At 45.3% G+C, this 121,896-nt stretch overlaps 7 protein-coding genes and 1 long non-coding RNA gene across 11 annotated transcripts; 6 read left to right on the forward strand and 2 right to left on the reverse strand.

Annotated features, from left to right (window-relative positions):
• Nucleotides 1-23,692: 23,692 nt before the first annotated feature.
• On the forward strand, nt 23,693-29,085 carry Nicn1 (nicolin 1). Its single transcript, XM_038323997.1, has 6 exons — nt 23,693-23,903; nt 25,844-26,020; nt 26,613-26,726; nt 27,144-27,215; nt 27,609-27,713; nt 27,788-29,085. The coding sequence occupies exons 1-6, from the start codon at nt 23,772-23,774 to the stop codon at nt 27,827-27,829; spliced, it is 642 nt and encodes a 213-aa protein (XP_038179925.1). The 5' UTR covers nt 23,693-23,771; the 3' UTR covers nt 27,830-29,085.
• Nucleotides 29,086-29,237: 152 nt separating this feature from the next.
• On the forward strand, nt 29,238-34,933 carry Amt (aminomethyltransferase). 2 transcript variants are annotated; one of them, XM_038323995.1, is made up of 9 exons: nt 29,238-29,630; nt 29,719-29,901; nt 30,307-30,387; nt 31,189-31,320; nt 31,886-31,964; nt 32,452-32,597; nt 33,144-33,324; nt 33,665-33,820; nt 33,918-34,933. In XM_038323995.1, exons 1-9 carry the CDS (start codon nt 29,541-29,543, stop codon nt 34,094-34,096), a joined length of 1,227 nt encoding a protein of 408 aa, XP_038179923.1. In that variant the 5' UTR covers nt 29,238-29,540; the 3' UTR covers nt 34,097-34,933. The 2 variants fall into 2 exon arrangements, with proteins under 2 accessions (XP_038179923.1, XP_038179924.1); XM_038323996.2 differs by having other exon boundaries at nt 29,734-29,901.
• An 826-nt stretch (nt 34,934-35,759) lies between these two features.
• On the reverse strand, nt 35,760-38,551 carry Tcta (T cell leukemia translocation altered). Its single transcript, XM_038324002.2, has 3 exons — nt 37,939-38,551; nt 37,562-37,616; nt 35,760-36,718 (listed from the first exon to the last, which is right to left on the reverse strand). The coding sequence occupies exons 1-3, from the start codon at nt 38,159-38,161 to the stop codon at nt 36,676-36,678; spliced, it is 321 nt and encodes a 106-aa protein (XP_038179930.1). The 5' UTR covers nt 38,162-38,551; the 3' UTR covers nt 35,760-36,675.
• A 22-nt stretch (nt 38,552-38,573) lies between these two features.
• Nucleotides 38,574-64,446, forward strand: Rhoa (ras homolog family member A). 2 transcript variants are annotated; one of them, XM_038323999.1, is made up of 6 exons: nt 38,575-38,769; nt 46,339-46,412; nt 57,885-58,042; nt 60,546-60,666; nt 62,850-62,980; nt 64,010-64,446. In XM_038323999.1, exons 3-6 carry the CDS (start codon nt 57,887-57,889, stop codon nt 64,181-64,183), a joined length of 582 nt encoding a protein of 193 aa, XP_038179927.1. In that variant the 5' UTR covers nt 38,575-38,769; nt 46,339-46,412; nt 57,885-57,886; the 3' UTR covers nt 64,184-64,446. The 2 variants fall into 2 exon arrangements, with proteins under 2 accessions (XP_038179928.1, XP_038179927.1); XM_038324000.1 differs by lacking the exon at nt 46,339-46,412 and having other exon boundaries at nt 38,574-38,769.
• A 2,162-nt stretch (nt 64,447-66,608) lies between these two features.
• Nucleotides 66,609-67,702, forward strand: Gpx1 (glutathione peroxidase 1). The gene is made up of 2 exons (XM_038323998.1): nt 66,609-66,916; nt 67,134-67,702. Exons 1-2 carry the CDS (start codon nt 66,671-66,673, stop codon nt 67,491-67,493), a joined length of 606 nt encoding a protein of 201 aa, XP_038179926.1. The 5' UTR covers nt 66,609-66,670; the 3' UTR covers nt 67,494-67,702.
• Nucleotides 67,703-74,159: 6,457 nt separating this feature from the next.
• LOC119810414 lies at nt 74,160-75,239 on the reverse strand. Its single transcript, XR_005284744.1, has 2 exons — nt 74,934-75,239; nt 74,160-74,615 (listed from the first exon to the last, which is right to left on the reverse strand). It is a non-coding gene; the product is annotated as an uncharacterized LOC119810414 (long non-coding RNA).
• A 111-nt stretch (nt 75,240-75,350) lies between these two features.
• On the forward strand, nt 75,351-114,154 carry Usp4 (ubiquitin specific peptidase 4). Of its 2 annotated transcripts, XM_038321763.2 has the most exons (22): nt 75,351-75,500; nt 77,326-77,453; nt 81,442-81,572; nt 83,553-83,679; nt 87,595-87,740; nt 87,871-87,932; nt 91,320-91,460; nt 92,256-92,373; nt 93,766-93,939; nt 96,349-96,507; nt 98,173-98,397; nt 99,447-99,530; nt 100,082-100,176; nt 101,586-101,777; nt 102,784-102,872; nt 104,841-105,065; nt 108,191-108,261; nt 108,676-108,794; nt 109,241-109,390; nt 110,520-110,623; nt 112,781-112,869; nt 113,563-114,154. In XM_038321763.2, the coding sequence occupies exons 1-22, from the start codon at nt 75,400-75,402 to the stop codon at nt 113,722-113,724; spliced, it is 2,892 nt and encodes a 963-aa protein (XP_038177691.1). In that variant the 5' UTR covers nt 75,351-75,399; the 3' UTR covers nt 113,725-114,154. The 2 variants fall into 2 exon arrangements, with proteins under 2 accessions (XP_038177691.1, XP_038177692.1); XM_038321764.2 differs by lacking the exon at nt 91,320-91,460.
• A 359-nt stretch (nt 114,155-114,513) lies between these two features.
• On the forward strand, nt 114,514-120,760 carry C3H3orf62 (chromosome 3 C3orf62 homolog). The gene is made up of 3 exons (XM_038321766.2): nt 114,514-115,638; nt 117,703-117,773; nt 120,294-120,760. The coding sequence occupies exons 1-3, from the start codon at nt 115,223-115,225 to the stop codon at nt 120,557-120,559; spliced, it is 753 nt and encodes a 250-aa protein (XP_038177694.1). The 5' UTR covers nt 114,514-115,222; the 3' UTR covers nt 120,560-120,760.
• Nucleotides 120,761-121,896: the final 1,136 nt, after the last annotated feature.

Consider the following 121,896-nt stretch of genomic DNA (forward strand, 5'->3'; position numbering starts at 1 on the left):
AGTCAGCCTAAGCTCTAAGCCCTGTGTTAGGCCTGTGCAAGTCAAATGTCCCATGTTTGCTTGGGACTGACATGATTTATTAAAGCTAAGACCTTCTTTCTAGCTAGACCAAATCCAGTAAATACCTCCATGGAACAAATGCTCATTCCTCTAATTTTAGGATTCCAAGGCGTTTTATTCTGGCACGTTCCTGAGGCACCAAGTGCCAATGTCTGTCCTCAGACTCATCTTACGAAAGACCAGCTCCTGTGGCTGATTCTTCCTTCAGTCCAGAGTCCAGGACTGACGGAGGGTAGACTAGTGACTCAGATGCCAGACCTGCAAGCGTGCCTGGGACAGTGGGCTGGCAAAGCCATCCAGCCAAGTCAAAGCAAGGGAAGGGTCCTTTTAGTTTAGACTTAACAGAAGGCAAATTGTCCTGCAGCTCTGACAGAAAGTAAGGGCTGATAAGTTTATCCAAGAGCAACTGCCAGCCGACGAATTTTAGAGTCCCCCCCCCACCCCATGACTGCCCAGCAGCCCATTCTTTCTTCTCGTCTAAGACACTGCGTTTCTACTGGTCCCTTTCTTTTCTTTTCTTTTCTTTTCTTTTCTTTCCTGAGACTCTATAGCCCAGGCTACCCTGAAACTCATGTGTAGCTTAAACTGTCTTTAGAAAGTTCTCATGCTTTTCTTAGAAATTCAGAAAAAAAAAAGTTCTTATGCCTCTCCAGGCGGATCTTTGTGAGTTCGAGGCCAGCCTGGTCTACAAGAGCTAGTTCCAGGACAGGCTCCAAAGTACAGAGAAACCCTGTCTTGAAAAAACAAAAACAAAGAAGAGTTCTCATGCCTCTCAACCTACTCAGTGCGTTGCAGGACCACCAAGCTTTTCTATTGCTTTTTTTAAGATGTATTTTTTTACGTTTTTTTGTTCATTTGTTTGTTTGTTTTGTCTTTTTTTGTAACAACCCTGGCTGTCCTGGAACTCACAGAGATCTGCCTGCCTCTGCCTCCTAAATGCTGGGATTAAAGGCATGCGCCACCACTGCCTGGCTAGATTTATTTACTTTTACTTACATGTATGGCATTTTGCCTGCATGTATGTTTGTGTACCGTGTGCGCATGTGCACCAAGGCAACTGGAGTTACAGGTGATTGTTAATCACCTGTGTGGGCCTGGGGATCAAACTTGGGTCATCTGGAAGAGCAGCAAATGCTCTTAACCACTGAACCATCTCTCCAGCTCCAACCACATGAGTGGCACAAACCTATCAATCAGCTGAGCCGTTGCAGCCATACCTGGCCTCCCTAGAAGCATCAAGTTCTTATAAGGCAGGAACACACAGCAAGGATAAATACAGATTGAAGAAATAAAAGTTATTATTCCCCGGTGAACACAGTGTCCAAGGACCCTCCTTCATTACATCCTCCTCTCTGCTGGCTAAAGGATAAGGCGGTTCCCTCAAGGTCAAAATACTGGACCTGTAGCCTTGAGCATTAGACTAAACACCAGATTAGGTCTAGATTTAGCCAAATAGACTAGATTCACCCAGATGCTCCTAAATTTAAGCAGAAATTCTCCTCCTCTTCCTCTTAGAGCTGGCCTGAGACCTAGGCCTGTTTCTTTCGTTAGCCTGAGCACCCCTCTGGAAATACCAGTATCAGAGAAGAGCTGTGCACATTTACTGTTCTGATACACTGTTCTGGCTGGTCTGTATGCCTTTGGAACACTGAAAAAAATGTGGGTCTCAAGTAAAAGACAGGCTGCGTGCTGACAGGGACAGGGAAGGTTTCCGGCCATCTCACTTCTCCAGTCTGGGGAATCTCCAGCATTTATGAGTCAAATGAGAAGGACTCCTTCAGACATCAGTTTTTGTGGTGATTGTCCCTGCCTGCCCATCCCCACCTGACTCCCCATATAGGGTCTCTCTCTGCTGGTCTGCCTGAGCTAGAATCCCCAAGCTCTCTTGGGACTATAGCCACATGCTACCATACATGGCTCCCTTCAGCTCTCTGTGTGTCTCTATTTATCTGTGTGTTGTGATAGAAGCAGAGGTTTATGTGGACATGCGTACATGTACATGCACATGAACACAGTGGTAACACCAGGCGTTGATAATGTTGCCAGGTGTCTTTCTTAACCACTCTTCTCCACGTTTTGTTTTGTTTTCTCTTTTAAATTTGTGTGTGTTTGCCTACATGTATGTCTGTGCACTATATGCATGTCTGGTTCCTGAAGAAGCCAGAAGAGCATGTTGGATCTCCTAGAGATGAAGTTACAGACAGTTGTGAGACACCATGTGGGTGCTGGTATTCCAATCCAGGTCCTCTGAGAAAGTAGCAGGGCCCCTAACCAGTGGTCATCTCTCCAATCCCTGTTTTTCTAATTATGGGATGCATGTGCACACCTGAGTTCAAGTGCCCCAGGTTTAGGGCTGGACTTCTGCCAGATGTGGGTGTCAGGTGCTAGGGTCCCCTCTCGAGCTGGAGTTCTGCCAGATGTGGGTGTCAGGAACTGAACTTGCGCTGCTGCAAGAGCAGCTTCACAGTTTAACCACTGAGCCATCTTTCCATCCCCACCACCTCAGTTTCCCACCTCACCACCCCCACCCCCAGACAGGGAGACAAGGTTTTTCTGTGTAGCCCTGGCTGTCCTGAAACTCACTCTGTAGAGCAGGCTGGCTTCAAACTCACAGAGATCCACCAGCCTCTGCCTCCGAGTGCTGGCTCAAAGGCATGTGCCACCACCACCGGGTCACCTCAGCTTTTTTGAGGTGACAAAGAGACAGAGAGCTGAGTGGCAGAAGGGCTGTGAGATTGAAGCCAGATTCCATCGGCACAAGGGGGAGGGCATGGAATTTGAGACTAGCTTGGGCTGCACAGTAAATTCCACATTAGTGCTGCATAACGATATCCTACCTTAGGAAAAATGGAGAGGAAAAAAAGCCAGATATAATCCCAGTACTAGTGCGTGAATGGTGAAGGCAGGAGGATCACGAGTTCAAGACCAGCATCCTCAACTACATATCACGCTTGAGGCCAGCTTGGGTTACACCAGATACAGTCAAAATAAAATAAAAGAAAAGGAAAGAAAAAAGAATGAAAACCATGGAACCAATAAATGTCTCCAGTATGGTTGTAGGAGGGGTGGATGGATTTTATCTCATCGTGAGTCTTCCATGGAAGGACACATTGTGTAAGTCACTTGCCCTGAGCCTTTTGGCCACCTCATCATCAAGTGACTGCATGTGAGGCCTGTGACCCTATCTGATCACTGAAAACAGCAGAGGACTATGAATGTGAGTAAGTCAAGGGCCTGGGCCAGGACCAGGGTGAAACATTCATTCATTCGCCTTTCTTTTTTCTTTTTGTTTTGTTTTGTTTTCTGTTTTTGGTGTTTTGCTTTTGTTTGTTTGTTTGTTTGTTTGTTTGTTTTTGAGACAGAGTTTCTCTGTGTAGCCCTGTCTGTCCTGGAACTCACTCTGTAGACCAGGTTGGCCTCAAACTCAGAGATCTGCCTGCCTCTGCCTCCTGAGTGCTGGGAATAAAGGAGTTTGTCACCACCACCGAACTTGTTTATTTTTTAAATCAAAATAAAATTACATAATTTCATCCTTTTACTTCCATGCTTCTACCCAGCTCTCTCTCAATTCCTGGTCTCTTTTTTCTTTAATTGTTATTACTTATGTAAATACATATATGTATAAATTGCATAAATATATAAATGCAACCTGTTGAGTTTGTTTAGCATTGCTCATATGTATATGATTTCAGAACTGACCACTTGATATTGAATGGCCAGCTATAAGGCTCATTCCTGGGGACAACTAATTCTTTCCTTTCCTCAGCCATCTTTAGCTGTCTGCAGTTTTGTCTGGAGTTGGGACGGCAAGGTGTCTGTTGAAAGGCAGAGCCTGCAGAAGGTGAAAGAGAACATCCTGAAATTTTCTAGGGGAGGAGTAGAACAAACTCAGGGAATGACCACAGCCACAGCAGGTCTAAGGTCCCTTGGGGATCACTAATTCGAGTTTGGGCCAGAAAGATAGCTGGGCAGGTAAGGACGCTTGCCCCCAAACCAGACAAACTGACTTTAGTCCTAGGGACACGCATGGCAGAAAGCAGAAGGCAGAATCAATTCTAGAAAGTTGTCCCTTTGTCTCTGGTCTACAAACACGCACACACTAAATAAGTAAATAAATAGATAGATAAGTAAATAAATAAAAAAGAAGTCACTAAGACCCGAGTAGTGAAAGCAACAGTGAAAAATGAAAAATGAAGCAGGAACAGCTGATGAAAAAGCAGACTCTGAGGTGCCCTTTCACCGACTGAGGTTTGCCGACTGGAGAAAAGGATCCCAGAGCCAGGGGCGCTAAGGAGGGAAAGGTGCCTTCAGGCTTCCTGAAAGGAATGTAGTGAGATCAGGGGGCAGCAGCTGGGCCCCAGCCAGCCCTGCAGCCCTCCTCCTCTTGCTAGGTGGAAAAAAGACAGGTGAGAAAACACAGGAGGGTTGAGGAAGACGGCAGGCTGGGTGGGGGCAAAGAAGGGGGTCATGTGGGGGTGGGGCATCAGGCATCTTGGAAATCAAGTCAGAACAAGCATTTAGAGAGGAAAAGGCACACTCTACCTCCGTTGGAATGTGGAGTGTCTGCTCCCTTGGGGGAGGAAAGCTGAGGGGAAAGGAAGGGCTCCTCGGGCTTGGGCAACTCATGGTATGTACAAACAAGGGCTTCAGGGGAGACCCTGCCCGGCAGGATCCTTTCAAACTCAGGAGTCAGGAAAAGAATGAGGAGTAGTGGGGGTTGCTGCTCTAAGTTGAACTCCAGGATATTCTTCACCCAATGACCCCAGGACTGTGGACAAACACAGACACGGAGAAGAGCCTCAGGATGAGTGTGGGGTCACCCAAGCGGCATGAAGCCCCAGCCAGCTTTCCCAGCTCATCTCCCTCCTGCCAACTCCCTGCTGACTTAAGGCTGGTGGCACTCAAGGGTCAGCTGCTACTATCACTACCCAAACTGGACCAAAGTCCTGGCGGGGTTCCCTGTGAATAAACGAGATTCCCAGGGAAAGTGTTGCATCTATTAGCTAGAGTCATTGGTCTGGCCAGGCCGAGGAACCTCAGGGAGAAGGAAGATTCAGAAAGAAGGGCTGGGCCCCAAAGAGGCCCTAATAGTAAGAAAGAGAGCGAGAGAGAGAGACCCCACTTGAAACCAGGACTCTGGATTGTGGGAGAAAAGGCCTGGGGAACAGGGCCTACAACACTCATGGTGGCATCTCTCTATAGAAGTGTTGCCAGCTCCGCAGGGCCATACAAAGACCCATTCATGGTAGATGAAGGGATTTTCCAGAAAAGGTGAAAAGAATTGTTTTGTCATCTCCGTGCCCCGGGCATTTGAGGGTTTGTGGCAGCTGGTACAAAGATGAGGATGTGAGACAACAGAGAAAAGCCTGCTCCCAAAGGAATATTCTGGGCTCCAGTACCAGGACTCAGTAGCTGTACCTCTCAGTTGGGAGGATCCCAGAGAGAAAGGCTGGCCTCAGCTGACCTCTGGGCCACTAGGTAGTTGGTTCCAGGTGAGGCACTGAGACCCCAGCATTACAATGAACAGAAAAATGGGAATTCACTGGCCACCTTGCCACACCTACAGCCATTGGGACAAGACTCACTTCCAGTGAAAACCATATGTTCACAGGAAGTGAAATCTCGGGGAGCCTAAGGCCCACTAAAAGCCAAGCGATCATAGAATTGGCAACCCTGGGACAACAAACCCCTTTTTCTGTACATCACCCTTGATGGACCAGAGCTTCATGAGGGCTCTTAGGAATCCTCAGTTCTCTGTTTGCTTCCCTTTTGAGGAGAAGGGACAGTCGTATAGTAGTGAATAAGCAAGGCGGGGGTGGGGGGCCGGGAGAAGACTTGGGGGTGCTCTGAAAGGGGTTCTGGGAAGACTCTAGAAATCTGGTCTTTGGGAAAGTCCTAGGAATGGAAGAAAGATTACCTGGTTCTCCACCTAGGTCCCTGCTCCTGGCCCAGCTTTTCCTCCCCTGAGGAATTCTAGCTGCATTTGAATGAGGACTCCTGCAGGCTCTTTTCCCCTTTCTTTTCTTCTTTAAGTTTTGTATTACCATATATTAATTATACATAATAATGGGATTTATTATGTCATTTTCATTCATGTACATAATGTATTTGAGATCCGGAATTGCTTTTTCTCTTGTCCCCCTCTCATTGATCCCCTACCTCCCAAGTAGTCCCCTGCTTCCACTTTCTCTCTCTCTCTCTCTCTCTCTCTCTCTCTCTCTCTCTCTCTCTCTCTCTCTCTCTCTCTCTCTGTGTGTGTGTGTGTGTGTGTGTGTGTGTGCAAATGAGTTTTACTTTCAGGCCTTTTCTCCTCTTGCTCCTCCTTTTTCTTTTTTGTGCTTGCTATTGTACAGTGAGACAGGATCTCCGCTAGAGGCCTGTCCATCCTGGAAGACATCATATAGACCAGGTGGCCTGGTATTCTTAGGAATTTTCCTGCTTCTGCCTTCCCTTCAATTATGAGCATGTCCCTCAAGCAAGACTCAGGACCTTTGATATATTTTTCTCCAAGGTCTCCTCAGGTCTTCCTGCCCCCTTCTCCCCGCCCCCATCCTCTCCTGCCCACCACCAGTTCTTTCCCACACTCTGCAGTGAGAGGACTTCATCACCTGCTACTGCCCAGTCAGTTCCCCCTCCCGCTCCTGTGCAGCTGTTCCTGGACAGTTGGATCCTAGTGGGACATTGCCCCCAGCTGACCTGCGAAGATTTCCTCTCCCATGCCTTGATGTCTCTGCTCGCCCACCAACAGCCCCTCCTTTCGGATGTCCTTGGCCCCAAATCCTGGTGACCCTGGCATCCAGGAGCTGCCACAGCTGTGGGATGCCTGCACCCTTGCCAGGAGCAACAGCTGCGCCCGCTCCCAGTCTCCACAGGGGCCAAGGTCACCTGTCTCTTAGCCTGAGAGTGAGGTGCCAACCCTCCCCTGCACGTCCCTCTCATCTTCTTGTGGCCTGGCCTTCCTTCTGATGAGTTCAGTAGAACAGTGGGCCCCCCAGAAAGGAGAGGTTACAGGGGCTCTGTCCTCTGCTTTGGTGTCTGCTTTCCTAACCCTGCTAATCCAGCCCCAAGGCAGTAACAGAGTGATCTTCCAAAGCAGATCTACCTGTGAACCTCTCTGCTCTGTGTTCTTCCTGACCTCCAGCTGACAGGGGACAAGACACCCCCCTTCCTCGGGCCTGCTTGCCTGGTTCTGTCCTCTCCACTTTCCCTTGACACCCCCACCCATGTACCTTCTCTATCTCTCTATGTGCCCCATCTACACGTCTCTCAATACCTAGCCCTACCTCCCAGCCTCCCTTTCCTTTGCATCCCACCCCAGCCAGTGTATCCCCAAACACCCCAGTCACAAGGGACCTCCTTAGGTTCCTGCAAACGTGCCAAGCTTCTGCCAGCTTCCCTCAAGCTTCCCACATGCCAATCCTTCTGCCCACAGCATTCTTTTCTCACTTGACCTACCTCGCCCTCAGCTCATTCCTTGACTCTGTGTTTGACCCATCCCCCATTCCGGACCCCTACTTATCACGCTGCGTTGCTCTGTGTGATTTAAGGGTTGTTTCTAAAACAGACCGAAGAGGCCAGTTTGTTTATTTCCTGTCTAACCCTGTGTATCTCTAGTGCCTAGGGCTGGGTCTGTCACTTAGGCGTTCTCTTTTTATTTGTTTTTGATTTAACTTTATTATTTTTAACTGTATGGATGTGTATGTGTCTGGCCCGTGCGTTGGATTTCCCTAGAATTGCCTGTGGGTTGCCCAACATGGGTGCTGGGAAGTGAAATCAGGTCCTATTCAAGTACAGTAAGCTGAGCCATCTCTCCAGCCTGATTATTTATTTTTAGACAGATTGTCACTATGTTGCCCTGACTAACCTGGAGCTCACTAGACCAGGCTGGCTTCAAACACTCTTTGTGCATGAACCTCCCATGTATCAAGATTGCAGGCATAGACCACCATGCCTGGCTACAGCCTTCTCTTCTTTTCTTTTCTTTTCTTTTCTTTTCTTTTCTTTTTTAAGTTTTTGAGACAGGGTTTCTCTATGAAGCACTGCCTGTCCTGGAACTCTCTTTGTAGACCAGGCTGGCCTCCAACTCACAGAAATCCACCTGCTTCTGCCTTCCAAGTACTAGTATGAAGGGCATGTGCCACCACTGCCTGGCCGCTCTATGGTTTATATATACCCACAGAATACATTTAAACCCTAGTCCTATCTTATGCTGAGCTACAATGATTGCCTTAAAGCTATCAATACCTATAATTTGAGACTTTAGAGCAGTGGTTTGGGCCTATAATCCCAGCACGAGAGAGGCAGAAGCAGGACTGTGAAGAGTTTGAGGACTATCTCACTGTTTCATAGAGCAAGGTCCAGGCTAGTCAGGGCCACACAGTGAAACCTTATCTGAGGCAGGCGGAGAGGAACTGGCTGTGATTCAGGTAGGGTGCTTGCCTGGCAGGCACTGAGGCCTGGGTTTAATCTCCAACTCTGAAAAGCAGCTGTGGGGGCCTTTGTCTGTAATCCTAGCATTTAGGGGAGATAGGAGAATCTGAAGCTCACAGTCATCCTCTCATACACAGAAAGTTCCTGTCTGGGACTGGAGAGATTTGGTTCAGCAGTTAGGAACACTGGCTGGTCTTCCAGAGACTCTCGGTTTGATTCCTGGCACCCACATGACAGTTAACAACCATCTGTAACTCCAGTTCCAGAGGATCCAATGCCCTCTTCTGGACTCCCTGGGCATCAGGAAGGCAAGAGGTGCTCAGACATACATACAGACAGACATGCATATAAAAATATAATATACCCATACACATAAAAATATAAGAAGACAAAATTTTAAAAATAACAAAATTTAGCCGAGCGGTGCTGGCACACACCTTTAATCCCAGCACTCGGGAGGCAGAGACAGGCAGATCTCTGTGAGTTAGAGGCCAGCCTGGTCTACAAGAGCTAGTCCAGGACAGGCCCCAAAGCTACAGAGAAACTCTGTCTCGAAAAAAAAAATCAAAAGAAAGGTGCACTACATAAAATTCTATCGAGAGAGAGAGAGAGAGAGAGAGAGAGAGAGTGAGAGAGAGAGAGAGAGTTACAGGAACTATAACAGTAGACAAATGAACCAAAAAGTTCTTTACTAAACATCTGCTCCTTTATCAGTCAAGCAAGAAGGCCAAAGGCAGAGAAGTGAAAGTCACAGTCCCCGGAGCTAATAGGTTTGCATTTCCGTGCCTGGATAGGGAAACACACCCCCAGGAAAACAGGAGGTGGATGAGTCCATCTGGAGGAGAGGTCACAGTAACTCAGGCTTTGAGTCAACGCTGAATTCCCTGCTGGCCTGGTGAATTCCCAGGAGGGATTCAGCAGTAGCAGGACATGTCCAGGCCAAACAGACACAAAGGGGTCAGAGGTGACTGCCCAAACAGGCCTCAACCTAGACTTTGCTGAAACTTATGAATAAGAGATCTGGGAAAAATAGTCAGCTGTGTCTTACACTGTCTGGAAACAAACTTATCTTCATTCTGAATTTCTCTCGTGAAAGGATAAAACATGTAGGTAGAAAAAAAAGGGGGGGGGCTGGAGAGATGGCTGAGAGGTTAAGAGCATTGCCTGCTCTTCCAGAGATCGTAAGTTCAATTCCCAGCAACCACAAGGTGGCTCACAACCATCTGTAATGAGATCTGGTGCCCTCTTCTGGTCTGCAGAAGTATACATAGTAAATAAAATAAATCTTTAAAGAAAAAAGAAGAAAAGAAAAAAATGTAGGTAGGGCTGGATGATGGTGGCACAAGCCTTTAGTTCCGGTGCTCGAGAGGCAGAGACAGGCAGATCTCTGTGAGCTCAAGATTGGCCTGATCTATAGAGCAAGCTCCAAGATAGGATCCACAGCTACAGAGAAACCCTGTCTTGAAAAACCAAATAAACAAACAAACAAATAAATAAATGAGAAAACATGTAGGTAGTAAAAATCAAAATGGAGTCCAGAGGGACTGGAGAGATGGCTCAGTGGTTAAGAATATTAGCTGTTCTTGCTCTTGCAAAGGACCCAGGTTGAAATCTAGCATTGGTGGCTCACAACCCCATTTAACTCCAGTTTCAGGAGAAATCTAGCACACCTTCTGACTTCTTAACGCACTGCATGCCAATGGTATATATACCACACACACATACACACACACACACACACACACACAGAGAGAGGAGGCAGGCAAAATATTTATACACATGAAATAATTTTTTTTCTTTAATTTAGAGCATAGAGAACCAGACGTGGTAGCACATGCCTTTAATCCCAGCATTCTGGAGCCTGAGGCAGAGGATATTTGTGAGTTTGAGGCCAGCCTGGTCTACACAGCAAGTTCCAGGACAGCCAAGGTTAAGTAGGAAACTCAGAGACTGCACTGTTGAGAAGTGGGTCCCAGGAAAACCAGGGACGCACAAGATTCCCTTGGCTTCCTGTTCCCAGCAGCTGCAGAAGCGTTCTCCAGGCCCCTAGCTCTCCCAGCATTCCCACCCACCAAAGACTGGAAAAGAATCTTGTTTCCTGTCCTTCCTGATTAGACACACAGACCAGGATGGGAGCAGCTGAGTATTCCCTCAAGCCCCAGGGAGATGGTGGGGCTGGTAGCCAACATTTGGGAAGGCAGTGTGGGGACTGTTTAGAGACAGAGCCTGGGAAGGGATTTCATGCCTTGGGGCAGTACCTCCCTCCACCCCCAGCCTTCTTTATTTCCATAATCAGGAAAGGCTATTGACAATTTTCACAGAAAAATCAAAACTTTCTATATGTTATCTTGCCTGTAAGTCTGTAATTTTAAAAAGAGTCTCTGTATGTCCTATATACTTAACTTATAGGGATTCCAGCCCTAAGAGCCCCTAAGGTCAGGGAAATTTCAGGTTGGTTCTGCCTGGACTGGCTGTGAGTCATGGGCCTCCTCTTAGCCATTTTGACTTGCACTGCCCTCTAGAGCCTATGGGATTAGGCTGGGAGAGCCTCAAGGGAGCCACTTGTTCCACTTAACCTTGGTGCTACCTCATACCAGCATACTGGAGACAGCTGAAGAGACTGTAACTGGGTTTGATCCCTAGCACTGTCAAATAAATAAACAAACAGATAAAAGGATCCAGGTTTGGTGGCCTGTGCCTGTAATCCCAGTCCTCAACCTTAAATTAAGATAGGAGGACAGCATCACATTCTAGGTTACATATTTTAGGAAAGCAAGAGCTATTTGGCTACAATAGCAAGTTTGTGGCTTTTTTTTTTTTTTTTTTGGATAGGGTCTCACTACATAGTCCTTACTGCCCTGAAACTTGCTATGTAAAGCAGGCTTCTCTGGATTAAAAGCATGCTCTAACTCTCTCTCCCCACACACACACCAAAAACTAAGGCTAAGCCGGGTGGTGGTGGCACACACTTTAATCCCGGCACTCAGGAGACAGAGATAGGCAGACCTCCGTGAATTCAAGGCCTGCCTAGTCTACAGCGCGAGTTCCAGGACAGGCTCCAAAGCTACAGTGAAACTCTGTCTCAAAAAAAATAAAATAAAATAAAATAAAAATAAAACCAAGCCAAACCAAACAAACAGAAAACAAAACAAAAATAAAATAAAACTTTAGTTCCTAGGTATGCAATTCCCTCTTCTGGCCTCCTCAGACACTGTATGTTCAGAGTACCTCAGACATACATGCAGACATGTATATTTATACAGAAAAAAGAAAAAAATGGAAGCCGGGCGGTGGTGGTGCATGCCTTTAATCCCAGCACTCAGGAGGCAGAGGCAGGTGGATCTCTGTGAATTCAAGGCCAACCTGGTCTACAAGAGCTAGTTCCAGGACAGGCTCCAAAGCTACAGAGAAACCTTGTCTTGAAAAAACAAAAAAGAAAGAAAGAAAGAAAGAAAGAAAGAAAGAAAGAAAGAAAGAAAGAAAGAAAGGGAAAGGAAAGGAAAGGAAAAGAAATCTTGGGGGGGACCTAAAACTAGGGCAGGAGAGATGGCTCAGCGGTTAAGAGCATTGCCTGCTCTTCCAAAGGTCCTGAGTTCAATTTCCAGCAACCACATGGTGGCTCACAACCATCTGTAATGAGATCTGGCGCCCTCCTCTGGCCTGCAGGCATACATGGAGGCAGAATCTTGTATACATAATAAATAAATAAGTCTTTAAAAAAAAAACCCAAAAACCTAAAACTATGGATCAGTGATATGGCTGCACAGATTTGGTGACCTGAGTTTGATCCTCAAAACTCTTATAAATGGGCTGGAGAGATGGCTCAGTGGTTAAGAGCACTGCCTGCTCTTTCAAAGGTCCTGAGTTCAATTCCCAGCAACCACATAGTGGCTCACACCTCTGTAATGAGATCTGGTGCCCTCTTCTGGCCTGCAGGCATACATGCAGACAGAATACTGAGAATACTGTAAACATAATAAATAAATAAATCTTAAAAAAAAAAAACTCTTATAAATGTGGAAAGAGAAACCCCTCACTATAAGGTTGTCCTTTTTTATTTTTTTTAAAGATTTATTTATTTAATATGTACACAGTGTTCTGCCTGCATATATGCCAGAACACCAGAAGAAGGCATCAGATCTCATTCTAGATGATTGTGAGCCACCATGTGGATGCTGGGAATTGAACTCAGGTCCTCTGGAAGAGCAATCTATGCTCTTAACCTCTAAACCAACTCTCTAGCCCCAGGCTCATCCTTTGTGATATCTAATCTTGTTTGTCAACTTGGTACCCTTGGAAAGAAGGAATCTCACTTGAAGAGTTGCCTCCATCCGTCTGGCAGGTGGGCATGTCTGCAAACTAGGAAGTCCTCTGACCTCCATACACACTCTGTAGCAGTCATCTCCACACATTAAAAAATATGTATCCCACATAAAAAATAAAATTTAAAAAGTAGCAGAAACCTAAGGGCCAGTAAGGTAGATCAGCAGGTAAAGGAGCTTGATTGAAAACCTAAGAAACTGTGTCCTAGCCCCAGGACCTACCAGAGAGAGTAGGAGAACTGACTTCCCAAGTTGCCCTTTGATCTCAACAAGCTGTTGACCAGGATGTGAGGTTGTTTTCCCATCCCGCAGCACACCTTGGAGGCCTTTTGCTCAGTAGTAAACATTTGTCGAGCATCCATACTCACACACACATGCACAAAAAAAATAAATAATTAAAATGGAATTTTTAAAATTTTAGGTACTCCAGAGATGGTTCAGTGGTCAAGAGCACTGATGACTCTTCCAAAGTGCTGAGTTGTCTTCTCAGTACCTACATCAGATGATTCACAATCCCCTGTAACTCCACTTTCAGAGGAATCTGATGCCCTTTTCTGACTTCCATGGCACCTACACCTACACACACACACACACACACACGCACACACGCACGCACGCACATGCACACACACAATAAAAATAAGAGAGGACTGGAGAGATTACTCAGCAGTTAAAAACACTGGTTTGATCGTAGTCAGATGATGGTGGAACACGTCTTTAATCCCAGCATTTGGGAGGCAGAAGAAGGCAGATCTCTGTGAGTTCAAGTCCAGTCTGGTCTACAACAACCAAAAAAAAACAAAAAACAAAAACCCAGAAAACCAACTAAACTAAACTAAACTAAACAAACAAAACCCACACTGGCTGCTCTTTCAAAAGACCTGGGTTTCATTCCCAATATCAACATGGTGCCTCACAACCATCTGTGATTCCAAATATAGGGGTCCAGTGCCCTCTTCTGACCTCCAAAGGCACTGAATACATGTGGTGCCCATCCATACATTCAGGCAGAATACCCATAAATATAAAATTAAAAAATTGAATTGGGTGATGGTGGTGCACACCTTTAATCCCAGCACTTGTGAGGCAGAGGCAGTGGATCCCTGAGTTCCTGCCAGCCTGATCTACAAAGTGATATCCAGGACAACTAGGGCTCCATAGTGAGACTCTGTCCCTCCCCTCCAAAAACTTAATAGAAATATATGCTGTAGGGGCTGGAGCAATGGATCAGAAGTTAAGAGTACTGACTCTTCTTCCCGAGGATCCTCCAGCTTTGGTCCTAACATCCACAGGGCAGCTCACAACCAACTCCAATTCCAGCACTCAACAAATGAACCATCTCTCCAGTTTTCAAAAATAAATGTTTAGGTCAGGTACAATGGTATACACCTTTAATCCCAGCACTTGGGAGACAGAGGCAGGAGGATCTCTGTGAGTTTTAGCTTAGATTACATAGTGAATTCCAGGACAGCCAGGGCTACCTATGTAAAGAGGACTGTCTCAATAAAGAAATCTTTAAAAAGATAATTGTGTATATGTGTCTGAGGTGTTGGGGTATGTATGTGTGAGTACAGAGGAGGGCTTTTGATCCCCTGGAGCTGGAGTTATAGGTGATTATAAGTCGTCTAATGTGGGTGCTGGGAACAGAATTTGAGTCCTCTGCAAGATCAGCATGCACTTTTAACTGTTGGGCCATCTTATCTGCCCCCAAATAAGTAAATCTTGTTTGTTTGAGACAGAGTACAGAGAAACCCACTCAATGAATAAATCTTAAGGTAGCTAAAGAGATCGCATAGAGGTTAGGTATTCTTGTTCTTTTTGTTTGGTTGGTTGGTTTTGGTTTTGAGACAAGGTTTCTCTGTGTAGCTTTGGAGCCTGTACTAGAACTCTCTTTTTAGACCAGGCTAGCCTCAAACTCACAGAGATCTGCTTGCCTCTGCCTCCCAAGTGCTGGGATTAAAGGCATGTGTCACCACCACCACCACCTAAGTACTTGTTCTTTTAAAGGATTCAGGTTCAGTTCCAAGAACCCATATGGTAGGTAACAACCATTCATACTTAGGCACATATGCAGTGTACATACATACATGCAAGCAAAGCACGTATATACATAAAACAATGAAGAAAATAGCAAATTTAAAAAAATAAATTTTAAACCTAAAACCAGGACTTAGGAGGTTAGCTCTGACTGCTCTTCCAGAGGACCACATGGTGGCTCACAACTGACCATATACCACCAGTTCTAAGGGATCTGATGCCCTCTTCTGTCCTCTGCGGGTACTGCATACATGTTACAGAGCCATAGCTGTACAAATAGACAATAATTTCAAACCCAGCGAACAGCTAGGCCTACACTTGTCAGTGACCTGCTGTGCTGCTCACACCCACGTGACCGACAGCCGCTTCTGCTCTGCTTTCTGCCCGCCCATATAGAGCAGCAGGACTGGAGCTATGAGAGTGCTTTCCCAGCATGCAAAAGGCCCTGGGTTTGAACTTCTGTCCCTTAACAAAACAAACCATCATCTTTCTCACAAAACAGAATGGTGCAGTAGTTTCTCCAAGGAGCTGTTGACCAGGATGTGAGGTTGTTTTCCCATCCCGCAGCACACCTTGGAGGCCTTTTGCTCAGTAGTAAACATTTGTCTAGCATCCATCTTCCAGTTCCTTAGCACTTTGCTGGGAATGGATAGACAGACACGCCGATAGTGTGTAATCCCTAGTTCTCAGGAGGATCAACTTGTGTTTGAGGCCAGACAGGGCTATTTAGAAATACCCTGTTCATAACCAAAGCAAAATGACCAGTACATCGACTCAGTAAGTAAAGGTTTTGTTGACCATGATGACCCGAGTTCAATCAATCCTGGGATCCACATCCTGCAAATTGTCCTCTGCCCTCCACGTGTGCACCATGGCAAGCAAATGCCCACACACATACACACATGGGCACACACCAAATAAACAATTTAAAATGCAATAAAAGGCAAAATCCAAAGATCTGAGCTTGGTGACACGTGTCTGTCCATAATTCCAGTACTTAGGAGGTGGAGGGGGGAAGCATCAAAGTCATGTTTAGCTACATAGCCAGCCTGGGCAATGTGAGACTCTGTGTCAAAAGAAAAAGAAACTGGGTGGTGGTGTTCGAGGCTAGCCTGGTCTACAGAGTGAATTTCAGGGCATCCAGGACTACACAGAGAAACCCTGTCTCAAATAACCAAAACCAAAACCAAAACAAATTGTTCCTCAATGTAGACAGGATTTCTTATCATGAGGACATTCTCTATCAATTTATAGAGTCTTCAAAATTATGAACAGTGAGTCTGTGCTCATGGAGTTTTTATCAGGTTCCAGATCATCAGTGCGTCATGGCTCACGCCTGTAATCCTAACACCTAGGAGGAGGGGAAGAGAGAAGAATCAGGAGTTCAAGGTCAGCCTGACCTACTTGATCTCAGAAAAAACAAACTAGGACTAGCCAGATGTGCAGCACTTGCTACACAAGCCTAACAGTCCAAGTTTGAGCCCTGGAGGCCACAATGGGAGAAGGCAGCTGCCAGATCCTCCACACATGCAACATGGCACAGACACACATACACACGAAGGGAGAGAACACAAAAATTAAAAAACAAACCAAGTCTGAAGAGATGGAGTATTGGACGTATCCCCATAAACACGAGAGTCCTGCTATGAAGTAGATGTTTGTTCATTATCTATCCATCTCTCTATTGAAAGTAGTGGAGATTAAGCCTGGGGTCTACGCAATGTCAGAGAAGTGCTCTATTATTGAGCTATATATCCCTGGCCCCTTATTTTGTTGATTATTCTTCTGTGTATGAGTGTTTTTGCCTGAATACATGTCTGTGCACCATGTGCATGAAGTGACTGGGCACCAGATATCCTGAGATTGGAGTTACAGACAGTTGTGAGCCACCATGTGGGTGCTGGGGATTGAACCCAGCTCCTCTGCAGGAATAACCAGTGCCCTTAAGTGCTAAACCATCTCTCTAGACCATATCTTTAATCCCAGCACTCAGGAGGCAGACTCGGGAGGAGAAATCTACAGACCTAGTTCTAGAAGAACCACGGCCACACAAAGAAACCCTGCCTCTTTTTTTTCTTTTTCTTTCTTTCTTCTTTTTTTTTTTTTTTAAAGATTTATTTATTTACCTTTAATCCCAACACTCAGGAGGTAGAGGCAGATGGATCTCTGTGAGTTCAAGACCAGCCTGGTCTACAAGAGCTAGTTCCAGGACAGGCTCCAAAGTCACAGAGAAACCCTGTCTCGAAAAAAAAAATATTTATTTATTATGCATACAGTGCAGGCCAGAAGAGGGCACCCAATCTCATTACAGATGGTTGTGAGCTACCATGTGGTTGCTGGAAATTGCACCGCCGCCCCCTCCCGTGCCCTGGGGCCAAACCCCATGTGGGGTCCGTCCTCTCCTCCCCCCCTCCCTCCCAGCCACTCTCTAGGGAGCCGCGTGGGGGTGCTGCAGCGGCGGGGGGGGGGGGACCAGCGGGCCTCCCGGGGGTCCCCGGGCGGTCCGGTAGGGCGTCCATACATAAGTGCGCATTATGGGCAACACTCATGGGGCCGGTCCTGGTATCATCGACCTGATTAGCCCCTTGCAGGCACTGCTTAAACAGCGTGACCTGAAGGTTTCTCGGAGCACGATTGATACGGTCGTGAAGGACATTGACCAAAACGCACTGTGCTTCGTGGTCTCTGGGGATTTCACCTTGCCCTCATGGGAAAAATTAGGATGGGACTTGGAAAGAGCCAAACATGAGGACAAAATAGGCCGCGGCACTATGCCACTATGGCGACTAGTGAGGAACTGCTTATGGGAGGGTGATAATACAGATCTAATTAGAAAAAGTAGAGAAACATTAATGGCACACCAGGACAGCTTATCAGAATTGGAATCAAAAGGGGGAGACTTGGAAAGGCCTAAAAAAAAATGGAAAAGGAAAAGGATCCAAAAGTTTAGCCCAAGAAAAAGGGCCAAAGAGAGCCCTTGGGCAGAGAAATAATATAATATAATATAATAAATAATATAATGTAATATAAAATAATATAATATATAATATGATATAACATAAGAAATATAATCCCCCCAGGGCCAGAGGGGGGCCTGGGCGGCTGCTGGGTGAGTCTTGACCCACAGAGCCATTCGCGGATTTTATGGCCAGGATGACTGAGGTCGCTGAAAAGATCTTTTACAAAAACAAAAATGGGGAATAGCAGAAACAGCGTCCCCCAGGGATAGAATTGCCTTGGCACTTTTTACATTTAATTTTCTAATTTTTGATGGTCAAGGCCAAACGGCGGCTGATAGACATGCTAACATGACCCTCAAAGATAAGGGAGTGTCTGTTATGTGGAAAGATGTGTTGGATAACAAATGGTATGGACCGAATCCAGTCATTACGAGATCCAGGGGAGCTGTTTGTGTTTTCCCACAGAGTCAAGAAGTCCCTCATTGGGTACCGACACGGCTGACAAGGAGCCTGAGACCAACAGCTGAAGATGAGGGCTGCAACAACATGGATGCTGATCCTGGCAATGGAGACAACCCTGCAGAACGCGAGTCCAATGACGTTATAAGCGGTAACGAGGGCCTGGCCCATGCCGATGCCTGTTCATGCTAACTCCTCCATATTGCCCACATTGTTTCCACCTCCTGCGATCTGGAGGCACCCTGTCTGCCTAACTCAGATGCTAAGCAGGAGTTGTTTAATGCTACAAAGATAGCCCTAAATGGGACTATGTGCTTCTCCCTTGAGGGGAAGGGACCCTACATAAGGCTTTTACGCAAAAACTTGACCAATTGGATGGATCCCCTGATGCAGAGTAAAGTTGGGATAGGGTTCCTGGACACAGCATTAGCCCAGGTGACTCAGGGTGCCACCTCAGGGTCAGGAGGGCCCAGTAATGCTACATCCATCAATGCCACCACCTTGGCCATGAGTATGGAGTCCATGGTACCATTGGGAGGTGCATCCATCCCTAAAAATGCCACTCGTTTTAGGGCGTCACCAATACCTTTATAATCAGTTTAATCAAAATTCTACTATCGGGTCAGGATGGTCCTGGTATCAATGGCTGCTCTCTAATGAGATGAGAGCCACTGTAGATATCTCAGCCCTGGCGACGCTACAATTAACTAGGACTTGGCTCCTTAATGTTTCTGGTAGCATATCAGAGTCACCGGGCCAGGGGAGATGGCTTCGCATTTATCAAGAAGAAGAGTTGGGTAATGCCACTCTAAGAGGAGCTGCGGTCTGCATGACCCTTCCTTTTTCCTTTTTGCTTATTAATTCCACCCCGGACTCCTCAAGTACCTTGGATTGCACAAATGGACCAGTTAATTGCCACTTGTCTGAATGTTGGAATGGCACCCAAAAACTGGCTATAATGGTGAAGGTCCCAACCTTCGTACCCCTCCCGGTCTAGGCTGACCCGGACCAATTTCCCATCACAACGCTTTTGCGTGAACGATGTGACTTTGGTATTACTGCAGCCATTGTCACCGCTAGGCAGTGTCAGCGGCGGCTTCCGTCACGGCTGGGATAGCCATGGCTAATCAGGTACAAACGGCGACCATAATTAACGATGTGGTTTCAAGAACAGCTGATGCATTAGAAACCCAGAATAAAATCAACAATCATATCCTTTCTGGCATAATAGCTGCCAATCAGAGGATAGATTATGTGCAGACCCAGGTGGATGAATTGACCCGTCTGGTCCAGATCGGATGTGTCTCCTATCAAAAACATGTGTGCATTACTTCTCTTGTCTTTAACAATTCCAGGAATGAGTCACGAAGAATTGGGGAGTATCTGGCGGGGAACTGGTAGCGGGAAGCGGAGCTGTTACTCCAGAATCAATTGTTTTAGATCACTATCCTGAATAATACTTGTGTCCAGCCCGTCACCCTTGAACAGTTTTCTGATTGGCTATATTTCACTCTCTCCTTTTTTTAAGGAATGGGTGGGGGTTGGGATATTTCTGGCATGCTGTCTGGGAGGATGCATGGTCTGCTTGTGGCTGATTTGCCGTCTTCGAGCCCAAACAAATAGAGATAAGGTTGCTGTCCTACAGGCCTTAGCCGCTTTGGAGTGTGGTGACTCTCCCCAAATATGGTTATTGGTTCTTAAGAACCAGTAGGCATTTGTCCTGCATAGCCTTTGCACCCCTGTAGGGCTAGTTCCCATTGCACCAGGGAAGGTATGCTGAGATAGCGCTTGAGATACTGCCTTTGCACCTCCTAGGGGTTTGGCCCATTGCACAGGAGAAGGAGTACCACAAGCCTGGGCCTTCCTTGATCGGCCCCCACATCATGAGGTGGGAGCCAGAACAGGAATAAGACCCCTTGTTGCATATCCTGCTATAAAAACAAAAAGGGGGAACTGCAGGGAGCCGATTTGCCGGCCACCATCACAAGATGGCGCCAAGCCCCTGCAGCGCCGAGTAAACAACTCCATATTAGGCAAGGCTCTAGACAGAACCTCCCACAGGCATGACCCGTGTCCGCTCTCCCTATATAAGCAGCTGCTGTTTAGTTCTCGGGGCCCCTCGCTTCCTGCTTTCCCTTTAACCAAGAGGCTCCAATAAAGCGTGATTTGAGAAGAATCCTCGACTCGGTGGTGGTGGTCGTTCTTCCCTGCTGGTCAGGGGGGTTTGCCGCAACCTCTGGCATCTCGCTCTCTCCCTTATCCTGTCCTCCTCTTCTCACTTTTCTTGAGCCACAACCTCTCCTCCTTTTTATTCTCTCTGCCTGCCACCCTGCCTATCCTGCTTCTGCCTAGCTCCTGACCAGTCAGCTCTTTATTAGACCAATAATAATGTGCCTTAGGCAAGCAAGGTGAACAGCAACACATCTTTTCATAATTAAACAAATGTAACACACCTTTACATGGTTAAATACTCTATAGCACAGGTGCTTTTTAACAACTGAACCATCTCCCTGGACCTCATTCTGATTTTCTGAGAAAGAATTACCCTGGAACTCATTAAGTACGGCAGGCTGACCTTAAACTGAAGGAGATCCTCTTGCCTTCAGCCTCATAAGTGCTGGGATTACAGGCATATACACTATTCTTAGCAAAAAAAAAAAATTCACTTTGGATAGACATACAGAAATCAGTTACATGTAAAAGGATGGGAAATATATTCCATAGAAATAGTTATCAAAAGAGAGTTGGGGCAGTTATATTATTGCCTGATACAATAGATTGAAATTGCTGGGATGACACACACTTCTCCCAGCCCTAGGGAGAATGAGACAGGAAGATCACGAGTTTAAGGCCAGTCTGAGCTAAATAAGACGCAAAACCTAGCGTAAGAAGTTGGCTCCATAGACAGAAAAGGACTGAAGACAGAAGAAACAGAAATAAAAAACCAGTTGGTCATTTCAAAGCTATTTCCTTATAAAGTGGTTCGGGGAAAACGCAGTTAACATCATGTTACCATTTTTGTGTTTGGGTTAAGACAGATGGAACACTATTATGCCAATTGAAACCGGTCTGTTTGGGAAAGCTGGCTGCTACTTTTCTAATCCTGACTTCTTGGAAATTCAGATAAACAGTTTAATTTCAGCTTGGTGACGTGGAACTTTAGTATGACTGACTCCATTTTTATTTTTAGTCTAGTCTATTGGGACACAGTGTAGGAGCTTAACCCAGAAACAATGGCTTTCAGTAATTTTTTTCTTGGACACAGGTACAATTTGGTTTACATCTATCATGCTATTATTTCTCAGAAACTCATTCAATTAAAAAAATACAATTAAACTTTAATTTTTAAAATTTTTGTGTTATGTCTGTCTGTTGTGTTTGGTATGATGCATGTGTATGTGTGGATGCACGTGCCTGTGCTCCAACATTTGGAGGTCAGAAGAGGGCTTGGGTATCTTCTTCCATGCCTGGAAGCTTTATTCCTTTAATAGTCTGTCACTGAACCAGAAGCTGGCCACTGAACTCTCAAAACCCACTTGTATCCACCGTCCCAAATGCTAGGGTTACTGGTATGCGCAGTCATGCTCAGGTTTTTGTGTTTTCTAATTTTTTTAAATTTATCTATTATGTATACAGTGTTCTGCCTGCATGTATGCTGGCAGGCCAGAAGAGGGCACCAGATCTCATTACAGAGTGGAGCCACCCATGTGGTTGCTGGGAATTGAACTCAGGACCTTTGAAAGAGCAGTCAATTCTTTTAACCTCTGAGCCGTCTCTCCAGTCCTCAGGTTTGATTGTTTTTGTTTTTTAAACATGTATTTTGGGGATGTGACCAGCACCCAGCCTTCTCTCGGGTTCCCCCCCCCCAAAGACAACGCCCACAATCAGCAGGAAGCAGTTTTGAGAATTCGACGCCCCAATTCCTTCAAACTGTGGTGTCTAATCTGCTTTTTATTATATGGAAGACCTGGGAATGTTATGGTTTTGGTCCCTGTCCCTTTAAGAGACAAGCCACGCCCATTCCCTCCCCACCCGCTGAGACAGGCTGAGACAGGCTGAGACAGGCTGATCTTCAGCTTCCAGCCTGAGCTCACTTGCTCACTTTCCATCTTTCTCTCGGAGAGGCAGCTTCGCTTCTCCCTCTCTCCCCACTTCTCTGCTTCCCTCTCCTCTCTCTCTCTCTCTCTCTCTCTCTCTCTCTCTCTCTCTCTCTCTCTCTCTCCTCCTCCTCCTCCTCCCCTCCCCTCCCCTCCCCTTCCCTCCTCTCCTCTCCTTTATTAAAGCTTTATGCCTATTTTTGTGTCTGTGCTGTTAAGCTGCCGCTGCCACCGCCATTTGCCGCTGCATGTTCACATGTGCTCACCCGCTGCCCTGGTCACACGTGTTTCGCGAGTCTCCGGGTAGCTACGCGCAGCTGCCCAGCCACTATCTTTTTAAGAACAAAAGGTCCACTTGCCTCTGCCTCCCAAATACTGGGATTAAAGGCATGCACCACCACCACCTGGCAAGTCTTTTTTTTTTTTTTTTTTTTTTTTTAAATTCATTTATTTTTACTTTGTGTGCATTGGAACCAAAATTACAGACCGCTTTCATTTTCCATGTTGGTGCAGGAACAGAACCCAGGATCTTTGGAAGAAGAGCCAGTATTCTTAACCCCTAAACCATTTCTCTGGCCCCTGCAATGTTCTTTTTGTTTTGTTTTGTTTTTGAGACACAGTTTCTCTGTTTGCTTTAGAGCCTGATCCGCCTGCCTCTGCCTCCTGAGTGCTGGGATTAAAGGCATGCGCATCCACTGCCAGGCTCTTTCTCCTTCTCCTTCCTTCCTCCCTCCCTCTCTTCATCCTTCCCTCCCCCCCCCCACCCCTCCAACCCCCCCCTTGGCCAGGGTTTCTCTGTGGATTCTGGCCTCCCACCTGGCTCCGCCTCTTAAAAGCGTAGGCCTCCACTGCCCGGCGGCGAGTACTTTAAACTTCTTATCCCCTTTCCTCCGACTCCAGAAGAGCTGGGATTACAGGCCTGAGGCTGCATTCCTAGCTTTATGGGGTATTGGGGGAATCAATCAAGGGTTTTCCATATGTTAGGTTAACACTACCAATTGAGCTGTGAGTTCTTTTTAAAAATGTATTGCCTGTTTTTGCGATTAATGTCTTTTGTGTTCAAGGCCTTACACATCTTAACCGACTGCCACCCTAACAAAGTGGCAGAATCTAAGAAAGGTTTAAGCGGGCCCAAAGCATTCTGGATCCTTTGGATAAAGAATAGCTCGACGGTTGCCGGGAGCGGTCGAGGAGCGGCTGTCAGACGCGTGGTAATTGGTTGACGCAGAACTTCCGCGGGCACTTCCTACTCTCGACCCGCCCTGAGCATCAGTGATTGGCTGGCCTGTGCATGCGCTAGGTCTTCTGGGAGTTGTAGTTTTTTTTGTTTCGCTAGGCGAAGCTTGTAAAGGCTAGTAGTTGGAGACTGTTAGCGGCGATTGTGCTTGGTCGCTGGCGCGGGCATCATGGCCCGTGTGTTGGTGCCCTGTCATGTGAAAAGCACCGTAGCCCTGCAAGTGGGAGACATGAGGACCTCCCAAGGTCGGCCTGGCGTGCTGGTCGTCGATGTCACCTTTCCCAACGTCGCGCCTTTCGAGGTGAGCGACCCTCAGTAGGCGCGACCAAGGCGTCTGGGCGGGGAAGACATTTACTGGTTCACAACCTCTGCAGTTCCCCCTTGCTTTGACGAATTGGCCCTATTCAGTAACATTACAGTCTTTATGAGACTAGAATTATGAGACTGTTCTCTTCAGCATCTCTTCCTCATTTCCAGGACACCACTGGAAATAACAATTATGAACCTCAGTACAAGTGGGAGGGTATTTTGGTTTTGGCCAGGATCCTTAAATAATGATGTCAACTTCCCCATTCCAATGGTTCCTGCCACCAGTCAGGTGCAGCTCATTCTTCATCTAGGGCCTCCTAGTGACTTGTTTCTAATCCCCAGTTGCACTTCCATCTCAGCTGACAATGACAGGGCACTGCATGACCTCAACATGGGACAAAACTTACCTCTAATGGCATAGCATTCTAAGCCACCCTGTGATGGTGCCTCACCCACTCTTCTTGGCCTTACATGCTTTGTGTTACAATATGTGGTTATCTCCCACGAGGTTGCTTACCACCGGCTGGGAAACCTGGAATATCTGAGTCAGTGTGTTTGAGGCGGCTCTTTGACATCTATATCTATATTTAAATGTTTATTTTAATTTTATGTGTATGAGTGTTTTGTCTGCATGTATGCGTGTATACTTTGTGCATACCTGGTATTGATGGAGGCCAGAAGAGGCTTCTAAATCCCCTGGAACTGGAGTTATTAACTGTTAGGAGCCAGGTAGGTTCTGGGAACCAAACCTGATTCTCTGCAAGAGCACCAAGTGCTCTTAACCGCTGAGCACCCAATATGTTTTTGTTTTTGTTTTTAATTCCATGACTGGTTCTGATGAGCTTCCAGTGATGATAACTACTACTATGGTAGTTGATACTGTAGGTCTGCCCAGCCATTGCCTTCCCCATGCCCCCGCACTGCACTCAGCAAGCGCTCCTACTCTTATTCTGGTCTTAGTCTGATCATTCCTTCTTAGTTAAGAGACAGACAGAGGCAGAGCTCCACAGAGGGAGAGAACCTCTGCTATTTCCAGGTTGAACTACAATTCTTTTTTATACTAGATTCTTAGGCTTTCTCACTCTGGAACTTTTTCAGATATGCTACTTTTTACGTGGTGGGTGGGTCTTGTGAGTCCCAGAATGGTTAAGAATTGCTGAGGCTTACCATGAACTTCTGATCCTCCTGCCTCTGCCTCCTAAGCCCTGGGATTACAGGTGTGCATCATGCACCCAAATTGTACATCATTGAGTGTCTAGCACAGAGCTTCAAACATGCTAGACAAGGCAAGCACTGAACCGCTGAGCTACGTCGTCAGCCCAGCGTGTTGTCCTACCCACTTCACAGTCTCGTTCTTTTTTTTTCTCCCGAGACAGGGTTTCTCTGTAGCTTTGGAGCCTGTCCTGGAACTAGCTCTTGTATACCAGGCTGGTCTCGAACTCACAAAAATCCACCTGCCTCTGCCTCTGGAGTGCTGGGATTAAAGGCATGTGCCACCACCACCTGGGCCATAATCTGGTTCTTTCAGGCTTCGTGTGTCGTGTGTCCATTTTCTGCTCTCTTCAGGGACTGTCTTATATGTTGGCGTGGTTTGTTTGCATGACTTACTGGACTGTGAGCATTTTTTTTTTTTTTTTTTTTTGTTTTTCGAGACAGGGTTTCTCTGCAGCTTTTGTAGAGCCTGTCCTGGAACTAGCTCTTGTAGACCAGGCTGGCCTCGAACTCACAGAGATCCGCCTGCCTCTACCTCCCGAGTGCTGGGATTAAAGGCGTGTGCCACCACCGCCCAGCTGTGAGCATTTTTAGGAAAGCAAAATTATGTCTGGGCTCCAGGAATTGTCAACTTGCTTAGCAAAAGTGTACATTCCAAAAGAAAGATTACGGCACCATGCCCGGGACCTCATTTCTCATGATGGGTTGGGTGTATTCTAGTTGCAGGAGATCATGTTTAAGAATTACTACACCGCTTTCTTGAGCATCCGTGTTCGTCAACATACCCCACTGCACACACCATCCAAGTGGGTAACTTGTCTGCGGGACTACTGTTTGATGCCTGACCCACACAGTGAGGAGGGAGCCCAGGAGTATGTATCACTGTTCAAACACCAGGTCAGCTGGGCCTCAGTATGACCAGGAAATCCCAGATGGGGACTTCCTGCCTAGGGATTGGGCAAAATAGCAGGAGGGAAGAGTGGGGCAAAAGTGGGCTGGACTGTGGCTATCATACAGGTACAGGGGAGGGACCACTGCTCTGTCCTTCCCCAAGGCTTGGGGAAGCATTTAGTTTTCGATTGGTTGGGAAGTTCCTGCTAAATGAGCTGAATCTTCAGTGGATTTTTTTATTTAATTTTATCTTCTATCTATCTATCTATCTATCTATCTATCTATCTATCATCAATCTATCTATTGATTTTTCAAGCCAAGGTTTCTCTGTGTAGCCCTGGCTGTCCTTGAACTGTCTCTGTAGACCAGGCTGGCCTGAAACTCACAGAGATCCACCTGTCTCTTAAAGGTGTGTGCCACACCATCCAGCTACTTATCTTTTTAAATTGTTTTTTGTTTTGTTTGAGACAGTTTCTCTGTGTAGCCCTGGTTCTCCTGTTTTATAGACCAGGCTGGCTTTGAACTCAGAAAAAGGAACTGCCTGTCTCTGCCTCCCCAAGTGCTGAGATGAAGGCACACATTTTGTGTGTGTATCCAGATGCTGTGTGACATGACCAGAGTACTGGAGCTGCGTCTGATTCTCCGGCAGCCGTCACCACTATGGCTGTCTTTTACAGTGGAGGAATTGCAAATCTACCAGCAGGGACCAAAGGTAAGTGACTGTATGAAACCTACTGGCTAGCCCTGGACCTAAGAAGCTTCTAAATGGCTAGGAGAGATGGGGCATGGGGTGGGCGATGAGCAAGGATGGAGAGCTACAGAGGGAAGCCTTCATGAACGTTGGAGGAATATGAATGCAGAAAGTCAAAGGTGAGTTTCTGCCTCGGCATCCCCTGACCCTCGAGACCACCTACTACTTTTAGGTGCTGGGATGGACTTTTGCTGCTTATGTTCCTGGGTTCTCCTTCTGTGAACAGAAGAGCTCAGTAATCTGAGTGTCCCTTTGATCGTACATGGTCCTGAACAGGAATTTCCCAGTGTCTCAGGCTCAAGGGGCCTTTTCTTTGCTCTCAGGTATCAGAGCTCTCAGATTCGGCCCCACTTAGAAGAGTATACCTTTGCTTTGCAGAGCCCCTCCTTGACTTTCCCCAAGTGGCTTTCCCACCCGGTGTCCAATGAGCAGCCTGTTCCCCGCCTTGAGGTAAGCTCTAACCCTGGGTGTTAGCCACACGTACATGGTTCTGATGCCCAGAGTATGAACACGTGCGCCTCTGGCTATCCTGAGGCCAGCTGGGGATGTAGAATACTTACCAAGCATGCATAAGGTCCTGGGTTTGATTCCCAACACCACAAAAATTTGAGACTGGACACAGAGCTCATGGTTCAATGTCTTCTGGGTGTTCTGTGGGATTTGAGTTGTGTCTGCTTCTAGGCAGGCATGGACTGCTTCCTGAGTGAACATCAAGCCCTAGGCACACATTCTGCGAGTTACCTTGGAATGCTCCTGGTTTCAGCTGGCGTGCCCCATATCTTACATCTCTAAGGGCACTGCTGGGGAGAGATTCATGGCCACTCTTCCTTTCTTCTGGAGCAGGGTCTCCCAGATCCCAGCAGAGTATCCTCCGAGGTGCAGCAGATGTGGGCACTGACAGAGATGATTCGGGCTAGTCACAGTTCCACAAGGATCGGCCGCTTTGATGTGAGTGAGTGCTTCCTTCTGCTTGGCTTTCCTTGCTCTGAATAGCTCAGAACTGACAGTCTCTTGTGTTGCAGGTGGATGGCTGCTATGATCTGAATTTGCTCTCCTACACGTGAGCGGCAGATTCTACTTGAGACATTGGCCTTCTGTGCCCATCCAGGACTGGTTTGGCCACCAGAGACTGAAGTGTGTTCCCTGCGCATCCATGTTCTATCTGCGCCAAAGAAATTCTTGACATTCACCTAGCTGTTTGAGCATGAATTCCCAGTGTGTGGGGGTACTTTCCATCTTTGTCTGACATGCAAATTTAGTCTCTTCCTCTCAACATTTACAGGTTCTACTTAGAATCCTTGAGTTCCTCCTGCCTATCCTGCCAATGCGCACAGCCTGTCTTCTACCATTTTCCTTATTATTGAGATAAACCTGTTCCCTATAGCCTAGGAAGCCACTGCTGTTTTGACACTCATGACCTGGGAAGCTCAAAGAAGAGATGTCCCCTATTTCTCTGCTTCTGCTGGTGGCCTTTTTCCTTTTGTATTATATTCACAGAAAAGTAAATGTTCTACAGCCCTGTAACCTCAGCACTTGTGAGTTCAAGGCCAGCCTGCTTTACACAATGAATTCCAGACTAGTGAGGACTACACAGTAAAACCTTGTCTTTGTGGCGTGGGGGATGAAAAGAAAAAGAAAATGTCCCCCTTTAAATCTGTCTTTTGCCAGCCTATACTAGCCTAGGAGGCAGAGCTGAGATTTGGCTGCTGAAATGTGTTGTCTATCAGTTCTGGGCAGGTGCTTTTGGCACAGCTGGGGCCTGGCAATGAGACCTCCAATCTATTTGTCCTCTGTCTCAGCATGAAGCATATCTATGATCCTTCTCCCAGTTGCTTCTTGCCAGTCATGCTCAGGGTGCAAACGAGGCTGCAGTCCTTGATGGCCCCGGAGCAACCTGTAAATGATGAAGGCTGCTGCTCTTTCCTGGGCTAAAATTTGGTTTCCTCCAGATCTCCCTGACGTTGCCCCTGAGAACATTTATAAAGCAGTGCTGCAAGGTGTCCTGGACCTGTAAAATTGAACATGTGTAGGTGCAGCAGTTTTTGGGAAAGTCTAGCCACCTTTGGTAGCTGCCCTGTATTCTTGCCAATCAGCCTTCTTGAAGTTAGTGTTTTTACCTGCAAGATCATTGTTTAAACCCATCCAGTTTTTGCTGAAAGGCTGATCACCATAGTCCTGTGTTCAGGGAGCAATGGTCTTCAGTTTGCATGAATAGAGAGGATTCGGGGTGGCAGGGATCATGCATAATTCATAGCTGTATTCCTAAGATCCAGCCCTGGAACTAGTGTGCGGCAAGACAAATAAATACTTGTGGAATACATGACTGCTATTTGCTGCTTATGTGTGCCCAGTGGGAGAGCGAGAGACCATAAAAAGAAGCCAGGCCACAATGGTACTAGGACTGCCTGGATTTCACCCTCTAGTGGCTCCACCTCCCACGGCTATTTGACCTGAATGTGTAATTCAGGCTTTTCAGCCATTTGCAGAACTTTGACCTTCTGGAGGCAGGGAGTTCTAACCCCCCAATTCTGGTTCTAGGCAGCCTATTCTGTTCTGAACTGCCTGACTTGCTTTTATTAGCTAAAGGAAGAGCCTGAGGCCATCAGGAGTCAACGCTCCTTTCTAAATCCCCGCCTGCCCTGTGGGCTTCCCACACCCCTTCCCATCCCCTGGGAGCTAGAAAGACCTGTCCAAGCAGGGGTTTGGACTACATCTCCCAGAGTGCCTGGCAGAGTAGTGGCCTTGGTGTGCCGGCTGCACCAGTTGCGGGTGACAATGCAGCGGGCAGCGAGTGTGGTGGCTCCTCTGGGTTTTCGCCTGCAGGCACAACCCTTGGTCCGGAGCCGCCCACTCAGTTGTGTACAGGTGGGATGAAGGGCACTGGTGGGAGTTTGTTACTGGTCTTGGAGGGTGGGGGAGGAAGCTGATGGGACTGGGCCCTGGTGGCTTTAAGCCTGGCTGTCCGCAGGATGTGCTCCGCAGGACTCCACTCTATGACTTCCACCTGGCCCATGGAGGAAAAATGGTGGCGTTTGCAGGGTGGAGTCTGCCTGTTCAATACCGGGACAGTCACGTTGTTTCACACCTGCATACACGCCAGCACTGTTCTCTCTTCGATGTGTCCCACATGCTGCAGGTGAGCCTGGGGCTGGATATGGCCTTCCTCCCCATCTACAGTATTGTACTCTGCCGCTTCGCGTGAGGAGATCTTAGACTACAGGGTTAGGGGCACTGACTAACTTAGGAGGTCTTCTGATTTGCTCTCTCCTGCCCTTGGCTAGAGCTGTACCTACTCCCATCTGTTGTGCTGGATATTGGTTGGAAATTGGTTGGGTCTCTTAGTAAGGTGCTCGGTCCCAGGAGGCTGAGAGGGAAAGGGGAAAGGAGAAGGTAGACCCTCTGCCATCTCCAGAACCCAAAGACCGTAGTCACTCACTTCTGGGCTGAAGTGTGTATGGACAACTGAAAGAAGCTTTCTTGCCTAGTAGCCTTTTAGACTGCAGATACTGCAGTGGCCTGAGGCTTTCCATATTTTCCCTAGACCAAGATATTTGGTCGTGACCGAGTGAAGCTGATGGAGAGTATAGTGGTTGGAGACATTGCGGAACTAAGGCCTAACCAGGTGGGCGTATTTTATTTCTCTCAATGTTAAGTCCTTGTCTCAAGCTTAGGAGGCACAAAGATAGGTCAGATATAGCTTTGCAGGGCTTGCTATCTTGATGGAGCCATTGGGTCATTTCCAGATATCCAACCAGCTTTGGAGAAGCACTATTTCAGCCTTACTACTTTGGGCTGGGAGGCCGGAAACCAAAGTTTGTAGGCTTTGACCTCTCATGCTGCTCATACCTGTGGTATTCAGAGCATGATCCTTAAACCAGCAGCCTCTCCATTTTCTAGGGCTCTGTTAGGAATATGCTGAAGCGCTGCGCTGCTCTGGGCTTGCTGAGCCAGAACTGTAGTTTTAACAAGATCCCTAGGTGGTTCAAGTGACTTACCAATCTCAAGGTTTGGCCATCCAGTTGCAAGGCTGAGGCCAGCTTTACAGTGTTTTAAACGCATTGAAGAATGTGCTGGGAGCCTGTGGGATCACGAAGATGGTCTTTGAATCTTTTCTCCTGGAGGATGGCACATGGGTGGAGGTGGGTGGGGTGAAGTAGTAGTTCCTAGGTGTCACAGAGTAAGTGTGAAATGGGTTTCTAAGAATTGAGAAGTAAGGGAGACAGGTCCCACTCTTCTGGGAGGGGTGGGAATGTACTTGACAAATGAAGATCAAAGACCCTAGATTTGAGCCTTACCTTGCACCCTTTACCCAAAACTGCATTCATGAATTTGTGGTAGCTGAGTGGGTCTAAGAATGTTTCTGGCTCACACTTGGCTTTGGCTTTCTGGACCTGGAGACAAGGATGTTCTGCTTTAATGCCAGGGAATACTGTCACTGTTTACCAATGAAGCTGGAGGCATCTTAGATGACTTGATTGTGACCAATACTTCGGAGGGGCACCTGTATGTAGTGTCCAATGCTGGCTGCTGGGACAAGGACTTAGCTCTCATGCAGGTATAGTTGCTTTTGTTTTGTTCTGTTCTGTTTTTACAGACAGGGTTTCTCTGTGTAGCCCATAGCCCTGGCTGTACTGGAACTCACTCTGTAGACCAGGCTGGCTGTGGCTGTGAACTCACAGAGATCCACCTGCTTCTCTCTGCTTCTCAAGGCTGGGATTAAAGGCATGTGCCACCCCTGCCTGGCCCTTCAGCTGCCTTTTATTCTAGGTACTTTATATTCTTTGTTCATAAAGCAGTGCCCAGTGCAGATAGCGGCTCGGAAAATGACTATTAGTAAAAGAACAGCCAATAGACTGAAGAGTAGGCACTCTGTGTGCATCAGGGTTTGGGGATAGAGACTAGCAGAGGTGGGGAGAGAAAGCTGACCCTGGCCCTGAAATGATCGTCCTCTGTGATGTGAGGTGACAGATGTGGGGTTAGGTCCTCCTCACCACTTAGCAGCTACGTGAATTGTAAGATGGGAATCAGCCTATCAGCCTGCTCAGTTCTGCAGTGTCTGACCCAGAGTAGGTGCTCAGTAATGGTTTCAGACGCTGATGTGCTTCTGGTTTTCATTTCAGGACAAGGTCAAGGAGTTCCAGAACAAGGGCAGTGATGTAGGCCTGGAGGTGGTAGATAATGCCCTGTTAGCTCTGCAAGGTGAGGGTGCCAGGTTGGGGCTAGAGCCAGCCCTTGCCTTCCTGCCTTTATTTGCTGCTTAGCATGGCTGCTATCCCGAGAGGAAGGTATGGATGCTATCCCGAGAGGAAGGTATGGATGCTATCCTGAGATGAAGGTATGGCTGCTATCCCGAGAGGAAGGTATGGATGCTATCCCGAGAGGAAGGTATGGATGCTATCCTGAGATGAAGGTATGGATGCTATCCCGAGAGGAAGGTATGGATGCTATCCTGAGAGGAAGGTATGGATACTATCCTGAGAGGAAGGTATGGATGCTGTGATAGCTGTATGATAATTCCAAAGTTAAGTATCTTTCCTCTCTGCAAAACTGTCCAGGGGTTGGAACACGGGCATCCTTTTCTGTTTTGCAGAATTGGGCTTGCTTGGGACCTGTTCTGCTTCCTAAGTAAGGGCTGTAGTACAGGAAGTGCTGGGTCCAAGACCCTTGTTATTCTCTTTGGGCTCAGGACCCACTGCAGCACAAGTGTTACAGGCTGGTGTGACAGATGATTTGAGGAAACTGCCCTTCATGACCAGTGCTGTGATGGAGGTGTTTGGTGTGGCTGGCTGTCGCGTGACTCGCTGTGGCTACACAGGAGAAGATGGTTTGGAGGTATGTTGAGAAGTAACTGTTCCCTATGGGGTCTCATGCCTGTAATCTCAATGCTTATGGAGATAGAAGCAGGAACATTTTAGTTCATGATGGGCTGGGTTTCCATAGTGAGTTCCAGGCTAAGCAAGGCTACATAGTGAGAGCCTATCTCAAAGAAAAAAAAAAAAAAAAAAAAAAAAAAAAAACGCCAAATAAAACCCCAAAACAAAAAATACAGTTGTAAATTTTGGCAGAGGGTGGTACATGCCTATAATCCCAACACCCAGGAAGTAGAGATAGGAGAATCATAAGTTACAGGCCAGCCTGAGCTACCTGTCTCAGAGGGGTGAGAGCAGGGAAAATGGGGAATATCACTATTTGTACAGGGAAATGGGGAATATCACTATTTGTACAGGAGAATGGGGAATATCACTATTTGTACAGGAGAATGGGGAATATCACTATTTGTACAGGAGTGTTTCACTTCTATGCATACAAAAGTGGTGAAAATGGTGACAGGATTCAAGGCTCAGGGGTAACTGCCCATCTCTCTGGTCCTTTGTGCAGATCTCAGTGCCAGCAGTAGGGGCAGTCCACTTGGCAACTGCTCTGCTGAAAAACCCAGAGGTGAAGCTGGCAGGACTAGCAGCCAGAGATAGCCTGCGCCTGGAGGCAGGCCTCTGTCTGTATGGGAATGACATTGATGAACATACCACACCTGTGGAGGGCAGCCTCGGCTGGACACTGGGTGAGCTGTGCTAGCATTGAAGGGGTCCTGAAGATTAGAATATCTTTTAATGAGATCAAGTCCATAACTACTCCTAAGGTTGTATATACTGCAACAAGTAACTCAGCTTTGCTGAGCCTTCATTCCCTGAAGGTGCTACTCTGGTTTTGCCTTTTATAAACTGAGGACCCCAAGTATGGCTTCCAGGGGATAGGAGATGATTGACTGACTGTAGTGCAGGGGAAGAACAGAGCCCAAGAGCCCAAGTGATGCTAAATGGATGTCACTTGGGGCCTTCATAGTAAAGGCTTCCTGTGTCCAGGGCTTTCGTGCAGCTTACATCTGGTGTGTTCCTTTCCAGGGAAGCGGCGCCGAACAGCTATGGACTTCCCAGGAGCCAAAATCATTGTGCCCCAGCTGAAGGGCGAGGTGCAGAAGAGACGTGTGGGGTTGATATGTGAAGGGGCCCCAATGAGAGCTCACAGCCCTATCCTGAGCACAGACGGCACTGTGATTGGTAAGTGGTCCAAGAGGGGACATTGGCTGGCAGGGTATCCAAGGTAGGGATAGTGGGCTGGCAGGGTGGTGGTAACCTATGGCTTATGCCTGGACAGGCACAGTGACCAGTGGCTGCCCTTCACCCAGCCTGAAGAAGAATGTGGCAATGGGATATGTGCCATTCAAGTACAGTCGGCCAGGGACACAGCTGCTGGTGGAGGTTCGGCGGAAGCAGCAAATGACGGTGGTTAGCAAAATGCCCTTTGTGCCCACGAACTACTATACTCTCAAGTGAAGATGGCCCATGGAAAAGTAATTCCCTCCAGGAGTCTTGCCCTAGAAGGCATTCCATAGTGCTTAGTCAGAAGTAGAACTCATAGGGGCGGGTGGAAGCTGAATGGGGTTTGCTGTGGTCTGATTAGGGTGGGGAGAGCATCCCATCTATTCTCCTTCCCCACCAAACTATCCTAACTTTAGGGCCTGATTTTTAAATGACAAATCATCTTACTTAAAGTCCTATTTTAGTCTGCAATCCCACTAACCTTATTCTGCCAGGGGCTGGCCAGAGAATAAATGTCTGCCTTTGTGTGGAGGATACCTGCCCAACCTACCTCACCATGGTTTCTCTAATTTCAAAGGGCTATTACTGTGGGCAGTGTGAGCTTAGGTACCTTCCCCTTTGCTTCCCATGAATGGATAGTCTGCCTTTCCTCAGATAAAAATGATTCCTGACTCAGTGTCGGGTGAGTTGTTCCTGTGTGCAAACTTAGGGATGATTAAGCAAACACAGACTCACCCTTCCACATTCCCTAGTCAACTTAGCCTTCTGTGCAGCAGCAAGACATGGCAGGCTGGGTACTTGGGCTGACCTTAGCTCTTGTTGTGAATAACTATACTTTATTTAACTCTTGAAAAAAAATTAAAGTTTCCTTCTGGGGCTGGAGAGAGGGCTCAGTGGTTAAGAGCACTGGCTGCTCTTCCAGAGGACCCAGGTTCAATTCCCAGCACCCACACAGCAGCTCACAACTGTTTGTGATCCAGCTCAAGGTGATTTGACACCCTCATACAGATATGAATGCACGCAAAACACCAATGCACACAAAAATAAATAAGAAAATTTCCTTTCTTCTTACTTGCCATGGTCTCTAGCTTTATTATTCCTTTGTTCAGTGGGTTCCTGGGGTGCCAACCCAATGCCTGTCTTCTTGGCCTCCAACACAAGTTCTGAGTAAGCTCTCCTTGAAAGAAGCCATATATATAAACTAACAGGGGTATAAAAGTGGTGTGGTGGCATCCCCTTTTAATCCAAGACTTGTGAGTTGGGGACAAAAGTGTTGGGAGTTCAGGGTCATCCTCGGCAATATGTTGAATCGAAGGCCAGCTTGACAACATGAGACACTAACTCAACTCTCCCTCTCCCTCCCACTCCCACATCCCAAAACCTATGGGGATATTGTCCCTGGTAGGCAATCTACCACCACTCTAGGGAGCTGGCATCAGTTCTCCACCTCTACAAATTACTATATTTTGGATCCTGAGGGCAACACACCCACGATCCCTTACTGGTTGCCCGTGTGCACACACCCTTGTCCTGTTGGAATAACCACACGACTGATGCACTTCTCTGTTTAATATGCCACATCTTCAGTTGCTCCTGAGATGGAATATGAGACCTTGTCTCTTTGTAGGGATGTCAGGGGGTGGACCTGAGACTGTGAAGAACATCTTTCTGCCATACAGATGCATTGCTGGAGTAGGTACTTGTGCATGAGGAGTTCAGTACAGTTTCATTTATAGTACACCTGCTACAAAGTCTTTGTAGATAAAGGCTGCCAGAAGCCCATTTGACATCTAACAAAGAGACAGTGGGACACCTGAGGTAGCCAGTGGCCCAGCAGAGACAGGCAGAAGTACAACCACTAGAGGAGATAGATCCAGGGCCACAATGCTTTTAGTGTTCTCAGGAAGTGGTGTTTCCCTGGGGACATTTGCCAGCCACCCCTTTAGGACCTCTTCTGGCCCACTGTGAAGGGCCCAGGGCTATCTGGCTAGTGGCTCACTCTTACTGATATTTTTAGGGGCTGAAATGATACTAGCAGGCTCTTAGGTTGAACCCTTGTCCAGATGGGAAGTGATAAGGCTGCAGGGCAAAATGAAGTCATTGCACTAACTGCTTAGAACCTCCCTAGGAGGTGACAAGGTACAAACCAAAACACACCATGGGCACTTAAGCAGTGGAGCTGGTAGCCAATACCAGGGACTCTAGGTGCACTCAGTGTCTCTCAGGTACTCAACTTGCCTTCAAAGAACAGAGAAACAGGTCAGCTGGGAAAGGATAACTTCCTCTGCCTGCCTCCAACCTGAAAGACTGACTGGGCCAGGGAGGTACATGTTTGGTGCTCTGGTCCAGGCCAGGATTACCTGGCTTTTTGCCTACAAAGCAAAGCAAAGGAAATCAAGGCTTAGGGGAGAACAGACTTCCCTCATAAATCTCAGAACTGGTTAACCTCAAGATTCCTCTTAGAAGGACAAATCTCTGTAAGATCATGTCCTAAGGGAATGAAGAGGACAGAAAAAAGACAAGGTGAAAAAGGGACTGCTGATCTTCCCAACCAAGATGCTTCCCAGCTCTAACCCTTGACAGAAGTCTTAGGGCAAGACACACGGTAGACAAACTTCACCTGCCCAGTACCTGGAGCTGTCGGAGGCAAGCCTGAAGGCAACAGAGGCTCACCCTGCAAGCACTGTGGTACTCCAATCCCCCAACCCCAAGCCCTCTGCAGTTTTCCAAGGGGTCTGGGCAGCAGCAGGATGCAACCTAGGAGACAGCAGACCCAGTGGTGTCTCTGAAGACCCTTCTGCTGTTGCCTTCCCTTATTCTCTGTGGGTTTTGAGAGGTTCATTTGCTGCCATTTCCCTGAAAGTAATGGAGAGAAGCGAGGTTACTTCATGGATAACAGAATAGTCTATCCACGAATACTTGCCATTAAGCAGGCAGTTATAAAGGCTAAAGAGATCAGGCCACTGTCTTGCTCCATGGTCCCCCTATGCTCTTGTGTTCCAAGTTCACCATCACAGCCTCCTCTAGTCTCCTAATATGTCACATTTGTCCTCGTTAGTGAGCCTGTTTTAGCTGTTTTTTTCCCTTATCCAGTGTTCTCTCTCTTTGGTCTCAGTTTAGGTGTCATGGGGGGGGGGTGGTCCCTGAGCCCCTTTGCATTTGTACTCACTTCCTCTCTAAACCTCTTGCTTCCACTGTAAGCAGAGTCTGGGTTGTCCTTGTTTTCTGGACCTGCTGTGACCTCTGTCATATGGTAGAAGCTCAGAGATTGGCTGAATGAAATGTCTTGATAAGTAAGCTGTTTTTTCAGAGATTAGGAGGCTGACTTGATGAGGTAGTGTGCTAAGAATAGAGGCTGTTAGGCTGGGGGGGGTTATAGCTCCAATGGTATAGTACTTGCCTAGAATAGATGCTCTTGCTTTCCTAATGAAGGACTTCCCAACCAAGGGATTCGTTTCCAATAGACCTGCCACTTCCTCTTTCTAAAATTATGGTAACACCCCCATCCATCCCCACTGAATATGCTGATTAGAGGCTCTGGGCACTGGTAAACGCCCAACTCCAATGCTGAGAACTGGATTCTTGCGAAGGCCACTCACTAAGCTAGGGCACTCGCATCCTGAGAATTCCCTTCCCTGTTACCAGTACTCGAGTGTCTCCTGACTGCCAAGCATGGGGTTGAGATAGAGATTTACTCACCATGAAGGGAAATGTGTGGAGCCATCAGGTGTGGATCCATTCTGGCCACTCAGACCTGGAGGCAGGAACACACCCAGAGCTGCAGGAGGCTGAGGGTGGGGCACTGAACAGGTCAAGTCAGGGACCACCAGTAGTTTAAGGGATTGGGGCTGGGATGCTAGGGACTAGTGTTGTCTGGTAAGGGTTTTTGAGAAACAGTTACAACGTGATGATGGACAGGTGGGGATTCTGGTGTAAAATGGTATGGGGGTGTAAGTCTGGATACAACGAGGCTTCTGAGGGACCAGTGGTAGTCTATCCGGACACAGGAGAAACAAGTGATACAGCTTGGTGGTGGCAGGGGCAGCCAGGCCAAGGAGGTTCGTAGGGAGCCTCACCTGGACGGTGATACAACCCGGTCACTGTGTTCCCGTAGAACCCCCACGCCAGCTGGATGCCCAGGAGACTTAACACCAACCACAGCAAGAGCAGCTTGAAGAGAGTCACTCGCATGTCCTGTGTCTCCCACTCCCGCAGGAACTCGCTGCCCAAGGTGCCCAGCGCTCCGAGCACCGTAGCGGGCAGAGCTTGCAAAAACTGCCCAGACCAAGGTTCCGCCATGACTGGCCAGCGCCCCACCGGGTGTACTGTCACCGTGGTTCTCACTGCGCAAGCGCATGGGCTTCCGGGATTACGCTAGTAGGTGCGCACGCGTACTCTCAGGCAAGGAAGATCTACTTCGCTTGCGCGAAGTGTTGGCAGTTTAGGGCAGGGCATTAAAACCGCGCAGGCGCACCCATCCCCACCCAGCTTACTTAAAGGATGAGTGATTCGGTAAGTATAAAATAGCAACTCGGTCTTTTATAGCCCCGGGTTTCCCGTGATGCTCCGTGCGGCTGCGATGATTGGTTAAGCGTCTTGCTTTTAGGGCGTGGTTGCGCTCTTGAGCAATCGTGGACGAACTGCGAGTGTGCGCGCGTGCGCGGGGCCGCGACTGGCGCCAGCTCGAGCCCGCAGGGCGCTCGGGGGCGCGCACGTCGCTCCCCGCCCTCCCGCCACCGCCCGCCCTCGTTCGCTCGCGCTCCCCGCCCGCAGCCCGCGGTCCTCCGTCGGTTCCCTCCTTAGTCCGCCGTCTCCCGCGGAGCTGCCGGTCTTCGTCTCCTAGCTTGCGGACTCGCGGACAGGCGTCCTCAGCGCGAAGAGGCCGAACTTGGAGTCGTCGCCTTGAGGTGAGCAGGAGCATTCCCTCCAGCCGCCTGGGCTCCGGGCCCGACCAGCCGGCACTTTTCCGGCCACCCGCCCGTCGCCTGGTCGCGATCGCACCCCACCTGCTGCTCTCGGCCGGCAGCCCCTGGCCCCGGCCCCTGACCTGGGGCCCCGCGCCCGAGGCGGCGGCCCCGCCCGCGCAGTCCCCGGAAGCGCGCCCCGCCGCCTCCAGTCCCCCTTCCCCCGCCCGGCCGGGCCTGGTGGAGCCCTAGCCGCCCGCCCTCCCCGTCGCTTCCTCTCAGGGCTGCGCCGGGCTGGGCGGGGGCTCTCTCGGCTGGCCCGCGACCGCGCTGGGGGTAGCCTGCCACTGTGAAGCGCGCGTGGCTGTCGGGAGTTGGAATAGGCAAGAAACTCTTTTTACAACTCCATTTTGCCTTTTACATTTTATATGGATCATTAATCACCGTTTTATACCGGGTGAGGACAGTAAGGCTTTGGGTGGATTTTCTGTTTTCAGTGCCGTATTTCTTAGAGATTGTGTAAGTAAAAGATTGTTTTGAAATCTTAGCGGTTAAGACTGTATGGGGAAAGGTATTTTCCAGTTGAAAAAACATTTTAAAAATTATTTGGAGAGGTTGCATCAAAACTGATGCATTTCTACTTAAAGTTACTACTAATTAAGAATCACTTACTGATAGGTTCTCTTTTCAGGTCGTTTTCATGAAATTGCATTTTTTGCACCCAAGTAGAGTTGAGTTTTGTTTTTTTAATTCATGTTCAGTAACATGAAGTGGAAAATTGGGACCAATTTTTTTGTTGTTGTCCCAGAATTGGTTCTACTTGTATTTTCTAATAGTCCTGAAAATTTTATTCTCTTGGTTATTCATTTGGTTCTTTCTGTCATCTGACATTCTTTTGAAATAAGTGTTTTTTGCAGGTTATATATATAACCAAATTATAGTCCCCTGACAAACCTGGAGGGGGAAAAACTCATACTTTCAGGTGTTGAATGTGGTGAGAATTTTCAACCACTTAGTGTCACATGCACAAATGTGTATGTCCATGTGGATGGCTTTTCACCTTCCACATGGCTAGTTTTGTGGTGAATACTGTTTTGAGCATTTAACCCAAGTATCATTGTTAATTAAAAATTACAAGGATAGGTCTTACTAATGAAGTCTCTCAGAGAAGTTGTTTTGAGGATTTGTCTACTTATGTGGAGCAGTGATGTTTCTTGGGGACATAAAATATATGGAGCTTGTTTTTTCTATTTTATTTTCCTCTTTGGTGCTTGAAATTAAACTCAGGCTTGGGGCATAGTGAGCAGGTGCTATATCTCTGAGCTGCTTTCCAGCCCTAAACTAACTTTGAGTCAAAGTCCAGTGCTCAACTTACATAGCCTCTATGCAGAAATCTGGAAGAAGAGAATAGGAATGTATCTAATCTGCTGTTATCTCCCCCCATCAATGTAGTATTTTAGACAGGAAAAAAAATCTTCAGGATTTACAGGCCGACTCCATTTGTAGGGGTGGAGACTGAGCTCAGGGACTTTTTTTCAAGAGAAAGGTTTATTAGTCCTCTGCAGAGAGAACAGTGGGTTGGTAATGACAGGAGAGCCACCTGCCTAAGACTTGAGAGAAATGGACACAGGGTCTGACTTGAGCCCTGGAAATTGCTTTGTAGATCTAGCTGGCCTCTTATTTTCACAGTGCTCCTGCTTCTGCCTTCTGAATAGTCCTGGGATCACGGGGTGTGGGGCACCACCTGGTAAAACTTAAATTTTTGAAGGTCATATTGGACTAGAACTGTTTTCTCAATGTACTCTCAGCTAAAATCAGGGGTCCCGTTTGCTCTCCTGTTCTTCACCTTGCAGACTGCATATTTAGGGAGAAGCTGGTTAATCCATTTGCTAAACGACTTTCAAGTTTTTGTAATGGTCATTTTCTTGCTTAGTCTTGCCTTTGAGTTTGTTAGTTTTCTCTAGGACCCAGCCTCCGGGGGTTCACTGTTAGCAAAGACAACATAATGAGCCCCCAGAATGCTTTCAGGCAGCTGTAGGCCTTTTTGACTGGATTTAAGTGGAACTGGTGAGGGTCTGCATGCATCAGATAGCAGTGATGTGTGCACATGTGTGACAGTGGTTTGTTCGAGTGTTTTCATAGTCCTCGTTCTTTGTTCATCATTAACTCCTTTTAAAAGTTCATCCTGGCTTATTAGGGTGTAAGTTATTAGAAGAGTAAAGTCTTCAGGTGTTTCTTAGTCCATGGGTGGAGTCGAAGTAGTGAGAAGAGGAGGAGGAGGTGGTTGAGTGTTGAACTAGTCTTTGGCTCGTTCTAAGCAGCCAAGAGATTGTTTAACTTCATTGAAAGACTAATTTGAGGTCAATGGATTTCCGTTGCAATATAACTACTAGCAATGATGACAAATTATACATAAATGCTGAATTTAAAAATTGGTCAGGTGACAAACCTATAATTGAAGTACTGGAGGAGATAGGAGGATTGCTAATTTGAGGCCAGCATGGGCTATATAACAAAATCATGTCTCAAAAAAAGGGGTATCCTAATAATGTCCTCTCCTCTTTATGCTCTTAATCAGCGGGCCTCAGTTGTTACACCAAAGTATTAGTGATAACTGTGTGTTACTTATCTGTTTTGTGGTACTGGGAAGTGAACCCAATTTTGATGCTCGTCAAGCATTCTAGTGCTTAGCTATACTGTTACCCTCTGTATAGTTTATTTGACGGATTGTTTTCTTCTCAGCCTGAGGCTTGAATTTACTTACCTATTTTTGGTTTTCCGAGGCAAGGTTTCTCTATATTACAATCCTCACTGTCTTGGAACTTGCTCTGTAGACCCGGCTGGCCTCAGAGGTCTGCCTGCCTCTGCCTCCCAAGAGCTGAGATTAAAGGCGTGCACCAATACCCGTCTTTATTGTTTTTATGAGACAAGAGTTTCACTCTATAGGTGAGGCTGGCCTGGAAACATACGGTGTAGCCCAGACTGGCCTTAAACTTGGGGCAGTTCTTCTTTATCCCTCCTAAGTCCTGGGGTTGCAGGTGTGAACTACCACACCTAGTTACAAACATTTAGGCATGTATCTTACTGGTATGTTTTGGTGACATTAGCTATTTGTGACAATAAATTTCAAAAATAGTTTAGTTAGCAATTTATGTAAAATCCTTATATCTTTCCCACTACCCCCATAGGGTTTCTCTGTGTAACCCTGGCCATCCAGGAACTTGCTTTGTAGACAAGGCTGGCCTTGAACTCACATCTGCCTGCCTCTGCCTCCTAAGTAATGGGATTAAAAGCCTGTGCCATCGAGGCTCAGCTTCGTGTTCCACTTTTGAGACAGTCTTATATGCAGTTCTGTTTGACTTCTCTGTAGTCCAGGCTAACCTCACTCCTGCTTCAGTCTCTGTAGTGCAAGGAACCACTGTTTCTGACCCATTTTAACCTATGGTGCTGTAGTGTTTAAGTGAAGGTTTGTATACTCATTATGCAGATCATGTGAGTGAAGACAAGGTGGGCAGTAAAGCTGCTTATTCTTGGGGTTGCTTTCAGTTTATTGGTTTTTGCTTCAGATGATTCTGGATGTACTTAAATTTTTCCTTTTGACTGCGCTTTTATATTGAGCAATCAAAATATGATCTACAGGATTATTAAATTGTAACTAATATGCAGTTCACACCAAACTGACTTGATTTGGGGAGAAAGTTTGGGATATCTTCTGAGAAGAGGTCTTGCTAGCACAACTAGATTGGGCTTAAACTCATGTCAGTCTTTTTTTTTGTTTTTGTTTTTGTTTTTGTTTTTTCGAGACAGGGTTTCTCTGTGGCTTTGGAGCCTGTCCTGGAACTAGCTCTGTAGACCAGGCTGGTCTCAAACTCACAGAGATCCACCTGCCTCTGCCTCCCGAGTGCTGGGATTAAAGGCGTGCACCACCACCGCCCGGCCTTCATGTCAGTCTTTTGTGTCCACCTGCCGAGTGCTGGAATTACCAGTGTCTGCTACCACAGTTTCTTTTCCCCTATTGGGGTAGGTAAATATATTCAGGTTTATATATGATAGTATCTTAAGTTCAAGTGATGGTAAGAGGAAAGGAACCAGCAAGTGATATAGTGGGAGGTAAAACGAGGTTAGAGAGATGGGCCAGATCGTGTAGTATCTTTAGGATATAAATTTTTTGTGTTTGTTGTTTTGTTTTACTTTTTGAGATAAGGTTTCTCTGTAAAACCCTGCTGTGCTACCATGCCCATTAGGTTTGATCTTTTTTTGTTTGGAGCCCTTACACTGTAGCCTAGGCTGGCCTAGAACTCACTGTGTGGCTTAGGCTGGCGTTTTGACTCCTGGCAGTCCTCATGAATATTAGGGTTATAGACATGAGCCACCAAGCCTTGTCTGGCTTTGGGATTGTTCTGAGATAAGATGCTTATTAACTGTTATATTTGTTTTGTTTTGAAGTTGAGGAATAATACCTGAAAAAAAAAATGAAGCAGGGTCTCATGGAGCCTGGGCTGGCTTAAAACTGGCTATGTAGCCAAGAATGACCTTAAATTTCTTGATCTTCCTGCCTCTGTCTTTCTGGTTCAGACATTGCAGATATATGTGACTATTTCTGGCTTTCTGTGAAGCTGAGTTAGAACCTTGTGATTTTCCTGTCTCTCATCTGAGTGGCGTGGCTTTATACTCGGTGGAGTTAGTTAAAACTCCTTTTTGTTGTTGTGTTTTTGTTTTTTATTTATTTTTTTATTTTTTGGTTTTCGAGACAGGTAGCTTTAGAGCCTGTCCTGGAACTAGCTCTTGTGGACCAGGTTGGCCTTGAACTCAAAGAGAACAGCCTGCCTCTCCCTCCCAAGTGTTGGGTTTAAAGACGTGTGCCACCGTGCTGCCTGGGTCCCTTCAGCGAATCTTTTTGTTTTTGTTTTTTCAAGACAAGGTTTCTCTGTAGCTTTAGAGCTTGTCCTGGAACTAGCTCTTGTAGACCAGGCTGGCCTCAAACTCACAGACTTGCCTCTGCCTCCCAAATACTGGGATTAAAGGCATGCGCCACCACCGCCCAGCCCTTCAGCTGAATTTTATGGAAGCATTTTCTCAGTTGAGATTCCCTTCTCTGATGACACTGGATTGTGTTAAATTAGCATAAAACTAGCCAGCACAGGCCACTTGTAAAGAACTTGATTATTAAGTATGAGCCCTGAGTTGAACTTCAGTACCTTGATATTAATGAATAAAACTTAAAAAGGAAATGCTATCTGATAAGGCCAGTCATTAAAATGTTAACTAGTCTAGGTGGTAAGATACAGTGATCACTGTAAGTCTTATAACTTGAGGTGATTAAAGATTTATATAATTGGGCACTAGAGAGATACTCAGTGAAAGAGCACATACTACTCTTTGCACACCTATGGCAGCTCATAAACATCCATAACTCCAGTTCAGTGAGATCTAGTGTCCTCTTCTGACCTCTAGGGGTACCAGGCACACATGTGTACATACATAATTTCAGGCAAAACACTTATGAAAAAGAAAAGAGAAAGGTTTGTAAAACAGCATGAGTAAGGTGGTTCAGTAAGGTCAAAGTGTCTGCCACCAGGCCTATCCCTGGGACCCACATGTTGGAATTTAATAGAATCAGCATTCATATGCCATACTATGACCTCTATGTGTAGCAATCGCTTGTACAAACACACAAATAAACGGGAAGGAAAAAAGTATTGTCATGAGACTTTGGTGTGTCCAGTATGGTAGTTTCCTCCTTGAATACCAACACTTTGGAAGCAGAGGGAGCTCTTGAGTTTAAAGCTATCTTTGTATGTAGTGAGTTTCCAGGCCAAGCAGGTCTATGCAGTGAGACCCTGTATCAAAAAAAGAAGAAAACATTGGGTACAGACCAGTTGAAGTGTCTCCGCAAGTAAAGACAACTGCCACAGGAGCTCTGATTTTAATTCCTGAGACCTATATGATGCAAGAGAACTGAGTTCCCCAAGTTATCCTCTGACCCTCTGCATGACACTAAACAATAAATGAATGTAGAAAAAAAAAGCCTTTTCTTAAATGGGGAAATTTGTATATAGAATTCATCTATTTTACTTTAAAAGAACAGCATGCATTATATTTGAAAAGTAAGATTGGCGGCAACATTAATGGACATGCTGACATGGAAGGGGAGATCAAATTCATGGGGTCATCCCTAGACAGAGAATTACAGGTGGGAGAAAGACTTAGCCTCTCCCTTACTGGCTGTCCATTGCAGAGTGTCCGCTCTGAAACTATCCACACAAACAACGAAAATAGACTTAGGTTGTGTTTATATATTTGTGCATACATATACATACATATGTATGTGACAATAATAAAAAACTATTAGCTTGAGGGTGTGTGGGGCATACAGAAGGGAGAAAGTGATGTAATTCTATTTCAAACAAAATTTTTTTTTCCTTTTCATTTTTGTCATCCCCACCACCACCACCCAGCCAACACACAGTTTCTCTGTGTATCATAGACTGTCCTGGAACTCACTCTGTAGACCAGACTGGCTTCAGACTCACAGAGATCCGCCTGCCTGTGCTTCCTGAGTTTGAGAGTATAGATGTGTACCATCATGCCAGGCCTTCAATTAAAAATATATTTTTAAAGTTTTTTTTTTCTTTTCTAAGATAGTGTTTCTCTATATAGTCCTGGCTGTCCTGAAATTCACTCATAGACCAGTGAATAGCCTTGAAATTTCAGAGATCTGCCCACTTCTGCTGGGATTAAAAACATGTGTCACCATGCCTGACTAACAGTAATTTTTTTTTAAGAGAAGGTCATGGATAGTATAAATGGTATATATTTATGATGTTTACTGGAAATTAGCTTTTCCTTCGATACCACTAAGTTGAGCAAAAGGTCCAGTGTGTTCAGTATTTGGCTTCACCACCCACATCCCACCGCTACAGCCAAGGAAAGCGTTGCTTCTAGAGGTGTAATGACCTTAATACTGCTTTACAAGAGGCACTAAAGACTACCCTCACCAATGATGGAATCATCACTGAGGGAATCGTTTCATCAAAGGTGGAATTCTTGAAGCTACCAAAGCTTCAGACCAGTTCCAAGCACATCTTTGTGTGCTTGCATAATTGTGATGAGTCTTTGTGTCTCTAGGTTGGTGAAGGTAGTTTGGGGTGGGCAACAAATCAAAACAATCGAGATTGATAACAATAGTGACCTCTCAAAAAAAAAAAAGCTAAAGCCGTGGGCTTCTGTAGAATTGATGGCAGGGTACGGTATGTTTTAAAGCAGCATTTTTCAACCTGCAGGTCACAACTCCTTCTCTAGAAATATGTACATTATAATTCAATTATGAAGTAGCAACAAAAACAGTTTTATGGTTGGGGGTCACTGCAACATGAGGAATTAAGTTAGAGGGTCACAGCATTAGGAAGGTTGACAAACACTGTCATAAAGTGATAGGTTGTAGTTGTGTTAAGGACTATGGCAAAGAAAGCAATTTCAGAACAGGCTCCAAAACTACAGAGAAACCCTGTCTGGACTGTTTTTTTATCTTGTTTTTGTTATAAAATGAACTTATTTTTCTTAATTTTATAGCCTTGCATCTGAGAAGTCCCAGGTACTTTGTCCAACCACTGTCACAGAAGCTGTGTTTTCAGTACCTTTGTAAGGTATGTAAATAAATATTTCTTCCTGTATTTTCTTTTCCTTTTCCTTATAGTGAAGGATCATTATTAATAGAAATTTGTGGAAATGAGGGCACTATTAATAATTACTATTAGTGATTCTCTTATCCAATCTTGAGGGGATTTTTTTAAATTATTTATTTATTATGTATACAACATTCTGCCTCCATGTATGCCTGAATGCCAGAAGAGGGCGCCATATCTCATTACAGATGGTTGTGAGCCACCATGTGGTTGCTGGGAATTGAACTCAGGACCTCTGGAAAAGCAGCAGGTCTCTTAACCATTGAGCCATCTCTCCAGCCCCTTGAGGGGATTTTTTTTTTCCCCTATTACTTATTTTGTGTCAGGACAACTGTGGAAGTCAGTTCTCTCCTTCAACCTTGTGGGTACCAGGGAATTGAATTAAGGTCTTCAACCTTGGCAGCAAGGACCTTTATCCGATGAGCCATCTTGCCAGCTCCATTTTCTTTTATATTTGTTTATATTTGGTTTTGGTAAGAATGTGGCAGTAAGAGGACAAAATGCATGAGTTGGTCCTCTCCTTTCATCATATAGGTTCTGGGCTCTAACTAGGTTGTTCAGCCTTGATGGCGGTCATCTTTTTTTTTTTTTTTTTTTTTTTGGTTTTTCAAGACAGGGTTTCTCTGTAGCTTTGGAGCCTGTCCTAGAGCTAGCTTTAGCAGACCAGGCTGGCCTCGAACTCACAGAGATCCGCCTGCCTCTGCCTCCCAAGTGCTGGGATTAAAGGCGTGCGCCACCACCGATGGCAGTAATCTTAACCCAATGAGATAACTCTCTGGTCTTGTCTCTTTTCTTATTTTTTTGTTTTGTTTTTTCTTTTTCTTTCCTTCCTTTAAGATGGGATCTTGTATAGGTCAGGTTGGTCTTGAACTCATGATCTTTCTGGTTCATCTGCCTAGCAGTAAACATATCTTGCTGCTGGTTTTGGTTAACTTTGAAATTTTTGTCATGGTATGACGGGTGGTGGTAAATGTAGTTTGTGGTTTTATCTTATTTGATAAATGGTTACTAAAAAACTATTATATTCAGGAAGTGTGCTGGAACATATCTGAAGAAAACAGACTGTCCTATCCATTGAGGGATTTTAGTTCGTTTAGTTGGTATTTTTTTTTTCCTTCCTTCCTTCCTTCCTTCCTTCCTTCCTTCCTTCCTTCCTTCCTTCCTTCCTTCTTTTAGACAAGGTCTTACTGTGTAGCCCTGGCTGACCTTGTTGTACTCACCGTGTAGACCCCGGCCTAGCTTCAGATTTACAGAGATCTGCCTGCCTTTGCTTCCTGAATGCTGGGATTAAGTGTGTGTCACCACATTGGGCCCTGCCTTATTGGAACTTTGCATTTGGTGTTACTGACTGGCCAGCAAACAGCTGGAATCCTGTTTTTTCCCTTTCGCCTGACTGCAGGCATGTGTTGTCATGTCATATCCTTTTTTGTGGGTATTAAAGCTTCACACTATGCTTCTCATGTTTGTAGTGCAAGTGCTTTACCAGTTGACCCAGTTCCTAGAAAATAAGTCTTTGTTTTCGGCTTCTATTCCCAATTTTGGTTTTTTTCGAGACAGGGTTTCTCTGCAGTTTTGGAGCCTGTCCTGGAGCTAGCTCTTGTAGACAAGGCTGGTCTTGAATTCACAGAGATCCGTCTGCCTCTGCCTCCCGAGTGCTGGGATTAAAGGCCCATTTTTGGTTTTTCAAGACAGGGTTTCTCTGTGTAGCCCTGGCTGTCCTAGAACTCACTCTGTAGACCAGGCTGGCCTCGAGCTCAAAGTCTCACCTGTCTCTGCCTTCCAAGTTCTGGGATTAAAGGTGTGCACTATGACTGCCTGGCTGTTTTTTATTATCTTTGAAAAGGGTCTCTGTCCTGGAACTCACAGAGGGTAATTTGTGGGGTGTTGATTTCCCTTGTCCACCGTGTGATCAAACCTGAGTTTGATCAGGCACCTCTATCTGCTAAACTGCTTACTAACACTATTTTTACTTTTTCATTCTGACTTCTGCAAGATTTCCTGTCTTGCACTTGTGTCTTAACACTGGATCTTACATAGTAACTCAGGCTCACCTAGAACTCACTGTAGTTCAGAATAATCTTGAAGTCTAGGCATTCCTCCTCTCTTATCCTTTCAAGTGTCAGCATTGTGGGCATGAGCTACTTGTCATTTGTGTCTGTCTTTTTTTTTTTTTTTTTTTTTTTTTTTTTTGTCACTGACCACCTTTCTTATTCAGACATGTTTGGCAGTTCCCCCTCTCTGTTTTCGTTTTATTTATTTTTGCTGTGTCTTTAAAAATGTATATATTTTGTGTATATTGATGCTTTGTCTGCAGATGCCAGAAGAGGGTACCAGATAACCTGAAACGGTTGTAAGCTGTTATGTGGGTGCTTGGAATCAAACCTGGGTCCTCTGGAAGAGCAATCAGTACTCTTAACCACTCAGCCATTTCTCTATCCCTACTTTACAGTGTTTTACTGTGTATCTAGGCTGACCTCAAACTCTGAATCTTTTGTTATAACCTCCTCATTGTAGAATTACAGGAGTGTCCCTGAGTCCATTTTCTTTTTAAAATCTGTATATGCCATGGGTCTGGGGAGATAGCTTGCTCAGTAAAGTGCTCACTGCACAGGAAAGCCTTAGCTTAGTCCCCAGTGTCCACGTAAAAAGATGAAATGGTTGCTTACGTTAGTAATACCAGCACTGGGGAGACAGAGAGAGGCAGGGAGTTGTTCCCTGGACCTATATGAGCAGTCAGGCTTTCCAAATGGATAAGCTCCAGGACCCAGTGAGAGATCCTGTTTCAAAAACAAAGTTGTAGCCGCGTGGTGGTGGCGCATGCCTTTAATCCCAGCACTCAGGAGGCAGCGGCAGGCAGATCTCTGTGAGTTCGAGACCAGCCTGGTCTACAAGAGCTAGCTCCAGGACAGGCTCTAAAGCTGCACAGAAACCCTGTCTCGAAAAACCAAAAAAAAAAAAAAAAAAAAAAAAAACAAAGTTGTAAGACTGTAAGACTCCTGAGGAATGACAGCTGAGGTTGACCTCTGGCCTCCATGTGCTCCTTCATACATGAACACACACATTAAAATATTTCTTTTGACCAGGGTCTCATTATATAATGTATTTTGCTGCCTTGCCTGGAACTCTCTATATAGGCCAGGTTGACCTCAAACTCTTAGAGATCTACCTACTTCTGCCTCTCAAGTGCTGGGATTAAATGCTTGCACAATTACACCCAGCAAAATAAGCATTTCTTAAAAAAAATTTATTTTTGCATTTTTCACTGACCTATAATAAATTTTAAAAGAAGTCTGTTGTGCCATAGATTGGCTTTATAAAGATTGTTTGATTCTAAAATTTTGTTTGTTCATGGCTAGAGAAATGGTTCAGTGGGTAAGAGTGATTGCACAGGAAGCATGAAGACTTGCACCCATGACAAAAAATCTAGACATGACTATGCCAGCCTGTAACTACAGCAGGGGGTGTGGGAGGTGGAAGCAGAGATAGGTGGATCCTAGGAGTTCCTGGGCCAGCCGGCCTGGCCAAAACGGTGAGCTTCCAGTTTAGTCAAAGGCCCCCATCTTATGGCATTAAGGCAGAGAACAGTAAAGAAAGGCATCCTTAGGGTTCATGCACCTGCATACTCAAGTGCATGCACCAGATACACACACACACAGAGATTTTTTTTATTTATTTGAGTACTGCCTATTATGTACTTGTCCAATACTGGTGAACAAGTCAGATAATGTTCTTATGTTGATGGATTTTGGCAGAGGAAACCCTGGAGGAACATGATGTATGAGGTACTAAGAGAAAGCAATAAACGGCCCTGATCTATGTTGGGAGTTGAGGAGAGGCCTTGAAATATGAATGTAGCCCTAAGCATGGACTTTACCAACAGAGATAGATAGATTCTTTATTGTTTTGGCAAGAGTAGTTCTAGGCTGTGGGTTTTAGAATTCTTGAAATTAATGTCTCCAGAATTCTTGGTTATTTTCTTATCTGTAGTACAACACTCTGCCAGAATTCAACCAATTATATTGAAACACATAGGCAGAATACTCCTACACATAAAACAAAACAAAACAAAAGAATCCTAAAAAAAATAACATTGGAGGATTAAGAGATGGCTTGGCTGCTAAGAGCACTTGCTGTTCTAGGTGGTGGTTCTCAACTTTCCTAATACTACGACCCTTTAACATAGTTCCTTATGTTGTGTTGGCCCAACCATAAAATTATTTTTTTGCTACTTCATAAATGTAATTTGCTACTGTTATGAATCATAATATAAATATCTGATATGCAGAATATCTGATATGTAACACCTGTAAAAAGGTCCTCCAACTACCCTCTTCCAGGGGATCATGAGCCACAGATTGAGAACCATTGATCTAGAAAAAAAACAAATTTGGCTCTAGTACCCACTTGGGGCTCATAACCTTCTGTAACTCAGAGTTCCAGGATTCCAATGTTCTCTTCTGGCCTCTGTGGGCACCAGAGGCCAGAATACATGCAGGTAAAACACTCATACACATAAAATAAAAATTAATAAATCTTTTTTTTTTTTTTTTTTTTTTTTTTTTTTGGTTTTTCGAGACAGGGTTTCTCTGTAGCTTTGGAGCCTGTCCTGGAACTAGCTCTTGTAGACCAGGCTGGTCTCGAACTCACAGAGATCCGCCTGCCTCTGCCTCCCGAGTGCTGGGATTAAAGGCGTGCGCCACCGCCGCCCGGCAAAAATTAATAAATCTTAAAAGAAATTAACACAGAAAAAAAACAGGTTTGGAAGAAGTGTTACTATATATATCCAGCTTTTTGGTGTGTGGGAGAGGGTGTTTCTGTGTAGCCCAGGCCGTCTTCAAACTCAAGAGATCCACTTGCCTCTGCCTCTCAAGTGCTGGGATTAAAGGCGTGTGCCACCATACCCAGCTGAGTCTTGTGATTTTTATGTGTTAAATTTTCTGTCAAATTTTTCAGCTTTGATTCCTAGAAGGCTAGGCAACTTTACTTTTGTTTGTTTTTTGAGACAAGATTTCTCTGTGTAACTACTCTTAACTGTCCTGGAACCCACTTTGTAGACCAGGCTGGCCTTGAACACCTCTCTGTTTCCCAGAGTGCTGAGATTAAAGGTGTATGCCACCACCACCCTGCAAATTTTGCTTCCCTAATAATCATCAGCATCGTATATATTTTTTTTCAATTTAAGAGAAAATGCTAAGATGTATAAATTTAAGCGTACATGTTTGAAAGATAAAGTCTCAGAATTATATACTTGAAATAATATCAATAGGATATGTGTTATAGCCTCAATTTTGAGGGAGGCATTCAAGACAGGCTTTCTCTGTGTAACAGTCCTGGCTATCTGGAACTCTCTCTAGACCAGGCTGGCCTTGAACTCACTGAGATTCATCAGCCTCTGCCTCTCAAGCGCTGAGATTAAAGGTGTGCACCACCACTGCCCAGCCTATACCTCAATTTTTAATGTTAGCCATTGAAAAATGAGATTGTTTTGCATTTTGTGTGGTGTTCAAGTGTCTGGAAATGGTAGAAAGCTTCTTGTAATTATCACTTTCTTCTGTGTAATTAACCTTTTGAAGATACATAAGGTAAAATTATAATTATCTTAAGTATGCTGGAATTAGCAATTTTTAAAGATATGGTTATTTTATCTGTTTGGAAATTTATTCATTATCTTTCTAAAATATTGTAAACATCTTGATCCTGCAGAGACATAGTAATTCAGGTGAATTATTTCCACTTCCATTCTTGGCTGGAGGACTATTTTGTGCCTGCTGGTAATGTTTTGCTAAAAAGAGTCGTGTGTGTGGATAATGTATACAGTTTCTGTCTACATGTATGCCTGCTGTTCAGGAGAGGGTGCCAAATCTTTACAGATGGTCGTGAGTCACCATGTGGTTGCTGGGAATTGAACTCAGGACCTCTGGAAGAGCAAGCAGTGGTCTTAACCACTGAGCCATCTTTTCAGGGCTGGCTAATAAGAGTCTTTAATGCATTCATTAATAGGTAGTAGTACCACCTTAGATATCCTTTTTGGCTTCTGATATGTCAAAAATAGGCTAAAAATTATTGAAGAGGTAGATATGCTGTCGGAGTTAAAAAGCATTAATCCCAGCACTTGGGACATAGAGGCAGGTGGATCTTTGAGTTTGAGGCTAGCCTGACCTCCATAAGCAAGTTCTAGGACAGCCTGTTACATAGAGAACCCCTATCTGGAAAAGGGAGAAAGTATTATGATCTATGTAGAGTCACTTGTGGGTTTTGTTTAAGGCAGGTTTTCTTTGTGCTTTGGAGCCTATCTTGGAACTTGCTCTGTAGACCAGGCTGGCCTCAGACTCACAGAGATCTGCCTGCTTCTACCTCCCCAGTGCTGGGATTACAGGTGTGCACCACCACCGCCTGGCTACTCTTTCACTTGTATGTTAAGTCCCATTCCCTTTAACCTCAAAATTTGTAGTAGTTCTTCCCTGTTATTTACGTCTGCATAAAGCCCATTAGCCAGACTTTAATAATCTTGGGTGGGTGCTGGCAAATGGTAGTCTCTATTGCCGGCAGCTGTGAGCCACTGTGCTATTTATTTGCTGTTTTTTTTTTTTTTTAATTTAATTTGCAAAATATTACTTCAAAGCTTAGGTGCCATTACCCGAATTCATGCCAAGTACAGTAGTTCTGTTGAATTTTCTCACTGCACTAAGTATAGAGATTATTGATGTGAGCCACCATGCTATTTATTTGTGTTTGGGTGTTTTGCCTGCATGGATGGGTATGTGCACCATGTACATACCTGATGTTTGCAGAGGTCAGAAGAGGACTTCATATCACCTGGAACTGCAGTTACAGACATCTGAGAGTATCCATGTGGGTGCTATGAACCAAATCCTGGTTCTCTGCAAGGGCAGTAAGGTGTAGTTGTTTTTTTGTCCTCCCCCCCCTCTTTGGGATCCGTCTCCCAGCTCCCAAATAAACACATGGAAACTTATTCTTACCTATGAATGCCTGGCCTAACCGTTGCTTGTTTCTAGCCAGCTTTTCTAACTTAAATTATCCCATTTCTCTTTAACTATGTTTTGCCTCTGGGCTTTTTACCTTTCTTTAATTTATATAACTTTCTTTCCTTCTTGCTTCATGCCTTGCTGGGTGGCTGGCCCCAGCATCTTCCTCTCCTCCTTTTCTTGCTCTTCCTCTTTTCCTTAGGTTTCTCCTATTTTCTCCACCTGTCAGCCCCATCTATTTCTCTCTCCTGCCTAGCTATTGATTGTTCAGCCCTTTATTAGACCAATTGGGTATTTTAGACAGGCAAAGTAACAGCTTTACAGAGTTAAACAGATGCAACATAAAAGAATGCAACAAAAAGGCTGGGCGATGGTGGTTCATGCCTTTAATCCCAACACTTAAGAGGCAGAGACAGGCAGATCTCTGTGAGTTTGAGGCTAGCCTGATCTACAAAGCAAGTTTTAGAACAGGCTGCAAAGCTACAGAGAAACTCTGTCTTTAAAAATCCAACCGCCACCCCCCCCAAAAAATCTTTGCATCATTAAACAAATATTCCACAGCAAAAAGAAATATAACACATCTTAAACTAATATTTCACAACAGTAAGTGCTCTTAATGGCTGAGAAATTTCTTCCACATACACAGATGGCCCTTGCATCATGTACCCTCTTTTTTTTTTTGTACCTTTTTTTTTAAAAAATTGTGTTTCATTTAGCCATTGCTGTATAGCCAAGGATGACCATGAGCTTTTGATTCTCTAGCTTCCCCTCCTAAGTGCCCGGCCTTATAGTCTGCCCACTATCTTAGTTATCGTTGCTGTTGCTGTGATGAAACACCATGAGCAAAGCAGGGTGAGGAGGAGACAGGAACTGATGCAGAGATCATGAAGGAATGCTACCTACTGGCTTGCTCATGTGGTTCTTATATAACCTAGGACCTCCAGCCCAGGGACACCATTACCCACCATTGATGTAGGATTCCCCTCTGTATGTTATGAACCTACACACCATGGATGGGTCCTCTCAACCAAAGAATGGATAAGGAAAACGTGGCACATTTACACAATGGAATTGTAAACAGAAGGAAAAAAAATGACACCTTGATATTTGCAGGCAAATGGATGGATCTAGAAAACATACTGAGTGAGGTAACCCAGACACAGAAAGACAAATACCATATGTACTCACTCATAAGTGGCTGGTTAGCCTACAATTCACAATCCCAGAGAACCTAGACAGCAAAGAGGACCCTAAGAGAGACATACATGGATCTAATCTACATGGGAAGTAGAAAAAGACAAGATCTTCTGAGTAAATTGGGAGCATGGGGACCATGGGACAGGGTAGAAGGGGAGGGGGGCAGAGAAAAATGTATAGCTCAATAAAATCAATTTTTTAAAAAATGGGTATGTCCTTTAAAAAAAGAAAATGCATTTTCTCAGTTGAGGTCCCTCCTTTAAAAAGACTATAGTATGTGTCAAGTTGGTAAACCATCTACCATATTCCTTTTTAAAAATACCAACTTTTAGGGGCTGGAGAGATGGTTCAGTGGTTGAGAGCACTGACTGCTCTTCCAGAGCACCTGAGTTCAATTCTCAGCAACCACATGGTGGCTCATGGCGATCTATAATGAGATCTGGTGTTCTCTTCTGGCAATCAGGCATACATGGAAGGAATGTTGTATACATAATAAATAAATAAATTTTCAAAAATAAGATGCTAACTTTTAGCCAGGCAATAGTGGCTCACACGCAGTACACAGTACTTGGGAGGCAGAGACAGGTGGATCTTTCAGAGAAACCCCATCTCAAAAAAAAAAAAAAAAAAAAAAAAAGGAAAGCACCCACACTGCCCTTAGTGTGTGTGTGTGACAGAGAGAGAGAGACAGAGACAGAGGTGAGTGTCAGAGTCTCTCCCTGGCCTGGAACATACCAAGTAGCAAGTAGTCTCCTCCTTAATGAGCCCAGGGGATCTTTCTGCCACCACCTCTCTAGTGCTACTTAAAAAAGTGTGCCACCACATCTGGCATATTTGTTGTTGTTGTTGTTGTTGTTTGTTTGTTTGATACAGGGTTTCTCTGTAGCTTTGGAGCCTGTCCTGGGACTAGGTCGTGTAGACCAAACTGGTCTTGAACTAACAGAGATCCATCTGCCTCTGCCTCCCAAATGTTGGGATTAAAGGTGTGTGCTCCTGCCACCTGGCAACATCTGACATTTTTAATATGGGTTCTGGAGATCAACTCCAGGAAAGCAAACACTTTACCAACCCAACTGAACTGTCTGTTTTGCTTTGCTTTGTTTTGTTTGAGACAGTTTCTCTATTTAACAGCCTTGGCTATCCTGGAACTTGCTAGCCCCAAACTCAGAGATCCACCTGCTTCTGCCTCCTTAGTGCTGGGATTGAAGTCATTCATGACTATGCCTGGCTCAGATGTGGTTTTATGATACAAGCTCCAAGAGAGACCTAAGGCTGTACTTCGCGGCAACACATATTTGGGAAAGGGTTGGTTTAGGGCCAGAAAAAAATGGGTAAGTAGCGTGCTTCTTTCTGAGGAAAGAAAAGAGGTTTTCAGTAAAGACCTTTATTTGCACTGAAGCAGTTAGAAATGTTTAAGGTTAGTGAGTAGGTGAAGGTGTTTGGTTTAAAAAGGTGGGAGACTTGGCTGGCAAGATGTTTAGCTAGTAGAGGTGTTAGCTGCCAAGCCTGATAACCTGAGTTTGATTCCTGGGCTCCACGTGGTAGCAAAGAAATTTCCTGGATGTTGCTCTCTTGACTGCCTACCACCTGTTCGCTGACATGTGTGCCTTCCTCCAACAAATAAACGAACAAATCAATGTAGTTTTTTAATTTTTTCAAAGGAAATGGGAAGAGAATTTTTTGTGTTGTAATTTTAGAAAATCCTAAATACCATGCATTTTGGCATTGAGAATATCCTGAAGGCTTATGGCAAACGTGATTGGAGCCCAGCCACAGGAACAGGATCGCTGTTGTACTCTTGGGGAGGGGGGGGGTGGATGTGCGCGCGCATGTATATTTGTGGAGGTCCACTAGTTTATTTCTTCTACCACCTGGGTCTTGGGCATTGATTTAAGGTCATCATGCTTGGCAGCAAAGCACCCTTTTCTAGAAGATGGCATCAGATCTCCTGGAACTGATGTGCTCAGAATTAAACCTAGGTCTTTTGTAAGAGCAGCCAGTGCTCTTAATCGCTGTGTCTTTTCAGCCCAACTGCAAATACCTTTATGCCTTAAGTCATAATGCTGCTCAAATTTTAAGAGGCATGAAATTCCAAGTATAATTGAGTATAGTCCTAGCTAGGTTTTGATAAATGTAGACTGGGCTCATATAATAAACATTATTATATATAGACATATGTGTGCATTGGCACATGTGGAGGTCAGAGGACAAGTTGTACTTACTACTAGTTGGTTCTTCTACCCTGTGAGTCCAAGGAATTAAACTGAAGTTGTTAGGCTTGATGGCAAGTACCTTAACCAACTGAGCCGTCTCATCATCCCAACTTCTTGCTGAAACATTCTTAGAAACAGTCCCTCATAGAGCCCAGACTGGATTCAGACTTCCTATGTAGCTGAATATGACTCTTGAGCTCCTGATCTCTTCTTTCCAAGTGCTAGGATTACAGGGGTGTACTACCACACCTGGATATTCTTCGTGTTTTGATACAGAGTCTCACTATGCTCAAGCTGTTCTTAAACTTTTTGGTTTTGTGTAGTTCTGTGGTCTAGGATTAAACCCAGGGTTTAGAAAATGTTAGTCAAGTGTTGTACCACTGAGCTACATCTGCAGTCCTTGAATATCCAGTGTAGTTCAGGCTTAAAATCATGTCCCATTATGCTTTGCAAAATTTATTTTTGTTTTTATTTTTGAAATAACACATACTATATCTTACGCTGGCCTGGAACAGACCCTATGTTGGAAGTAAGCCCCCTCTCTGGCTTTCCAAGTGCTGTGATAACAAGCATGAGCCACCATGCCAAGCTGTAAAACTATTCATTTTTCTGATTGTTCATTGTTAGTGTATAAAAATTGCTATCTTCTGACAGGCTTTTTCTGTGCTGGTGATCTGAGTGTAAATCCTCATACTTGAGCAGTAAGCACTTTACTGAGACAGTCCCTTGATTGGTAGATCGTTTTATTATTTTTGTTTTGTTTTTGTTGTTTTGAAACAAGGTCTTACTATGTAGCTCTGACTGTCCTGAACTTACTGTGTACACTAGATGGGCTTCAAAATTCCTTAGATCTGTTACCATGCCCTGTCCATATCCTACAGTATTACATCATTCATTGTGATAATTTATGTTTTGTTTTATTTGAGACATAGTCTTCTTATAGTCCAGCTCCCCTTTCTACCCCCACAGCTACTGAAATGTGTTGTAATCTGGGGCTGCTTACGTATTCAATACCTTTTTTTTGTTTTATGTTTAAGTGATGGCTGCCATCAGGAAGAAACTGGTGATTGTTGGTGATGGAGCTTGTGGTAAGACGTGCTTGCTCATAGTCTTCAGCAAGGACCAATTCCCAGAGGTTTATGTGCCCACGGTGTTTGAAAACTATGTGGCAGATATAGAAGTGGATGGAAAGCAGGTAAGTTCAAGTTCCATGATAACTGACGTCTTAGTATGTTAGGTACCTGATTTAATTGAATAAGCCTTTTTTACACAGTGTAGCAAAAATGTTAGGAACAGAAATCCATTTTCCCCTGCCACTTTTCTTTTGGGATTTGGGTTGGTTGATTTATTAGTGGTTGGTTTTTGAGACAGTTTCATTTACCTCAGGCTGGTTTCTTTTTTTTTTTTTTGGTTTTTCGAGACAGGGTTTCTCTGTAGCTTTGGAGCCTGTCCTGGAACTAGCTCTTGTAGACCAGGCTGGCCTCGAACTCACAGAGATCCGCCTGCCTCTGCCTCCCGAGTGCTGGGATTAAAGGCGTGCGCCACCACCGCCCGGCTCAGGCTGGTTTCTATATCACTCTTGAACCAAGGTTGGCCTTGAACCCCTGATTTTCTAGGCTCCATCTTATTTATTTCTGAAATGGGGTCTAATATTCAGGATTTTCCTCCTGCTGCCTTCAATATGAGATAATTACAGGTGTGTGCATTAATGCCCAACTAGTGTGTAGTGTGTTAGATTCACTGCTTGGAGCTCCAGAATTTCACAAACAATACAGAAAATGCAAGATGGGCTTGGTAATTCATGTCTGAAACCCTACAGAGTAAATTCCAGATCTGGGGACTTAAAGAAATGCTCTTGAGGGGGGGGGGGGAGCTGGAGAGATGGCTCAGCAGTTAAGAACACTGGCTGTTCTTCCAGAAGTCCTGAGTTCAATTCCCAGCAGCCATATAGTGACTCACAACCTTCTGTAATGAGATCTGGTGCCCTCTTCTGGCTTGCCAGCAGAACACTGTAAACATTATAAATAAACAAACAAACAAACCTTAAAAAAAAAAAGGAAATGTTCTTTGGATGCCAGGCAGAGGTGGTGCACGCCTTTAAGCCCAGCACTTGGGAGGCAGAGGCAGGTGGATCTCTGAATTTGAAGCCAGTCTGGTCTACAGAGCTAGTTCCAGGACAGTTAGTTCTACACTGACTTTCTTTCAAAAAAGAAAGAAATGTTCTTTCAGAGTACCTGGATTCAATTCCTATCACCTCCATGGGCATCAGGCACATAGGTGGTGTGTGTATATATATATACACACACACACACAAAACATTCATACACATAATATAAAAACAAATCTTTCTTAAGTTCCAGATCAGCCTCAGCTAGTAAGAGGTTACTCATCAAATAAATACATAAATATAAATAGGTGAGTAAATGAAGCTGGGGGTATAGCTCAGCTGGTTAGTGGATGCCTTCTGTTCAACCTCCAGTACCACATAACCAGGTGTGGTGACACATGTTTCTACTTGGCAGGTAGAAAGTTTGAGGCTAGCTTTGGAGTACATCAGATCCATCAGATCTTTTTTTTTTTTTCTTCTTTAGTTTTTTGAGACAGGGTTTCTCTGTAATTTTGAAGCCTACCTGAAACTAGCTCTTGTAGACCAGGCTGGCCTCAAACTCACAGAGATCCGCCTGCCGCTGCCTCCCAAGTGCTGGGATTAAAGGCGTGTGCCACCACTGCCTGGCATTAGATCTTATTCTTACAGTAAAACTAACTAAAAAGGTATTCCAGCCTAGCACATGGCATACACAAGTAATCCCAGCACTTGGCAGGGGCAGGTAGACTGCAAGTTAGAGGCCAGAACGGACTGCAGAGTAAAACCATGCCTCCTAGAAGGAAATAATCCTGGTGGGGTAGCACAGGCCTGTAGTTGTAGCTACTCAGAAGGTTGCGGCAGAGACATCACAAGTCATGGCCAGTGCACACGGGAGACTGGTTATGTAGCTCAGTGGTAGAACAACTTGCCTAACATACCTGTGGCCCAGTGCTCGGCTGGGGACTGTGAGAGCCAATGTATTTTTTGAAGGTGACCCACCATTGCAGCATGTTACCGTCCCAGTCTTCATGGATGCTTGGAAGCAAGTGTTTCTGGGAACCTGATGAGAAGACTTTTTTTTGCTTGTTTTTGTTTTTCAAGATAGAATTTTTTTGTAGCCCTAACTGGCTCACTCTGTAGACCTTGAACTCTCATATACCCCTTCTTGCTGTTCAAATCCATGACCTTTTTTCATTGTGCGTGTATATGTATGTATTTCTAAATACATAAGTACAACATAGTCTGTTTAATGTTAACTTTATGTTTTCAGAGCTGACTGTTTGGCATTGATAGCTAGTTGTATTTTTTTCTCAGGAAGACTGTTTTCTCCAGCTCAGTTGAGTTACCCTTAGTTCCTTGTGTAGGGTTTTATAAACTACAGAATTTTATTAATTGAACGTTTTGAATTGTAGCGCTCTATTCTGTTAACAAATATGCTATTTTAATAAAATAATACTGTTTAAATGCCCTGTATTTTGATTTGATTCTCAGAAAGATCAATAGCTTTTACTGTTTTGGACAGTCTTTTGTTTAAATTTAGTAAATGACCCTTTTTTGGAAAATAGGTGGTAATATTAACATTGCACTTGTGTGGTTGTTTTTCCTATCACAGGTAGAGTTGGCTTTGTGGGACACAGCTGGACAGGAAGATTATGATCGCCTGAGGCCTCTCTCCTATCCAGATACTGATGTTATACTGATGTGCTTCTCCATTGACAGCCCTGATAGTTTAGGTGAGTAGCCTTGCAGGCTCGTCAGTTTTCACTGTCTATTTAAATGGGAAAGATCTATGTTTTGGGGGTCCTTTTTGGGTATCAAGTGGTAGAAAACAGATATTCTGACATTCTTTCAGAAAATGAATCATGCTAGGTAGTGGTGGCACGTGCCTTACTCAGGGTTTTGGAGCATGGGCTTATGGATTCCATTTTATTCTCAGCCTCTTGGTGTGTGTGGGGTGTGTGTATTGGAAGAGGTGTTAATTTTTTTCTTGAAATGCTCACGTGATGTCTCTACTTATTGAGGTGGCTCAATAGGTAGAGACATCTGTTACCAAGCCTGATGATCTAAATTTGGTCTCCAAGACCTAACATAATAGGAAAAAAACGACTTTTAAAAATTGTTCTGTGGGCTGGAGAGATGGCTCAGAGGTTAAGAGCATTGCCTGCTCTTCCAAAGGTCCTGAGTTCAATTCCCAGCAACCACATGGTGGCTCACAACCATCTGTAATGAGGTCTGGTGCCCTCTTCTGGCCTGCAGGAATAGATGCAGACAGAATATTGTATACATAATAAATAAATATTTAAAAAAAATAAAAAAAAATAAAAATTGTTCTGTTCTCTGACCACCACAGATATACTGTGTAGCACATGTGTGCCCATACAGGTACACACTAATAAATGAGTGAGTAAATGTGATAGACCTTTAAAAGTGTTTTTTTTTAAATATTTATTTATTTATTATGTATACAATATTCTGTCTGTGTGTATGCCTGCATGCCAGAAGAGGGCACCATACCCCATAACAGATGGTTGTGAGCCACCATGTGGTTGCTGGGAATTGAACTCAGGACCTTTGGAAGAGGAGGCAATTCTCTTAACCTCTGAGCTATCTCTCCAGCCCCCTAAAAGTGTTTTCACACTGCTAAAATTCAATCTCAGGACTTCCTACATGCTTAGATCTAGGTTTAGTATTGTGTTTAAATGTGTAATTTGGGTCTGGTGAGATTCTATAGATGGTAAAAGTGCTTGCTACCCAGCCTGAGGACCTGAGTTCAATCCCTGTTTATTAAATTGTAAAAGCAGCAAACCACTCCTGCAAATTGTCCTCTGAACTCAACATAGAAATGTCACAGTGACATGTGCACACTTGATAACTAAATGTAAAAGGTCTCTAATGCAGTGGTGGATCTAGGACCAAAACTGGACAAAGCTTTTGGCTGCCTGTATCTCTTCACAGTACTTTGATTTTCGAGACAGACTTGCTCTGTAGACCAGAACCTACAGGGATCTGCCTGCTTTTCTCTCCAGAGTGCCAGAATTAAAGGTGTGCGCCACCAAAACCTAGTGGTCATGTCCATTATTACTATTGCAGGAATTATGGTGGCATGCAGGCAGACATGGTGCCAGCAAAGGAGCTGATAGTTCTCTGTCACAGTAAGCCTACCTTGAACATACAAACCTCAAAGCTTTTCTCCACAGTGATGCACTGCTCCAGCAGGACCACACCTCCTAATAGTGCCACTCCCTTTAGGCCAAACATTCAGACTCATCAGTCTGTGGGGGCCATTCCTATTCAAACCACCACAAGATTCAAGAGCAAGGTGGAAAGAACATTGACCTTGGCTGCTATGATCTTTCTACCAGCAATGACAGGCATAATCTGTGGGCAGGCTTCCTCTGTGGGACAGAATTTTGGTTTGGGGGGTTTTGTTGTTTGACACAGGGTTTCTCTGTGGGGTAGCCCTGGCTTTTGGAACTTGCTTTGTAGACCAGGCTGGCCTCAAACTCAGAGATTCTCCTGCCTCTGCTTCTGAGTGCTAGGATTAAAAATGTGTACTGCCACCATCTAACTGATTTTGCCTTTTTCTATAATTTTGAGATTAATAGATATTTTTCATTATATAAGATTCAAAATGTTTTTTAAGTGTGTGGTGTCTTTGTGGGTGTACACAAATGTTCTTGCCACGGTGCACATGAAGGTCAGAGGACAATAAGCAAGAGACAGTGTAGTGTCTTCTGCCACTTGGGGTCCAGTGGGTGGCAAGCACCTTTACCTGCTAAGTGATCTTGTCAGCCCTCAATGTGCTTTTGAAACAACAATGGAAAAAGAAATGCCCTTATAGTTTAATTAGGATTCTTGGAGTTCTTCAAAATTATATTAGAATTTATTCTCAGATTTTGTGCATTTTCTCTTTCAGAAAACATCCCAGAAAAATGGACTCCAGAAGTCAAGCATTTCTGTCCCAATGTGCCCATCATCCTGGTTGGGAACAAGAAGGATCTTCGGAATGATGAGCACACAAGACGGGAGTTAGCCAAAATGAAGCAGGTATGGTATGGGGGCAGGGGAACTCAAGTGAACAGGGTCTCATTTGTGTAGCCTTAGCTGGCCTGGAATTCAGAAATTACCTCTCTGCCTTCTGGGTGCTGGGATGAAAGGTGTGCACCACCACACCTAGCTTCCCTATAGTAGTCTTAAAACTTTATCACCCAGAATAAACCCTCATAAACCATACTGTTTTAGAATTCCAGAAGTTCTTTTCTGCCTGTCCAACCTTGATTGGCAGGGGCCTGACCAAGGGGATTCCCTAAGGCTCCTTACTCACTGAGGTTGGATGTCTCTTAGCCGTGTTCTTAAGGAGTGCCACCCTGGAAAGGAACCATCCCAACAATAGTTACTCCTTTAGATGCAGACACTTCCTTTCCCTCTCCAGTGGCCAAAGGATCAGGAAATCTTGAAGCTAGTTATTAGTCCAGACAGAAACTCCAAATTCCATTATAAAAAACAAATCTTGACTTTTCAAATACAGGTGCTCTAATGTCAGAGCTTCTCTGGTGAAGGAGGAGTATTTAGTGAGCGTCTTTAACCCAAAGAAACCAGGTGTCCACTCCTCACCAGTGAGTGCTTTTGTTATTACCTAACTTGTTCCCTTGCACTGTACTCAGTAAACTCTTCTTGGGCTGGGAGTACAGTTCAGTGGCTTACCTAGCACCAGTGTATGACAGAAACAGTTATTACTTGCTCTGGATTTCCTTACTCAAAATCTCCCAGTTTCTCTGACCTCCTCTCTCTGCCAACAATAAAAAAAGTAGGTTTAATAGACATACTAGTTTCAGGATTTAAATATATAATTGAGACTTTTATAAAACAGTTTAAATCTGGATTGGTTTAACTTTTTTTCAGCCAAGAGTGTTGCGATGTTCCTTTAGTCCCAGCTATTGAGGTTGAGGCAAGAGACTCACCAGGTCATCCTCAGCAACGTACTGAGATCCTATGTCAAACAAAACAGTTGGAAAAACAATCTTAAATGCTCTATGTCTCCATAAGTAAAACTTAAGCACTCTCTTTTTCTGCCAGGAGCCGGTAAAACCTGAAGAAGGCAGAGATATGGCAAACAGAATTGGCGCTTTTGGGTACATGGAGTGTTCAGCAAAGACCAAAGATGGAGTGAGAGAGGTTTTTGAAATGGCCACGAGAGCTGCTCTGCAAGCCAGACGTGGGAAGAAAAAATCTGGGTGCCTCATTTTGTGAAGCCTTGTGCAAGCACAGCCCTCACGCGGTTAATTTTGAAGTGCTGTTTATTAATCTTAGTGTATGATTACTGGCCTTTTCATTTATCTATAATTTACCTAAGATTACAAATCAGAAGTCATCTTGCTACCAGTATTTAGAAGCCAACCATGATTATTAATGATGTCCAACCTGTCTGACCAGCCAGGGTCTTTCTGACACTGCTCTAACAGCTCTCTCTGCACTCCACCTGACACCAGGCGCTACATCAAAGAATTTCGTAACTACTTTATAACTAACATGTCCTGCCTCTCCTCTGTCAGCTGCAAGAACTCTGGTTGAGTCACATACTGCTCCCAGAGCTTTCCTCTGCAGACCCCATGGCAGAGCTCTGGGGAAGACATCCAGTTTTTTGAAAACTTGCTCAGCCAGAAAGGCCCAAGTCCACGAAGCTGTGGCAGAGTTACAGTTCTGTGGTCTCATGTTAGTTACCTTATAGTTACTGTGTAATTAGTGCCACTTAATGTATGTTACCAAAAATAAATATATCTACCCCAGACTAGATGTAGTATTTTTTGTATAATTGGATTTCCTAATACCGATATTTGTCATTCCCACAGAAAGTGTATTGTGTTTTTTGGGTTTTTTTTTTTTGTTTTTTTTTTTTTAAAGAAAGTGTATTTGGAAATAAAGTCAGATGGAAAATTCATTTTTAAAATTCCCATTTTGTCACTTTCTCTGATAAAATATGGCCATATCTCCCCCTATTTAGCCCTATATCATCATCCCAGTACCCCTTTCCAGACTGGACTAAGTAAATAGGAATTTGGTTTCACGCCTGAGGCAGTTACACCTTGGAGGTGGCAAAGCCTTTCTCCCCTGGACTGCAGGGTCTGGCTCTAAATCACAGTGCTCCTTTCTCCACACTGTATCCAAGGTGCCTCCCAGAGGAGCCACCAGTTCTTAAGGGTGGCAAGGGAGGCTTTCTCTTCTCCAGCTGACTAAACTTTTTTTCTGTACCAGTTAATTTTTCCAACTAATAGAATAAAGGCAGTTTTCTAAACTTCCTGTATCCTGGTGTGTGTTTTGCTTTCAGCTGGGCTAGGGGCAGGAAGTGGGAAGACTCAGACTCGCTGACCATCTCTCCATAGGTTCCTTGAGTGGTGCCAGCTCCTCCCACTCCCACACTTGGCTCCTCCCAAGAATATAAAATAACTATCCTGTACACATGCAAATCTCAAAAGAGGATTGGAATGCCCTGTAGTGAGATGAATGGGGAACCAGGGACTGGATTTTCTTGACTAATACCAAGATGCACTGGGAGCAGAAAAATAGAACCACCAGAAGCACTGATATTACAATGCTTTTGTGCAAGGTTCTGAGATCAGCTGGCTTGGAACCTGGGACCCTGAATGCCTCTTCTCCACCCTCCAGTTTATCCTTACTAAAACAGCTGCAAGAACTTAGCCTAACAGCCAGTTTGCAGTGCTATTAAAAACACTACACAGCCGGGTGGTGGTGTACACCTTTAATCCCAGCACTCCAGAGGCAGAAGCAGGCTGATCTCCGCGACTTGGAGACCAGCCTGGTCTACGGAACTAACTCCAAGACAGCCAAGGTTACACAGAAACAGTCTCAAACACCACAGAACAGCCATGGTCAAGGGCCTTAATTTCTTTAGTTCAGGCACTCAGTAGGCAGAGGCAGTTTATTGATTTGGAGGCCAGTCTGGTCTATGGAGTGAGTTCCAGGACAGTCAGAGAGAGAGAAACCCTGTCTCCAGGCCACTCTCTATCCCTCAAAAAACACTACACAAGCCTTTTAATCTCTGCACTTGGGAGCCAGAAGCAGATGGATCTCTGATCCCGGCCAGTTTTTTTATGTCTTTAAAGCTGTACAGCCTTGGGGTGAGAGATGACTCAGCAGTTAAGAGCCTGACTGCTCTTCCCAGACAACTCAAGACTGATTCCCAGCACTCACACGGCAGCTTAAAACTGTAACTCCATGTCCCAACACCCTCACACAAACATACATGCAGATGAAATAAAAGCTAAAAAACAAAACAAAAGCCTTGTACAACCTTATGCCTGGGAGGCTAAAATTGCACAATATAAGGGAGCTGTGCATGAACTGCTTCAGCTGTTACCGACAGCAGCCAGCTTCCGAGGCGGGACGCTACACTAATTGAGAAACCGCCGAGGAGTCAGCCAGAGCTTGAGGATCCCTCAGCCTAGGCGGTTGCCTTCAATCTACTAATACATTGTCTGGGCTAGACGAGACGCGCCCAAGGCTCCGACAAGCACTTCAACCCGGCCGCACCCTCTGGCCGGTCCCTTGCTGGGGGAAGGTAGAGGCCGGATGAGAGGCGGTACCCAGGGGCCTAGAGCGGGCTGTGGGGCCGGAAAAACGGAGATACCACGTGACCCCAGCATCAACCAGTTAAAGGGAGGTGCTGGGCTCTCACCGCGCTAGTCTGGATTCTGTTTTGATTTCACCAACTTTTGCAGTATGTGTGCAGCTCGGCTCTCCGCGGCGGCGCAGTCCACGGTGTATGCCTTCTCCGCGCGCCCGCTGGCAGGCGGGGAGCCTGTGAGCCTGGGCTCCCTGCGGGGCAAGGTGCTGCTCATTGAGAATGTCGCATCCCTCTGAGGCACAACGACCCGGGACTACACCGAGATGAACGATCTGCAGAGACGCCTCGGGCCCCGTGGCCTGGTGGTGCTCGGCTTCCCGTGCAATCAGTTCGGACATCAGGTGTGCAGGCAGGGTGGGGCGGACGTGGGCCCCAGGCTCCCAGGGGCGGTACAGCCACTCACTTTCCCTCTGGTGCTGGTAGCAGTTGGAATTCAGGCCTGGTCTGGGGTTGTGTAAGAAGGGCAAACTCTGGTGACTCATAGGAAACTCCTGATTCGCAGTTAGAAGGTCCGTGTTTTTTGAAATCCTAAGCCATAAATGTCTTTGTCTCCCCTAGGAGAATGCCAAGAACGAGGAGATTCTGAATTCCCTCAAGTATATCCGACCTGGTGGGGGGTTCGAACCCAACTTTACATTGTTCGAAAAGTGCGAGGTGAATGGTGAGAAGGCTCACCCGCTCTTTACCTTCCTGCGGGAGTCTTTGCCAGCGCCCAGTGACGAGCCCACTGCGCTCATGACCGACCCCAAGTACATCATTTGGTCTCCGGTGTGCCGCAACGACATTGCCTGGAACTTCGAGAAGTTCCTGGTGGGCCCGGACGGCGTTCCAGTGCGCAGGTACAGCCGCCGCTTTCGCACCATCGACATCGAACCTGACATAGAAGCCCTGCTGTCCCAGCAGCCTAGCGGCTCCTAAGGCGGTCCTGGCAACCGGGTTTGGTGATCACTGGTTGCACTCTTGGGGGGAGTTCTTCCATGATGGTGTTTTCTCTAAATTTGCATGGAGAAACACCTGATTTCCAGGGAAATCCCCTCAGATGGGCGCTGGTCTTGTCCATCCCCGCTGCCTTTCTGCCTTAACAAAGGTGATTTTTCACCACTAATAAAGTGCTCAATGTCAAAGAACTGTGTGTCCTGTGTCAAAGTCACCTTTTTGATAACCTTATTGTCAGGGACAAGGAACTTAATCTCCGAGTCTAAACGTCCCTTTTGACTGCATCTCCAACAGTGCACAGTCCTTGTTACAGCCGAGCCCTTACTCCAGAAAAAGGAAAGCAGGCTAGGGTAACCTCCTGGTGCCTAAGAGTCACTTCTCCTTTCTGAGTTTTGCTGGATTCAAAAATGACCATGTGTCCTCTGTCACATCAAGACTCTAGAATCAGGGTCTGGGGATTTAGCTCAGTGGTAGAGCACTTGCCTAGCAAGTGAAAAGACCCTGGATTCCTGCCTCAGTTCCAGGGAACAGTGTGGGGGAGGGGAGCAGCTTTGAGACCTGCCTGGACTATTTGGTGAGGGGGTGGGGTTGACAAACATGGGGAATTTATACTGTAACTGTTTTGTGTCGAGATGTAGTACCTAGTACTGGGGTGCGATTGCACATTTAGACGTAGAATAGGACATATCTTAAAGACCAGTTGCTGCTCAGGTCCGCCCCTTTATTATCTCAAGACACACCTGGAGCTGTTTCTTATCACAACCTCCTGGGGATTCTGCAGTGAACGGGCAGTATGAAGCAATCTACAGTATGAGACAGGTTATTGCCATCCTGACATGTGTGCATAACTGGTGGCTTTAAGGACTGTCATACACCTGAACCAACTAAATATCTCCCCTGGTTCTAAACAAATGTGTGTATGCATTTAGGCAGGGACTACAGCTAAGGCCTCACACATACCACATAATGTTCTCACCATTTCACCCTATTTCCAATCCTTTTTGTTGTTTTAACACTATGTAGCTAAAGCCAGGGTGGTGCCTCATGCCTTTAATCCCAACAATTGGGAGGAAGAGGCAGGCAGAGCTCTGTGAGTTCAAGACCAGCCAGATCTACAGAGTGAGTTTCAGGACAGCTAGGACTGTTACACACAAAAACGCTGTCTCAAAAAATAAAAAATAAATAGCCGGGCAGTGGTGGTGCACGCCTTTAAATCCCAGCACTTGAGAGGCAGAGGTCTGTTCTACAAAGTGAGTTCCAAAACAGACAGGACTGATTCACAGAGAAACCCTGTCTCCAGAAATAAAGGAAGGAAGGAAGAAAGGCTGTGTAGAAAAAAAAAAAAAAAAAGACTGTGAGCCCAAGGTGACCACCAACTCCCAGAAATTCTGTCTGTCTCCTGAGTGCTAAGATACTGCCTGCCACCATGCCTGGCTAGCCTCCAGCAAATGCTGGGATTACTGGTGAGAGCCACTGCACGTCATGGTGCAGTTTACTTGTTCTTTTGGAGACCAGGTCTGTCCTCAAACTCCTGATGGACCTGCCTGCCATTTCCTAAATCCTGGGATTGTGGACATGTACCACCATCCTTGGATTCCCACATGTAGACACACAAAAAAGTGTACACGTACTTTTTTTTCTTTGAAACAGTTTCATTATGTAGCCCTGCTGGCCTAGGACTCATATAGATCAGGACTGCCTCAGACTCACAGATCTGCCTGCTCCTGCCTCCTGAGTGCTGGGATTAAAGGAGACTTTGCAAAATAATTTTTTTATTTATTTTTGTTTTATGTGCAATGGTGTTTTATGTGTGTCTGTGTGAAGGTGTGGGAACTCCTGGAATTGCAATTACAGCACCCTGTGGGTGCTGGGAATTGAACATAGGCTCTGAAGAGCAGTCAGTGCTTTTAACTGCTGAGCCACCTCTCCAGCCTTTCAAAAGAATTTTTAAAGACATGTTCTAATGTTTTAAATATGTTTTTAACATGTTCCACAGCTCTCCAAAGCTACTTAACTGGAAAACCTGCTCTTCTCAGTGATCGTCAGTCCAGACTGAAGGAGAGGTTTTCCACTCAACTCTCTCCTTACCCTTCCGAGACCAGTGTGCTGAAACATTCTCCTTTCAGATAGGAACCTAGAACCTTCCAGACTCCAACCTCTTCCCTCAGGCTGGGTGGTGACTCACCCTCCCTCACCCACTGTTTTCCCTCCAGTTCAGGGAAGTTCTATCCGCCTAACATGGCTGGTCCTGGGTGGGAGCACACCAGGCCGCAGTCTCTCTCAGAGCAAACGCTTCCAGCTGTGTCTCCTTCAGAGACACCCAGAATAATGCCCACTTCAACACACTGCCACTTCAGTATCTTTCCAACCAGTTAAACACCTTCCCTCAACACACACACACAAGCACACCAAACACACAAAAACATTCCACCCCATAACTGCCCCTAGCCTTGCCCTGTGCACACCAAACCTCCTGATTCAGCAGTTCAAACAAGCATTGCACTGAGCTCTTGGAGGACCCTGACCTCTGGCCAACATGACTGCAGGGCACTGATTGCTCTGGGAACTTGCAGCAGCATTAGGTCATAGACCTTCTGAGAAGCCAGTGGGCCCTGTGGTTACTTAACCAGGTTTAAAAACTTCCATTTTAGCAATTCTAGCAAAAGTGCTCTTTTCAACCATTAAAATGACAAATCTGATAAATGAGGCCAGATACTTCTGGCACAATTATAGACTTTGATCAAATGACTTCCTTCTTCCCCAGTGTAGTTCCCCAAACAACAAATCTGTCATTTTTATAAAAATAAAGTTTCTCCCTTCCTGTTGGTTCTTGCCCTACTTCCTTAAAACCACCAGAAGTGGTACAGGAGAAAACACTGAAAAGAGAAGAGGGAAGCTGCCACCCTCTAGTGTAGGTTCTGACCTGTGTCTGTCGGCAATGGTTTTCTTTTCCCATAAATAACAAGACTAATGGTAATGTTTTGCAATTCATAACATTGTCAAAGTCTTCGGTTCTGCCGTCCTTGAGATGGAGCCCAGGACTTGGTACTTACTGGGCGAGCGCTCTGTCACTGAGCTTGTATACACTGGGGTGTGTCCAGGCTCTTCCTTTCCTCTTTCTGTGTTTGTTCTTTGAGATAGGGTATCGTTTCTATAGCACAGGCTAGCCTGGAACCTTCTATATAGCTCAGGATGGATTTGAACTCTTGCCTAGCTTCACAAATAACTGGGATTATGGTCATGCCATTATCATGTTCAGATTCATTTTCCTTGAGCATATGTATGGTAGTGGGGACCAAACCCAGGGCTTTCAGCATTCTTGGCGTGCCCCAGTGAACCCAATCTTCAGCTACTTTTGAGACAGGTGTTGAGTATTTTTTCCACTGATGCAATAATCCAAATCAAACCAGATCAGACCGAATTAGAAAAGAGCTCAGGTTTGCTGGGGTGGTGGTGGCACATGCCTTTAATCCCAGCACTTGGGAGGCAGAGGCAGGCAGAGCTCTGTGAGTTCGAGGCCAGCCTGGTCTACAAGAGCTAGTTCCAGGACAGGCTCCAAAAACTCTGTCTCAAAAAACAAAAAAAAAAAGAAAAAAGAAAAAAAGAAAGAAAGAAAGAAAGAAAGAAAGAAAGAAAGAAAAGAAAAAAGAAAAAGAAAAAGATCCTAGGTTTAACGGATGGAAGCACTCCTGGGTGGCCCTCTGCTGAAACAGGCCTTGGAAAACTGGGGGATAACGTGCTAGTTTTCTGCATGTTTTCGGTCTTGGGGGGCAGTTTAAATAGCCTGTGGGAGTGGTCTTGACCCTCCCTTGGGAGGGGTCACTGTTTGTCTGGCTTTCCAGGAGGTGGAGTTTGGAGGTGGAGTTTGGACTGAGGCAACTCCCAATGGAGGGGGCTTTGACATGGATCTTTCCACCCAACATTTTAAAATGGATGCGGGGGTGGGTATGGGGGCGTGGGGGTGTGAAGCCCCCAATCAAACAACAGGATCTTAATAAATTGCCCAGGCCAGTCTTGAATTCACTCTGTAGTTCAGTTTGACCTTGAATTTTTGGTCCTTTCCTATTAGCTTCCTGAGTACAGGATATCACAGTCCCAGTTCTAACATTCTCAAGCACTTTAATTTTATATTTAAAAAGAATTTATTTTTATGTGTAAGAGTGAGATGTATTTTATTTATGTGTAGAAGTGTTTTCCCTGAATGCATGAGCATGCCTGGTGTCCATGGAAATCAGAAGATTACACATTTCCCAACAACTTTTTAACTGGTCTAGGATAGATGTCCCACAGATAGTAAATTATGTTAATCAGCTAAAACTCAATATAAAAACAGTTCATCTCTGTGAGTTCGAGGCCAGACTGGTCTACAAGAGCTAGTTCTAGGACAGGCTCCAAAGTCACAGAGAAACCCTGTCTCGAAAAACCAAAAAGAACAAAACAAAAACCCAACAAACAAACAAACAAACAAACAAAAGCAGTTAATCTTCTCATCTTCACTGGACAGTTCCACTTCTACCAGCCCCCAAAGCCACAGTGAAGGGTTCCTACAGGATCTAAGTCCTAGATGCGTTCTGTGCTATGAAACACCCTCAGGCATTTCACTCTGCTCCAAACCCACCAATGCCTGCGCCAATGCCTGCATGCTATTAAGGCAAGCCTTGGGGCCCCACCAGCTTCCTTTCTGGCTTTCAGTCTCCTTAAGGTCTTTTAATAGTCAGTGCTGTCTCCTTGGCCTAATCCCCACTCTTTGATCGTGAACTCCACATTTCAGAAAGATTTCCTCATGCTTCCTTCTAACAGTTTCTTCAGGACCATAATCAAATTCCACTTAAGTCCAAGGCTTCTTTTTCCACATTGCCTGTCGCTCCTACAGTCTTTGGTTTCACCCTTCGGTGATTCTTATCACATGCGTCGCCCACGGGACTGATTTATGAAAGACCTTTTTTTTGTTTCACTGCTTTTAATTTTTTTTAAGATTTATTTTTAAGCCGGGCAGTGGTGGCTCACATCTTTAATCCCAGGATTTAGGAGGCAGAGGCAGGCAGATCTCAGTGAGTTCAAGGCCAGCCTATTATAAAAAATGAGTTCCAGGACAGCCAGAACTGTCACACAGAGAAACCCTGTAGGCAGAGAGACTGCTCATTCGTTCCCTAGCCGCTCACACCTGAATAATCACACAGAAACTGTATTAGTTACAACACTGTTTGGCCAATGACTCTAGTGTATTCCTAGCTAGCTCTTACATCTTAAATTAACCCACTTTTATCAATCTGTGTATCATCACAATGCTGTAGCCTACCAGTGACATTCCTAAGGATCCAGAGTATCCTTCTCCTTCAGCAACTACATGGTGTCTCCCTGACTCTGCCTACTTTCTCTCTATATCTCTGTTCAGATTTCCTGCCTGGCTTTGCTCTGCTAAGACATTGGCCAAAAATAGCTTTATTCATTAACCAATAAAAGCATCACATATACGGAAGGCCATCCCACATCAAAACCCTGTCTCTAAAAACAAACAAAGAAAAAAAGATTTTTTATTCAGTGTGTGTCTCTGTGTGTGTGTGCACGTGTGCGTGTGCCACTTTTGTGTAGGTTCCCACGGGGCCCAGGAAGGGACATCAGATCCTCTGGTGCTGTAGTTACAGACAGTTAGAAGATGCCTGACTTGGGAGTCTGGGCCTTCTGGGAAGGCAAAAGTACTCTTTATCCTGAGTTATCCTTCCACCCCTTGTTCTGACACAAGGCCTTATCAACAGTACAGAAAAGACAGCCCCAAAACAGGAGGCCTAAGGAGTTCCCTTTCTCTCTGGGAAAGGCCCTACTGACATAGGCTAGATCCTTAACCATACCATAGGGAACAATTTCAAGACAAGCCAGAGTGAAGCAAAGTTAATGAACTTACTAAGAATTTACACAGAGGGGCTGAAGAGATGGCTTCGTGGTTAAGAGTATACAGTTCTTACAGAGAACCCAAGGATAGTTCCCAGCACTCTTTATCAGGCGGCTCATAGCTGCCTATAACTCTAGTTCTAAGCCCTAGAATCTAGGGGATACAGTGCCTTCAGCCTTAGAGGTGACCTACATGTAGGTGGAACATATAAACTCATGCAGGGGCATCACATACAAATAAAATAAATATATCTTCTTTTTTTTTTTTTTTAAAAAAAAAGTCTGTATTATAATAGATTGTACGAAGGTAAGGGAAGCCTGGCGATGGTGGCACATGCCTTTAATCCCAGCACTCAGGAGGCAAGAGAGACAGGCAGACCTCTGTAAGTTTGAGTCCAGCCTGGTCTACAAGAGCTAGTTCCAGGGCAGACTCCAAAGCTACAAAGAAACCCTGTCTCGAAAAAACTAAAGAAGAGAAAGAAAGAAAGAAAGAAAGAAAGAAAGAAAGAAAGAAAGAAAGAAAGGAAGGAAGGAAGGAAGGGAGGAAGGAAGGAAGGAAAGAAAAAAGAGAAAGAAAGAAGGAAAGAAAGAAGAAAGGGAATTGAGTGGTTCTGTTTGTTTTTTTAGGGCTGCTAGGAACCAAGGGCCTGCCTGCTAGCCTATGATTCTACTACTGAGCCCCGCCCCACTCCCAACCCCAAGAAATGTCTTACTTCCCTTATTGTTCAACAACAGGATTTGCGTGAGAAATGGAGACTCACCAGCTTGCCTGACCTCTTCCTTGTTGGAGGCTGTTTCCTCCAGAAAAGCTGGGCTTTTAAAGCTGTGCGGGAGTCATTGGAGAATGGTTTTCAGGACACACAATCTTTGTTCCAGGAAAAAAAAAAAATTAAAATGCCTGGACTTCATTCCTTCCTCAGCCGCTATGAATCCTCTGTGGCTGCTACTCTCTTTGACTTGGGGGGCTGACGGCATTCTGGTGACTAGGTTGCTTAAGACAACTTTGTTTTTTGAGACAGGGTCTAATTCTATTTACTTTTTTTTTTTTTTTTTTTTTTCAGTGGTGGTGGCTTACACCTTTAATTTCTGGGGGCAGACTCAGATGGCGATCATCTGAGTTCGAGGTCAGTTCCAGGGCGGCCAGGGTTACACGAGACCATTTCTTAAATAAGTTTCACTGTTGTATGGCTGTACGGTGAACTCATGCCACAGTGCCTGTGTCGGGAACAAAGGGCAATTTTAAGGAGCCAGTTCTCTTCTTCCACCTTTACACGGGTTCAGGGAATCAAATCTAGTCGTCATGATTGCACGGCAAGCTCTGAACCCACGAAGCTGTCTCACTGGTCCTTATTTGAGACAATTGTTAATGGCTGGACCACACCGGACAGTTCAGATCCCAATGTCCGACCCTTGTTTGAAACAATTGTTAATGGCTGGACCACACCGGACAGTCCAGATCCCAATGTCCGCCCCTTGTTTGAGACAATTGTTAATGGCTGGACCACACCGGACAGTCCAGACCCCAATGTGCACCTGGCTACAGGGGCTGCCGAGGCAGTCAACTCGATCTCGCATTTAGGTGGTCTTGCAGAAAGCGCAATGGCACCGAGTGGAAACAAAACAAAACAAAAAGCTAGGGGCAGGCTTCTCGCACTCGGATTGAGCAGCAGGGTAGGCCCGCAGGCCAGGATGGAGCGAGTGCCTGAGGGGTCGAGGGCCGGTCTCTAGTCAGACCTCTCGACGGCGCCGGGCTGCGGGCGTTCTTCCCGAAGAAGCCGCGCAGACGCGGGGGTACGTGGCCACCGCCTCTGGGCGTCCAGCCCTCTTCCGTCCGCTCCAGCTGCCGGGGACAGCTCGTGGGGGCGGGGAGAGGAGGCGGAAGCTGACGGCGGCACCGGGCGCGCGCACGTGCGTGCTTACGTGCGTGCGTGGGCGCGGCCCATAGCACGCCGTGCGCTAGGCGGATGTCCGGGCCGGCTGGGCCGGGGCGGCGGACGAGATGGCGGAAGGCCGAGGCAGCCGTGAGCGACCGGATGTGGAGACCCAGAAGACGGAGCTCGGAGCCTTGATGGGGACCACGCTCCAACGTGGGGCGCAGTGGTGAGCGTCCGCTCTGCCCTTCCACCGCGCAGAGCCTCAGACCGGGTGGCTGGCCCCCAGGCCGGGCCCCTCTCCTCAGCTGTAGGTAGAGGCTGGCCGGGGGCGGTGCCTGGAGTCTCAGAAAGAGAGGCTTGACAGCCGCCGCAGATGAAAGATACCTCGAGATCAGCTGGGGCACAGCGCTGACAGGACTCGGGGCTGTCCAGGCCCATTCGTATTCCCAAGGATGCTGGGCCGGCGGGGACAGGGGTGTAGAATGTGGGAAAAGGGGAGTGCTCAGGTCGGCGGGAGCGGGAACGTGGGAGAGCAACTTAAGCACCGAAGACTTGGGCACTTGGACACTTGACGGCGACCTTTTGGAAAGATGTTCACACCTTACAGACCGCGGTTCCTTAACAAAACCTGGGTAGCAATTTGTGGCTTATGGCGCTCAGTGGGTTGAGAGAAGATGAGAAGTAGATACTTTGTAACTTGTTAACTGCGGAACAGATTCAAGGCCAGAAGCTGAATAAACGTTTAAGAACCCAGACTGTCAGATGTCAGGAACAATTGTGGCAGTAATTAGAGCTAGGAGTGGGAGAGGAGCGGGACTTGAATTCTTGAATCCTGGAGCAAAATAGAAGATCGAAAGTTCCAAGATTTTGCCAGGCATGGTGGCATATGCTTCTCTGTTTTGCAGGGACGGAGGCTGAAGGATTGCTGCAGTTCAGGGCCAGTCTCTTACACAGTGAGCATGAACCCTCCCAAAAAAAAAAAAAAAAAGTCCAGAGTTTAGAAGAGCAGGTTCAGATATGAAGCCTCTTAATAGATGGTTTACTAGAAGGGATGGAGGGATAGTACTCACCAATAGTGGAGAAATACCTTGGTGGTGCTACCATGTAGGAGTCAAAAACTAGGGTAGGTTTTCCATTGATTGGGTGTGAGCAATCTGAGGATTGAAGAAGAGAGATAAATTGTGTGTGTGTAGGGAGATGTTTTTCAGTTGTAGTTCTGTGGTGTTTATATTGAGCAGAGAGGGTGCGCACCGCATGTCTGGCTCTTTTTTTTTTTTTTTTTTTTTTTTTTTTTACAGATATGGTCTCTTGTCGTTCAAGTTGACCTCAAACTTATTATGCAGTGGAGACAGACCTTCCAAATGCTGGAATCACAGCTGTGGGCGACCACAGCTACTTAGTTTCCTTTGGATTTACAGCTGTGGGCCATCACAGCTAGTTAGTTTCCTTTGGATTTACTCCTTTTGTGAATATCTGCTCCAGGCTAGGCCCGCTCTGCCATGTGGGGCTGACATCTCTGTTCCTGTTGTTGAGTGTGACTTTTTGCCAGGTGGTGGTGCATGCCTTTAATCTAGTACTCAGGAGGCAGAGACAGGTGGATCTCTGATTTTGATGCTAGCTCGGTCTTCAGAGGAAGTTCTAGGCCAATCAGGACTATACAGAGAAACCCTATCTCAACCCTTCACCTCAAAAAGTGGGATTTTAGTGAAAAATCCTCATTACCTTGGTGAAAAGACCATAAAATGTAAGACTAGACATCTAGAGAGCAAGATTAGGGCTGGAGAGATGGCTCAGAGGTTAAGAGCATTGCTTGCTCTTCCAAAGGTCCTGAGTTCAATTCCCAGTAACCACATGGTGGCTCACAACCATCTGTAATAAGGTCTGGCGCCCTCTTCTGGCCTTTAGGCATACACACAGACAAAATATTGCATACATAATAAATAAATATTAGAGAGCAAAATTAAAGGAGAGCTACAGGCTGCAGAAACTTAAAACGTTGGCTTTTTTTTTTTTTGGTTTATACTTTATATGAAACTATTGTTTCTCTCTAGGTATCTTATTGACAGCCGGTGGTTCAAGCAGTGGAAGAAGTATGTGGGCTTTGATAGCTGGGATATGTACAATGTGGGTGAACATAATCTGTTTCCTGGACCCATTGACAACTCTGGACTCTTCTCAGGTGCAGTATCCTAAGTTTTCTAGCTATGTGTTCATACGGGACATAGCCTGAGGTGGTGTGTACCCATACCGTGGACACCATGAACATACAACTCTCATAATGTGAAGAGACAGAAATGCTCACTTTCATCAGAAGTAGAAGTCTTTGTAGATTATGAGATAGAAGCACCTTTCCCTAAATAACTACTTCTAACAATGAGAGCATGTTTTGTGTCTTACTGTTTTGTTGCTGTGAAGAAACACTATGACCAAGGCAGCTTATAAAAGGAGTTGTTTGGGGGCTTGCTTACAGTTTCAAAGGATTAGTTCATGATCATCATGGTGGTGAGTGTGGCAGCAGGCAGGTAGGCGTGGTGCTGGAGAAGTAGCTGAGAGCTTTATATCCTGATCAGCTGGTCTAGGGGGAGATTGGGCCAGGTGTGGACTTTTGACAAAGCCCACTCCTCAGTGACATATCTCTCCAGCAAGGCCACACCTCCTAATCCTTCCCAAACAGTTCTACCATCTACCATCTGGGGACCAAAGATTCGAACATGAGCCTTTACTAAGGTTTTTTTTTTCCCCTTTTACTTTATTGTATGTGTGCACACATGTTTGATATGTGTGAGTAGGTAAGACAGAAGTGTTAAAGTCAGAAGTCAGCTTTATGCAGTTGTTTCTCAGGTTGTTAGGATTTTTAAACAAACAAAGCTGAAGACATTTTCCCTGACCGATTGGTAATGTTTTGCCTTTATCTTTATTTATTTATTTATTTATTTATTTATTTTTTGAGACTTTTTTTTTTCTATGTAACAGTAGACCATCCTGGCCTTGTACTTACAGAGATCTGCCTTCCTCTGCTCCTGAGTGCTGGGATTAAAGAGGTACACCACCAGGCCTTTTTCTTTCCTTTTTTCTTTCTTTCCCTTCCTTCCTTCCGTTCTCTCTCTTTCTTTCTTTCTTTCTCTCTCTCTCTCTCTCTTTTTTTTTTTTGGTCGGCTTTTATTTGTTCGGACTTTTTATTTGCCTTGTTTTTTTGTTTTTATTTTTTGGAGAAAGGGTTTCACTGTGTGTATTCCTGGCTGTCCTGCCCTGGAACTCCATCTATAGACCAGGCTGGCCTTGAACTCACAGAGGGCACCTGCCTCTGCCTCCTGAATGCTGAGATCAAATGTGTGTGCTACCTTACTTTTTTTTTTTCACTTAAGAAAAAAATGAGCTGCCTCAGCTTATAGCTGGGTTGCACTTTTGTGGGTACTGGGCTGGCTTCACTGGTCTGAAGAGAACAGTGAGTGCTGCCCTCCTTGGAGTGGGTGTTGATAGACAGGCTTAGCGGGGAGTAGTACCCTTTGTGGCTGGCAGCCACAAAAATTCAAGAGTCGTCTTGAATTTTTCCCTGAGTGTGTTTCAGATGTCTCAGTGATGGGTGTAAAATGAATGTTTAACATATTAAATGGCATTTACTCTCCATCCCACACAGTAGTGTCCATGTGAACTCTGACTTGGAATGTTCAATACCAAGACTGTTTAGGTGTTGTGCATAGCCTAGTGGCAGAGTGCTTGGAGGGATATACATGTAACTCTGGGTTTGAGCCATGGCACTACAAGAAAGTAATCAAATAACCAGGATGCAGATTTTGCTCAGAGACAAAAGTGCTTGCTTGCCTAGAGTGTGTAAGGCTTGGATCCACAAACCAGAAAAAACTAAGAATCCTGCTGGGTGTGGTGTGTTCACCTTTTATCCCAGGCCTTGGGAGGTTAAAGCTGGAGAATTATTGTAAGTTCAGACTTTATGAGCTATATACTGTTTATTTCGGGCCAGCCTGGGCTGCACTGGGAGACCTTATTTCAAAACAGTACGCTAATGAGATGACCCAGTAGGTAAAAACACTTGGTCTCTAGATCTCACAACCTGAGTTCAATCCCAGGGACCCACCTAAAGGTGGAAGGAAAGAGCTGACTCCACAGAAATGTCCTCTGCTATGCATTATGGAATAAACAACCCTCCCATCCCCCCACAGTAATAATAAATATATATATTTTTAATTTTTGTTTTCGAGACAGGGTTTCTCTGTAGCTTTGGAGCCTATCCTGGAACTCCCTCTGTAGACCAGGCTGGCCTCGAACTCACAGAGATCCACGTGCCTCTGCCTCCTGAGTGCTGGGATTAAAGTTGTGTGCCACCACCGCCTGGCAATAAATAAAATGTAAGCGTCCTCCCACTACAGAAAGCCAAGTGTTAACTGAGGGCATAGGGATGTAGAACAGCAGCATATTTTTGCCAGCCTGCTTGAATCCTTGGTTCATCCCCAAATTCTGAAAATAAATCAACAATAGCAGAAACCTCAAAAACAAGAATATTGAATGACTCAGTAATAGAAACTTAAGTCATCCTGTCTGTGTCCCCTCCCATTCCCCCCTTTTTTTTCTGCTCTGCTGGGAATTGAACTGAGGGCTCTGGACATGATTGCTGGGTAAGAACATACTCCCCAGCCCTCAATGCTTCATGTATTTATTATTATAGTAAATGTTTTGTGTGTAGATGATGTCTGAATTCGAGCACTGTCAATAGGATTATTATTGTAAATACTCATAACTAACCATTTTATTGTTCGTTCTTCTAATTTTTTTGTTTTGTTTTTGAGACAGAGTCTTCCTATGTAGCCCAGGATAGCCTCAGCCTGCTGAGTGCTGTGATGCCTGGCTTTTGTTTCTTTTTTGGGGGATGGGGGCTTTAGGCTTGAACTTAGAACCTTGCTTGTAAGGAAACTGTTCTGCCAATGAACTGTTGCCCCAGCCTATGCCTGCGTTGGCTTTTATCTTCATCTTTGCTAATGATTCCTTTTACTGTTTCTAAACTCTTGCTTAAACCCTGAAATGTTTTATTATTTTCTTTTTTTTTTTTAAATACTAGTCAGGTTTATAATCAGCCATGTTGTTTTTATTGTGTAATCTAGAAGCATATATAAAGAAAATGTAAATTCAAAGTTTTCTTATTAGGCAGGCAGTGATGGCAAAGGCCTTAAGTTCCAGACAGCCAGGACTACAGAGAGAAATCCTGTCTAGAAAAAGCAAAACCAAAACTATTTTTTTTTCCTTATTGAGCTGAGTCCTTGGGTTTAGCAGCAAGCACTTTGAGCTGTGCCGAGTCTGTTTTCCCTGACCCTGTAATGCTGTCCCCTGTCTGTAATCTCAGCACTTGGGAAGTAGAAGCAGGAAGATGAGAAATTAAAGTTCATCCTTGGCTAGATAGAGATGGAATCACCATGGACTGATTTGGACCCTCTCTCAAAACAGAAACAACAATAAAAATGAGAAGTGGGTGGTTGGGAGGGAGATCTGGGAGGAATTGGGGAAGGGGAAAGAATATGCCCAGAATATATTGTATGAAAAGTGCAATTTTTCATAAATAAAAATTGTATATTATATAAATTATATCTCAATAAATTTTATTTTAGATTACTTTTCCCCCCTTGAGACAGAATCTCACTATGTAGCTTTGGCTGTCCTGGAACTCCTGTGTGGTCCAGGCTGCCCTCAAACTCAAAAAATCTACCTATCTCTGCCTCCAGTGTGCTGGGATTAAAGGGATGCATCATCATGTCCACCTTCAATAAATTTCACTTAAAAAGAAAAAACAAAGAAAGATCTTTTGCCTTCTACCCTTCCTATTCTTTTTTGAGATGGAATCTGGCTATGCTGCCCTAGCTGGCCTTGAATTTTAGGGCTTTAACCATTCTCAGCTTGAGTAACTAGAACTACTAGGATGAACCACAGATTCTAGCTTACTTTTCTTTCTAATTATAGAAGAAATAGAAGTGGCTCATAAAACATGACCAAGGAAGGATAAAGAGTTGTCAGGTCTGTTCTGGGTTATGGCCAGTGATAAAATTTTGGAATATTGTACTTGTTCCTGTTGAATCTTTTTTCATCAAATACCTAAGAATCTTGTTTGGAAAAAATAATTCTGGGGAGAAGAAAAATGAGGTATGTGCTAATTTCCTTTTCAGATCCTGAAAGTCAGACCTTAAAGGAACACTTAATTGATGAGCTGGACTATGTATTGGTCCCAACTGAAGCCTGGAATAAATTGCTAAATTGGTATGGCTGTGTGGAAGGCCAGCAGCCCATTGTCAGAAAAGTGAGTACCTGAGTTCTTATAACCTGCTAGGTGTGTGTCTAAGTTCTCCCTGGTACACTGACTTCTGTTGATTTCCTGGGAAGATGAATGTAGTAAGTGATTGAAACAAGTATCTATACCTTGTTTGTTTTGGATTTTGAGACAGGGTTTTTCTGCATAGCCCTTGCTGTCTTGGAACTTGCTCTGTAGACCATACTCCGCAAACACAGATTCTCCTGCCTCTTCCTCCCAAGTGCTAGGATTAAAGACATTACCACCACATCTTGAGACATTGTTTTTGTTTCCTGAGACAGGATCTCTGTGTAGCCCAGGCTAGCCTTATCTTGATCATTTCCTGCTTCTGACCTGAGAGACTCTCTGGGTTGTTTGTAGTTCTATCTAGGAAATAAAATGGTTGTGAGTAACTCAGGATGTTACTAAGTGGCCTCCAAATATCAGAGCTGCCTGGTAGTTTAGGATGTCCGTTAGTGCTTACACCACTTTAAGGGACTCTTCAGTTGGGCCAAATGAATATAAACTAATATATTGCTGCTCTTTCTTTTTTTCCAGTACTGGGAATAGTCCCTAGGGGTGTTATATATGCTAAACAAGTGTTCTAGCACTAAGCTATATCTTCAACCTTCTTTTATTCCTTGAGACAGAATCTTACTAAGTTACCCAACTCACTTGTGGCTCAGGTAGGCCTCGAACAGTGACAGCTGAACCTTTTCTTTGAACCTCCTGGGTGCCAAGATTACGAGTGTGAGCCACTGTGCTCACCAGATAACTTTGGTGTTTTTTGGTTTTGTTGGGCTACTTTTTTGAGACAGGGATTCTCTGTGTAGCCTTGATTGTCCTGAGAACTGGGGAGAGGTTGAGACAGGGTCCCTCTGTAATAACTCCGGCTGTCCTGGAACTAGCCTCTTTTTTTTTTTTTTTTTTTTTTTTTTTAAAGACAGGGTTTCTGTGTGGCCTTGACTGTCTGGGAACTCACTCTGTTAAACCAGGCTGGCCTTAAACTCACAGAGATCCTCCTGCCTCTGCCTCCCAAGTGCTGGGATTTAAAGACGTGGTACTACCACCTGACCTCTAATAACTTTTCTAATACCATTTCCCCTCTGCTCATGAGGCTGATTGTACGGCTGAGTAGTCAGAAAGTAGGTGTTTGTCACAGACAAGGAAGGGGACATTCTGAGACAGAACATGGTTTAGTGCCTTTGGTGGACAGAACTCATGAGACCACTACCTTGTCTCTCAGGTATTTGCTTTTCTTTTTTTTTTCTTTTTCTTTTTTCTGTTTTGTTTGTTTCTTTTTTTTTTCTTTCTTTTTTTTTTTTTTTTTTTCAACAGGGTTTCTCTGTATAGCTACTCTGGCTGTCCAGAACCTGGTTTGTAGACCAGGCTGGCCTGGGAACTCAAGAGATCTGACTGCCTCTGCCTCTCTAGTTCTGGGATTAAAGGTGTGCAACACTACCATTGCCATCACTCTGCTCCCCCCCCCCCCCAAGGTTTTACCTATATTTTATAGCTCTTTACTTTGACAAACTCTACGAGGGCCGAAGTTGATCTCTGAGACCTGCATATAAGGCATGGTGTTGTACCCTGGCAGAACTCTGGTTCCGTGAAGGTGTACTTAGTTCTCATTATAAGGTGTGGGGGGGTTGTAACTCCAGGGATATATGCTGATGAATTAATTCTGTGCTTTCTAAAAATGAGTAAAAATTTGTACTCCTTAGACCAGACGCGGTGATGAATGCCTTTAATTCTAGCTCTTAGAAGGCAGAGGCAGACAGATTTTTGTGAGTTTGAGGCCAGCCTGGTCTACATAGTGAGTTCCAAGCCAGCCAAGGCTACATTTGAATCAGAAACAAAGAATTCCTGAAGGAAAATTTTTTGAGAGGTTTTAGTCTTTTGCTGCTGCTGCTGCTGCTGAGGCATATTGTTTCCAAGACTGCCCAGGTGTCCAGCCATGGCTCAGTCACCCCTGCCTCTTGTTCACAGGTTGTGGAGCATGGCCTGTTTGTCAAGCACTGCAAAGTGGAGGTGTATTTGCTGGAACTGAAGCTCTGTGAGAACAGTGACCCCACCAATGTGCTAAGTTGCCATTTTAGCAAAGCAGACACCATTGGTAAGCAGCTGGCCAGGGTTCTGGGTACCTGGTGAGAGAATGCAGGGTATTGTAATTGATGGAAGGGGAGCTGGGGTGCTCTCTCAACACTTGTTAACAAGCTGTGGTTGTCAGTCCTGATTTGGAAGTTTTTCTCCTGAGAGATTGTTATGAAGAACCAGACCTGGGAACTGTGTTCTTTAGAATGGGACTTGGGCCAGCCAGATGGCCAGAAGAGTAGTTCAAGCAGACTTGAACTCAGTATATGGCTATGGATAACCTTGTATTCCTGATCCTCCTGTCTCCACTTCCTGCGTGCCTGGTTTATATGTATGATTCTAAGGGTCATACATGTGGTACATGTATGCTAGGCAATCAATCCTTCTATCAGCTAAGCCACATCACCAGCCCAAACTCTTAAGTTTTTTGGGACAGAAACCTGTATGTGTACATTAAAAACACTGCATCTCATTACGTAGAGTAGTCCCAAGTCTAAGCTATGTTGTTTCAGACGGTATTGGTCTGATGGTATGTGTAAGGCAGAGAATGCGTGTTGTATATTTAGAAGTAAAGCTGCAGTGATGTGGCACCAGCAGCACTTCAGGTTCTTTACAGATGTGATTTTCTTGCCCTTGAGATAGGGTCTCGTGTAAAATGAATTGATCTCATCTCTTCTGACCCAGTCTAGCATTGAGTTCCTGGTCCTTCTGCCTCTACTTCCCAAGTGCTCACCACTACACTCAGCTCTCTCTGGGTGTTAGATTCTGAGTTAATTTTGGTTGTTATATGTTCAGAAACCTTTTAGCATTGCTACTTTTATGTTTTTTTCCTGAAGGCTTGTGTGTATCTGTATGTATTTGACAGCAAGTCTATTATGTGCTCTGGTTGCCTTGGACCTCATTATGTAAAGCAGGCTGGCCTCAAACTCAGAGCTTCACCTGCTTCTGCCTCCTGAATTTTGTAATTAAAGGCATGTGCCACCACACTCAGCTTATTGTCACCTTCCCATTCCCTATACATTCAGTTACATGATCTCATATGGAGGTTTTATTGTCTCATTGTCTGTCCCCTCTCCGTCCCCCTTTGCCCCCCATCCCCCCATCCCCTGCATTCCCCACACATTATTACATGATCTCATGGAAATTTTAAAAGCTGTGCTATACAAGAACAAGTCTGATTCATACTCACATTTTTTTTGGTTTGTTTGTTTTGCTTTTCGAGACAGTTTCTCTGTGTATCTTTGAAACCTGTCTTATAACTCGCTATGTAGACTAGACTGTCCTTGAACTCACAGAGATCCTCTCTCTACCTCCTGAGTGCTGAGATTAAAGGCGTGCGCCACCACTGCCTGGTGATTCATACTCACTTGTCTTCTCTAAAAAGGATGAAGGAATGTAGGTAGAGTCAGAGAAGTTAGTAACTTACCAAAAATCTCAGCCAGGATCTAAGGGGTAGCTCAGTGTCAGTTACTTGTATAAGGACCTCACTCATCTTCATACAACCTCAAATTCCAAATGAAAATAAACAAAGATAGAACACCTTCTATTAATTTGAGCTGGGCATAGTAGCTAACACCTATAGTCCTTCCTAGCAGGTGGAGTGCAGAGACTTGAGGATCTGCCAAGAGTTTGAGGCCAGTGTGGTCTACTGTGAGACCCTGTTTCAGAGAACTAAACCCAAACAAGACTCCAGAGATGGCTCTATAGGTGAGTCCCTTCTGTGTAGGCATGTGGAGCCGCGCTTATCTCCCTAGCACCTACATAAGGTACTCAGCTGTGGTATGTACCTTTGACCTCAGCACCTGGGGAGTTGAGACAACAGATACATCCCTGAAGCTCATTGGTCAGCAACCCCAGGTAAATCAATGAGCTTTAGGTTCAGAGGGAGACCCTGTCTCAAAAAAGTAAAAGGTGGAAAGTGATGGAAAGACACCTAAAGGCAACTCTGGCTCCCACCCACCCACCCACCCACACTAACAAGTACGCACCCCACAGAGAACAACAGTGACTGGAGAGATGGCTCAGCAGTTAAGAGCACCAGTGTTCTTCCAAAGGACCTATATTCAGTTTCTAGCATCCACTTGGGCAGTTCACAACTGTTTTAGTTAGTGTTTGGTTCCTTTGAAGAGGCCATGACCAAGGCAACTCTTAACAAAGAAAACATTTAATTGGGGACTTGCTTGCAGTTTGAGAGCGTTAGTCCTTGGTCATCATGACAGAAAAGAGGCAAGCATGGTGCTGAGGCGGAGAGAGAGTGAGTGCAAGAGCGCACAACCTGGGCCTAGCATGGGCTTTGGAAACCTCTCAGTGGTACACCTTCTCCACCAGGGCCACACTGCCTAATCCTTTCCAAATACTTCCCCTAATAGAGATGAGCCGTGGGGGCCGTACTCATTCAAACTACAGCTCTTCTGAACTATAATTCCACACATCCACACCATCTTCTCGCCTCCTGAGGGTATAGACACACATGATGTACAGATGTACATGCAGGCAAAAAAAAAATACATGCACATAAAAATTAATTAAGAAAACAAGGCCGGGCGGTGGTGGCGCACGCCTTTAATCCCAGCACTTGGGAGGCAGAGGCAGGCGGATCTCTGTGAGTTCGAGGCCAGCCTGGTCTACAAGAGGTAGTTCCAGGACAGGTTCTAGAAACTACAAGGAAACCCTGTCTCGAAAAAACCAAAAAAATAAAAAAAAAAAGAAAGAAAGAAAAGCAAAACTTCCACAGGAGAAAATGACAGGTGTTTTTTCTTTTCTTTTTTTTGTTTTGTTTTTCTGGTGTAGCTGGGCATCACTCTCAGGACCTTTTATTAAGCTAAGCAAGCACTCTGCCGCTGAACCACATCCACAGTCTACTTGAACCAAGCCCCCTTTCTTTTAGATGGGGTTTTGCTGCGTAGCTCAGATGGCCTCAGACTCGTGGCCTCTGCATCAGTGTCTCAGTTGCTAAATTATAGGTGGTATCACCATACCTGGCGAAGAGCTAAGTTTTTTTTTTTTTTCCTAAAATTTTAGTTAAAAATTAAATCACTTTCCCTTTCCTCTCTTTCCTCCAGCCCCTCCTGTGTTCCTCAAATCTCTCTCGTGGTCTCCCCCACTCCCTCTAAAATTGGTGGCCAGATGAACCCAGGCCGCATTTCGTGTGTGTGTGTATCTAAAAATAATGACCATAGAGCTTTTTTCTTTTTCTTCTCTCTCTTTTTTTTTGGGGGGGGGCGAGGGGGTGGTTTCAAGACAGGGTTTCTCTATGTTGCACTTGCTTTCCTGGAAATCACTCTTTAGACCAGGTTGGCAGGGATCTCAGGTTCACCTGCCTCTGCCTCCCAAGTGCTGGGATGAAAGGGCACCACGACTGCCTGGCTTTTTCTTGTTTTGTTTGTTCGGTTTTTGAGACAGGATTTCCCTGGCTGACCTTGAACCCAGAGGTTCTCCTGTCTTTGCCTCCCGAGTACCAGGATAATGTGTGCACCATTATCATCCAGCTTTTAGTTTTCTAATTTTCTGTGTTGCCTTTCTGTTTTCCTTTTCTCCTCTTCCTTGTCTTTTGTTTTGCTTTGCTTTGTTTTTGTTCTTTTGAGGACTATAGCTCAGGTTGCCCTAAGACTTTCTAGTAGCTTTGAACTTGTTGGAGCCCTCCACCTCAGTCTCCCGAGTGCTGGGATTAACAGGCAAGAGCCACCACACCCAAGTTCTCTGACTGTGGTGCTGTAAATGAGACCTGCATTATCAGAGAAATACAGTGAGCTGCTTCTTAACAGGGAGGCCTTTGAAAGATGATTGGCCTTAGGAGTATAAACAAGTTAAGGTCTGTGAACATACTTGCTCCAGATCTTCCATTAACATTTGAGAAGGAAGAAGCGTGGAGATTGGTTTGCCTTGGCTGTCTTTATCTCTGGAGACAGCCCTGAATGATGTTTTTGCCTGTTCCTAGCAACCATCGAGAAGGAGATGAGGAAGCTATTCAACATCCCTGCAGAGCGTGAAACTCGGCTTTGGAACAAATACATGAGCAATACCTACGAGCAGTTGAGCAAGCTAGACAACACTATCCAGGATGCTGGGCTGTACCAGGGTCAGGTAGGAGGGCCCAGGCCATGCTCAAGACAGGCAGCTCTGACCAGGATGTATGTCAAGAAGTCTTCTGGAGTGAGCATGTCAGAAGTGGGATGTGTTGCATTATGCTCATTTGGTTTCCCCTTTCACTCAGGTGCTAGTAATTGAGCCCCAAAATGAAGATGGCACATGGCCCAGGCAGACCCAGCAGTCAAAGTAAGTGAACCTTCTCTCCCATGTATCTTGGGCCTACAGGTACAGAAAAAGGGGAAGAGGGAGCGGGTTGTTCTAAATTAGATAGAAAAAAATCAAGTTTCTTATCCAAATTGCATAGCGTTTGAAGCACTAGCCTTTGGAAAGTAGCTTGCTTGATAGTGTAAGAGATACCTGTCAGGGTCTCAACATGGGTGTAAGAGGAGGAAGAAGAGAAGTTCAGAGCTGATATGGCACTTGCCAAAAGTGACTTTGTTTCTGTTAAGCTCCTTTACTTTTCTTCCTGTAGTTTAGAGACTTTGAAAGGAAGAGGAGGATTAAGATGAGGTCTTGTATGACTTAAAGGAGATGGCTTGCTCCCACTCACCTCTGCTCTGTGGCCTGCTCAGCTATTAGATTTGGATCCAAGCACAGTTACCTCAGGAGATACCTGTTACTTGTGGAATTGTGCACAGGCTTAGAAAGAAGTGATGGCTCTAATTTATGATGCTGTACTGTTTCCTGACCTGATGACAAAGATAGATCCAGGTGTGGTGGCATATTCCTGCAATTCCAGCCTGTGAGAACATTTGGTGGAGGGAGGAGGAGGAGTTCAGGGTCATTGTCTGGTACATAGTGAGTTTCTGTAGAAAATCATGTCTACAAAAATAAACAAAAAGCCTGTGGCTGTGGTGATGGCTCAGCAAGAAAATTGCTTGCCATGCAGGCATGAAGACTAGAGCTCACATTCCCAGAACCCAACTGTCTTGGGTGGGTGTTGTAGCCTGACCATCATCCTAGTACATAGGAAATATGGAGATTGGGAATTTCTGGAGCAAGCTGACTAGCCAGATTAACCAAAGTGGTGAACTCTGGGGTCAGTGAGAGACCTTGCCTCAAAATGTAAGGGGAAGAGCAATCAACCTCAGCTTCCACATACATGAAGACACATTCACGTTTCCCATGCATACACCTTTCGCACACATACACATCATATGTATGCAAAAAAACTTGAAAAAATAGAATACTCTGTTGCCACAAAATGCCTGTCTCCCTATCATAAGACCTTATGAATATGTTTTGCAGGTGTGATTGAATTAATAATGTTGAAATCGGGAGCCTTTTCAGGTGGACCCAGTGTAATCTCAAGGCTCCCTGTAAGTGAAAGGAAGGCTGGAGAGTCAGGGTAGCTTTGCGATCAGAAGCAGAGGCAAGGCAGTGAGATGGGAGAAAAGCTGTACTGGCTTTGAGCCCAGATGTGAGTAGAACGGAAAGTCAACAAGGACTATATGTTGGACCCCTTGAATTTTACTCAGAACTCCTTTGGACTGTTTTCCATTGTTATTTATACATTCATTCATCCGTTTATTTTGGCTTTTTGAAGCAGGATTTCTCTGTGTAGGACCCCTGGTTGTCCTGGAACTCACTCTGTAGACCAGGCTGGCCTCGAACTCACAGAGATCTGCTTGCCTCTGCTTCCTGAGTGTTGGGACTAAAGGCGTATGCCATCACTGCCCGGCTGATAGCTCTCTTCTTAACTAAAAGTGCCACAGAACACAGAAACTAAACCCTAAACCAAGAACCCTCTAGGTTAGCAGTTCTCAGCCTCTGGGTCAACTCCTTTAGCATCAAATGATCCTTTCACAGGGGTCACAAGACCATCGGAAGACACAGAATTTACATTACAATTTATTTATTTTTATTTTTTTAAATATTTATTTATTATGTACATAGTGTTCTGCCTCCATACATGCCCACGTGCCAGAAGAGGGCACCAGATATTGTTACAGATGGTTGTGAGCCACCATGTGGTTGCTGGGAATTGAACTCAGGACCTCTGGAAGAGCAGTCCGTGCTCTTAACCTCTGAGCTATCTCTCCAGCCCTACATTACAATTTATAACAGCAGCAAAATTAGAGTTACGAAGTAACAATAAAAATAATTTTATGGTTGGGGGCTACCACAACTTGAAGAATTATAGCTCTTTTTGGTGTTTTGTTTTGTTTGTTGGTTGGTTGGTTTGCTTTGGTTTTTTGAGACAGGGTTTCTCTGTGTAAAAGCCCTGACTGTCCTGGAACTCACTCTGTAGACCAGGCTAGCTTCACATTGACAGAGATCTACCTGTGTCTACCTTCTGAGTGCTGGGGTTAAAGACGTGTGCCACTGCTGCCCATTGAAGAACTATATCTTTAGGTTGCAGCATTTGGAAGGTTGAGAACCACTGCTCTAAGTGGTTGGCTTGCAGCCTGTGAAGTCCAGTTGGTAGGTAACTCAGAGCAGAGGCAGGCTGGTTGTCCTGGCCTTGTAGGCTGCTTTACTTGTCCCTCTTTGTCTTTGCTTCTCCCTCCCCACACTCGGGTGCCTAAAGAATTTCCATTAAGGAAGATGACTTTTGGAGGAGAGCAGTGCCCTCTTAAGATTCCTCGGAGGCTGGAGTCTCTCAGTACAGTGTGGTTGGTTAGAGTAAGTGTTAAATGGTGTTCCTGAGGGCACACAGTCTTTTCCTGTTCGCAAGTGCAGTGTCAGATGCATGCTTGAGGATGCAGCCATAAGTAGGCAGTGTGTTGGGTCAGGAAATGAGAACAGTAAGAAAAGCACTGTGCTAGGCAGTGGTGGCGCACACCTTTAATCCCAGTACTCGGCGGGCAGAGGCAGTCGGATCTCTGTGAGTTCGAGGCCAGCCTGGTCTACAAGAGCGAGTTCCAGGTCAGACTTCAAAGCTATAGAGAAACTCTGTCTCGAAACAAAACAAAAACCAAAAGAAATAAAAGCACATGTGCACACTGATTTAAAAGCAGTGTAGACAAAACTCAGGGAGGAATTATCAAGTCATAGAATTTGGGATGGGTCAGATTTAACCTGCTGAACTATCACACTGGCCCTTGAAGAGTGGGGGTGGGGGGAGAAAGTGTGTGTGTGTGTGTGTGTGTGTGTGTGTGTCTGTCTGTCTGTCTGTCTGTCTTTGTGTATATAAAGACAGGCACACACGTGCCAGAGCGTACTTGTGGGAGTCAGAGATCAATTTCAGATGTCAGTCCTTGCCTCACACTAGTTTGAGACACTCTTTTGGTGTTTGCTGCTGCCTACTTGAACCTAGTTGACCTGAGCACAGACCACGGGCTTCCAGTGGTTCTCTTATTTTCACTTCACATCTCTACTGGTGGTATGAAGGCAGGGTTTTTGTAGTCTAAGAATGGAGAATGCTTCTTTCCTTCCATTTCCTCTTTCTATGTAATGTAGAACAGACTGGCCTCAAACTCATAATCCTGTCTCAGCTTTCTGAGTTCTGGGTGTCCAGGTACGAGCCATGAAGCCCACCTAAAGAGTGTTTATAGCGAAGAAACCTGAGGCATTGAATGGGCCTGTACTTTGCAAACAAGCAGTAGTGTTGTTTTTGCTTCTCTCTCCCAGATCAAGCACTGCACCTAGCAGAAATTTTACTACCTCTCCAAAACCATCTGCAAGTCCCTATTCCTCAGTGTCTGCCTCTCTCATTGCAAATGGTGATAGCACTAACACCTCTGGGATGCACAGTTCCGGTGTCAGCAGGGGGTAAGAACAGGCCCTTTACTTTGCTTTTCCTCCCTCTGAGTCCTTTTTCTGTGAGTACCTGGAATGCTCTTCTGCCAGGATAAACCTTGTGGGATTAGAGCTTCCTGGGAGAATGTGCTGCATGTGGCTTTTCACTCTGTTTCCTACCTGCAGTAAAGCATGCTGCCTGGTTCTGACTTTCATTACTTGTCCTTTTGCTGTGTGGTGTTTTCTCCAGTCTAAGCCATATAGTCTTGAGGGCAAGGTATAGGGAGATCGCATATGTAAAGGGATGGGCTGGTCAAATGGCAGCTGTAAAGGACAGATCTCAGTTCTGGCAGAGCCCTGTTTCTCCCCTTAGCAGTGGTGTTACTTTCTCCATGCATCTTAGGAGCATAGGCATAGGCCCAAAGCATAGGCAGAGAGGAAGAGAGCGAGACCAGAAAGAGTGTATGAGTGAACACTCATGTCAGTCAAGGCTGGTGTGGCCTAGTGGATGGTGGCACATACAAGTTCTTGAACTTGGTTCCCAAAATAATCTTTCCTAAAATCATCTGATAGACTCCTAGAATGATATAAAATTAGTCACCAGAATCTAAAAGAAGAAATTTGATAGCATTTCTTCCTGTACTTACTGCCTGCTAACACGTCAGGTAAAGGTGGGGGTCTGGAGGACTAGAGGAGATAGAGAGTATTTACCTTTTGAGACTACAACCATGCACAAGTTACGGAGGCTCAAGCAGAGCTCCAAAAGTTATCCTAAGGGCATCTGTATAGCACTTGGTTTTATTGCTGGGTGTGGATTGTGTTTTTCAGTGGATCTGGCTTCTCTGCTTCGTATAATTGCCAGGAGCCCCCATCGCCTCATATACAGCCTGGCCTCTGTGGACTTGGAAACCTGGGGAACACCTGCTTCATGAACTCTGCTTTGCAGGTAAAGGGCAGAGTCGCCAACTAAATAAAACTGGGTGGACGTTTGTTAAATGAAGAATGGGTCTTCTCTTAGTTCACCCCCAGTTCACCACCTTTTACAAGTCTCTGCCAGGATATCTCCTACCAGATAGTTCAGAATGGTTTCATCAGCGTTTGCAATCCTAACACTACTGTTTGCTTAGTTGGTTGATGGTGGGGTTTTTTTTTTTTTTTTTTTTTCTTTTTTTTTTTGAGACATGAATTTTTATCTTCTTTCAAAAGGAAAAGGGAAGCCGGGTGGGCGGTACTAATGCACACTTTTAATTCTAGCACTTGGGAGGCAGAGGCAGGTGGATCTCTGAGTTTGTGGCAAGTCTGGTCTACAGAACGAGTTCTAGGACTGGCTCCATAGCTACTGAGAAACCCTGTCTTGAAAGAAAAAAAAAAAAAAGAAAAAAAGAAAGAAGAGGTCTTACCTAGAATTCTCAATACTGGATTCAGTCTCTAACATTGATACCACAACAACCAGTGTTAGCATAGTAGTTTATGACTGTAATCCCGGAGCTCAGGAAGATCTTCTGTTCAGGACCTAAGCTAAAGAGGGAGATCTTATCTATCTTTATTCATTCACGTATTTATTGGTAGATACAATGAAATAACATTGTGGTAGACTTGGGCTGCAAGGGATGAGGAGTTCAACTGCAAAGCTGGAAGATCTGGGTCTCTAAGAATGCCCTTGGGCCAGGCTGTGGTGGCCTTAATCACGGGAGAGCTCTGTGAGTTCGAGGTCAGCCTGGTCTACAGGGCAAATTCCAGGAAAAACCAAAAAAGTGGGGAGGGGAACAAGCATGCCCTCATTTTTGAAGCCAACTGCAAGTTCAGGGTTTCCTTAGAGCAGTCTCAATTTTGATAATTTGCTAGAAAGACGTAGGCATTTACTTAAAGCTACCATAGTTTATTCATAATAATGGTTTCTGATGAGGGAAGGATATAAATTAAAGTTAACCAAGAGAAAAAGCAAATAGAATGTCCAGGAGTGTTCCAACTGAAGAACTCTCATATGGGTCTGTATACCTGCAATGCAGTACTTGGAAGGCTGTGGCAGGAGGATTGCCAAGAGTCTGAAATCAGCCTAGTCAAGGAGTGTGTCAAACAAAAAGAACTTGGTTTATCTATCTTTTCTGTCTTCCTGCTGTGTGGAAGGGTTTGTTTGTTTGTTGTTGTTTTTCCAAGACAGGGTTTCTCTGTCTAACAGCCCTGGCTGTCCTTACTCTCACTTTGTAGACCAGGCTGGCCTTGAACTCACAGAGATCCTCCTACCTTTACCTCTGGGAAGAGTGCTGGGTTTAAAGGCACGCGCCGCCACTGCCCAGCAGTCTGAAGGGTTGTAAGCTCTGATTCTGTTCTGTTTCAGTGCCTGAGCAACACTGCTCCGCTGACTGAGTACTTCCTCAAAGATGAGTATGAAGCCGAGATCAACAGAGACAACCCTCTGGGAATGAAAGGGGAGATTGCAGAGGCCTATGCAGAGCTCATCAAGCAGATGTGGTCTGGAAGGGACACTCACGTGGCACCTAGAATGTTCAAAGTAGGTTGAGATATATTACCTTTTTTTCCTTAAAAGAAAAGATTGTTTTTACATTATGTGTGTATGTGTGCACTCTCATACACATGTGCACACGTGTATTGTATGCAGCATAGCACAGGTGTAGAGCTTAGAGGACAACTTGTAGGAATTGCTTCTCTCTACCATATAGATCCTGAGGATTGGGCAAGTGACTTTATCTGCTGAACCTATTGTTCAGATTCCCTTGTCTTTTTTGTTTGTTTTGTTTTGTTTTGTTTGCTGTTTTTGAGATTTTGCACGACAGCTGATTGTCCTGGAACTCGATTTGTAGGTCAGGCTGGCCTTGAACTCATAGAAATCCCTCTGCCTCTGTTTCCTAGGTGCTGGGACTAAAGATGTATGCCACCACTGCCTGACTCTTTTGTCCAGTTTTTGTTTGTTTTTTTGATTGTTTTTGATTTTTGTTTTTTTCGAGACAGTTTCTCTGTGTAGCCTTGACTATCCTGGAACTTGCTCTGTAGACCAGGCTGGCCTCAAACTTATAGAGATTGTCATAGATTTAAAAAAAGAAGAAGAACAACAACAACAGCAAGCTGGGCTTAGTGGTGGTGGCACATACCTTTAATCCCAGCACTTGGGAGACAGAGGCAGGCAGATCTTTGAGTAGAGGCCAGCCTGGTCCACAGAGTGAGTAGTTCCAGGACAACGAGGGCCATATAGAAAAACCCTATCTCAAAAACAAAACAAACAAAAAAGTAGAATCTAAGACTCAACGTTTTTGTTATCAGATCCTTCTTTTCTGTCATTCAGAGCTGTGGTTTTTGAAACAGGTTCTCACTGTGTAGCCCTGGCTATCCTGGAGCTTACTATATAGACTGGGATGTCCTCAAACTCATAATCCAGCTGCCTTTAACTCCCAGGTACTGGGATTAAAGATGTGTGTCACCAGGTCTGTCTTAGTACTATAGGGTCTTTTATGTTTGTTTAAGACAGGATTTCTCTTTGTAACAGTCCTGGCTATCCTGGAACTTGGTTTGTAGACCAGGCTGGTCTTAAACTCAAAGAGTTCAGCCTGCTTCTGTCTCCTGAGTGTTGGAACTAAGGCCATAGACCAGCATTCTTGGTTAATGAATGTCAATACTTAGTCAGATCTTTTCCCTCAGTGAGGAAATCTCAAGTGGCTGGTTAATATTGAAGACTCTCTTTCATTAATCCCTGAGAAATAAAAGTAAATTACTGTTTCTTTACTAAATCATAAAAAAATACTAAAACTGGACGGCAGCACACTGGGTTCATTCCAATGTGAACAATTTACAAATCGCATTTTGGGCTAATATAGTGCTTTCTCACTTTCCTGATGGACATAGTTGATATCTGTCCTGTCTGGTTGTAGCATTAGCCCTGGTGCAGCTGAACATTTGGAATGTGGATAGTATGACCTAGAATCTCAGTTTGGGAGCACTGAAGAGGTGAACCCCTTCTAGAGAGTCCAGATTTGATTCTTAATACCTATCTGGTAGCTCATAACCGTTTGTAACTCCAGTTCCTAGGGATCCAAAGCCTTCTGGCCCCTATGGGTACCACATAGGCAGGTGGCACAAAACACATATACAGATAAAACATCCATACACATAAAGTAATAATTTTTAAAAATAATCTCAATTTTAAATTGTGTTTAACTTTGTCATTGATGCTAAGAATTTAACCCAGGGCTTTGTGTAAGCTAAGCAAGTACAGTTAAGCTGTATTCTAGTGCTATTTATTTTCAACTTACTTAAATTTAAATAACTTCTCAATTAGTGGCTAAAGTGTTAGCCAACACAGATGTAGAACAAAGCTTGTCCAATTTTACGCTGCATCATATTTAGGCTGCATCATAGTCTCTGGGAAGCTTTATTACAGGAGACCATGGGCCCATCCCTGGAGTTTGTGGTTGAGTCTCAGTAGGGCCTTAGAGTTTGTGTCTGATAAGTTCCCAGCTGCTGCTGCTGGTGACTGGCAACTCTGTTTCAGGGGTGCTGGAGAAAGCATTACTGAGTCAGAGCTGGAGATGTGAGGCTGTGCTGTGTGTGACTTCTCTTTTTGATGCAGGACCATTTCTAAAGTTCTATCATTTAACACTGAACCACAGAAGGACATTGGAATGGGGCATCAGAACTTGGGTATATCACCTGAGAGTGCCTTCCCTACCCTATCAGGATAATGGCCTGATTACAGGTCTGTGTTTTTCTTGGCTCTCTGCTCTGAGCTGTTTCTCAGGGCCCGTAGGTCTCAATGTGGCTCTTGAGTTAGCTGGATATTTGCTCAGGTGAGGTTTCTCGTGTTCTAGTTGATTGTTGTCGTGTCTGCTGCCCCTCTGGCTTTGCTTGTTTACTTTCCTTCTTCACTCCTCCTTTATTAAACCTCCTGATATGGTTGCTTTTGTTGTAGACCCAAGTGGGACGATTCGCTCCTCAGTTTTCTGGCTACCAACAACAAGACTCTCAGGAGCTGTTAGCCTTTATTCTAGACGGATTGCACGAAGACCTGAACCGAGTAAAGAAGAAGCCCTACCTGGAGCCAAAGGATGCCAATGGGCGGCCAGATGCGGTATGATATTGAAGCTTTCTGCACAGTGTCCCAAAGAAACTTCCTTCTCTTGGCAGCATGGGAACAGTCTTCTGGTGTTGGTTAGTGCAAGGGCCCTGGTTGCCTCTCACTGCTACTCATAAAGGGGATACATTCCTAGTCAGTAAGGAACTACCTATACTTGCCTTTTTTTTTTTTTTTTTTTTTTTTTGTTTCTCTTTCTTTCTTTCCCAGTGCTCTGGGGCATTTTGAATAGTAGAAGACACTACCACTGTGCTACATCCCCAGCCCAACAGTGTTACTCCTGACACTTCTTGTGGATTTCTTCAAGTTATTGACTTTGTTTAGTATTACACTGGCAAGCCAGGAACTAAAAAGCTCTAAAAACTTTAAAATGTTGAGAGTGAGCTCTTAGCATTGTTCCTGCTGTTTCCAGGTAATCCAGGATATTTATCTGTGATGCTTGTGATAAAAACTCCAACTTCACTCCTATTGGGCAAATGCTAGATCTCATTATGTAGTCTGGGCTAGCATTAGACTATGTAGCTGAGCCTAGAAATTTTGAGTATTTTGCCTCCAGAGTAGTAAACTAACCTCTTCTCTTCTTGATTATTAAAATATCTCATTAAGACTAAAATTAGAGGGGCCTGCAGAGATGGCTCAGAGGTTAAGAGCATTGCCTGCTCTTCCAAAGGTGCTGAGTTCAATTCCCAGCAACCACATGGTGGCTCACAACCGTCTCTACTGAGATCTGGCGCCCTTCTCTGGCGTGGGGGCATACATTGAGGCAGAATGTTGTATACATAATAAATAATAAATCTTCAAAAAAATTTAAAAAAAGAAAAAGAAAAAAAGACTAAAATTAGAGCTGAGCAGTGGTGGTACATGCCTTCAGTGCCAGCACTCAGGAGGCAGAGGCAGGCAGATCTCTGTGAGTTTGAGGCCAGCCTGGTCTACAGAGCTAGTTCCAGGACAGGGATGCACAGAGAAACCCGGAGTGTGGGGGCGGAAGGCGAGACTAAATTTAGGACATATATACTTGTTGCCTTGATTTTTCTGGTACAGGAAAGGAGAATTTATTTTAGAGACCCTGTGGCATTGAAATAATTAATAAGAATGCTTTAAAATCACACTCAAATCTTAACAAGAAAACCATGAGTTAGGTTAAATATGCCATGATTAAATATCTGATCCCAGCACTCAGGAGGCAGAGGCAAGCGAACTTCTGAATTCAAGGCTAGCCTGCCTGGTCTACAGATTGAGTTCCAAGACAGTCAGTGCTGTGTTACACAGAGAAACACTGTCTTAAAAAACAAAGCAAAACAAAACTCTTTCCTAAGGGCCTTTAGGCCTGTCTTAAAAAACAAAGCAAAACAAAACTCTTTCCTAAGGGCCTTTAGGCCTTTAGATCATTACAAACACAAAAGGGTTGGTCTATCCCCAGTAGAGCTCTGTGCCTATGGTACTCTCAGGATCCCTTATTCTCTGTAGTTCCCTATTGATTTTTTTCGTTAGTATGGTTGTGGATATAGAGCTAGCCTACAGTGGGAATGTGGTACACTCAAAGCTCTTGGCAGTTTGTGGTCTAGCTTCTGGACCATCTCGGTGTTTGTTATGAAGCATACTGAATGCAGGGAAAGGACAGATGTTGAGACTCTCCTACCTAACCCTTCTTCTTTTATCCAGGTAGTAGCAAAGGAAGCCTGGGAGAACCACAGGCTCAGGAATGACTCTGTGATTGTGGACACTTTCCACGGCCTTTTCAAATCCACTTTAGTGTGCCCAGAGTGTGCTAAAGTTTCTGTGACTTTTGATCCATTTTGCTATCTAACTCTCCCACTGCCTTTGAAGAAGGACCGAGTTATGGAGGTCTTCCTGGTTCCTGCTGACCCTCAGTGCAGACCTATCCAGGTAACAGAATCCTTACCTTCGTAACACTACTTGCTGAGTAGACTCTAGTCCCTGATGGGACTGCTTTCTACCTGCTGCATGGGAAACTCTACCAACTGTCCCTGGGTCTCCTTGGAATTTAGTCTGTGTGTGCACCCTTGTCCTCTAACAGACCTTTGTGTAAGCCCGTTCTTCAGTCTGTCACTTTCTCTTCATGTTCCATTCGTGTAACTGTAGTAACCTGTTTGACCTGCTAAATGATCCAGTTGACTGTTGTTGTGGAGCATGCAGTGAGTTTCCTTAAGTCTGTCTTTAATGAGCTAGGAGAGAAAGCCCGATTGGAGAGATGGCCCCTGGTCTTCATGTCCAGTGGAACTGATGGCTCGTAGTGTGATTTATCACCTAGTCTTCTGGACTTTTTTTTCCTTTCTTTTTTTTAAATTTTTAAACAAAGGTGGTACCTGCTGGGTTGTGATAGTGCACACATTTTCTCCTGGGACTCAAGGGACGCAGAGGCAATTAAAAAAGATCTCTGTGAGGTTGAAGCCAGCTTGGTTTGTATAATGAATTTCAGGCCAGTCAGTGCTACACAGTGAAGCTCTGTCTCAAAAAGAAAAAAAGGTGATACATAGTATCAAATATCAAATGGCTCACCCCCCACCCCCACCCCCAGGGTTTCTCTGCATAGCGTGAGCCTGTCTTGGAACTAGCTCTTCAGACCAGTTTGGCCTCAAACTCAAGAGATCCACCTACCCCTGCCTCTTGAGTGCTAGCATTAAAGATTTGCACCATCACCACTTGGCCTTTTAACGATTCCTTAAAGGAAGTACTGATCCAATTAAAAAAGTAAAGTATAAACAAAAGCAATGTTTGAGAAGGAAAGAGGTGGCTGCCTGAATGTTACAGCTTTGCTAACACCAAAGACTTGGCTCTGTTAGCTGTCTACTTGACTCATCTGGGCCTTGCGCTGCCTCTGGGAGGGTCCTTGTCCCCATGATGTGTCCTTCTCCCAAGTCATTTCCTGTCTCTTTTGGAATATGTTTGTTACCTTGACTGTTTCTCCTTTGCAGTACCGTGTGACTGTGCCATTGATGGGGGCCATTTCTGACCTGTGTGAAGCACTCTCCAAGCTGTCTGGCATTGCTGCAGAAAATGTAAGTAGGAGTCGTTAAAATGTAAGTTGGCCCCTTAACATGGCTAAGTCACTTTATGGTCCTTTGGGGTTTCTTTCAAACTTTCACTTTTGGACGGTCGTTGTTATTGAACAACACAAATGTGATCATTGTCTGTCTTGGTTCCTCATGGCCTCTGGCCTTGATCATGATCCCTTCTAGCACAGGGAAATGACATTTTTCCGTCATTGCAATGATGCTACCCGTTGTCAAAGGGATAAGAGTAGAGGATGCTGCCACCATCATTGTGTGGTGTTTGGGTGTAGAGACTGACTCTGAAGAGCCACTGGGTGTCTCTGATAGCACTCACTCCTCACCATTCCTGCCACTTGAGGGCAGATGTTACCAACATACCAGTGCTGCTGACAGCCCTGTTACTCCTTTTCAGGGCCTGGCCCTAGCCTAGGACTACTCACATGATGGTTCTCTCCAGGCAGCACTAGAGCCGGGTATTTCCACCCTTTGTCTCTGGGTTTTATTCAGTGGGGGCTCTATGAGCCATCCTGTCATGTTTCTGTGCTCTTGATTCTTAGATGGTGGTCACAGATGTATATAATCACCGGTTCCACAAAATTTTCCAAATGGATGAAGGTTTAAGCCACATCATGCCTCGAGATGATATTTTTGTGTAAGTATTTAGTGGTTTCTGATACTTCACTGAGGAATCATTGTAGAGGCTTTGCCTTGTTTGTGTTTCCAGGTCTGACATCAGTGCTCATGTGTATCTGTCCTCATACCTAGCCAAAGGAAATGTAGCTCAGGAAACTGAGCATTGTCAGTGCTAAGAACCTTTTGGCCCCACAGAGCCCTGCACAGACACAGCTTTGGTCAGTAGTTTCTGTTTGCTAAAAATACTAATTCTGTGGTTCAGATGTCAGAGGTTCCTGGCTCAATAAATCATAGCTTGGACAAGTGGTGTTGGTGCACACCTTTAACCCCAGCACTCCAGAGCCAGAGGCAAACAGATAGATCTCTGGGTTCAAGGACAGTCTGGTCTACATAGTGAGTTCCAGGATAGCCAAGGCTACACAGAGAAACCCTATCTCAACTCGGCATCACACCCCCCCATGAAAAAATCAGTGTATGAGAGACCAGGGTAAACAAAGGGCTGTGGTACAGAGGGATTTAGGTTCCCTGAAGCAGTGTCAAGGGGGCCACAGTCTCCATCTCAGAAGACAGTATTTGTTGGCAGCTGATGCATTCTGCAAATCTGAGGTTCAGTTTTCTCATCATCATAAAGACAATACAAAATGTTGCTTTGTGGCCACTCTTGGGAAACGGTATGTATCATCTTCTTGAATGCAGAGGATGCAATGGACTTAAACTTTGTGGCCGCTTCCAGCCAACCACTTGCTCAAGGGAACTTTACTGCTGGCCAGTGTGGTAACTTTTATAATCTCAGCATTTGGAAGATTCAGGCAGAAAGGTTTCTGTGAGTTCAAGGCCAGCCTGGGCTACGTAGTAGGTCTAGGACAGTCTGGGTTACCTAAAAAGACAGCTTAGTTGGTAGAGTTTTGCCTAGTGTACACAGAGTCTTAGATTTTATCCCTTCTCACTAAATAAACTAGGTATGTCTGCATTCCCAGTACTTGGAGGTGGAAGGAGTAGAAGTCTGAAGGCCCTCCTCAGTTACATAGTAAATTTGGAACTTACCTAGGATATGAGAGGAAAGAGAAAGACAGAGACTAAAAAAAATGATTCATTTTTAAAAGTTGAACTTTTTGGTGTGAAAAAGTGAAGTTGATAGATGAGTCTTCCACAGTGGTTCAGATGCTGGCTCTTATTTCTGCTGGTAATCAGAGAACAGCCTGCAGTTTAAGTCTTTTTGGGGTAAAAAGCAGTCTAGTCCAGAGTCTGGGCTGTGTAGATCCACGCATGTTGACAGAGATCAATGTGTAATCGCCTTGGGAGTGGCTTATCTCCCTTCTGCTAACAGCACCTGTCCTTTATAGTCACAGTCCTCACCACCGTGCAGCTTCTGTCTTTCTTGCTGAGGGGCCCTGCCGCTAAAGGTTCCCTCTTCTGTGTCTCATGCAGGTATGAGGTCTGCAGTGCTTCCATGGACGGCTCGGAATGGATTACTCTTCCGGTCTACTTCAGAGAGAAGAAGTCCAGGCCATCAAGTACTTCTTCTGGGGCTGTGCTCTATGGACAGCCACTTCTCGTTTCTGTTCCTAAGCACAAGCTAACTCTTGAGTCTTTGTATCAAGCTGTTTGTGATCGAATCAGGTTGGTGCCAGAAGTGCAGTTTTGTTATCTGAGATTAATGGGTCCAGCAACTTTAGTCCTTTGCAGTTTCTCTGTTGATCCCAAGTACTCACCTTTGTGAAAAATGAAACTGTACCACCTCCTGGGAGGGTCAGGGTGTAAGCTGATGAGATGTAGTAACTGGCACACATAAGTACCATGAACCAGGTTGTTCAGTCCTCTGATTCCTAGAATCACATCAGTCATGCTTAAATGGCATTCAGTGAGAAAAGTGCTTGCCTAGCATTCACAAAGCCCTGTGTTCAGTCTCCTCAACTCCATGAACTAGGCATGGGTATAGTGCACACCTGCAATCTAGCACGGGAAATGTGGAGGCAGGGGGATCAGGAGTTACAGGTTATTCTTTAGTATGTAGCAAATTTGAGGCCAGCCCAGGATATATAAAACCCTGTTATATATAATAATGCACATGACATCCTAGAAGACCTGAAATTAGCCTTTCTTGGTATCTTCCCCCTCCTCCATCCCCCTCCCCAAGACAGGGTTTCTCTGTGTAGCTTTGGAGCCTGTCCTGGAACTCATACTGTAAAACAGGCTGGCCTCGAACTCACACAGATCAACTTGTCTGCTACCTGTCTGCCTCCTGAGTGCTGGGATTGAAGGTGTGCGACACCACTGCCCAGCCTTGGTCTCTTTATTGGCTTATTAATCAGATCTCTTAGGTACATCTTAACTCCTTATTTATTTATTTATTATGTGTACAGTATTCTGTCTGCATATCAAAAGAGGGCAGCAGATGGCTGTGAGCCACCATGTGGTTGCTGAGAATTGAACTTAAGACCTCTGGAAGAGCAGCCAGTGTATGCTCTTAAACTCTAAGCCATCTCTCAAGCCCAGCATCTTAATTTCTTGAGCCATTATGTTGCGTTTGTTAATAACTGAACATGTAAATTAGGTACTGCTTCGTAGCTGCATAGTGGAGAAAGAGTTAAAAGTTAATGCTAATAGTCCCTTTTATTTTTTTAAGCCGCTATATAAAACAGCCTTTGCCTGATGAGTTTCTCTGTTCACCCTTGGAGCCTGGAGCGTGCAATGGCTCCAGGGGCAGCTATGAAGGTGAGCATTCCTGCTGTGGGGGTGTAATGACCACATTGCTCTTGATTTCCCTCTCTGTGGAAGGTGTTAAACACATGACAGAGGGTAGGGTCTCTCAGTCATCATTGGGTTTTTGTTGTTGTTGTTTATTTAAAGATTTATTTATTAGGTATACAGTGTTCTGCCTGCACACCCTAAGAGGGCACCAGATCTTATTACAGATGGTTGTGTGGTTGCTGGGAACTGAATTTGGACCTCTGGAAGAGCAGCCAGTACTCTTAACCTCTGAGCCATCTCTCCAGCCTCAGTCACCATTGTAAACTTTTGTCCTTTGTAGAATCTTCTTAGGTCCCTGTTTGGACACATTGGGCTTCACCTCAGACACACTGAGTCTAGAGAAATTAAGTAACAAGGCCGAGGTTATGAAGCAAAGTTAGGATTTGGTTGCCATGCGTTTGTGACATGCACACCTTTTATCCCAGTATTTGGGAGGCAGAGGCAGGTGAATCTCTGAGTTTGAGGCCAGCCTGGTCTACAGGACAGTCAGGCTACACAGAGAAACCCTCTCAGGAAACCCCACCCAAAAAAAAGTTTTGGTTTTACAGTGCTAGGTATCAAGGCTAGAGCTTTGCATGATCACTGGATCACTGACCACTCCAGAATCAGGATTTAATTCTCATCTGTTAGCATTGCCTGGTTGGTACTTTCCTAGCATGTTCCTGTGCAAACCATCCAGCATGGCTGGGGAGCCTGTTGTGCCCAAGGAGGGTAGATGTCCTGGCCAGCTAATCAGAAGGCTGAAGCTGACTACCTTGGGAGTTTGTATCTTCCTAGGAAGCTGTAGTCGGTGGCTGACTTTAGGTTATGGGAGAGAAGGAAGTCAGTGATGGAAAACCTCAAGGCAAGCTGTCTTTACCAATGAGCATGCCTGTTCTGCAGGGTAGGTGTTCGTCTTCCTTTGGACACTTAGGTGATCGTGTGCCTTTATGCATCTTATAAACCCACAAATGACCTCCAAATTCAGTTTTAAAGTTTTTATTCATTACTGTTGTGTCTGTGTGCATGGTATGAATGTTTGAGGGTCATTTTCTGGAGTCGATTCTCTTCACCCACTTTTATGCAGGTTCTGGGGCACAAACTTAGATCCCCAGGTTCATGCAGGAAATGCTTTATCTGCTGACCGATCTTGACAGCCCTCTTTTTGTCTCATTCTGTAACCCAGGCTGGGCAGAAGTCACTGTATAGCCTATGCTTAGTTCCCATCCTCCTGCTTCTTTCTCCCAAGTACAGGGATTGCAGGATTTTAAATCTGACTTTTAAATTTTGTTTCTTGTAAAACTGTTTTCTTGAGTGTTTCATGTCACTCTTGTCTCTGAACCTATTGATGAAGGCAGAGTAGACCATGTGATGTGCGGAACCTAAGCTCATCTCAATCCCTGGGTCTCTGCTTCCTCATCATGGACTACACACCTTGTCTGCCCTTGGGGGCTGTCACGTGTTAAATCAAGTGCCTAGCACTATAGAGATGTGTAGAGGTGGTGCACTTCAACACACACTCATTGGGAGGAAGCAGTAACACACTGCAGTATTAAATAAACATCGTTTATTTGTGGGTTTTGTTTTTTCGAGACAGGGTCTTATGTGGCCCAGGCTAGCCTCAGACTTGCTGTGTGCTTGTGGCTGGCCTTGAACTCAGTATTCTGCCTCAGCCTCCTGAGTGCTGGGCTTATAGGTAGATGTCACCATACCTGACTAAATAAAAAATTTTAACATTGGCCAGATTGTGGTGGTGCATGTCTTTAATCTCAGCACTTCGGAAGCAGAGACAGATGGATCTCTGTGAGTTCAAGGCCAGCCTGGTCTTCAGAACAAGTTCCAGGATAGTTAGAGCTATACAGAGAAACCTTATTTTGAAAACCCAAAATAAATAAATAAACATTTTAACAATGAAATATGGGTCTTATACAGATTGTTTTTCATGTGTATCAGGAGACGACGAAGAAGAAATGGATCATCAAGAGGAAGGGAAGGAGCAGCTTTCAGAAGCAGAAGGCAGTGGTGAGGACGAGCAGGGAGAGGACCCTTGTGAGACCACCCAGAAGGTGAAAGGCCAGCCGCGGCACAGAAGGCTTTTCACCTTCAGTCTTGTGAACTCCTATGGAACTGCTGATATCAATGCGCTTGCAACTGACGGGAAGCTCCTCAAGCTAAGCTGTAAGTGCTCTCCCCGACCTTTCAGCTAGACTGGGACACTGAACATCATTGAAAGGCACTTAGTTTACTGTCCTTTTTTTTTTCTTTTTGGTTTCTCTGTGTAGCTTTAGAGCCTATCTTTAACCAGAGACAGTTGTTCTCTGTGTTGTCCTGGCTGTCCTAGAACTCCCTCTGTAGACAGACCAGGCTGGCCTCGAACTCAGAGAGATCCACCTGACTCTGCCTCCTGAATACTGGGATTAAAGGTTTGCACAGCCACTGCTCAGCCAGTTTTAATTGTCTTTATGTAGTTCTGTGACCATTTCCTTTGGAAAATGATTGAGGACAAATATATTCTTCATCCTTCAAAGGATTTTCACCTTGTTCCTTTTTGTAGTGGGGTTGGCAAATTTGAGACAAGCATCTGCCTGCTCTCTCTCCATCTCTCTATTTCTCTCTCTCTATTCTCTATTTCTCTCTCTCTCTCTGTTTTTTTGTTTTTTTTGTTTTGTTTTTTGAGACAGGTTTTCTCTGTTTAGCCCTGACTGACTTTGAACTTGCTTTGTAGGCCAGGCTGACCTCGAACTGGCCTCACAGAAATCCACTTGTCTCCCCCAGCAAGTGCTGGGATTAAAGGAGTGTGCCACCACTCTCTTGATTATTATTATTTTTTTCAAGACAGGGTTTCTCTGTAGTTTTGGAGCCTGTCCTGGAACTCACATGGTAGACCAGGCTGACTGTGAACTCAGAGATCCCCCTGTCTCTGTTCCCAAGTGCTGGGATTAAAGGTGTGCACTGCCACTACTGCCCAGTTTATTTTTATATATTTGATGTTTTACCTACATGTATGTCTGTGCACCACATGTGTGCCTGGTGCCCATGGAGACCAGAAGAGAGCATCATATTCCCTACAACTGAAATTACGATTGTGAATCAACCACCAAGTGGGTGCTGGGACCTGAACTTGGGTCCTCTACAGGAGCAAGTGCCATTTTCTTTAGTCCCAAGAGACTCTTGTTGTTCTGTGTTGGCCTCAGACTCACTGTGTAGCTGATGCTGGCCTTGAACCTCTTCTCTCCACCTCACGAGTCCTTGGATTACAAGTTTGCACCACTATGCCTTGCTTTCACCTTAATCTTTGATGATCTCAGAAGCTCTGCAAGACCTGTCCTCTGGCTCAGTGATATTTGTTGTGGTCATGTTAGGAGCATTTCTGTAGACTTGTTTCACTCATAAGAATAGGTTCATTTTTTTCTTTGTCCCATTAAAAATACGTAATCAAATAGGATGCAACTAGAGGGTAGTTATAGATTTGTATGTCAGGTACATGCAGCTTTGTAATTATGACAGCATGTATTGGGAAGAGGCATCCCAGGAAGTGGACATGCATCATGTGTGACGTCTCCATGGGTAGGGTAGGAGCTGTACCTTTTAGGGCAGAAGTTAACTTGTTAACTACCAGTCCTTCACCTTCCTTTTCCCTCCCTCCTCCCCCCCCCTCTCTCTCCCTCTCTCCCTCTCTCTCCCCCTCCCTCCTTTGTTTTAATTTTAAAAGTTTTTTTGTGGGGGCTGGAGAGATGGCTCAGTGGTTAAGAGCACTGCCTGCTCTTCCCAAGGTCCTGAGTTCAATTCCCAGCAACCACATGGTGGCTCACAACCATCTGTAATGGGGTCTGGTGCCCTCTTCTGGCCTGCAGGCATAGACACAGACAGAATATTGTATACATAATAAATAAATAAATATAAAAAAAGAAAAAAAAAGTTTTTTGTTTGGGTGTTTTCCTGCATGGATACATGTGTACATGTGTGTGTAGTTGTGTTTGGGTGTTTTCCTGCATGGATACATGTGTGTGTGGTTGCCTGCAGAGGAACTAGAGCTGTAAGAAGTTAGCAGCCTCCCAACTTGGGTGTTGGGGACTGAACCCCAGTATTCTATAAGAGCAGTAAATGGTCTTAACCACCGAGTCATCTTTCCAACCTGACCGAACCCTTTCAAAAAAATTTTTATGTGAATGGGTGTTTTACCTGTATGTAAGTCTGTGTACCATGTGTGTGCCTGCAGAGGCCAGAAGAGGATACCAGATCCCCTGGGACTGGAATTTCAGACAATCAAGAGCAGCCATTGGGTGCTGGGAATTGAACTTGGGTCTTCTGGGAGCAGACAAGGCTCTAGCTGTTAAGCCATCTCTCCAGCCTCCAACTTTTTCAGTTTCTGACTTAGTTCTAGGAATTGAACTCAGAGACTTGTACATAAATGGTAAGGGCTCTAGTGCTAAACTGTAGTTCCCTCCTGGTTTGTTTTTGTTTTGTTTGTTTGTTTTTTTCCCAAGACAGGGTTTCTCTGTGTACCCTTGCCTGTCTTGGAACTCCATAAACCAGACTGGCCTCAAACTCAGAAATCTGCTTACCCTTTGCCTCCCTAGTGCTGGTATTCAAGGTGTGTGCCACCATGCCTGGCCCCTTGCCCTTTTTGAGACACATATGTAGCCCATATTGACTGGTCTTGAACTTACTCTGTAGCCGAGGATGAACGCCTGATCCTGCTCTAAAAGCTGAGATTACAGCGTAAACTACCACACCCTGCTCTCAGATTAATTTTGCTTCCTTAATCCAGTCTCTCTTCTCTCTTTCTCTCTCTCTCTCTCTCTCTCTCTCTCTCTCTCTCTCTCTCTCTCTCTCTCTCTCTCTCTCTCTCTCTGTCTGTCTCTGTCTGTCTGTCTGTCTGTCTCAAAACCATTCAGTGCCTTGGGGTGCTTGCCAGTAGTGAGCTGGACTAGTGCAGGGTTGTTTTGTTTTCTACCTTGGATGGTCTTGGTTTGCCTGGTGTTTGTCCAGGTGAACAGTTGAACAGTTGCTGTATTTGTTGTGTCAGATTGTTTTATGCTTCAGGCAAGAGGCCAAGTCTGTTCCCATCCCTCCAGCTCCACCGGCATATGTCCTGTCAGGAGTGGATCTGTAGCACTAAGGAAGTCTTTGTCAAAAGCTTTGGGAGGTAGGGGTTCAAAATGGCTGCCCTAAGGCCTAGCATTGCTCTCCTCGGTGGCTGGTGGTGGGTGAGCAGGTGTGGCCCTTCTCACTCTGGCCACTTGGAGAGCCTCTCTTGTGCTGGTCATTCCATAATGAGTGACACTATGGTCCCTCCACAGCTCGATCCACACTGGCCATTGACTGGGACAGTGAGACCCGGAGCCTGTACTATGATGAGCAAGAATCTGAGGTAGGTCATTTGGGTTTGTGGTCAGTGCTCTGTGCTGGTTTCTGCTCTGGAAATATATTTACAGTCCTCTTCACTGATCGAACAACAGCTTAACAAGTTTTCCTTAGAACTTGAAAAACACCGAAGACTTTGTCTTTCTGTATTCAGAGACCCCAGAAAGTGTAGTACATATCAGGCAGAGAGAGCCTCTGTAGCTTTTCTTTTCTTTTTTCTTGAGGCAGAGTTTCTCTGTGTAGCCCTAGCTGTCCTGGAACTCTCTGTAGACCAGGCTGGCCTTGAACTCAGAGATCTGCCTGTCTCTACTTCATGAATGCTGGGAATAAAGGTGTGCGCCACCACTGCTCAGCTGGAAGCCTTAGTCTCTTGGGCCAGTAAGATGGTTCTCCACCAGAACTCAGCGCTTATTTCTTGCAGGCCTGTGAGAAGCATGTGAGCATGTCACAGCCTCAGAAGAAGAAGAGGACCGCAGTAGCCCTGAGAGAGTGCATTGAGCTCTTCACCACCATGGAGACCCTTGGGGAGCACGACCCCTGGTATGCGTGCCCAGATGCTGAGCCAGGGGATTCATGGATTCATAGGGTCTGAGGGTTGCTGGGACCATCTCTATGCACAGAAACCTCTTCTGTGCTTGGAGAGATCATCTTTCTGCATAGCCAGATCTATAATACGTCATTGTGTGTGCAGACTGTTTTCTGGACTGAAAAAGCCATAGTCCTGTTGCCTTGCTGATAAGTACCTGAGCTGATGGGTTCAACTCCTAGCACCCACATGGGAGCTCACAGCCTTCTGTAACTACAGTTCCAGGTGACCCAACACCCTCATGTAGACAAAATGCCAATGCATATAAAGTAAAATTAAGATCTTAGAGACAAAATACTGGGGTTTAGTCCTGCTTGAAAGGATAGCTCTGTGACAGAGTAGCTATGTCCCCACGTAAGTGCACAGGTGGCTTCCTGCTGCCCTGGTCTTTTCTCCTCAGGTACTGTCCCACCTGTAAGAAACACCAACAGGCAACAAAGAAGTTTGACTTGTGGTCTTTGCCCAAGATCCTGGTGGTTCATCTCAAACGCTTCTCCTATAACAGATACTGGCGGGATAAACTTGACACGGTTGTGGAGTTCCCAGTCAGGTGGGTGTGGGCACCTGCAGTGTTGTCCGTGTGCCGGTCAGGTGAGAGGGTGCTTGGGTTAGGTTGTGTGTTACTTGGCTCTGGGAGGGTTGACTTGTGGAGCCATCTTCCTCCCCACCCCTGCACTAGTGGGAACCGTCCCTGACAGAACAGCCCTGCGGGTTGTCTGTTTCACTGCTGGTCCTCCTCTTGAGTCCTCCCACCAGCCTATGGTCTGCTTTGCTGGCCCGTCATTGATATTAGGGACCTGGTCTCAGCCAGGCCACCACAGGCTCAGTACTGCTTCTCATGAACAGGAACATGGTGGTCAGAGCCGCCTACCCAACGGAACTGATCTTTAGGTGGGTGTGGTTGTGTATGCTTGCAATCCTTGGCTGAGGCGGGAAGATAATTGATTACAAGTTCAAATCCACCCTGGTAATTTAAAACTCTTTTTCCTTTTTTTCCCCCAAAGTTTTTTAGGGATTCTCTGTGTAGCCATGGCTGTTCTGAAACTCGCTCTGTAAACCAAGCTAACCTCGAACTCTCAGAGAAATCCCTGCCTCTGCCTCCTGTGTGCTGGAATTAAAGCATGTACCACCATGCCTTATTTTCTTTTACCCTTTCTGTATTTTTGAACATTTCGGTGTGAGCCAGTGAGACAGCTCAGCGAGTAACAGCACTGGCCACATAGACCTGATGGCCTGAGTCTGATCCCAGATTCCATGGTCGAAAGAGAGAACCTCCTAAAAGCTGTCCTCAGATAACTGTGATGTGGTGTTAATGGCTGCACTCAGTTACTCACTCAGACACACATACACAACAATAACAACAAAGAAAATTCCAAACTAGGAAAGCCTCCCAGGGCCTGCACTGACATTTCAGGGGTTGCACCTCGATTAATAGCAGCTTCCCAACTTGGGCTGAAGCCCTTTTTGATGTCTTCTTACCACTGTCAGAACCCACACAGTATGGTAGCGCCACAACTTGGCCCTTTCCCTGTTTCTAAGTCTGACAAATGGTCACTCTGCCCTGGTCTGTTTCTCCTCACATAGTTTGAGTGTTTTCCTATACTCTGGTCTGTTGGATGAAAGGGGTTGCTGGGCTACAGAGTTTAACTTATTTATGGGGTATTATGTTTTTTACTCAGATCTCTGAACATGTCCGAGTTTGTCTGTGACCGGTCAGCAAGGCCGTATGTTTATGACCTAATTGCTGTATCCAATCACTATGGAGCCATGGGGGTCGGTCACTGTGAGTACTGGCATCTGCTTGCTTCAGATGTGTGGAAATGCCCTGCCTGGTGTTCTCTCAGCCTCTTCCTGGATACCTGGCATTGCCATTTAGCCCCTGGCTTGTTTATAGTTCCTGGCTATAGGCTTTCTCAATCCCTCACCCTTTCTAACCCCCTTTCTTTCTCCTTTCTAACTTTTCATATTTTTTAATTCGGTACTGCTAGCGTGGTGAGTTGTCCCGCTGGTAATCCCATGCTGGTCTGTAGCTCATCACGTCGTCAGTAACCTAGGACTCCAGGCAGTCCTGCCTTAGCCTCTCAAGTAGGGGCCATGCTCGGTTTACCTCTGGGATTCTCTCTTAAGATAATGACGTGATAAAACTATGCACAAAAGCGTTTGCCTCTGTTTATTTTGATTTTTCAAGCTAGGGTTTCTCTGTGTATCACTGGCTGTACCGGAATTAACTTTGTAGACAGATGGGCCTTGAACTCAGAAATCTGCCTGCCTCTTCTGCCTGCCTGCCTCTTCTGCCTCCCAGGTGTTAGGATTAAAGATGTGCGCCACTGCACCTGGCTCATTCCCCGTCTCTGTGTATTAGCAAACGTGTTTGAGAGCACAGCTGCTACTGCTGTCCAGGGCCTTGATCAGAGAGTTCTCAGCCACTTCAGAATACCTGGGAAGTAGTACCCTGATAATTGAAAACAGCTCTGTAAAATTAGTGTCTTCACAGAAGCAGTATCCCAACTCTGCAAAAGCAGAGAAAATATAAGGGGTACAGAGACCTAGAATGAGAAAATTAGTTTATTTTTGGTATAGTTTGGTTTGATTTTGAAACAGATCTCATCATATATCCCAGGCTGGCTTGTAACTTGCCAGGTAACCCTTGATGGACTTGAACTCTAGTTCTTTCCATCCCAGCTGTTTCCGTGCTGAGATGATGGGTATACATGACCATACACAGCAAAAATCAGTGATTTCTTTCTTTTGACCTATTTCCCAGAATTTCTGGTTCATTTTAATGGAAACTTTTTTTGTATTTTTGTTGTTGTTGTTGAGACAAGACCTTACTATGAAGCTCTGGCTGTCAGAATGCTTACACTCACCCTCCTGCCTAGCCTTCCAACTGTGTTTTAGCTATATATACCAGTTTTGAGAGGGGCATTACTTTTCCCCCAGTGCTGGGGAATTTGGAGCCTTGTGCAGTCTAGATTAGTCCGGCTACTGAGCTGCATCTCCAGCCTGCCCGCCACAGATTCTGTCATAGCTGTGGAGAAAAGAGATGGAAAGCTGCTTGTTTGCCTCTCAGCTCTGCAAACCCAGTGGTCACTGTTTTCCAACCAGAATTCCTCTACTGGCTCTAGAGGCACTAGGAACATTCTGCTGAGGACGAAGCCATCTGCTCTTGTTTGCTTAAATCTTAGAAGTATCAGTGCCTTCGCCAAGTCCCTCTGTGGCTCTGGATTACACTCATGACCATTTTTGTTTGTTAGGGGCACTGATGAAAATCCTAGGCCAGTGCTCTGTCATTGCACCGTGTCTAGCACTGAGCATAGCCACTAAATAGACACCGGGGCAGCTGGAGAAATGGCTCAGTAGTGGAGAGCACTGTGCTTCAGAGGACCTGAGTCTAGTTTCTAGCACATGTCGGCTGACTCCCAGCACCACCTTATCACCTCTCTGGGCATTTTCACTCCTGTGCTCATAACCACCTCCTCCATGTAATTAAACAATACATCTTTATTAAAAAATAGACAAAGCTGGGCGTGGTGGCACATATCTTTAATCCCAGTACTCTGGAGACTGAGACAGGTGAATCTCTGAGTTCAAGGGCACCCTGATCTACTAGTGAGTTCCTGGACAGCCTACACAGAGAAACAAACAAACTTATCTTACTTATATGTATGTGCATATTAATTGTTATGTAATTTTGTGGTAGTATTTTCTGTTTGAGACCTATTCAACCCTCCCTAGACTTGGCCGGGTTGGCCTTGTACTTGGGGGCAATACTCTTGTCCCTGCCTCCTGAGTGGATTCACACTGGCTACATACACTATTCTTAATGTCAGTGTCAATGTTTTTGGGTATGAACTTGTGTTTGTATTCCATCCTAGCCCTAATGAAATAACCAGATCCATTTTCCCGGTGGCCTTTAGAGCATTTTATTTGTAACTTGCAGACACTGCGTATGCGAAGAACAGACTGAATGGGAAGTGGTATTACTTTGATGACAGCAACGTGTCCCTGGCTTCTGAGGATCAGATAGTGGTGAGTACCTGGCCCAGATACCCACTTTTCTCCGGTTATCTTAACAAGTAAGCCAAAAAAAGGTCCTCATAGGCCATTGGTTACTTCATTATCTGGAGAGGCTCTGGGTGGAGTAGAGTGGGTTGCCATTCATTCTAGATCTTTCCTAATGGAAAAGCTCAGTTTTCCTTGAGGTACTAGGTCATAGTAATCCTGCATTTCCCCACAGCCATGGCTGGGACGTCAGGATGCAGCCAGTAAAGGGCCTCTCTGACTGCTCTTAGGTGTGGCTGTGCAAACAAGGTGGCAGACTCCTGAACGTGCTTGTTCATTCACTCACTCACCCTCCTTCAGAGTGCTTGTTAGTTGAGGTTGTGGCTTTCTACACATCCCTAATCTATACTCACTTTGTGTGTCAGGCTAGCCTAAAATTTACGGTAATTCTCCTGCCTCTGCTTTCTGAGTACTGGGATTACAGGTGTGTGTAACCACATCCAGTTTCAGATTAATTTTTTTTGAGAAAGGGTTTTCACTCTGAAACCCAGGCTGGCAAAAAAACAAAACAAAAAACCCCTCCTTTCCCAGGCTCCTTTCCCCTTGCTGGGATTAAAGCAAGAACTACCATGAGTTTAGTAGTATAGAATGGTGAGGAAAGGGTGGGGACAGGTGTGTGTGTTCCCAGTAAATGGACTCCCTCCCTCCCTTGTATTTTAGACGAAAGCTGCCTACGTGCTATTCTACCAGCGTCGTGATGACGAATGTCACAGTGCGCCCTCACTTACCACTTTCCCAGGCTCTTCTGATGGAGCCATGAGGCTGGGCAGCTCGCAGCAGGGCCTGGGAGATGATGAGGCTTCCAACATGGACACCAACTGATGCTGACTCAGCGGCCCTGCCACCTCCCCCACCCCACAGCAGTGTCCTCCCCCAGGAGAATGCCTTTGACACTCTTGAAGACTGCTCATGTCAATCTTAAAACCAGATGAGGAAATTACCTTCTTTTATGAGAAGAGAAAAGAAAAGAAAGATCCTGTTCTCTCAGAAGGGTTATGTTAAGAGGCTGAATTATTTTTTCTTTTAAGTGGGTGTTGAGATAAACCTGTGGAGCTGAAGTGTGTGGGGTGGGATTTGGTACAGTGAAGTGTGTCTCATGGATTCCAAAGAATGGAGAGGAACACCCTGTAACTGAGCATGGTGCAGCCATGAAGACCCGTACAGGGCTGCTCTCAACTCCTGAGTTTTGGGTTCTGGTGCCCATACTGGTCACCCCGGTAGTCTGGCCACAGTAAACCAAGCCTCTAGTAAACTTGATGCTGTCCTCGAGTCCTTTGCTGTTCACTGAGATGGGTTTATAGTTTTCTGAACATTAACAGCAGTGAATTATTACTGGAGCCCATTTCTAGTCTCTGTTCTCAGAATTTCCCAGCTCTTGGAACCTTCAAGTTCTGTTTTAACCCCACTGTCCTTGATAAAAACTGATTCTATGTGGAACTTTAACACTCTCTTAAAATAAGTCCATTCATAAAACTGGGTGCAGTGTGTGGCATTGTTTCTCCGTGTTGGCTTCAGAGAAACACTATGGGTGTTTGCCAGGTCTTCAAAACACTCAAGTTAATTGTGGTTTAAGAAAATACTGTTTCCAGCAGGGCAATGGTGACTTGTGCCTTTAAGCCCAGCCCTGTCTGGGAGGCAGAAGCAGGTGAATCTGAGTTCAAGGCCAGCCTGGTCTATGGAGCAAATTTCCTGGACAGCCAGGGCTAAGCAGAGAAACCATCTTGGAAACCACCCCGCACCACCCCACTCCCCACCCCCCACCCCCCGGAAAAAAAAAGTTTTCAGTAACAGATATCTTCGGACTGGATTCTTTCCCTTATCCCAGTGGCGCTACACCTTATTCTTCGCCTGCTAATTGGTCACTTCTCTAGGCCTTTGTTGCCCCTTGTGGTCATGTGAGTTTTGACCGACCTTTAACCTAGTACGTGGGGGGTTGGGAGGCGCGTCTTGGCACGTGAGCGCAGTGTCGGTTGGGCACTCTTGTGCGGCCACGGCTGGGTGAGGACGCAGTAGGGGCCCCTTCCGGCCTAGATTGGCCATAGTTTGGGGACCCAGACAACTGGGTCGCAGTGGGGGGCGGCCGTGGGAAAGGCCCAGCGGCAACAAGCTAAGGAAGCTCTTGGGGGTTAAGCGGGGTGTATCGGGCCTTTCCCTGCCATCTGGGGTCCTGAGAATGGTGGGCAATAATCCCCTCTCAGAGGAAAAGAAGGATGATGTGGTGTAAGCGTAAATCAAACTTGAAATCCAGGTAGAATCTCAGCCTCTTGTATAGCATTATCGCGTTGCTCTGTGCATTTCCGATTATTAAATAATAAAAGGCATGGTCGCTTTTAGGGAAATGTCTGAGAAACTACGAAGATGCAGAAAGGAGCTGACTGCAGCCATAGACCGAGCCTTTGAAGGAGTCAGGCATTCCCAGGAGTGCACAGGCCCGCAGAGGCTGGATGCCCCATCGCTCGCCTCCCTGCCCGTGCACAGGCTGTTCTGCCGAAACCCACTGGCAGCTTGCCCCTCTGCTGCCCCCTGCGCTGGTGCCTCGTGTGCTCCTGAGAATGAGAACCCTGTCTTTGCACCACATCATGTCCCAGTTAATGCAAAGCCCCTTCCTTTATACCCCAAAAGAAAACCTCTGACCAGCAAGGAAAATGTCTTGATGCACTCTTCCATTTTGGCACGTGAAAAACAGTTTTGGAGAGCTGCAGGAGATGGGGAAAACTGGAGAAAAGAAAGTTTAAGGTGATTTTAATTTGATTGCTTAATAGCATCAATTAGGAGAATCGTTTCTAAAAAAAATAAGGTCTGATTTGTTATTAAGCTAGCCTTCTCTTGGGAGTGCCAAGAATGTACAGGAAATTGATACACAGTTTTTAGGATCTGACCACAACAGACAGTTAAGTTTTATTGTATATATTTGGGCTGAAAACTCTAGCTATCCAGCCATGGAAACTATGGTACCCAGAGGGCAATCAGTGTTAAGTAATTATTTTTAAATGTGTGGATGGTGTTGAGGATTGAACCAGAGGTCTCATACATGCTAAGGCAAACATTCTACCACTTATCAACAAGCCTTAGCAATGCTTTTTTTATTCTTGGAGGGTTTTCCTAATTTGTAATTTGTATGTGTCGATGTTTTGCCTGCAGAGGCTGTGGCACTGCCTCCCCTGCAGCTAGAGGGACTGAAAGTTGTGAGCTGCCATGTCAGTGCTGTGCATCTGGAAGAGCAGCCAGTGCTCTCAACCGATGAGCCATCTCCAGCCGCCATTTTTCTCATTTTATATTTTTATTAGTATGTATATGGGTGTGTGGATGGAGTGTAGACATAGGCATGACATAACATGCTTATAGAAATCAAAGGGAAACCTTCAGGAGTTGATTCTCTCCTCTGTGGGTTCAGGGATCCAACTCAAGTTGTCACGCTTACATTTGCATTGCCACGTCATTCTGCCAGCCTGCTTTTGCTTTTTTTTTTTTTTTTTTTTTTTTTTTTTTTTTTTTTTTTAACTCTAATGTAGACCATATGGCTTTAAGCTCCTGTGTTATTGAGGGTAACTTTGAACTCGGATCTCTGAGTCTTAAGTCCCAAGTGCAGGAATTATAGAATGAGCTACCAGTCCTGAGTGATCTGATTTAAATACAAATACTCTAAGCTACAAAAACAAAAATACCACACACCATTTTCCATGTTCGCAGCCAGGGCACTGGTCTTTAACTTCCTTTGCCCATGCTTAGATCCAAGATGAGGCCCTACTTCCTGGCTTTATCTGTGTCTTTGTTGCAGCCAGGCTGTGGTGGAGTACACCTTTAATCTCAGCAAGCAGTTATCTGAGTTCGAGGCCACCATGGTCTACAGAGCAAGTTCCAAGGTAACCTGGACTGCACAGAGGAACCCTGTCTCAAAAACTAAACAGAACCAAACCAAAAATACCTTTTGACTGTCTCCTTTATAGCCACTACGTAGCTACAAACTGTCCCATTCTTGGGTGGATGACTGTGTGTGATCTGACTTAGATGTCTGGCCATCTTGCCTAACCCAAAGTCAAGGAATTGAGAATTCATTTAACTGCAAATGGATGTGCTGGCTTCATGAACATTAATGCACCTGTAGTGGAATCGGTCATTATAATGTTGCTATCGGTTTCTTCACTGATTTAGTTATCAGTTTCTGGTTATTCTCATAAAAGGTAGTCACCAGTCTTAGCTGGGCATGGTGGCATGTCTTGAATCCCAAGCACTCAAGAGACAGAAGCAGAGGGAATCTCTGAATTTGAGGCCATCCTGGTTGGTTTACACAGTAAATCCCAGGCCAGCCACGGCGACCTAGTCTGTGTCTTAAAAACAGAACAGGGGCTGGAAAGATGACTCAGATCCTGAGTTCAATTCCCAGTGACCATATGGCAGCTCACAACCATCTATAAGATCTGATGCCCTCTTCTGGCATGTAGGCATACATGCAGGAGGAACATTATACATAATAAATCTTAAAAGCAAAACAAAATTAGGCAAACACCAAATCAGTTGCATTTTAGATTATCTGAAGTTTTTCTTTTTCTTTTTCTTTTTTTTCTGATTTTTCGAGACAGGGTTTCTCTGTAGCTTTGGAGCCTGTCCTGGGTCCTGGAACTAGCTCCTGTAGACCAGGCTGGCCTCGAACTCAGAGATCCACCTGCCTCTGCCTCCCGAGTGCTGGGATTAAAGGTATGCACCACCACCGCCTGGCTTATCTGAAGTTTTTCAGTATTTTTCTGAAAGAATATCTAATACCCCGTCTTCTTCCCCAACCCGCACCCATCTGGACTACAGGAAGGATGACTCAAATATGCTGCTCAGCAGTTCTAGCCAAGAGGTCACAAAGGACCTGCTGGATATGATTGGTAAGTAGAAAGCTGGGCCACTCTTTGCTCGGTCCCTCACATAGGCCAGGAGTCCACACATCTTGTTTGGAAATTTAGTTTGCCCAAAGCAGACTCAGTAGAGAACCGTGAAATAACCAATACTGCCCCTTTCTTCAATGAACAGGTAACCTAGTGAGGTCACAGGTCAATAAGATCATTACCTAAGTGTCTTATACTCTGGGCTCCCTGAAGGGACAGAGAACAGCCTTCAGACCTTAGTACTTGAGTGCAGAGATGAAGGAAATGGGGTACAGGCCCAAGGAGGAAGAGAGAATAGTCCACCTGGTAGGAAATGCAATAGTGGAAGAAATCTTTCTTGTAGCTGAGTGAGGTGACACCTGCCTTTAATTGCAGCACTTGGAAGGCAGAGGCATGCGGATATGTATGAATTTGAGGCCAACCTAGGCTGCAGAATGAGACACTGTTGCAAGATCTGTCTCCCTAGAAATAGCCACTTAGCATAGTACTATATGTCTTATTAGACAGTTTTCCTTTATCAAACACTTTTATTATTTTTAATTATGTATATGTCTGTGTGTATCTTACGTGTGGGTATATGCAAATGAGTGTGGGTGACCTCAGAGACCAAATGTGTTGTCTCCCTCTGGGGCTAGAATTACAGGAGGCTATGAGCCACCAGGCGTGGATGCCTGTAACTAAATCTGGGCCCTTTGCAAAAGCAGTTAAATGCTCTTAAGTGCTGAGGCATCTCTCAAGCTTCATTTTTTTTCTTTTTTTGTTTTGGTTTTAGAGAAAGGCTTTCTCTGTATAGCTTTGGAGCCTGTCCTGGAACTTGCTCTGTAAACCAGGCTGACCTCGGACTCACAGCGATCCACCTGCCTCTTCCTTCCAAGTGCTGGGATTAAAAGAGTGTGCTACCACCACCTAGCCCCATTTTTCTTTTAATTTTTTTTTAATTTCTTTTTTTATTAATCTAGGCACAGTTTGAAGATTGAGTGTTTGCCTGCAGGTATATATGGGGACCATGTGTGTGTGTGCTTTCTGAATAGAGGCCAGAAGAGGTGTTGGGATTTCCTGGAACTGGAATTCCAGAGTTGTGAGCCTCCATGATGGTGCCAAGAACTAAATGTGTCTTTCTTCTACAAGAACAGAAAGTCCTCTTTACAACTGCAGCCCCTACCCCACCCATCCCATTTTTGTTATTTTTGTTTTGTTTTTGAGACTCCCTAGGGCTACACCAAGCTTTTTCTTTTTCAGAAAGACTCTGGCTGGATAGGCCAGACTGATCTCAAACTTGTAATCCTCCTGCTTGATTCTTCTGAGTACTGGCTGACACGCATGCAGCAGCACACCCAGCAGCTAGACGTTTATCCTACATACATTCTATATCTGTATGTTCTCTGAACTGTGTGTCCTATTTCTAAATGACTCATATTGCAGTGAACCAGCATCTCCTGGTCAGGGCATACATAGCTGCAGGCATTGCCAGAAACTGTGGACATGGAAGAATCCCCAGGTTAGAAAGGACTCAAGTGAGGGATGGTGCTTGCATTGGGCCCCAAACCTTTCTGTAATTTTGGATGACTGACTGTCCTCTGCTAGCCCCTGGAGATAAGCTGAAGTCATTGCTACCTTGGACCTCCCAGTACCCGTCTCCTGACTACCCACAGACCCTGCTTTTCATACCACCTCATCACCCCCACAGGTCAGCAAGTTCCATTTATACTATGCTTGAGAGTGCACGGATAATCAGGGCTGGTGGCTCACTTGGGTGTGCTGTGACAGGAAGGTCTAGTTCTGTATAGCCCCTGAAGTGCTTACCCACTTATGGTTTGTGTGTCTATTTGCTTGCTAGCTTGTGGTAGTAAGGTATCAAACTAGACAACAATTCTTTCATGAGTTACATCAGTTTTGTGCTTTTTAATTTAAACATGAAATGTTCTCATTATGTTCTGTGTAGCCCTGGCTGTCCTGGAACTCACTCTGTAGATCAGGCTGGTCTAGAACTCAGAGATCCGCCTGCCTCTGCCTTCTTGAGTGCTGGGATTAAAAGCATGTGCCACTACTGCCTGGCCTCATGTTGGGCACCCATATGTAGCACGAGTTCTAATAGGTATTAATAATAAAAATCCGAGTCACATAGAGGGAAAAATAAAAGATCAGAGAGACAAAGGAGCAAACCCATGGCCACCTTAGCTACTCAACTTCCCAGCCAAAAAGAGACGGAGCTCCTGTCTTCACTCTATCACGTCCTGATGTCTGTATAGACCTCCAGACTTCTGTGGTTAACTAGAGGCTAGCTATGCCCTTTGATCTTTAGGCAAGCTTTATTTGTACAAACAAGATATCATCACAACAGGGTATCTTTGTGTAACAGCGCTAGCTGTCCTGAAACTCATTCTGTAGACCAGGCTGGCCTAGAACTCACAGAGATCCACCTGTCTCTCTGCCTCCTGAGTGCTGGGATCAAAGGTGTGCACCACCTCTGCCTGGCTGTTCTCAGAATAAAGCTGAATGTCCTTTTGTTATTGTTTTAAGACCATACGAGTATCCGAACTATTGAAGAACTGGCTGGAAAACTAGAATTTGAAAACGAATTGAACCGTGTGTGTGGACGCTGCCAAGATTCACCCCTTAAGGAGGAGGCCTGGGCCCTGCTTGTGGATGAGAGCCCTCGGAAGTCTTTGGATGCCGACCCTGGGAGCCTCAAGCAGGCTTTTGATGACCAGAATATTGTTGAGACCGTTCTGGACTTGGAGGAGGATTACAACCTGATGACCTCTTTTAAATACCAAATAGAGTAAGGTTATCAGCAGCCAGTTGTGACTCTTGACAAGGGGTTAGCAGAGCCTGAATCACCACATACTGTTAACTCCTGCTGAATCCCATTGTGAGCTGAGTCTGGGCTTTAATATTCTGTCATTTTGAAATGTTTGGAGTTTTTTTGACTTGACATTTTTTAGTGTGTTTTTGATTGGTGTTCAATATACACAATGCCCTTGGTAGGTTGTGCCTTTGCTCTTTCTCCAGATTCCTGGAAAAGATGGGTACTATAACCAGGATGGATTTGCCACCTGGGCCACAGGTAAACTCGATTCAGAAGAGCCAGGCTCACACTTGAGTTTGGCTTGGGCCCTCTGCTCCCCTCACACACTTTGCACATAGGAACCCTGTTTCCAGCATCCAGGCTTTCTTCATGTCTTGGTTTACCGCCCTTATTTTCCTATCCCTATCCTCCCCAGAGTGCTGCCCCTGTGTGGATCTGCTTGAGTCCGTGTCTGGCAGGATTCCAGACTGTCTCCTTTAGGACCTATATATCCTCCACAGACACATGGACCCCTGCTGAGGGGGCAGGAAGGGGGCAGTCAGTACAGGTTCACCTGTTCACCTTCACACCTGAACCACATCCTCCCACCATGAGAAGTTCTACAGCAAAGACCGTGCTGAGCCAAGACAGAGAAGGCCAGGAAGAGAGGCCAGGGTACTGCCTGAGTGCATCCTGCGCATTGCCCTCCTGAGGTCAGCATAGCAGAAAGAAAGAAAGAGAGAGAGAGAGAGAGAGAGAGAGAGAGAGAGAGAGAGAGAGAGAGAGAGAGAGAGAGAGAGAGAAGCACAGTAGCAAGATGACTCAGAGAGTGTATCAGTGTATCATTCTTTTTTTTTTTTTTTTTTTTTTTTTGGTTTTTGAGACAGGGTTTCTCTGTGGCTTTGGAGCCTGTCCTGTAACTAGCTCTGTAGACCAGGCTGGTCTCGAACTCACAGAGATCCGCCTGTCTCTGCCTCCCGAGTGCTGGGATTAAAGGCGTGTGCCACCATCGCCCGGCCTCATTCCATTATTTTAACAGCTATTTTAGTCTTGGGATTTGGCTCAGTGGTACTCAATTGGTGTAGCAATAGAGGCAACATGTCAACCCTCAGCAGGATTCATACGGTCACCTGGCCACCTTGTCAAATACCCCGAGATGAGTGTTCACTGGTTTCCACCAAGGACGGCCACTGGCATTGCCTGCTTTAGGCAAGAGAGAAGGACATCTAGCCAGTGGCTCTTCTTGACTAACTGCCATTTAATCTCTGCAGGAGGGAGAAATTCAGTCAACACAGCCTGACTTGGAATGTTCATAGCATCCTTGGCTGCCTCTGC

The sequence above is a fragment of the Arvicola amphibius genome, chromosome 3, assembly GCF_903992535.2.
Source record: "Arvicola amphibius chromosome 3, mArvAmp1.2, whole genome shotgun sequence".
Classification (NCBI taxonomy): Eukaryota; Metazoa; Chordata; class Mammalia; order Rodentia; family Cricetidae; genus Arvicola; species Arvicola amphibius.

Coding starts and splice junctions, on each gene's coding strand:
- Nicn1 (XM_038323997.1), top strand. CDS start 23,772: ATGGCCCGTGTGTTGGTGCCCTGTCATGTGAAAAGCACCGTAGCCCTG. Junction 23,904..25,843: donor CCAACGTCGCGCCTTTCGAG/GTGAGCGACCCT, acceptor GGTGTATTCTAG/TTGCAGGAGATCATGTTTAA. Junction 27,714..27,787: donor CAAGGATCGGCCGCTTTGAT/GTGAGTGAGTGC, acceptor CTTGTGTTGCAG/GTGGATGGCTGCTATGATCT.
- Amt (XM_038323995.1), top strand. CDS start 29,541: ATGCAGCGGGCAGCGAGTGTGGTGGCTCCTCTGGGTTTTCGCCTGCAG. Junction 31,321..31,885: donor AGGACTTAGCTCTCATGCAG/GTATAGTTGCTT, acceptor TTTTCATTTCAG/GACAAGGTCAAGGAGTTCCA. Junction 33,325..33,664: donor CAGCCTCGGCTGGACACTGG/GTGAGCTGTGCT, acceptor GTTCCTTTCCAG/GGAAGCGGCGCCGAACAGCT.
- Tcta (XM_038324002.2), bottom strand. CDS start 38,161: ATGGCGGAACCTTGGTCTGGGCAGTTTTTGCAAGCTCTGCCCGCTACG. Junction 37,617..37,938: donor CGGGTTGTATCACCGTCCAG/GTGAGGCTCCCT, acceptor TCCTGCCTCCAG/GTCTGAGTGGCCAGAATGGA. Junction 36,719..37,561: donor TCCACACATTTCCCTTCATG/GTGAGTAAATCT, acceptor CATTACTTTCAG/GGAAATGGCAGCAAATGAAC.
- Rhoa (XM_038324000.1), top strand. CDS start 57,887: ATGGCTGCCATCAGGAAGAAACTGGTGATTGTTGGTGATGGAGCTTGT. Junction 60,667..62,849: donor TGACAGCCCTGATAGTTTAG/GTGAGTAGCCTT, acceptor TTTCTCTTTCAG/AAAACATCCCAGAAAAATGG. Junction 62,981..64,009: donor AGTTAGCCAAAATGAAGCAG/GTATGGTATGGG, acceptor TTTTTCTGCCAG/GAGCCGGTAAAACCTGAAGA.
- Usp4 (XM_038321763.2), top strand. CDS start 75,400: ATGGCGGAAGGCCGAGGCAGCCGTGAGCGACCGGATGTGGAGACCCAG. Junction 87,933..91,319: donor AGGCAGACCCAGCAGTCAAA/GTAAGTGAACCT, acceptor TCTCTCTCCCAG/ATCAAGCACTGCACCTAGCA. Junction 109,391..110,519: donor GTTGTGGAGTTCCCAGTCAG/GTGGGTGTGGGC, acceptor TTTTTTACTCAG/ATCTCTGAACATGTCCGAGT.
- C3H3orf62 (XM_038321766.2), top strand. CDS start 115,223: ATGGTCGCTTTTAGGGAAATGTCTGAGAAACTACGAAGATGCAGAAAG. Junction 115,639..117,702: donor TGGAGAAAAGAAAGTTTAAG/GTGATTTTAATT, acceptor TCTGGACTACAG/GAAGGATGACTCAAATATGC. Junction 117,774..120,293: donor GGACCTGCTGGATATGATTG/GTAAGTAGAAAG, acceptor TATTGTTTTAAG/ACCATACGAGTATCCGAACT.